This window comes from Daucus carota, chromosome 2, assembly GCF_001625215.2.
Source record: "Daucus carota subsp. sativus chromosome 2, DH1 v3.0, whole genome shotgun sequence".
In the NCBI taxonomy this organism is placed as follows: Eukaryota; Viridiplantae; Streptophyta; class Magnoliopsida; order Apiales; family Apiaceae; genus Daucus; species Daucus carota.
In genome coordinates, this window is record NC_030382.2 from 27870219 (window position 1) to 28014397 (window position 144179).

Sequence of the window (144179 nt, forward strand, 5' to 3'; positions counted from 1 at the left end):
ACGACGTATTCAACCCCCCCTTCTACGTCTGATTGGACCTAACAAAAATAAATAAATATAATTCAAACGAATAGTTCTTTATACCCTATCAGTTTAATTGATAGTATGACTTGACAAATATTTGTAACTGATAAAATTTTGTGATTCAGATCATACATTATAAAATTTGTTTGTTCATAGTACTGATGTAGCTTTTAGCTAAGATAATGATCAGATTTAGATTTCTTAATTTTCTTGGATATGGCATTGGTAATGACATGTTTTAAAAATATTAATTCTATTTTGACTATGTTTTATCTTGAGATTTTGGTCCATTACAGCTAAAGTAGAAATATTCATCAACATATATTTTTATTCATAGTATTACTTAATTACAATTTTCCTGTTAACTTTCATGACCAATCACAACACACAACTACAAATAACTTTATACTCTCCTAGCTTGCCATCATCCTTTTCAACAGAGCTAAATTTACAGTGAAAACATACAACAATAACACCTTTTGTCTTTAACTTTGTCAGTTCTTCATCTAGTTTTGCCAAGCAATAACCAACTCATTGATATGCTCATCATTCTTGGTCCTTATGTGTCTTAATAATCCATTGATAACAACTTTGCTTCGAGGATCAACTTCTGCCTCAGCCCACCTAAAGTTGTTGAACTATCTATCGCTCACGTAAAGAACCTTCTGTCTAGATTATATTTAGACTATCAATTTTTCTCTACTGCCCAGTTTCTATAAAGACACTATTAATACATCTTTTCCGCTATGAATTAGTGGAGGCTAATGTCCGTATTTGAGTTGAAGAGTTTATGAATGAAACCGGAGAATGATACACATATGTATATATACACAAATATATATAGATACACACATATATACTGATAAATAGAGAAGATATGAGACGCTACATACTAATATTTTTTGTCTTGATGTTGTTAAAGTCTTGTTAAATTGTTTAACAGACGTCTGCTTAAATAAAAAAATTTATCAGTCATTCATATGACTAAAACAATATGTTGGGGTTTATGGGTGATAGACTGCAGTCAACTTAACATTTTTCATGTACTTAGATTTATTTAAGTATAACATACTGTCACAGCTAGAGTATGTCTTTGTAGTGTCTTTTTCATTACTGTCAATTGTAATACAAGTATGAAGAAGTTCAATTATATTGCTCATGCCTCAAGACGCAAAGGAATGACAACAAGATTGAAGGATTGCTACTGTTAGATGTTTGACAACAATTCTACACAAGACAGACAGTTGCAAGGTCACGACAGCAAGTCTGTATCTGACAGGAACATTGGATGAAGCTCCGCAGACCGCAAGTTTCCGCTCGCCTGACAGTAGAACTGGCGTTCCATTCAGAAGCGTACTCGGTAGCCACTGTCATCTCAATCACTGTTTGACAGCAAGTTCTGGTGTCACTGTCATCGGAGAATGTGAGATTGGATTTGATCTTTCATCAAGTCAACCTTGTGGCAGATTAAGATGTTCAAATATCATGGATGCTGCAGAAAGCTGTTTTTTGTAGCACACATGTAAATTCTACAACTAAAGCTCAAGAGACACAAAAGTCGTGGATAGCCGCCTGCAAGAGGTCAAGTCACTATCCGCAGAGATTTGCAAAACTCAAAATAGAATGTTCCTAGGTTGTTTTTCATACAATGTAATATCTGTTTGATTAGTATTTTAGGAAAGTCACATGGGCTGCAATCTACAAAGCAGCCGCAAAAGAAAAGGCTACTTTTAGACTTTCAGAACCCATGTTGGCTGTGATGTGCATTACTCTGATAGATAGATAGATAGATAGATAGATAGATAGATAACATCACCATCTATAGATCAAGGAAGGTTAGCAAGCGCAAGAATACTCATCTATATCTCATGAGAAGAAATGAAGCTCGAGAAACTCTTTCTTCAGGTTGTAGCAAAACAACGAAATAAATAAATCATTTATTTTGTGAAGTTAAGCTACCGTGTTCTTCATCGCTTGCATCTAATTTCTACTGATAAACTTAAATCTTGCTTTAGTTGTTGAATAAAGATTTATGATTATCGGTATTGCATTCAACCCCCCTTCTGCAATACATTTAAGGACCAACACAATAATTTAGACGTTACCGCACAATTGTAAAATACTTTACACACACAAAATACAACAAAATGCAATTAAGTCTCAATTGTTTTATAAATTTCTCTTTATTCAATTTTCGAGTGTGCGTCTATATGCATATACTAATCTTATAACAAAATTTTATAAGTTGAGTTTATTTTGACCTTCTGAGCGTGATTGAATAGTCTAAATGGTGGATATATTTTCTGTTATCTCTAAACACCTGGATTCGAATCTCTCTCATCCGAAGAAATATTAAAACATATACTTATTTGTAAAGCGTGTAAGTCTAATTTGTCAAAAAATATATAAATAAAGACCTCCTAAGTCCTAAATATATACTCCCTCCGTTCATTTATGATAGTCACTTTGATTTTTTGCACGTATTTTGAGGTGAAAAAAGTATTTCTAAGCATTATTTTTTTAGTTTTTTTCTAAATAAAGATATAGATATTACATTTATATTTGGAAAAAAAATTTGAAAAATAATACGTAAGTATGTGCGCAGAATCAAACGACAATACAAAGGAACCAGAGCAATCAACACGGTCCGAACCGGAAATTGACATTTAAGATACTCGGGTGGAAGTGCAGTAAAGAACGGAATTTGATATAAAAGCACTCTTGTTTTAGGTAAAGCAAATCAAAAATGTCTCAAGCTCTGTCTATAATTCCAAGAATGGTGAAACTCCCGCCACTCAAAGCTCTCTCACTCTTCAATTCTTCAAATCAACACACTCCCGAATCTTTATGTACACTTCTCCAACTACTTCTCTCCTCGAACTTGCTCTCACAGGCTCAATCCATCCTCCTGCAGCTGATTTCGGGTCGGCTCGAACACTCTATTTCTTCAATTTTTCATCATTTACCTCCCTGTTATGCACACTGTACTCTTCTTTATGAAGTTATAATCAATGCCCACGTCAAATCTCAGGTACCTGAAAATACCCTTTTCTATTTCTATGAAATGCTTCAGAAAGGACTTGCGCCCACTTCAAATACTTATAATAATGTGCTGATTTATCTTCTTAAAGGTAGGAGTTTTAGTGAAAGTTGGGATTTTTTTAATGGAACTAAGGGCAGGGTTGTCTTGGATTTGTATAGTTTTGGAATTATGGTCAAGGGTTGTTGTGATAATAATGAAATAAGTAAGGCTTTTGAGGTTTTTGAGATGGTGGAGAATTTTGGTTTTTGTGCAAATGTTGTCATATATAGTTCTTTGATTGATGGGTGTTGTAAGAATGGGCAGATTAGGCGTGCCAGGGAGTTGTTTATTAAGATGAGAGAGTTGGGTTTGGTTGCAAACCAGTACACTTATACAATTTTGATCAATGGGTTTTTCAAGAATGATCTTAAACGTGATGGTTTTGAGTTGTTTGAGAAGATGAAGAGTGACGGGGTTTTGCCGGACTTGTATACTTATAATGCGGTGATGAATGTATTTTGTAAAGATTGCAATGTTCAGATGGCCTTTCGACTGTTTGGTGATATGCGCGAGAGAGGTGTGGCCTGTAATGTTGTTACCTATAATGTATTACTAGGAGGGTTATTTAAAGAAGGCAGGGTGGTGGAGGTGGAGAGGTTACTTGATCGGATGAGGGGGGATGGTTTGAATCCTACTGTGATAACTTATAACATTCTGATAGACGGATTTTGTAACATTGGTAGATTTGACAAAGCTTTATCGTTTTTTAATCAAATGAAATCTTCTGGTTTATCACCATCTTTTGTCACTTACAATGTTTTAGTTGCTGGTTTTTCAAAAGATGGAAATCCAGCAAAGGTTGCAGAGTTAGTACGGGAGATGGAGGAGAGAGGCATTCCTCCAACAAAAGTGACATATACAATTCTAATTGATTCATTTATCAGATCAAATAACATGGAGAGAGCTTTGGAAGTGCATTCCTGCATGGAAAAGGCTGGTTTGGTTGCTGACATATGTACATATGGGGTCTTGGTACATGGTTGGTGCAGTCAAGGCAATATGAAGGAAGCTTCAAGGGTGTTTAGATCAATACGTGCCACTGGTTTGCAGCCAAATGATGTTATATACAATATGATGATTTACGGTTACTGTAAAGAGAATAATTCTTACAGAGCCTTGAGGCTAATTAAGGAAATGGGTGAAAATGGAATGATTCCAAATATGGCTAGTTACATTATGACTATTGAAGTTCTTTGCAAGGATGGAAAGTTGGAAGAAGCCCAAAAACTCCTTAATGAAATGATTAAACTTGGCTTAGAACCATCAGTGTCTACTGTAAATATGATTTCTAAGGCCCAAGTTTCAGTAAGTAAGTGATCTTTCAGAAAAGACTTGCAGATAGGAAATGTTAGACATGGATGGAACTAATATCTCACGACTTTCAAATCAGTAGCCCAAATCCGTCCTCTCTTGGCATCAAACATGAAAAGTCGCTCAAGGACTCTAAGTGCCACCACTTGGTTGAGTAAGCTTCATCCTTGTTTCTTCACATGTCTGTTTATATAATTGTTTTCTGTAATATGGGTGACAGCCACATTGCGGGCAGTAATATCTGTGACGTGGTTATATTTAAGGGGGTGTTTGGATGATTGGTGGGAATGGGAATGGGGAATGGGAATGGGGGGTATGGGAATGGAGGGTATGGGAAATGGTAATCCAAACACAATGTATGGGTATTAGGTTCCGATTCCCGTTAACCGGGCTCATTAACCATCAACCAAACGCCCCCTAAGAATGCCTTCCATGAATTTTCAAATTTTTTTAGGCTCATACTTAGTTACAACTTTGGACATATCTGGATCAATTGAGAGATGGCTTTGTCAATATTTTGCAAAAGTGCAGATACTGCAAGGTTTTCTAATATTTAGATCAAATTGAGCTCAAGAACTTTGTCGTTTCGGAGGGTTGCCTTTAGCTCAGGGCTAATCCACCAAACTCCATAGACGCCAACTTCGGGAATGTTATGTGAATAAACAGAGGATTTAGTTATTCAAGCTATAGGTCTCGTTGGTAGGTTTTTCTAGTAGCTAAAGAAGACTATTCTAGTCAAATTATGGAAATATAAAGGCATGTGACTTATAAGTAGCTTCTGACTTATAAGTTAGAATCGACTTATTTGTATTGTTTGTGTAATAAACTTGTAACTTTAAGAGGTTGAAAATCCCAACTTCTTTCAATAATTTTTTTTTATTTTTGGAATTGTACTTCATAAATATGTATATTATAATTACTTTAGAGGATAATTTGTACTCTGTCCATTTCATTTCTTAACATTTCTTTTTTACTGCTTGACACGCACTTTAATGCGCCTATAAAACATAGTTTTATAACTTTTTTTTAAAATTTTCTTTTTCAGAATAAAAATTTAGACACTAAATTTTTAGTCAGAAAAAGAAAAATTTTAAAAGTATTATCTTGTTGTTCCCACCGTCCCATTTTTCTTACCCGCGTGCTAAAACCTACATTTTATTCGGTTATAATAAATAAGCTATATGTTACCAAAAATTTGTATTATTTCTTTTAAAAAAGATAACAAATTTTACATGAAATTTACCATATTAATTTGATGTGGACACCTTTTTGGGACAAAGAAACAAGGAAATGGGGATTAGACAACCGGGATGGAGGGATTATTATATTGTCAGTCCTTGTACCTTACAAGTTATAGGTTACCAATAAATTTATCCAAAATGTTAAAAACTTAAAAGTTAAAAATTATTTTTTCTTATAAAATAACTTCTTACTTATAAGTAAAAATTAACTTTTTTAAGTTAACCCAAACGCCCACTACTTATGTTCTACACAGACAGAAAGGAAGGAAAGCTAATTGTTCAATGTGATTCACATTAAATTATGCTGATTGTTTAATGACACAAATTATTTAGAGAATCACTAGCTCCCGATATATTATTGTTCAATACCACTCATCATGCTTAAACTTCTTCTGGAGTCTTGTTTGTGGATTCTCTAGCTGTACATCAAAACTAGGTTAATACAGTTAGGAGTTTATCATCATCCAGATAGATTTGTCTACACTAATATAATAAATTACAAGATGCAATCTTTCATTATTATAGATTATTGAATGATTTAGTTTATATATATATATCCAAGTCTTGCTTTTTCTGGCCTTTAAGCCTAGTTTCTATATAATTTTTTTTTCCGGCAATTACCTGTCCTATACTAAAGTTGCTGCTTCTATGCATAGATTGCGACATTGATTATATGTATACTTAGATATCAGCAAATTTTATCCCGAATGCACAACAGGAAATGGTTCTAGCTGAAGCTTTAAATTGGATTTCAAGTGGCTGCTGATATCGAGATAAAATTCTAGCTCGTACACAAAGAGTTGGTATGTAACTATCTTATTATATGCAGTTTCGGAGAACTCTAGCGATTCTTTACACATTTTTATTGTCCATGTAGTTAATTGGTTTGTGGTAGCCATTTAGTACTCTGCAAACTTTGCAACAAATGGTTTAAGAGATAAGGGAGAAGGTGAAAAAAGAATATATGTGGGAAGGAAGAACGAGATTCTACAACCGAACTCTTCCATGTGGATCAGCTGCTGGGGAATCTTTTGTCATTTGAACAAGGGTAATCTATAATGCTACCCGTGAATGGCGCGACTGTAGATTATATAAACCCTGTTTTAAATCATGTACTCATGTTAATTTTATGGCCTAGCAATTTGTACACGACACTTTGTACATGACACGAATACTTAGTATTTGGGTTTTTTATACAAAAAACAAGAAAGTACATCATGAATTTAGTGTCGGTTATAGGTCTGGTGGCGAGCCTTATTTCAGTTATAGTAGTTGTTCACATGAGAGTAAATGCAATGATTAAAACGACAAAAAGTAATGAGTTCCACTATTCTCCTTCTAGATACTTGCTCCTAAAAAGTTGCACCCAATGTAAGTTCTAAACTCCCGTCATGATGTGAAAAGATCAACTCAGTAAGATGGTGATCCGTGGCAGCAATCCCAGAAGCATGATACAGAGAAGGAAATTGTGAAGAAGAATGTTAAAGTATTCAAGATCTAAAGCATGTGTGGGGCATATAATTCCAGATATGTATATGTAATATATATTGTAACTTTCTTAATGTTCATGAAAGATTAATATTAGAAGTCTTAGAGATTAAATATGAGAAGTCTTAAATAAAAACATGTTCAACAAGGCGGCATATAAGGAGGAGGGGGTAACATTTTAGCTTCATCCTGGTTTCCATCCATAACTATCAATGCCGTGTCCATTCCCCAAGTCTGATGTCTTTCTATATGGCAGTGCAGAAACCAAACACCTGATCATAGTTCAATCATAAGTGTGTTAATCAAGTAAAACATGACAGGAAAGTTGGCAAACAAGATCAAGAGTACTAATACCTACCAGGGTTGTCTGCCCTGAATCTTACAGCAGTCCAGCCATCCTTGGGGACAACAACTGTGTTAAGCAATGGTGGATCCACGAGATTATAAGCCGGAGGATCTTTCTCTGTGTCAAAATTACCAAAACCCCATCCCACGACGTAGAAACTGTATCCATGGAGATGCATAGGATGGTCCATTCCAGCTACTAAACTTGTGCCTTGAAACACAATCTCTACATCAGAATTGTATTCCAGAAATTTTACTGACGTCCCCTTTCTCGTTAGTTCTGAACTCAAATCCTGATAATCAGCAGTGTAATTATACACTACTGTGGGATTACTGGGAATGCTTTCACCAAGTAAAGCTTCAGAAGTTTTATAATAATAAGCTTGTAACAAATCAACATTTGGATAAGCAAAACTTATGTTATTCATGCTAGCAGCCAGCTTTGTACCATTTGGTCCCTGGCACAGGTTATTAAGACATGGGAATGCATTAATCGAGATAACGAATAGCAGTTTGGTTCTGAGATAATTAGTTGGGGGGAAGATGGGATGATCTTGGCTTGCCAAGCTTCGAAACTGGCCAAGAACATCAAAAGCTGCAGTTGTATTAGTGAAGGAAGGAAGGTAAGGCAACAAAGGAGCCACATTTTTCGGATAACTTCCACTGTATTGCAGGATGGCGGTGGTGGTAGTTTTGTCGAACTCAACGTGAACCCCAGTGGAGTATGCGCTTGCAGCCATATAATACCGGCCTAATTCTTGGTTGGCATGTAGAAGGCAATCTAGAGCTTGGCCAGGGCCTATGACCATGTATTCTTTCGTGAATGGCTTAATATATGAGCCATCAGCTCCTACTGCTGTGAGGTTATGTCTGGAAATGGCAATGAAGAGAATATGATTCATTGCTGCATTAACAACCCGAAGAAGATAGGTTCTGTCATGTTCTACATTCAACTTGAAAGTTCCTGAAAAAATATATCAAAAGAAGGATTCATTGGGGGTACTTAAACACAATTCAGAGTATATACAGAGATACTAACCACGCTTGGAGCAGTTATACAAATCACCAGGCTGGCCGTTGATGGTAAAAGCATCGGAGGTTCTTGGGTTGCCTCCCTTCAAAAGGGCCTCCTTGAGTACCTTCCTCACATCAGTCTTCCACCATTCTCCTACAACAGCGAAAAACATTGCAAAATAAGCCATCTAAAATCAAATGTGTGAGTGTTTGTACACCTATCTATGTACCTAGGATGATTGGAACTTCTTGATATGGTTGAGCAAAAGGGTAGCTAGTGCCAAGCTTTGGATATACAACAATTGCGCCATGGACAGTTGCCCGGGACCAATCACTATGAGCATGCCACCACAGAGTACCCTCCTCTGTCGAAAATATAACCTTCTGTACTTGTACTTTCCCCGGTTGGATCGGACACTGTGTTATATATTCAGGTCCATCTGACCACGGGTTTCTCGGCTGCTTTACTCCATGCCTGCAAACATTTTGGTATAATATTTCAGAGAATCAGAGTCTTTAGTACCAGAAAATATTTCCCTTGGGGACATAGGTCTCTTACCAGTGAATGGTGATATTGTCTTTCCCTTGGTTATATATGTTGACATAAATTGTATCACCTCTATGAACATAGAGTGTTGGTCCCGGAAATTCTCCATTTACTGTTAAAATCTTTTTAGCTTTGCAGAGCCTTCTGAAGGGGGCCTCCCTCACCTACCATATAGAAATGGTAAAATATAAATAGTCTAGTGAATCACAAGGTGAAAAGCAAGAAAAGAAAACTCAACCATGTCTTACCACAAAATTGTAATTGCTAACGGGCCAAGAATCACATTCTATGAACATTCCACATAGCAAAAAGGCTAGAAAATAGAAAACTGAAATATTCATGTCCATGATCAGAAACAAACACTACTAGCTCTGTTGAAATTCCAAAGTTTACTTGGTGATATTTATAAAAATTAATTTAATACATTCATTATCCACGTTTCCTGGTTTTGAAATTCACTGAATATTGGGATGCATGCACTTAATTTCATATATGTATGTGCACCAATGACCTCTGGCTGTTCATGCAGAAACTGTTAATATTACTCCACTATTCTACGTTTCCAACTCCAAAACTCTTATCAGTACTCATCTATTTTACGTTTCCAACTCCAAATACTTCTTAATCCTGTCTAAATTCATATTGATAAAACTTACAATTATTATTATTATATTAAATATATTACTTCCATCTCATATTATATGAGTATTAGATGTTCAATTTTGACAATTAGTTAAAGAAATTATTAATTATTTTAGAAATCTGAAAAATGGATTTGAAAAGAGATTACATATATTTTTTTTTTTTTTTGCTAAATGATTACATATATTTTTAATAAATTGAATCTTTTAATCTTTATGAGTTGAATAATATGTATAATTTGTGGTTAAACTTCAGTCAATTTGACTATTTAATAATCAAAACAAGACATATTCTCAAATTTTACCTAATTTATAGGAAATTTAATGTTCTTATAATTATAAAACACCTAAAAAAAGTTAATAATTTAATAAAATATATGAAGTAAAAATATAATAATGAGTTTCCTTAAAATATTTGTTTTAATTTATAGTTTTGCTCAGTGCTATACAAGATTTATTTATTTTTTCCAAAATATTTTAATAAAATTCTTAATAAACATTTCCTTGAATTTATTAATTTATATAAGTTTAATTAAAAATATAATTTATGTTGATTACGTCAGTAACACTTATACTTTATTCACAAATAATTAACAAAACGTTGTGAACACTTATCAAATCTAAAAATAATTAAATTAAATATTTTTAAGACATACAACACTTTAAATATTTAATATTGGATCATTTGATCCTAATGAATCTTTTAATTTTTTTTAAATATTGTCCAAATTAAAGAGATTGGGTATTGAGCATAAAAGTTAGGAGTTTTCTCATAAAAATCGAAGTCCAAAATTTTTTTTTGCAAAAATACTACATCTTTTTAAATATTTTGTAAAATTACTGCAAACCGTTGCAATCACATGTAAACAACCATATTTACAACTCCTGTTGGTGAATTAACTGAATCTGCAACTGGTTGCTGACCATATTTTTGCAAATATTTTCTAAAATTTAGTATTTTTGCAATTTTTCAAAAGATTGTAAAATCGCGAAAAAAAACTTAAAAAAAGTGGTATTTTTAATAAATTCCCTAAACATTATAGGGGTCTTCTCATAAATACTCAAGTCCAAAATATTTTTTCAAAAATACTACATCTTTACAAATATTTTGCAAATATCAAACAATTAAACATATTTGCAAAAAAAAAAATACAGTAGGACCCTCATTGCAACCACATGCGACTATACACAGCCATAACGTGCAATCATATTTGCAAAAAGATAACGTAGGCAATCCATATGCAACTATACATAACCTGATGCAACCATATTTGCAACCTGTGTGGCACTAATTAAATGAGGTTGCCCTACGGATCATATTTTTTGTAAATATTTTCTAAAAAGTTAGTATTTTGAAAATATTTTCAAAAAATAGTAAAATAAAAAAAAAGATTTAACTTATAAAATACAAGTCTCAATTTTGTCAAATACACGTCTCAATTTTGTCAACTGATTGCCTATATCAGAACTTATATTAGAACTGGCCGGGTGAATTATTTCCAGATATAGACAAACTTTATTAAATGATGATATTTTGAGACTTTCATGTCTCAATTTAAAATGCACGTAGAACAAGACAACCAGTCGACAAAATTAATTCTAGTATTGTGAATGAAAGATTTCCGAAGGTCATTTATAAATGCAGTAAGAACATAATTTTTGAGCCGGTAATGGAAGAAATCAAAATGGATTAGCTAAGTTCTCCCCGACATCCACAAAACTTTCAAACCACTGCAGAATAATTTGTTTACTGCTTAACACAACAACAACAACATCTCTGCAAACTAACTACATGGTATGCTTATAGAGAATTACAAGCTTGCGGCACTTGCATACCTCCACCATGAAATACATTCATATTTCATACCTAAGCTACAACCCTTAAATAGAAATAGTAACAATCAAAACACCTCGATAATCAATTATCCCAATCACTATGCAAATCAATATATAACACCTGATGTTAAAGCATGCACGGGCTATAAACCTAGTTACATTTTGAAGTAATGACATTTTTTCGGTTAATAAATAATCCCCCACTGCTACCGTGTAATTTGACACATGCTCTCTCTGTATCTGGGTGGTGGATTCACCCAGCCAGTTCTGTTTTTCATAATAACCCAAACTTATCGATGTTGTTAAACTTAAAATGCATAACTGTATGTTTTTTTAGTTGGTTTAGGCTTTTGCCAGGTTCACTATGAATTGAGCAAGTGACTGCTACTTCCACTTAGAATAATCTATGGAGGTAGCTTTGTCATGTGCGTGCCTTCATTCTAATTCTTCAAATGCTAATTCTTAGGCTCTCTGAATGTAGGAAACTGCAAAGACTTGGCAGCACAACCAGATATCGAAGGTTTCTTAGTTGGTGGATCTTCACTCAAGCTGATCTTCTTAGGCTCTGTTATTCGTGTTTCATACTTCTAGAATGTTAAGGTCGTCGTAGCTGACTGCAGTTTATCTTTTCCTTTAAAATCAGCCCCAGTGTGTGTTGACATCATCAAGTCTGCACCAGCAAAAAGTGTCTAGTTCTAGAAAGCAGGGATACTTCACTCACCCACCGCACCGCGCACTCGATTCTTGGGGATTCTTCGATACTCGGGGATTCTTGGGGATTTTTTCATATGATTAATTCTGTGATTAGTTGAATACTCTATCACTTAACTACCTTATAATGTGATAATTGTGTTATTAAATAATTATATTGTATATTGTTAAGGATGTTGAACTTATTTATTCAATTATTTGGTTTAAATATGTATATAACTCTTCGAATACATTTATAAAATATATTTTTAATATATTAATATTTGCCGAATCCCCCCGCACCCGAATCCCCATAATTTTAGATTTTCCGAATTCCCGTATCCCCGTACCGCGCACCCCGTACCTGTACTCATGCTTCCTAGGTCTAGTTTGACATCAGAACCCACTCAGGGCATTTGATCAGCAAATCATCATAATTCTGTGGTTCAGCTCTCCAAGAGAAATGATGACTCCCAGAAATTCTACAATTGCATTTTGCTTCATGTACTCAATTCTTGACACGAGACGTACATCATGGGAGCAAGATTCTTGCCTGTTTATATTATATTAAATGTTACTGATGTGTTTGCTCCGATCCAAATTTGGAACAGATTATCTGAAATTCCCTTTCAGCCGTGATCTAAATTTGGATCAGTGACATAGGGTTAAGCAGTGCCTTGAGATTCATCAATCAAAGGAAGGAGATTAGTAAGATGATTAAAAAGAGGTATCGTCCGGACTGGGGTTTATTTTGAGTGCGGTGATTTTGTGCGTCATGTGTGGCAAAAACAAAAGTGTGAAGGCCCTTGCTACCAAGAAGTTGCATTTGTGGTGGTAGCACCATCAATAATTGTTTGCACTTTGTTAAACAGTGATTAGTGGTGGGATTGGAGGAGCACATGTTAACATATGATAAGTATATTTATTACGGGGCAACTAATCATTCTCGATTAATACTTTCATGGGACAAAAATGGAATATTTTCCATTACTAAACTATAAATAGTGAATGCACTGTGGTATGCTTTTCAGCCCTCTTATTTGACTCGATCTCAGGTGGGGATTTTGTGGGACATATATATTCACACAAACCAAATTCCAATGATAATTTATAATCTAAAATGTATTTATAACTTTCGATAATTCCGAAACAACAAAATTTATATCAAGTTTTCCCATGATCATAATTATCACCCTGACAAAAAAGAAAAAAAAAACACCTTACATCCATGTGCTTGAAATATAAAAAAACAAAAGAAAATGAGAGATTCTAAGAAAAACAAAAGAAAAAGAAAAAGAGATCATAAACTATTATTTTAAGAAATATGCACAAAAATTCATTCCAGCAAGTCCTACTCATTCCCTAAACGTTAGGATCCAATTTTCTTTCCCATATATTTTTTGTTATCTTTTTGTTAAAAGAATTTGAATTTAATATTATAATAACAATAAAGAAGACAAATAAAGATCATTATTGGAGTTATCAATACCCCTATTATTTAAAATTTGAATTGTTTATTATATATTTAAGGAATTTTTTCGTGACACGGCTGGAGATAGCACTAAATACTCCGTATATGAGAAATTAGGGGATAAGAAGTATAAAGGAGCACTAACAGGTCAAACGACACTATTCTCATCCGATAGATTTGGGCTGGGAGACTTTTGTAAAGTTCGGCACACGTGAAGCATGAAAAGTAATCTTATTTTTCATAAAATCATGACTTCGTGGGCGTGATTTTGCAGTGGAAAAGATATTTCTATATATACCACCGCATTGTTTGGAAAAATAATTATTATAAAAGCCCGTGGATCTATAATTATAATTTTAAGGTCAACTCAACGGAGAACCAATACTAAAAATAGATTTTAATTAGAAATTTAGATCTTCAGATGTAATAATATGGTTACATCTTGGATTTTGCATTCTGTAACTTTTACTATTCGCAGTAGCATTGTCTATATGCGATCTGCAAAGGAAATTTGAGATAGTGTTAAGGTTAGATATGCTCGAACCATTGTTCCTAAACTGTTTTCACTCATAAAGGAGTTGTCACATTTGTCTCAGGATAATCTGTCCATTTTAACTTGCTTTACCAAATACAAAACTCTTCAAGATGAGTTAGCTTGTCTGACTGCAATTGTGGTAAATGCACATGTACTGTCAATATTGATAATTATGAGCAATCCCTCCAACTGACACGGTTTTTGATTAGTCTTAATGAGTAGTTCACTTCTGACAGAGGACAAATTCTACTAATGAATCACATTCCTACTATTAGCAACTGTTATTCCATCTTGTTGCAAGATGAGAACCATAGAGGCATTGCTAGTAATTCTCAAGTTGCTGCTGACAGTGCCACAATGAAATCCCAATTTCATCTGATGTCCCAATTTACTATGACTATTGCCATCTACAAGGTCATACTAAGGATAAATGTTTTTGCGTGCATAGATACCATGAGTGGCATAAACTCTATGAGAAACCCAAGCCTAAACCTAAGCACCTATCGTCTAGGAATAGTGTGGCAGCTCAGGTCCAAACTACACAGAATTTGCAGCCTTCTGTCCAAGCACATGACTCTGATATAGCCTCTCTAGCAAAGTTTCAGTTCTCTGAAAACCAATACAAGCAGCTTCTTCATATGCTCAGTCACAATTGTTCAGCCTTTGTTACTGATATGAACCATTATTCTACAGTCAACAGTACTCAGTTTGCAAGTACACTTATGCCTTTTGTTAGTATTGTTCACAATGCCTCGTATATGACTTTGAGTGGATTATTGATACCGGTGCTACTGATCATGTCACCCCTCACATACACTTACTATCTAATCTTGTGTGTCATGTCAGTCACTTCTATATCTTTTTAATGGTCACAAAACACCTGTTACTCATGTGTGATCCATAACACTTAGTGCACATATTATTTTACATAATGTGCTCTGTGTTCCCCAATTTAAATATAACCTGTTTTCAGTGTCAAAGTTTGTATCTGATTCCACCTCATCCATTGTGTTTAAAAACGACTGCTGCTTTCTTCAGGCCCCTATCTTGATGAGGGACATAGAGATTGGTAAAGCTGTTCATGATTCATACATCCTCAATACATCCACTCTTCATAGTGCATCATCTTGTGCTGCTCATACCCAAACTGATGATACTCAACTTTGGCATGCCAGAACTGGACATGTACCAATATCTGTTTTAAAATTATTTTCATTCAGTTCTAAAACTTTTGTTAATCAGTCTTATGGCACTTGTCATTTGTCTAAGCAAGTTAGACATTCATTTTTTGCTAGTGATTCTGTTAGCTCTAATATGTTTGATTTGATACACATGAATTTATGGGGATACTATAGGGTTAAGACTTAAACTCATGGCAACTGTTCTTATTTTTTGACCATCGTGGATGGTATGTCTAGAGCTTCTTAGATTTTGTTTTTGTGTATAAGAATTCAAGCATCTAATTTTTATTCAAAAGAAAAAAATAAAAAAATATTTTATGAAACTATATTATAGGACCATTAGAATGCATGTCAAACTCTCGTCCCCAAAGTAAACTACATGGGGACAGAGGGGGTATTTATTAATAAATAACCAATATAATAATAACTAAATATCAAATAATATTTTAATACTCCCTCCGTCCCATAATACATGTTTCTTTTGGCAAAAAATTTTGTCCCGTAATACTTGTCCACTCTTAGTTTTCGATACAAATATATTAACATTATTCCAAAATTACCCTTTTTGAAAGTTGTATATCAATCAATGAGGGTTGAATAAGAGTCTACATTCATGTATTTATTAGGGGTACTAGTGAGAAAATTTTATATAATTAATTTTTCCTTAATATGCATAATTTTTTCAAAAGAAACATGTATTGTGAGACGGAGGAAGTATTAAAATATATCTGATTTTTACTCTGATTAATCCTTCCAATTAATACCTGATTTTTGTATAAATTAATATAACAGTGTCACAAATATTATGAATTGTTCCGTATTCGATAAATTAATGGTTTTGTTGTTACATGAGTTAAAAAGGAGTAGCAGTCCCACCGCTGTCTTTTCTTTTCAAAAAATTTCTTCAATCATTTTTTTATATATAGACGTCTTCTCCTTGAGTTGCAAGTTGCAGATAAAGTTTGTGATACTCATAAATGCTAGTGGCCTTGGGGGTGCAGTTGCAGCAGCCTCATCAACCATATTTTGTTTGTCAGTAAAACCCATTCTCCATTTTCCTTAGCTCCCAAAATCAATCTCTAGCTCTAAATTATTAGCCCAAAAGTCCCATGAAACCACTCAACACCTTTGAAACCACTTGGTTTTAGATTCTGTGTATATGCATGCTGCTGGATTCTGTTTTTTTATGTAGCTACTACGTCAACTTGTGTTGGTTAAAAGAGGAGATAGTTCTTGACTTGTTGTTGGTAAGTACTCTATTGGAACTTGTGTTTTTTTCCAGCTTTTCACACCCCAGATCTACAACTTTCTTTTTATTTTATGTGCAGGGATTATAAGCAAGAAATACTAGAGTCTTTCATTCCATTGGCACTCAGTTTCAAATGGGTATTTGCTTGAGTTCAAGAATCAAAGCTGAGAGCCCATATCACACAGGTACTGGTGGTTTCAATCTGAATAGATGAAGTGGAGAGTACAGTGTATAGTTCTATCATTTTGTTCTTTCTTTTATCTACTTGATAATCTGAATGATTAGTCTGTGTTTTTGAATACTATATTTGTTTACCCTCATTAGCTGATCTAGTAAAGTGAATTTATAAGATTCTAAAGTCATTGAATTTAGATACTGTATAAGATTACTTTATAGTATTGCTTGAAAATGTATTTTTCTTTTTTAAATTTAATTCTAATGTTCTTGGTAGTTTTGTTTAGCACTAAGAAAGTATTTGGGCCTCTCTTTGTTCTTCCTGATCTAAAAGCCGAATTAACAGAAGAATTCTGCCAATCTGCTAAAAATACAAGAGTGACAGAGTCTTATTTACATGACACATATTGGTTTTCAGGGGTAAATTCAAGAAGTGCTAGCTCAGATGGAAATGGACTCAGCAATTCAATCAGCAAGCTCGCATCTTTAGCAACTCCAGCGACACCTAGGAGCGAGGATGAAATTTTACAATCTTCTAATTTGAAGAGCTTCAGCTTGGCAGATCTGAAAACTGCCACCAGGAACTTCCGGCCTGATAGTGTGCTCGGAGAAGGGGGCTTTGGCGCAGTTTTTAAGGGTTGGATTGATGAGCAGTCTTTTTTGGCTGCCAAACCTGGGACCGGCTTGGTTATTGCAGTAAAGAGGCTTAATCAAGAAAGCTTTCAAGGGCACAAGGAGTGGCTGGTGAGTTTCTGACTTATACTTCAACTACAGATAGATTCAGTGCTTTCTTTTTCCCGGATACTTGGTTCGTCCAAATGAATGTGAAAAACATCTAAAATGATGTCTTTGTGAAATAATTAACCAGCCTACTTGATTTGTATATTAGCATAGTTCTTCTATATTGAATACGATTGAACTCAATTTTGCTTCTTTAAGGTTCATTTTGGATAACCTTTTTATACGTTTGTCATGTAGGCAGAAGTGAATTATTTGGGGCAGCTCTATCATCCTCACCTTGTAAAACTGATTGGATATTGCTTGGAGGATGAGCACCGTCTTTTGGTCTATGAATTCATGCCCCGAGGCAGCTTAGAAAATCATTTGTTCAGGAGTGAGTTCATATTTCCTAAAGGCATATCTATATTATAAAGTTAAAGCATTTTTGAATTAACTTATTGTTTGACAGGAGGATCTTATTTTCAACCTCTATCTTGGAACCTCCGTATGAAGGTTGCTTTAGGAGCTGCAAAAGGGCTTGCTTTTCTTCACAGTGCACAAACAAAAGTGATTTATCGGGACTTCAAAACTGCTAACATATTACTCGACTCAGTATGTGGTTTTGGGTTCCCTAAGTTTTCTTTATATGTTTTTAATATTAAAAGAAACCTTTATTCTTCATAATTTGTGGCTTGGTTCTATAAATCTTTGGATTACATTCTTTCTGTAACAGGACTACAATGCAAAACTTTCCGACTTTGGACTGGCCAAGGATGGGCCAACAGGTGATAAAAGCCATGTCTCTACCAGGGTCATGGGCACTTACGGATATGCAGCCCCCGAATATCTGGTCACTGGTATGATATGAATCTCTAACTTTTCTGGTTAGGTTATCAAGATTGCGCTTCCTGCTAAGTTTCTCCAATCGAGACACAACTGTCTATGTACTCATTTTGCAGATATGCGTATTTTGTTGAACCTGTGTTCTGAATAACATATTTCTTTTCTTTATATATCCAGCACAGAACCCATAGGTGCTCCAAATACGATTTTGTAACTAAACTGTGAATCTAAGTTTCCCTACCTGCAATAGGCATTCGCTTACTAAGTGACTAACTTTGTGTCTCTGTTCCAGGTCATTTGACTGCTAGAAGCGATGTGTACAGTTTTGGTGTGGTTCTTCTCGAGGTGATATCTGGCCGGAAAGCTATTGACAAGAATAGGCCATCAGGAGACCACAATCTGGTGGAATGGGCCAAGCCTTACCTTGGCAACAAACGTAAAATCTTCCGCATTGTCGACAGTCGTCTTCAGGGACAATACTCTTTGGATGTAGCTCACAAGGCTGCTAACCTCGCACTGCGATGCATATCGACAGAACCAAAGTTTAGGCCACGCATGGATGAAGTGGTTAAAGAATTAGAGCATCTTCAGGATTCTAAGGAAGCAGGAAACACTCAAAGAAATCCGAACACTCAGCCAAGGCATCGCAGACGAAGTGCTGGTGATGCTACAGATGCAAAAACTGTTGCATATCCACGGCCATCAGCTTCACCCCTTTATACCAAGTAAATTACACTACTTAGTTAACATTTTGTTCTCCAGATTGAAAATATTGTAGTTGACTTTGCAATTTTTTCCACATATCGGAAGTTTACCTGTAAATGTTTCACTTATAGTTTCATTGACAGTTCCGCCTTTGCTTTTTGGCGTGCTACAGTGGCCAACCGGTCGGTTCGAGCCGGGCCGAGCCGGGGTTGGTCACGAATCGAATGTATAATTAAAATAGTCAGCGACTCCGTGTTAATGTGAGAAAATTCTGTAGAATCAAACAGGTGTTAAAGTGTTATGATGTGTTATTTTATAACTAACCGCAAGCGCACGGTGTCTGTTGTAGTGCAGACTAGCAAATGCGGGTCGTATCCTCAAGGAGACAGATGCTATCAATTTTTATTCAGCTATATTTAATTGTTTCCAGATCAAAACGATTTTAAAAGAAATATTTTAACTAACTAATTATCACTAGATTAATACTAACTAAAAAGACAAGAAAATAATATATTAAAATCCAGGGCAATCAGGTCCACCATGCTTACACAATGACTGGCTCTAAGCTAAAGCAATTAAAGTGGTCAAATAACAAGAGTATGTTAATCTCTCTCAAGCATCAACACTCTCGAAACATGATTACACGTATAATCACTTTTAGTAATTCAATTAATCGGGTAATTAAAGCAATGTTAATCTCTCTCGAGTATTAACGCTTTCATAAATCCAATGATGCTCTCGCACTCAAATTCAAATATGCTAATCGTATGTGTGCCTCTAGTAGTATATCTCTCGATCATACTCCTATTCGCAAGAATCAATTCATGATATCGGCCGATTACACAAATCAATATTAAAACATATCAATTAGAATTAACCAATCAAACAAATCACTGTAAAATCATGTCAATATCATAGTGCAAACATGGCTTCCCCTTAAGCCCTAGAATACACTACTCAATATTAATTAAACAATTAAAACAACTAAGACAATCAAAAGACATAATAAAGCTAACAAGAAAAGAGAAGAAAACTATAGATTAAAACCTTTAACCTCCAATGTTGTCACCTCCATGGAAGTCATGGCCTCCTCATAAGTCTCTCTAACTAACCCTAATTCTAATCTAATAGTGTACAATGATAAAAAAACTGATCTATCTCTCCTAATAAAAGTCTTTTAATATTTAAAACTAATATACAAAATAAAACTCCAAAACCAAGTAGGATTTAGTCTCAAAATTCGCAGCTTTCTGTTCTGTCCAGTTTTCGGGCCTTTACAGTTGGACTTCGCTTCTTAGACCACTTCTGAATTAAAGAGAATTTCAAGGGCTTCGCGTGGGCTGTAAGATCGTCCAATTCTGACACCCGGAACTCAAGATATGGGCCAAACAGTGTAGAAATTGGGTAGAACCCAATAAATCCGAATTTTAATAGAATTTAGCTATAAAATAGCTAATTTATCTCCAAATCCTTCTCAACTTGGAAATCTTTATTCCCTACGATAAAACATGAAAATATATTAAATAAATATCCAAATCAGTGCAAAATATAATTAAATCTAGGAATAAAATCATATAGAATATATATATAAATATATTCTATCATGTTATGATTCTCTTTTCTCAAGCAATTGTTTAGGCCGTTTGGGCAAGTTTAAAAAAAGTGATTTCGTGCTTAAAGTAAAGAATTGGACTAGAAATGAGAAGTAAATAAGTTAATAAAGTGTTTGGAAAAGAAACAGAAGCTCTGAGAGAGAGGTTAGCATTCTCAACCTCTTAAAAGTGTTTCTACTTGTTTACACAAACTGGTCAAGAAAAGCGGAAGCCAAAAGTAGCTCTTGCTTCTTGAATACAAACACGCCCTTTATCTTCCGGTATTCGATTCGTGACGGGCCCGTCTATGCTTCTTGAATACAAACACGCCCTTTATCTTCCGGTATTCGATTCGTGACGGGCCCGTCTATTTATGTTGTGTTTGGTTGGAGAGAATGGAATGAAATGAATAAAAATACTTGAAACTAATAGAAATAGGAAGAAAGTTTGAAAAATATTTGAGAGAGTGCAAAATTGCTATGATGAGATTTGAGCATGGGAGAGAATGGAGCATTCGATCTCAAATTGAAAGTGTGACATCTAACGTATGATGTAAGGAATGAAATTAAATAAAATTGTCTATAAGATAATTCATTTTTCATTCCATTCTTTCCAAAATCATTCATCCCAGTCAAACACAACATTGGGGTTGTCTATTAAGCCCCGAGGAGTTGTTATTGTTTATACGTAAAAAAGTTCATATGAAATTTATTTTGGTATTTATAATGTAATGTGTATAAAAATTATTAATTAGATAATAAATTATCTTTTAAAGTGATTTACGAAATATTTATAAAATCAAACTTAAAACACAAAAATTAGTCACTAATAAAAGTATAAAACTAAGATTTTCGACTTATCAAATTCTGACTCATAAGTTTGAATAAATTTGTCACACAAACACAAACGATTCAAATTAGCCGATTCAGCACCAAACACCTCCTAAGAAGTATCTTGCAGGAAAATGCAGACTAGTACTTCTAGAAGGGAATTTTTAATAATTACTTGTGTGTGTTTTTTGTACCAGCTCACTGTGAATGGGGGAAAAAAAAAATCTTTGCCATATTTGGTGTCCTCCTAGTAGGACTTCTACAGAACAAAGATTTCCAATTCCCTGTATCTTTACTACTTCATGATTAAATTATATTAGCTGCGGCTACCTTGTTTTAATAATACCAGGTGTCCAGTTTTTCCAATCAAATTTCCCAATCGATTTGTTTCTAAAAGATACCATTTCTCTGAATTCAACCACCCTCCTCCGAAAATTGTTTTCCTGTTTCCCAGACTCGAATTCCTCTGATGGTGCTTCATCCTCACTTTCTTTAACAGATTCAGAAGAACCTTGCATCTCTGGTGTGTCACTGATGATATTTCCAAGCATCAAGACGACCTCACTCATTTTAGGCCGAGACCTGGGTTGTTTTGTTAAGCACTTGTTAGCAAGTGAAGCAAGTCTCTGAGCTGACCTAATGCAGTACTGCCCGTTAAGCTGTGGGTCGATGATTAAGTGAAACTTCTTTGAATCAGAGACATACGGTCTGACCCAGTCCAAGAGCTTCTGCTCACTACGAGGTAAATTTCTCTCTACTGCTCGTCTTCCTGTAATTAACTCGTAGAGGACAACCCCAAAACTCCAAACATCACTTTTAGCTGTAAGCCTTCCAGTGTGGACATATTCAGGGGCTGCATAACCTACTGTTCCGACAACCTAGGTAGCAAATTAAGGAAAAATAAGTTTTTTTCTTTTCCTACGAAGCTATGCCAGTAGGCATCAAAATACTTGCAAATGCATATAAAAGAACTGTACAATGTGTCAAGCCTCTTATAGTATGTTCCAATCTGAAATACTAGGGAAGAATCAGAAACAATACTACATATTTAAAAATGGACTAGATATGCTAGTTGTCAAGGAGCGGAAGAAAAATTAAACAAGTTTTCTTTCAAGTACTAAATATTCTAATTATATTACATGCATGGAAATTAGCATCTGTATATATAAAGATATTAGTTCAAATATGTAGTAGGTTATTTTTATAAGCTCAATGGTTTACAGGCCCTAGTCCATTAGATATGTAACTAGTTTCTATTCCCTATATATGTATGATACTGTGATCTCCACATTATCTTGGACTTGATTAATATACAATGATTTTTATATCAATATTAGATTGAGAGTCTTCTTGAGTTGCTATACATAAATTTCCTCCCTGCTATGGTTAGCAAACTCTTGGGTAGTAGATTTTTTGAGAATAATATCTGCCCAAGCTATCTTCGTTCTTGATTTGTTGCTATAAATCATTAGTAGATTCTGTCCTGCATCACTAGTTTTACCATCATTACTTTCTTGGAATGATATTAATTACTTCTTCATTTACATGGCTTAGTTGATCGCTCAACAACTCAAACAAGTCAAGGTTGCAAGTTCAGAATTTCACACATTCCACATACCAAAATAAACATACTAGAAAACCAAAATACTTAGAACGTACTGATGTTGAAACATGACTTGATCCAGCAGCTGGACCTTGCCTAGCCAGACCAAAATCTGATAGCTTTGCAGTGAAGTCCTCGTCTAGAAGAACGTTAGATGTTTTAAAATCTCGAAATATCAGCTACATAGAAACCAAAAGATATGATGCATCAGTATCCTACTTGCAAATTAGCAAGCCACCAGGAACCATGGACACGGGAAAGCAAAACAAGAACTACAGCTGCTATATTTCTTCTCAGCACAAATTTTGGTGCCTTATAATAGGAACAAGGCTGGGGTACAACTATTAGCCCCGTTGTAATAGTAGACGCCTCTGATAGCGTGTAAAGAAGATTAAACTTATCACGTATGCCATACATAAATCATCACTTAATCATTATTAAACCACCAAAACACATATTAAAAGACGGACTTGATGCACAAACATGTTGCAAGTGCAACATGATTTGAATAATCTTAAGATTTTAGGATTTCTATATCCTGCATTTCGTATTTAAGCTAATATTAGTAATAAGTTACTTCTAGGAAACAAAACCAAAGGACTAATCATTATTGTAGTAGACTACATATGATGATTAACAACTATTGACTTGCAGCAACTGAACCCCAGGTAACAGAAAACAATCTGTCTACATATATACAAGCTGTCATAGTTGCGCAAAGCATATCTTCGTTTTTTAATGACCATTGGCTGGTGCATACTACATACATAACAAGGATAGGGAACACGTTAAGGCCTCAAATCAAAATAAATGAGTAATACCTGAAAATCCATTTCTTCATGCAAATACGCCAAACCACGAGCTGCATCTTGGGCAATTTTCAATCTGGATATCCACGACAAAGGAGAAGGTATTCTAGCCAATAAATGGTCCTCCAAACTTTTATTAGGCATTAGCTCATACACCAAAAGCCGTTGCATACCTCTTTCGTCATCTTCAGCACAATATCCTACTAATTTGACCAGATTTGGATGATTGACTACACCTAGAAAGCTTACTTCATTTATCCACTCTTTATGCCCCTGAATTCTAGAACAATCAAGATATCATAAGGTGACAAATTCCAAAACTCATAAGCATACACATACAAAATACATTACCTCAAACATAACTGAAATGCTTAAACACCAATTAACACTATGACTAGCAATACTCTCCACGAATAAAATCATGTCCATTCAGTTCTCCCTTCTCCGTGATCTTTTGGATATAGTATTTACAAACTTTAAAGACAACCTGAATTTTGTCAATAGCGTGTAAATTTGTTTTTTTGAAATAGAAACCCTAGCAACAAAATGGTTAATAATACTTCTTAACCAAATTAATACATGAATAAGCAAATTGGTACTCTCTTCATCATAATTCTACCTAAAAAAAATACATTGGGCGTATGCGGTAGCACTAGTATTTAAAACAATGCCAAAACCTAATATCATCACACATCATAAATTAAACTTCAATTCCATTTCATTAAGTACAACATAACACATTTGAAGTCTCAAATTTAATAATAAAGCTGGTGACATTCTCCAATTGGGTTTCTTACAGTAACTTAACAAATCCAAACAACTCATATAAATTAAAAAATTAACGAGAGAGAGGGAGAGAGGGAGAGAGAGGGGAGGGAGAGATAGTGAGAGAGAGAGAGGGGGAGAGAGAGATGATCATGCCTGAAATCCCTTACGATTGAGCTGTTTAATGGCAACATCCAATTTAAAATCATCATCAACTCTAACAACACCTCTATAAACCGATCCAAACCCCCCTTCTCCCAGCATCAGCGCTCGACTGAACCCCCGCGTCGCCGATTTCAACTCGGAGAAGCTAAAAACACGGAGATCGTTCGCTCTATGCTGCCCCAGAAACTCGTAGAAGCCGAACGAGTCTGTAAAGTCTCTGGACTCCGAGTCCAACTCGGAGCGACGAGTGTCGTAACTACTAGAGGCGATGCTGAGTGAGCGGGCCCAAGAGACTTTGGAGGATCGCGAAACGACGGCGTCTTGCTCATCCTTGGTATCTCCGTTTGTGAAGTGAAAGCACTTCATTGGAAGTATTGTGTTTGTGTTTGGTTTAGAAATTAGATAGTGAGGAGCCAAACAAGGAATAATTATTGTAATAAAATGGACATGAGTATTGGGGGTGATGGAGGAGGAGAGAGAAACAGTCAAAGGTGAGAGAGGCTGCTACTACTACTCATAAGTTGTCAGCCACCTTTTTTGTTTATTTATTCAAACATTAGAAATACTAATATTCTTGCCAATAAAAAAACATGACAAATAATATTAGTAGTAATATTTTAATAGATTCATCTCGTTAAATATTAGTATTAATATTTTAATTCTCCTATCTTGTATATCTCTTCTTCCTGCGTCTTTCGGATCAAACTAACCTTATCTATATTTAGATTTGTTTAATTTTGTTAGGTTCAAATTAGGATCGGATGAGTAGAATATTTTTGACTAAAATTCAACTACAGGATTAAATTATTATAACTTAATATATGGATTAAATTATTATAACTTAATATAAAGTTACAGAAGTAATGGCCCCCAAGATCCGGCGTATTCGTTACTCAGGAGTTGGCTAAACTGAACCTGCGATGTATTAGGTAAAATTTGCTGAACCCGTAAGATTGATTGGTTATAATTTAAAAATAGTATGTTATTAATATTTTTGATTATTAAAATAGAATATATCAGTTCAATATGATAATAAATGATGTGCAATATTCCTACAAATTTCTTACCGACCATAGGAGGTTGGTTGGCTAAAATTATAGACAACAAATAGATAATGGTTGGAATATAGTTGGCTATATTTTTTATTTTTAATATGCCAACTTACATTTTAGCTAAGAGTTTAATATGGTTGGAGCTCCTTTAACCAACTAGCCCTGATGGAAAGGATCTCTCGATTTACAGGACTGTTTGGTTTGAATAAGATAAGCTGATTCTAGCTTCTTCTTTTTTTTATTCGTTTGTATAAATATATAGAAGCACTTTTAAAAATATGAGAATACTAACTTTTCTCTCAGAGTTTTTACTTCTTTTCCAAACATTTTATTAATTTATTTACTTCTTATTTTTACCCCACTTCTTTAGTTAAATAAACAATCATTTTTTTTTAAATTAACCCAAATAACCCCTATGTTTACATGGATGAAATATAATGAAGATTTAATGAAATTAAAATTATGAAAAAAAATTACGATAAAACAAAAATGATATTAAAATAACGACAAAATATAGATGAGTGTAGATTTCTTACGATAAAGATCGTAAAAATGTATGATAAATAACAGTAGCGGAGCCAGAGTTTATTATCATGGAGGGCCAAAATATGCTGAAAAGTTTCCCCGTACTGATAATTAGGGAGGGTCAAAATATGTTAAAAATTTTTGAAAACAACAACCACACATATGGCCCTTTGAAAAACTATACTACAACAAGTACCACTTTATCTACATATCACACATGATTATAATATACAAGTAGTTATAGAAATTTCAGGAAGGGCATAGACAGGTCCTGACCCAATGTGGCTCCGCCATTGATAAATAAGTGTAATGAGCATTACTTTTGAAAATATGTGGGTAAGATTTCTATTCAAATAGTGTGGAATATAATGCTTGAAGAAATAAAAATTATATACATTTTCTCTAAACACCCATAATTATATATTTCATTCCATTCGTTCCTAATGAACTCGAATTAACGCAATTTTAGTAGTGGAAAGTAGTATAAAAAATTTAAATGTGAACTTATTAATGACCAAAAACATGGAAGTAAATGAAATATGAAGTATTATTTTTTCGTTAACTAGATTTATATCTAATTTGTTAAGATTATGTTTTAATGTATCATAGCTCGAATCATTTAAATAATTTTAATATCTTTTTAAACATAAACAAGTTCATTTCAAAATATATTAAATAACTTAACATATCTCGTAAATATTTCAATTATTAGATTTCAAAAATAATAATATAAACTATTAATGTCTAAATATATATATATATATATATATATATATATATATATATATATATATATATATATATATATATATATATAGACACAAATTTAAATGTGAACCAATGATTTTAAAAGCATGGGGAGGTTTGTGGTACCTGAGGATGGATCCCGAGATTGGACCTTGGTAAGGCCTAAGTGGGACCTAGTGGACGGGGGTGAGGCCTAGTGGGAAGGGGGTGTGATAGAGTATTGGCTCTTGAGCTTATCTAAAGCTCATCCGGAGCCTTCGTGAGGTTTTAGTTGGCCCGAGGTGTATTTGAGTGGGGTCGGGGGTGAGTCCCCTGTGGATAATGACATTTTAGGGGATGGGTGATATAATATAGGTCTAGTTTCTCTTGTTTCGTATTTAAGGCTCGTATTTAGTGGTTTGTATTGGATCATTAGCGCGCGCACACACACATATATATATAAACTAAAATACAAAACAATAAAATACAAACCAAGAGAAACTATACCTAAATGACATCAGCACCATATATGTCATCACCCACCCCCTATATGTCATCACCCACTTCCTGAGGCCCATCCTTGCCCACACTCAATCCACCCCCGGGCCCACTAGAGGCTCGCCAAGTCTCCTCACAAGCTCTAGACAGCCCCAAAGAGCCAAAATTTGGCCCCATCATGATCCCACTAGGCCCCACCCCGACCCTACTAGGTTCCACTTGGACCCCGTGTAGGCCCATCTCGGGATCTATACTCGGTCCCAAAGCCCTTACCATTTTACTTAATCGCATTGGTTTGTATTTAGTTTGTATTTTAGTAGTTTGTATTGGAGTAGGACCCTATATATATAGCCAAAATAGGTGTACACCATCAGTGACATGAAGTCACAGTATGTGCACACATCCCGTGACTTGAAGTTATTGATGGTGTGTATTAAATGAAGTACATCAGTGACATGATCTGTCGAACACGTGATGAATATATTAAATAACTACGTTAGTAACTGCAAGTTACTAACATTCTGCAAAAATTAAAATGACAGTATTATCCCCCACACCTTCAGTGATATGAGATCACTAATGCTACATTTAATTTACCACGGCCAACAACGTACCAACAATATCAACAAATTTCCCAACTACCTCGTAAAAAATCATAAATATGACATCAGTGACTTCAAGCCATTGACATCAGTAAAGAACATCAGTGACTTGCCACATGATCTCCCGCGTTGTAATTTTTTTCCTCCTCCCGCTCATGTCCGCGTTCTTTTTTTCTCCCTCCCGCTCCCGCTTGTTCTCTCTCTACTGCGTCAGTTCTGGAACAGGTTTGAGTTCATCTTCAATTACAATTGATTTCCTTATCTTTTGTGTTGATTTCTTTATCTTTTGTGTCATCCCTTCGAAGTAGATATAATTAGGTTTTCAGTAATTTTGGGGATTTTTCAGAATTTAATTAGTTCTTTTGTTTTTGTTGTGAAATTAAAAATGGAAGGATCGTTTGTATCTTTGCTTAATGAGGGTTCATTTACTGAAATGGAAGATATGGTATTTACTCAGCCACCACAATCCCAATCACAACCTCCACCCATGTCTCAACCTTAAAGAGAAGTTCCAAAATTGAAAAAAGGCAAAAGATCAAAGAATTTTTTAATTGAAGAAGATATGTTGCTTATTTCTGCATGGCTCAATGTTAGTATGGATCCGGTGCAAGGAAATAATCAGACTCATACAAGTTATTGGAATCGGATTTCGAATTATTACGAGGGAAACAAAGAAGCGCTGGAAAGTGATCGAAGTGCTAATTCGTTGCGTAATCGGTGGTGCACAATCAATGAAAAAGTCTCAAAATTTATTGGATTTTACAATCAAATATGTGGAAGGAATCAAAGTGGATTGACAGAGCAAGATACGGTAGATTTTTTTTCGTTCGACGTTGTTTTTTCGACTAAATGAATGCAGACTATTTTTAATAATATAACTACTTTGTTTGTGCTTATGGAATTCTAAAATATTACTATGATGTTCAGTAGATATATATATATATATATATATATATATATATATATATATATATATATATATATATATACATGTTAGTTATGTGGTAAAGATTAATCAATTTAAATATTTGTTCAGATTAATGAGCCATATTCATTTGTTGTCCACCATACATGTCTATTTGAATCTACTGTGGTGGACTATTAGTGAGCTATATGATAATAGCTTTTTATGCATGATTTAACTGTTGTTAGGTAAGACATGAGAAGCGTGTTAAAATGGCATGAAATCTGTGTTTCATTTTACAGCATATTAATCTGGTATGTTGTATTAAAAGTTTTGAGGATTCTAAAGATTGTTGAAATGCATCTTTATATTATTTGTGTGGAACCATCACAATTCGCATATATATAGAACATGAGTTTAGGGCATTTTGGGCCAGCCTTATCTGTTGGAGAAATATGCCAGCCTAATATTGATCAAGTCTTAAATTTAATTATCTGCTTGAGCAAATGATATAAAACTGGTGTTTGTTGCAGACACTGATATAAGTAGTTTGAGCAGGTATGCAACTTTTAATTGCTTGACCATGGTTTAACATGCTTTGTTAATCACATGAAAGGTGTTTAGATATAATCGACGATAGTGAAAAGGGAATCTCTTGTATGATATCTTTCTTTTTAACCTAAACGATACAATTGTCACTGAATGAGTTTTATAGAATACTTTGTTGTCTTCAAAGATAAGTTCATTTAGCTTATATTGAGACGGAATTTAGTTTAGTATTTTCCTAAACTAAATTGTAGGGAAATGCTAAATGACGTGATCTTTGCATGACTTTTGCTTGCAAGTGAGTTGCAGACGAGATTAGTGCCGCAGACAAAGCAAAATCCACGGTGACATACTGAAATTGAGCCTAATAAACCAGAAATTCTCAATTGATCAAAAATATTAATTCTTCCAACACTGCATGTCCATTATTAGTCCATGTATACATATTTTCTAAATTCTTTCAACGTGGAGTGATCCTAGAGAATACCATTTCAACAAAATATTTTAATCATCAAAGAGCATAGTTTGTAGTTATAGATCAGATTAGAAAATTATAGTAGACAAAGACTTTACTAATTTACACTTTGATCAATAGATATCATATTCATGGTTAACATACATATAAATAGTCCCTCCATCTCATATTATATGTCTTGTTTTGATTATTAAAGAGTCAAATTGACTAAACTTTGACCACAAATTACATATATTATCCAACTTAAAAAGATTAAAAAATTAATTTTTTAGTAACCAATAAACTCTATTGTTGTTTTGTCAACTACCTAGCCTTAGCTCTAGTTGTATTTTAAAAGTAATGACTTTCATTAGCATGTTAATTTATGAAGTTGTGGAGTCTTTGATCTTGTCATTACAATATTGCAATTGTCCTCATGTGTTTTTGAAGTTGCTTGTTGGAATAGTTGGATTCTAATAGGTACACTAGCCTCCACACAATCTACGAGCCAGGTTCCTAACAGAGAATACCAATTTACTAACACGAACCATTTTCTTATCTGCGACTCACACAATGTACTTGGGTGTTAAATCTTTATATATAATTTGCAAGGTCATAGAACCTATATCAAGAATAGGTTCGAGATGATACAACATACAAGTGTAGGTTTATGAGCTTCAATATCTGAAACTCATATCAGTGGTTCAATTCCTTGTGTGTTTCAGTTTATTCTCAGTTGATAAAAGCTATGCTGTTCATAATCAACTATAATAATTTAATCATAGTTGTAAAACACGATAACATAATCCTAAAGATGAAATGCATAACACAAGATCATTGGGGAGTTTTAAAAAAGAAAAAGCTGATAAACTCCACTTCAGATACACTAATTAATTCTCCACTCTAGACACACTAATAGAAAGTAATGGTTTAAGTATATAGATTCATAACTTCAGCTGATATGGTTCCTATTTCAGCTTGTTCTATCCTCCATCTCTCATGCTTTCTCTTGTTCATGTTTGCAAGTAAATAACTAAACATTCTTTGTTATATTGCATGAGAAAATAAAAACATGCGAAGTATTCTCAGCCTGCTCTGCCCGAGGATGGTGATGATCAACCTCCTTATCCTGATTCATAATACTGGACACAGAGAGGGTTATGCAGACTTGTAATGTGTACAGTTATAAAAGTGTAACTTATTGTAGACACCAAACGTATATGCTTTAAAATGTATATTATTTTTCCTAGTGTCCTGGTGAAATATTAGCTGATGAAATAGTGACTCTGATTACAAAGTTCTGCTCTTATGATTTTGATATCTTTTCTGCACTACAGGATCCCCTTAATCATTCTGATATATTAATGTTTTAACAATGCAAGTAGATCAAGTGATAGAGATGTACGAGAGGATTATGAAAGAGAAGTTTTTATTAATACGTCATTGGACATCATTGAGATTTGCTCCTAAATATCAAGCTAGTTTAGTAAAAAAAATTAAGCCGACTAAGGATAAAGAGAATTCTTCACAGTCTGTCGATAGTCAGATTCATATTAGTCTCAAATTTGGTAAAGTGATTGAACGTCCACCTGGGAGAAAGGGAACAAAGAAGTTAAAAAAAAGCTGAAGATGAAGCAAAGGATGAGGAAGGCCTGGAAATTCTTAAAACAATGTAGAAAGATGCATTGGCTATTGCTTCTTCAAGAAATGAATCAATTCAAATGAGCTTGCAACTACATAAGGAAATCATGCAGTTACAAAAAGAGGAGCTACAGATCCGCTTAGCAAAAGAGGAGTGTGAATGACGGAAAGAGAAGTGAGAAAGACAAATTTACGAAACATCCATCATGGCGATGGACACTACTAGGATGTTACCTGATCAAGCTAAATATTATTATGTCCTTAAAGCTGATATCGTGAAAAACATATTATAATTTTTCTATGTATTTCACTTTAAGTTGACTATTATGTAATAGACTATTTTATGTTTTAGATTGAAATATGCTCATTTTATTAATCAATGCTCATTATCGTTCAAAACAATTACAAAAGCATAATAAATAGACAAATATGAAAGGATTACATAGCAAATATGAAAAAAAAAATTACATAAAAAATATCTAATTCATGTCACCACCGTATATTTGCCAATGATGCTCTACAAGATCATTTTGCAACTGAACATGAGCTTGTTTGTCTCGAATTTGCTGGTGCACTTGAATGAATTCTCTAAAGATACATGGATGACGTGGTATTTGCGGAATAGTTGGTATTTCGGTATTTTGTTTTAAAATGTTCTTCTTCCATAATGAAATCCCTTTCATCTTCAATAATCATGTTGTGCAATATTATGCAGGCTGTCACAATATATTTCATTGTGCCCACATCCCAAAATCGTGAAGGTCTGCAAAATATTTTTTTTATTACCTTGAGGTTTTGAAATAGTTTTGACAAAAATTGACCAAGAGGGATATAATACCATCAGCAAGATAATATCCCATATTATATTCATCCGTAGCGGAACTAGGATTAAAAATTAATCGGGGTTCAATTATTTAACATCAAGAATTCATATTTTTATCTCATGAAAGTATATGCACCTTTTTTTATGTGCTGGTGGTGCTATCCTTACTTGAAGTACTAATAGATGATAACTGAATCCTCCGAGTTTGCATATGCTGATAACGTTGCAACACTGATTCGTTTCCACAGTCGCAAACATTGTCTTCTTGATGTACACCATTATACTGTCATTCAGCCACTCATCCCCCATCCGATTACGCAAATCAGACCACATTATTTTCATTGCTGAGAATACTCTCTCAACAGTAGCTGTCGCAATAGGCAAAACAAGAACCAACTCAATCAATCGATAAACAAGAGGATAAGTTGTATGTCTACGAGTCTTCACCATTTTAATTGCAAGCTCCCCTATATTCTTAAGTTCTGAAATATTCTTATGCTCCCCAAATTCTTTTTCTTTTAAATCTTAAATGGTATATATATATAGAGTCATACTCTAATAGATACCAAATTAAAATAGAAACTAGAAACCACACGTCCAGCCCACTAAATTACACTCCCAACCTAGTAGTTTTTAACCCATCCCACACTTAAACAAAACCGCTACAGTTAAAATTGAAAAACAACTCACACCGATACACACGATACACACGACTCGCGCACAACGGTTCATCACCTCCACTACTCCCCTGTTCATCATCGCGCTGCTCCACCGAGCTTCAGGTACGTCTCCAATGGCGGTTTCTTCAACTTTTCCCCACTTTTTTCGTTCTAATTAGGTATATTACAGCTTCTACGAAGAAATTCGAGGCAATTTTTGGATCTCGCAACCGCAGCTTTAAGCACCGAGCAAAATCACTTGAACATTCGTTGAATAGGTACTTTTATGTAGTTTAGTAGTATTTATAGTTAGTTCATCATCTTAATCAACTCGTATTTTTAGTGCATGTTGCTTTTTTGAATTTTAAGGGTTTTGTTGTATATTATTGTGAAAACTGACTTTAATCTACTAATGTTCTTTCATAACAGCTGTTAATTAGCTTATTTCACTTTGAAAGCTACTAAAATATGGCTAGAACTAGAGGAGGTATGTTAAATTAGGGTTTTATCCCTATTTTTCTTTTAATTATTTGTGATTTCTAGTATTTACTTGTCTGAATATGTTGATTTATTGAATAAGATGTTGATGAATATGTTGTTGATTTGGTTATTTCTTGAAATCAGTACGTAGAGTACTTAGTGCATATTACTCATCTTAGTGCATATTAGTGATCTTAGTGTGTAGAGTACGTAGAGTACTTAGTGCATATTAATCATCTTAGTGTAAAGTACTTAGTACGTAGAGTACTTAGAGCATATTTGTTGAAATCAGTACGTAGACTCTAAGTTGTTGATGATGTTTGTAAATTGTATAAAGCTGACCAAATTGGTAAAGTCGTGCACACACAACAGTCGCAACCAGTCTCACTTCACATACATATACATTATACAAGGCAACTTATTAAATACAGAATTGTAGACCTCTTATTAGTCAAGATTGACATGTAGAACTGAAATATTTCTTTAAAAAAACTATTGCAGCAGTGCTAAGTGCTAAGTGTTTGTTATCACATAATTATTTAAGCCTAATCAACAGAGCAATTTGTAAAGAAATAGTGGACATGCATTAGATAACACATAAACAGCTAGTTAATGAGATTTACTATCTAGTGTAGAGTGCTGAGCTTTGATGATTGAAATATGTATCGAATTGGCCTTAGGTACTATGCTGCATACACATTTGAATTACAAAACTATATTAAATATATTAACTATATCACTATCACTAAAATATATTAACTATATCACTAAAATATATTAAGAATATCACTAAAGTATATTAGCTATATCACTAAAATACAACTGCTTAGTATAAATTTGTGAATATACTTCTTGTTAAATAGTATATTTTACATGTATTTGCAAGTTTTATGATTTTGCAGGTTACATAGTTCAATGCAGAAGAAGTTCAAGACTTCGTGCACAAAGTTTGTCAAAGTTTACAAACACTCAAGATAATCCCGTAGATTTAGAATCCGAAGATCAATTAAACATGAATACCAACAGCATACGAGAGAAAACACCACTTGTAAAAGTCTATCGACGTCTAGATAACAAAATCATAAAGAGTACTGCTGGAAGGAATATCAAAAGTCTTGTTGTATGTGATCAACTACATTATTTCTTAGTTGTATTATTGATTTATAAATTCATCTAACTCATTATTTTGTATGATTTCCCAGGGAAATAAAATTGTTGATGAAGTACAAGAGGATGAACAAAATAGTGATAATCTGGTGGATGAACAAGATGCAGAGCAAGATAATGAACAAAAAAGTGATGAAGATATGCAAGAAACTGAAGAAGATAGTGCACAACAAGAAACTGAACAAGAAGACAGTGCACAGGTAGATGACATGGACCAAGAAGATAGTGCAGAAGAAGAAGATAATGCACAAGAAGATGACGAACAAGACGATGTACCAAACGAAAGTGAAGAAGAAAATGATGATGAACAAGAAGAGGATGAAACAGCAAATCAAGATCAAGTCAACAATGCACAACCAAAGATTAAAATAACAAAATACAAAAGGAAAAAGGTAGAATATATCTTCACGTTCTTCATTCTTAAATTATAAAACTAAATGTTCTTACACATGAATTATTTTATGTTCTTAACAGGAAGCTGCATTTGAAACTCAGATACCAAGAAAAAGGATTGCCGGAACATTATATCCAACATTGAAGTTCATGAACAAAGATTTTCAGGTATTTTTTTATTTATTTCGTTACTTAGAATTAGAAATTTGAGTAGAATATAATTGAATAAGATTGGTATGAGTGTGGAATGATGCCATGCACTGTCCTTTCTTGTGGTTTCTACCACACTAATTATTTCCTCTTTTTTCCTTAGAAAACAGAAGGGGCTAAACATATAACTAAGGCAAAAGAGGAGGTCAAAATAAGGATTTCTCCAAGGCATTTTAGTAAGATGGTAAGTGAACTCACGAAAGAACAGAGGGACTGGGTTACAAGAGCTGGTTTTGGACTCTTACTAGATTTTGAGCTTGATATTTTGCCAACCAAAATCGCCTACAATGTACTCCAAATCTTTGATCACCACTCAATCTCACTGAAGCTGAAGGATGCTGATATTAATATTACAAGTGAAGATGTCTATGATGTGTTCGGCTTGCCAAATGGAGGACATCCTCTTATTCTGGCATCACCTAGAAAGTACAGTGAATGAATCAAAGATTGGCATGCACAATTCACTTTCCCTAATCAAATAACAACACAAATGATTGTTCAAGTGATGAAAAACCAAGAAGTTAATGATAACTTCAAATTAAACTTCCTTGTTGTTATGTCAAATGTTCTTATTGGTACAAAAGGAGCTTCTTATGTGGACAAACAACTGCTGCAACTTGATGATAACCTTGACAATCTCAAGAAGTATAACTGGGCAGATTTCCTCCTAAGCTACCTTGTAATTGGAATGGAAAGTTGGAACAGAACAACAACAACATTTTTCCAAGGATCACTCATCTTTCTCACTGTAAGACAACCATCTAAATATTTTTTTTCTCATTCGTATATTCTAATAGAATATAAGATGTAATTAATAGTTTTACTTGTTTTTCTTTGTAGTTGTTATATGTCGACCGTGTGAGGTACAAAGGAATTAACCTAGTTGATAGACAATTTCCTTCCTACACTGGTTGGACTCTAGAAAGGTTGAGAGAAAGACAAGAAATTGAGGTCATTGACGGAGTTTTTGGAGTAATTGGATCAATCCAACCAAGTTTAAAAGAATATCTACAAAAAAGTGATCCTTCTGAAACTCCAAAGACAAAGGTATGATCCTGTTTGTATATGGAATACATAGTCGAGAAACTATCTTATTCTTTTTATATGAAAATGTTTTTCATCCTTAATTATAGGTAAATGATAATCAAGGTGGAGGATGGGATACCTGGCAGTATTAGTCAGAGGTGGATAGAATTGCAGATGAATACCTTAAGAAAAAGGCGTCAACATCACAAGAACCTCATCAATCAACTCAGTGGGAAAGTCCACAAAATACACAGTATTACACTCCTCCAACGGAGGCAGCTGATGCAAATGTGGAACCAACTGAACAGGTACATTATATATAAATAAATAACATACTACTATAATTCATGCAAATGATCACTATAAAACTACTATATATATCACTAGAGTATATTAGCTATATCACCTATTAAAATTTTATAATACTACCATATATATCATTATATTTCAATTCTAAATTTGGCCTTGACTTCTCAGGATGTACTTGATGATTTACATAAAAGGGCAGAGGAACTTGTGGAGATAAAGTCCAAATTTGATGAAGATTTAATGAAAGTAAGGGAAAAGTTTCCCGATAATAAAAACTTTGCTATTATCAGTGAAATGCTGAAAGAATATCTTATTCCTAACCAGGAAACTGGTGATGATTTGGGTGATGAATTATCACCTGAAATAGCGCCAGCCTAAAAGTTGTTGAGGAAATGGATAGAACAAACATAGAGATCCTTACTGACCAACAAAAAGATGATGAGAGATATGTCCCTCCTTTTTCGCTTGGACTGGATGACATAGAAAAAGAAAATAATCAAGATTTGGTCACGCCAGAGCCACAAGGGAGAGAAAAGAGCAAGCGCACAAAGAAAGTTGGTCCTTATCAAAAATCACCATATGTTAACAGGGTGATAGATATCAAGGAAAGAATGAACAATGAAGACTTTGGATATTGGGTGTTCTTGCTAAAGAAAAGGGGCGACTTACTGTAAGTATATTGTCCTTTCTATTATATACATTTCTTTATCTGCCTACTACTAATGAATATATATAATTACAGGGATGATCAGTTTAAATGGGAGGATGTGAGATGTATCAAGGAACATTTGTTGACGCTGAAACCAAAAACAAGCGTCTATTACTCTATCATCGATACATGGGCAACAATTCTAAATGACAGTGAGAAATGCAAATCAGATGAGTCACCACTAAGGCTTTTCTGCACCATTGGAGATTTGGTAATAAATACTGCCTTCGTATATTCTAATTAATTTCTTTCTATTTCATAACTTAATACACCAGAATCTAATATCTTTATATCAAACAGATTTTCAGCATTGATCCAGAAAAAAAAGTCAGCGAAACTTATGATTCATTCGCTAGTGGGATGGACAAGATTCTTCAAACTTTTTCCATCAAAAAAGTAGAAGACACGGAAATGGTAAATGTCATTACTTAACTTATTTTGACATAGATCTCACCATTTCTCAAATATCTTGGACTAAAATATCTCTTACTATGATTACAGGTGTGCTTTCCTATTAACAAATTTGAGCACTATTATTTGGTATGCTACGGTATCAAAACCATGGGATACTTTGTAATTGACAACATTTTACGTGAAGCACAGCCAAAGGTGTACTATAGTAGGGTATTGGAGGTCTTGGTAATATATTATTTTATCCTTCATTCCACTATTACAAATATAAACAAGCACTATTTTAAGTCCACTATACTAATAATTTGCATTTTTTACAGCATTCTCACTTTTGCAATTATATAAATAAGAATGGAAATCCAGGTTTGGGATCAGAGTGCGGAGAATGAAGCCTCGTTTTGTGAGAATGCCATGGCAGACTACCAACAATTCTACAGATTGTGGTTTTTTCCTCATGCGCCATATGGAAACTTTCAAAGGAGATACCAAAAATTGGAATACTGAGTTAATAGAAGAAGGGGAAAGAATAGTTTCATATTTTACATACTTATATACTGCTTTATATTTAGCATTTATATACGTTATTATTATTATTATTACATCATACCACTTAGATATTATGTATACTTATATTATAGCTAATATATTTTAGTGATATAGTTAATATATTTTAGTGATATTGATTAACGTGTATATAGTTTTGTAATTCAAATGTCTATGCAACATAGTACCTAAGCCCAATTCGATACATATTTTAATCATCAAAACTCAGTACTCTGCACTAGATAGTAAATCTCATTAACTAGCTGTTTATGTGTTATCTAATGCATGTTCTTAATTTCTTTACAAATTGCTCTGTTTATTAGGCTTAAAAAATTATGTGATAACAAACACTAATAAACAAATTACCATATTATGCAGGCAACACAGGATAAACAAATTACTAGGCTCAGGTTCAAATATAACACAACAATCCTCTCTTCACACCCGAATGAACTCAGAGAGCCTATCACCACAGAAGCTATAACCTTGTACAATATAGCAGAAAAGCACAATATCATCAACGTCGTCCTAGCTGGAAAAGCTACAGAGAAGTTTCCAACAAAAAAATCTGGAAAGAGAGTGAAATTCACAGTGAACTTAATAAGTTCATTCCACGAAGTAGAACGATCATCTCAAGAAGGACCACCTCCTTCTTAGTGCATTGTTTTAGTTCATTGTTTTAGAATATTAGAAACTGATTTACCAGAATCATTAGATGGTTGAATTGTGTTGATAAACTAAGAATGATTTACTGGATTGTTTTTGTATGGATATGCTTATTTTTGTTTTACCATCTCAAAATGCAATGGGAAATATTTGGCTTTTTTAATTTTGTAATTGTTTCATTTTAGTTTTATCGTTTTTCATTGTTTCATTACACAATAAAGCAGGATATCACTAAAAAACACACATATCACTAAAACATGGGATGTATACTACTAAATTACACTGATAACATAACTAAATTATATTACCTATATCACTAAAAATCAGCTCATTTTTACTGCAAAACTTAACAAATTCAGTTTATATATTCAATATAATAACACTAAAAGCCATTAACTGACAATGTATCAGTACTAATATGCTTTATAAAGATAATTTATAAACACTCAAAATGTACCAGTTATAGAACTCAGAAAACATAAAATCGAAATGTACTAAACACTTTATAAAGACAACTGCACATGGTCTTTTAAAAATGAAAATTAAAATCATATTCACAAGATATTCGAAACTACAGCTCCTCCATCCTTCTTTTTCTTTGGACAAGTTCTCGAATCATGAGTGGTTGCCGAGCATTCTTTACATCTTCGAACTCTTTTATTTGCTTTTGTCATTGCTTTCTCTCTATCACTGACAAGCCACTTGAAATAATTTCCCTTGTTCCTGGAAACAGTTGGTGCAAGAATGGTAACCTCTCCAACCGGCTGTTCACCTACCATAGCTTCCATATGGTCCTTTTTAGTATAATCAGCAGCATCTCCATCATACTTTTCAAAATCACTACCTATCTGCTTAATGATTTTGTGAACATAGTCAAGCTTTTTCATTTCAACTCCAGCTTTGTTAAGAATCTGACGAAAATCAAACCATAAGTTTGTCAACTTCAACGACACTTGCTCCATTTTAAAATAATCTGAACACACAACATTATATTCCAATGAAGTGACACATTCTACAACTTTCATCCAACGATTAAGCACAAGACTTCTTGGAAATTTTGTGACACCAATTTGCTTCAAGCCGCAAAAAGCATGCCTACAAACAATTCCACACATAACAAATTGTTTGCATGAACATAAGGCATGTGATCTGCTAACAGATACCTGCAGAATGAATATTACTAACAATATTAGAATAATAAATCAGAAAATACATCAACCATATAGTAATTATGTTTTCACAAAATACAACAAAGAGCAAAATACAACATAGAGCAATATACTAATAAATCATAAAATACAACAGATAATAAAAAACAAATGTGAAGAGAGAAAAAGCACTGACCACCAGAGATGTACCACTAATATATATTTAAGGTATCACTAATATAAAATAAATATATCACTAAAATAATGCAAATATAACTACCTCAGTATACCATTGTCTACTGCATTCAATACTACGAATATAGCTATTTCTTACAAATTTCTTACAAATTTGTTCAATTCCTTACAAATTAAACAACTATATCATAATAACTACAACAAATCCTACTCCATATAAACAACTTTAAAGATGAATAAAATGTTGTTAAAAGCCAGCAATAACTAAAGTAGTAATCTCAGCCTATCATCATCAAAGAATTGTTACAACTCACAACACAACTACTAGTATTTCTTAAACTCACATCACAGCTACTAGTATTTATTTAGAAATAAAAATTGACCATATGCTAAACTTATCGTCAACTTCAACCAAAATCAGTACAATAACACATACCTTAAAAAGTTTACACAATTACAAGAAAAAATTTACTACTCTAAGAAAGAAAAAACACATACCTTAAAAAGTTTATCTTTAACTTTGACATCCTTTATTTCAAATTGAGTTACTCTATCAACTTCTTCACTCATTTTCTTAATCTGCATATCCAAGCAAGATGCCAAAATCTCTTCTTGGACTTTGTAAAAAATTGAACGTGTAAATAGGTTTGCTGCATCATCTTCAATGAACCATCTTGATAACATATTTGGCTTGCTTGAGTTAAACTCGTGGTCTAACCGTTCTGTTTCATTCCGCTGCCTATGCATTGCACTCTCAAAATGTAAGTCTAAATGTAAAGACAACCCTATGATTAACAAACAAATAGGGGGAGATTGTAAGTCTAAATGTAAAGACAACCCTATCTGTTACATAGGGATGATAACTCAACAATAGAACATGACAAGTAAATAACACTACGCCTGCGCCGGAATCGGAAGATACGAAGACAAAGGTTGAAGAAGCCATCTACAGTCTTGAAGGAATAAGTTCACTGGAAGAAGTTCATTAATATGTTCATGCCTCAGTGAAGAATAAAGATTGAAGTATTCAAGATTGTGGAAGCAATGAAGATGTTGTCCAAGTACTCGAAAGATTTGAGTGCAACCCCTGAAGCAAGATATTTCTATATATCTTAGTTGGTTATTTATAATCAACAAACTGAAGCATAAACTAACCCGGAACCGACTGATCAATATTTGCTGACAAAGACGGTACAATGTTTAACTTTGGTGTTAGTCGCTTGTGAACCAGACCAGTGCACTAAGCGTCAGCACGTACGGAGTTTGCAAAGTATTTATCAATCGAAGAATTGATCCAGTCATAACAAGTCATTTGTTAAAGCCAAGCCAAATGCCTAGCCTCTGCAAGCTATGCCAAAGTGACATTTTTATATGTGTGCACTTATATAGTTATATATGTATAAATATATTTATATATTTGTATATATGTATATTTAATTAAATATAGTGTACATACTATATATGTATATATGTTTTTAAACATATGTATATGTATATTTATATGTATATATATTTAAATAAATATATATGTATATAATATATGTATTTATATTTTACATAAACAATTATATAATTAAGTGTGTATATATATTATATTATGTGCATAAATATATGTATATTTAGAGAGAGTTATATATATTTTTATATTTATATTTACACATAGTTATATGTATATTATATATATATTTAAATATATGAGAATATATTTAAATATATGTGTATATATATGTTACTATATGTTTATATAAATATTATATATATATGTATATATTTATATATATACTTTTCTTTATATATATTAATGTTTATATTTATATTTATAAATAACTATATATATATCTCTCTCTCTCTCTATATATATATATTTACATTTGTATTTACATATAATTATATATTATATATATTTAAATATATGACAATATATTTAAATATATGTACATATATTATTATATGTTCATATAAATAAAATATATATGTGTGTATGTATTTATATAGACTTTTATTTATTAATATAATAACAACATAATATATTATATTATATATATTATGCATGCATGTGATGATGTCACGTATCTAGGTTATATACTGTAGCCTTGCATGCTGGTTTGTGAAATCGACTAAGGCAGGGGTGAAGCACAGGGAAACTCTATGCAGCTAGCGCCATTCAACAATCACTGAAGAAAGTCTAAGGCAGTTGTATTGTTATTGGTATTCACTAAATGTGTGATTTGCTGTGCTTATGGCGCAAAGTGTACAAAGTCATTTGTAACCTTGCGTCTATGATCTTACGTACTGCTGTTGTTGATAAACAAGCAAGGCCATTCTTGGAATCTCACTTGTGGCGCTTGGAGAGATAACGGTTTGCCTATGTGTAGTTATACTTGGCGCAAGTTGACGTAAATGCTCTATAATCTAAGGCACACTCAGTATACACTACAGGAAGGAACAAAGAAGCGCAACTTACCTTTATCTATGTTAACCTCGGTTTGCTGCTGTGCATGCTGGGTTAGATTAAGTGGCGCCAACTCTCTACTGCATTGTGACTGTGAATGAATGTGGCGCGAGTTAAGTTCAGTGTGAAAAATTTTAAGGCAACTTACAGTGTGACACAGGTAATTCCATCAAAGCGCCAATTCAAGTCTTTCATGGTCCAAGGAGAGAGAATGGCCATGCACATGGATGAAAGTAAGGCGCAACTTCTCCCCTCCTGTGTTAGCGCAACTTGGTTAATATGTTAACTAGGAGTGATAAGAGGCACTACTGGAATCTATACTTTGGCGCAAGTTGGCTGAGATGAAAATAAAGCTAAGGCAGTTTGTCACACTCATATACTGAGAAGAATTTAAGCGCCACTTGAAGACTATCCAAGTTAACCAGGGTTAGTTTATGAAAAGCCTATAAATACCCATGGATTTTGTTCTCATTTGTAACACTCTCCACCACCTTTATGGTGGAATGGCTTTGTGCCTTGCACACTACTACACACAAATAAATCATAGCTTTGTTTTGTAATATATATATTTAGAAGCTAGGGTTTGTGAGTGTACGTAGTAGTAGCCATTGTAGCCAACCTTCGGGTTTGGATTTGTAGCACCCTTCGAGGTATTTATCAATATACAGATATACCTTGGAAAATATTGTGTGTTGGTTTAATATTTTCATATCCTCAGAAACCGACCCGATAAATATCCGGAACACGAAACCCATTACAGGACTGCAATTTATTTATCCGCAAGATTCGAAAGAATTTTAAATTGTAGTGAGTATCGTATTCAACCCCCCCTTCTACGATACTATGGACCTAACAATTGGTATCAGAGCCAGGTTGATTGATATACAAATCAGGATCCTTATCGTACGGAAAATCAAGAACCTAGCTTTTGATATTTGATTAGGGGAAATGTTCATCCGGTTTGTGTTGCTGAATTTGTCCGTAGGCCTAAGCAAGGATTATCTGTTGGATACTGAACTTTGGACCAGGACTTATAAATTTATATTTTAAATTTTAATAAGTTTATTTTATAAATTTGATTTAACTTATTTTAAACTTATTAATTGAGTTTATTATGAATTAATTAAATTTATTTTATGAACTTAATTAAATTTATTTTATAAACCTTATGAAATTCATTTAATAAATTTGTTCAAATTTATTTTAGACTTGTAAAGTTTACTCTTAGACTTTATTAAGTTTATCATAAATTTTATAAATTTATTATTTCAATTTTTATAGTTTATAATTTATATTTAAGTTAAAATATAAAATATAAATTTAAGAGGATTTAACTGATTATGGATATAAGCTCAAGTTTAAGGGTTCAATTTAGTTTGTCTTGGAAGCTATGATTTAATTGGAGACGAGACACTTGAATATTTTCAAAAATTAAATTTATACAATAAATTTTAATATATTTACTAAATGAATTTGAAATAAATTTATTCTAAACTTATTCAGTTTATTATGAATTTATTTGTATTTATTTTTTAAATATAATTAAATTTATTTTATAGATTTGATTAAGTTTATTTTATACTTTATTTTCTTTTATCTTTTAAAACTTATTTTTAAATTTATTTTCTTTATAATTTAAACTAAATTTAAATAATTAAGTGTCCCGTAACCTTTTTAATTATTCTACTCCAAGACAAATCAGATTGACATTTAGTTGAGACTGATCAGGCTGACAGATTACAAGACAAACACCGGGCTTTCAAATACTAGATTCTCAGAACCGGTAATGGAAGTACATTGATGACCCAATCCAATTGATTTCTCAAAGGATTATTAGAAGCAGTTTTCTACGTTCTACAAAGATGATTGTGATTCAAAGAAGATTCTATTGAAGACTGATTGGACACTAACTGACAGTGAATTTTGAAGAAGGTACTTCAGGCCTTGATCTGAGTAATTACTCCGACTTGATTATCAGATCACCAGATCAGAATGGGAATTTGCTACATCTACAATGAAGCATCTTTCCAGGGCTCGGAATGTCAACTTTGAATGGCACCACTAGTAGTAGGAAAAGAGAAGTTTTTGCAGAAGAATCTTCAAGAGATTTCAATCTAACTCAGTGATTCAGGGTTATACAATTACACAGTGAATTGTATCAATGCTAAGTCCATCCAGAATCAAGTAAATCAAAGACAGAGAACTGTGGAGGTTTAAGGATATAATTATCGAGTTACTACCGCACCAAATCAGTTTCGTGCATTTATGTCAGAACCTTAGGATTGAACAGAAGAGTTTGTAACTGCTGAATTCGAGGAAGCTCAAGTCGACGAAAGTTAACACTTTTGAAGAATGTGAGGACAGAACTTCAAGGATTAGCATAACACTGTCTGAGAGGTTTAGTCATGTCAGATTCAGATGGAATCCATTGGTTTCAAGTGGAGACTCTTCGAGGTTTAGTTCGACAGGTTGTTTGGAAACTGAGTTGGTCAGTACACACAATATTGATTGGTATCTTTAGCAAATGAGGGTTTCTATATATATTGAAGCCTCGACAAACAAGGATGATAGGGCTTGTCTGAAATTCAAGTGGATGTTTTGAAAGAAACATCACAACAAGTTCTTATGCTATTTTAGGAAAGGTGTGAGCTGGATCAGTTGCTGATGAGAAGGATGATTATGGTTATCTGGCTATCCCAGCATTCTCTGAAGATGACTCAACTCGCACATCTCAGGTATGAATTCTTTTTATCTATGCAATACATATTTCTTTATATTCAAAGCATGTTATAAATCTCTGAGTAGAATTGTTTAAAACACAAGCACAAGCATGATAGCATCACAATAGATAATGATTGGACTAGTATGCTAGATCACTTCTCTAGTAACTAGGTTTGATGATAATCTTGTGCATGTGTCTTTAGCAGATTCTTAACATGTGTATAAATATTTAGGATTTGATTATTTGCAATGGTGAGATTAGAAGCTTTCCTTTGGAACACGACTCTTAGTTTTAGGGGTTATGATTCTAGCATGTATAACTTTGTTAAAACATTTACTTTCAGATTCCCTAGTACAATTAGATTTGCTTATCTAATCTGAATTGTTTGTTAAGGATTTAATTTGTTCTATGATGGAATGTCTATCTTATGTCAGTAGAACTTTTAGAACTTCATGTTAGATCTAAAACTGACTTAGGTAATAAAGATAGTATAATGCCATATAACAATAGAGTGGGATTAGTATGAATTGATAATGTGATTATTAATTTGTCTATGATCATTATGATTTTAGGAGATTATTGAATATCGGTAATTCTGCTTTATACCTGTAGCACTTGTGTTAATTGGTTTAAGTAGAGAGTACTGAATCTTCTGAATTGCATAACTGCCTGTCTTGCTCTTGTCTTATCTTTGATTGTTTGCCATGTGTATTCAACATCATGTCTGTTTATTTTCATGTCATGAATGCATGTCTTTGTACTTGCATTGATTTTAGAAAAGCATGTTTGAGAATCACATTAGGGCAATGTCTAAATAAGAATTAGCATGTTAAGGTTGCTTCTGTTGTTACCACTGTTAAAGAAAAATCTCTAATCCATCCGGACCCAGTTATGATTGGGGACCATAGAACTCTTTCCATTTGTGATTGCAGGTTACATATGATCCATATGATTTTTGGTGCACTTTGTTTGCTGAGTAGCTGAAATCATATGATTCACCAAAGTACCCTGTTAGCAAATGTGATCATGTGAGCAGTTCCGTCAATAATCTTTGAAAGATGACAACAAAGATTCTCTTGCGGGACATGCTTGTTTTCCTAGAATGTCATCATGGAAGCATATCTTTCTTGCAAGAAGTCAAAACACACATTCCTAGTATTAGACGGTTCTCTGACAAAGGACATTATGTCAGTTCATGGAATAGTGTTTTATCTTTAAATCAGGAAGGATGTGAATTTTACTCGTAGCTAATATGGAACTTCAACTAAAGATGGAGTGAGCTGTTTCGATAGTAAAGCTTCATCATATAAGTGTTAGCTATAGCATCTGAAGCTCTCGCACTTGTATGTCAAAACAAGGAGCTCTTTCTATTCGTAAGAAGAGAATTTGTGAGAGGACTACCTCATCTGGAATTCAATATGGATGAAGATTATGAGGTATGTCAATAGAGAAGTCGAAGGAGCATCGCACAGAAGCAAAGATATGATTAACATTACTGAGCCGCTTCAGATGATACATATGGATTTCTACGGATCAGTTAATGTCATGTCTGCAAACAAAGCCAGATATCCTTTTGCGATGATCATTGACTACTCTAGATTCTTTCGTGTTGTTCGTATGTGTTCGAAGGACAAGACGTCACAAATGAAGGTTAATCAAGATGAACCCTGATCATTGATAAATCCAGAAAGGCACTATTCTTGTCAGTCGCCAATCAGAAGCAAACACTAACTCTTGGTATGTGTTTGGAGGAAAATGCCTCTTTGCAAGTCTTGCATTTGAAGCTCATTGAATATTTTCCTCGGCTACTCTATGGAGTCTACAGTCTACAGGGTGATTGTGATTAATCAACAGAAGGTGATTGTAAGTCTGGACAAGAGATTGAATGACACTTTGCTCCAAGTTGTTAAAGGTGATATTATTGGTTTAATAATGATTCAGATCCAAGCAGAATCTCTTTGCAAGGATAAGGATTATTAAAGAAATCCCAGCAACAGCTTAGGGGGAGCATTTGGTGGATCCACTAGTCAAACTCAACACCACATTGAATATGAACAGGACATATCAAGAACATATCTGCTTAGACAAAGGGTTGGAAGTCAATATCATTCCCGGGTTCTAGTTCTTAAATGTTCCTAATGGTGAAGTGAAGACTGGGAGAGCTATTGTCAAAGAATGTTGTTTCTATAGCTGAAACTTGAGGAAGATTCAGAAGCTCTTAAAGGGATCCAGATTGAGTGATTGCACAGCAAGATGATCTCAATCAGTTTGAAAGCAGATTGTGCGGATTCTGATACCCTGACCTAATGACAATTCATTACTTAGTACTTGTCGGGTATTTAGATTCCAACTGGATAATTTTGGCTCTGTTACGAGGGACAAGCCAATTTGGTTGCTTAGGGTTACTACAAAGGAAAAGGTTATGAAGATGATGGAAATCGAATCTTCAAGTTGAGGACTCCACATCTTAGGGGACTCAACGACCTTCATGATTGAACTAAAGCACCATTGATGAGACTAGGGTTCAGGATATTATAGTGAGCTAGAAGATGAAGCTTCATACAACATTTCAAGGACTTTGCAGTTGCAGATCCAACGGAATTCGTATATCTCTTTCCTCATCAGCTCTCTATGAGTTACTCTCCAAGACCTGATGATCGTCATGAACATGGTATGACTTCTGACTAGCATATTATTTTAAATATCTGTTTGCTAGAGTCATATTGGGTATCCAAATTATTACCTCTCATGATACAAGGCACACACAATACAACTATTTGTGCTGCGATACCATGATTATATTATATGTGGACTAACGTCACTTGTGCAAGATAATTGCTAAGTGAATGCAGATTAGTGATATGATGAGTTTGTTGGAAAGTTGCAATTCTTTATGGTCTACTAGTTAGCCTAAAGAATGATGGCAATAAAAGGAAGTCAGGGATCTTTTGAATATGCGCATTTTGGAAGATTCTAGACCTGCCAAGACTTATGCCAACAACCACTGGACTTGATCAGTACAAGAGAGGTACATCAACTGAAATGTCAAGTCTCAGAGGTATTCAACTTATCATTTTACTTAACTGCAAGTGGATCACATACTATATTTTTCATAAGGTATTACTTATTTCATGAGCATGTCTATCGTATTTATTAAATGAATTCATGAGTATTAAATTGCCTATACTTAGGACTTGTGAATTTATTTAAATTCCAGTACCTCGTGCTTTTTGCTATTATATGTGATTGCCATGTTTATTGCTTTGCATGCTTTGATGGTGATCATATGTTTTAGCATGAGTGTTGGTTATTTCAAATTATTTAAATTGTGTTGCATGACTATTAAGTGACTTATTTGTTCATGATTTAAATGATTAGAGATGACATGAAGCATGACTTAATTATGTTATTTTTCTTGATCTATACCTTTTCAACAATTGGTATCTAGTAGAGAACTTTGCCATAATCTAGTCGTGATATATCTGTATTTATGAACATACTTAGGATTATTTTCTAGGTTGAATTCATTTTTATAGGTATAAAATCTGAAGCATGACTTATTTGTTTCTATACTTGTGACTTGTATCAGTAATTGGTATGTGGTTAGAATCTAGTTGGAATTTAGTCATGATATACTAGTATTTGTGGAGTTACTTAGATTCTCTATAGGCTGAATCCATTTATATTAGTGTATATCCTTGAAGCATAACTATTTGTGTTGGATATTTGATGATTTATTAATTGATATTTCATTTCATGTCTAACTGCATATAGTTGTGATACTTTTAGTGTTAGTGATATTTTTGCATGCTTATATGTAGATCACTAATATTATTTGTTAATATTTTTTTGCGAGGAGTTGTGTGAGTCCACTTGTGTTTAATGATTATCTGTATAAGACTCGTGAACTTTTCTTCAACTTTCCCTCGGGCTTGCGAATATCTTTGTATGATTGTCATGATTTTAGTTGTTATATGCTGATCTGATAATTATATGATATAGCGTAGGTAATTATTATTTTATCTTAGTTAAATTATGATCCATGACAATTATATGCTTATTTGTTTCATGATTGACTTTGATAGAATAATAGATGCATGATTAATTCACGTTTTGAAATATTTAATTGGTATCTCTTTTTGATGTTTTATTGATGTTTTATATGTGAATTGGTTGTGATGTATTGGCACTGGTGAAATATTGTTGCATATTTCTAAAAAATCACTAGTGCTAATATACTTTAGGTGTTTAATATTCTGAGTATAAGGGAGACAACAAAATCTTTATTCTGTCTCGTATTTATGTTCTGGGGTGGTGAGTTTCTGTAAAGAAATTTTCTTGTCAATTGATTTCAATAATTGGTATCCACTACTCTATTTCATAAATATCTCTTAGAATATTTTGCATCTATACATGTAGCGTCATAGGACGAGACATTGATTATCTTGTATTTGTGTACTTGGTGATCTTTGTCACTTGCAGCGTCTGTTTTGACGATGTCCTAGTATGAGGCCTTTTCACTAATTATTGTGGTCAATGCTTTATACACTGTAGCGCATAAATTTTCTTGTTTCCTTTTTAAATTGTAGTGAGAAACAGGAGTCTGTGTCTTTTTCAAAGACAAGTTCATTTAAACCTTTTATGCATAGATTCAGACTCTCGTACTCAAACCAGTTTTTAATGGAAAACTTTGATTCTTTCATCGGTTGTGATTGTCATTCTTTATGAAAATCATTTTTATAATCACAACTGATTCATTTTTCCTCAAAAGATTAAATGCAATTGCTTTCATTCAAAATCATAGATTTTCTAAAGTGCATTTATATCTCATTCTGTTCTTCGGAACTTTATCAGCCTCTTAGCTTTCCTAGATAGTCATAAGGTCGAAAACCAACAATCTTTATCCCAGACTATAAAACCAAATTCAGAACACATCCCAACTTTCCCCCTGGAGTGATAAGGAATAACTTACTATACTAAAAGTCGATGAGGGAGAAACTGTACTCGTTGCAGCAAATAAGGATGTGAGGGATAGTGTACCCACAGCTCTACCTCTCAAGAAGAAAAGGTGTTTTTGAACTTGAGGTAACTTTTGCTCATCTATATTTTCTCAAAAGAATATAGAGCTGAAAAGGCAATAAAACAGTCTCTGGAATCATTCTCTCAACAGGATGAGTCCATTGAAATTCGCTCGTCAGCCAAAGCATCTTGTATTGAGTCAAGCACATCATCAGTAATCACTCTGATGAAGAGCCTAAACAAAAATCTTATGGACACAATACAAGAGAGTGCACAGTAAGGTTAAAAGTTTTGTTCCAGAAGCAACTTCTTCATTTACCATTTTACGGTGGATAAGATGGTTGATGCCTTTACAGGTGTAAGGAGGAAACGAGGATCTCAATTGCCAAATCTTCAGGATTCTCGTCTCCCTCCCCAGATAAGAACAGACCTGGATCCAATCGGAATGGATTTCCTATTTATAGGAGATCGGCAACTCTCTGACTATGAGTCAATTTATTGATGAGTCAGTTGAGGATCTGGGATTTACGAAACCCCATTGCACCGCCAGTGACCTCTCTTGAAGGGGCTATGGTGATTTTCTCATGCAGGTACAGAAGACCATACTTTGAGTGCTGAGAGAAACACTGTGAGAAAAACACTGAGAGTTAAACACTTGGTGTGATTCTGAGAAGAATCAGTGAGATATCAGATTGAGAAATATGTGAGCTTGAGTGAGTGCAAACACATAGGAAATTGAGAGGAGTGAAACACTTGTGAGGTACTTATAATAATAATTGGTATTAAATACTCACACGTTGTTGAAAGAATTGACAGAAGCAACTACGGTTCATTCCATTTCATGGTGTGAACTTATGGTTGATGATTCTCATGAATCAAGTGTCTTCACAGACATTAAGGAGGACTTAGGCCTTTGCCATAATCAAGCCTTTGTCTAACCTCCCAGAGCAAACAACTCTGGATCCTTAATTGGATAAGCCACTTAGTGGTTGGCAACTTGTGGACCATGATTCGGATTTATCTGATGAGTCTATAGGGACTGGGAATTACGAACTCCCATTGCACCACCGGTGACCCCCTTTAAGGGTGGCTAAGGTGATTTTCTTGCAGGTACTCAGCATTTTGGAAGCTCAGCATTTGTGTGGAGGGATACACTTACAGAACTTGTGAGTGACACCCTTACCCTAAAACCGAGAGAAAATAGAGTGTTGAGTGATACACCTGCAGAACATTTTAGTGAGACACCTACTGTAATGACCCGGATTTTTAAAAATATTTTTATTAGTATTAAAAGTGATTTTCTTCAAAGAAAGGAATAAGATTTAATATTTTATTCCAGTTTAAGGAGTTTTCAAAATTTTATATTAAACTCCGGGTTATTGTGTTATTGATAAATGATTATATTTTTAAAACTGATTTTCATATATTGTTTCGAAAATTCTAGATGATTATTATGTGAATATATGTGTGAGGTGAGTAAGTGGTATTGGTGGATTTGTTGGTTAATTAATTATGGTTAATTATGAGTATTATATGATTAATAAATGAATTTTTGTGGATTTTATATTATCTGGTTAATTGTGTTAACTGCTCATATGTGTTCGTATTTGAGAGATTTCAATTTCTATATGCTCAGGAGAAAATATAGTTTATTTGGATATTTTCATATCGATTTATGGAATGTTATATGATTTTATAATCGATTTACGGATTTAATTGTGTATATTTATATTTATTTATTAATTATTTGACTTCCGTAAAACCGTCCACTCGTAACGAGGTAGCAAATTTTCTTCCCGGAAGTTTCAACAAAACTCACCTTTAGCCTAATTTGAATATTCCGGACACTTTTCGTGTTTTGACTTTTTCGATCCGGAGTACGGTTTTCCCCGGAGTCGGTCCGGCGGAGTTTTTCGGGTATTGTAATTGTTGATAATTATCCAGTTTGTCTCGATAAACGTGAAACAAGATATTTTGATTATTATATTCATCCTTATCTTGTAATAATTGCAATGGGACCCGCAGATCAATAATTGAGTTAAAAAGCCCCGTTTTGATGATCATCTCGAAAACCAGTACCGATTGGACCCCGCTTTGTTAATATAAAGCTATTAAATACGTATTTTCATGTCATAAACGATCCAAAGGGGTACCAATTATTTGTAAATATAAATAGACCTTTCTACACCTTATTTTCAACCGTAAAATCATTTCACCAGTTTCTCTGCACGAATACCGAGAGAAACCGAGCGGTGTTCTTCGTGTTCTTCATAATCAAACGAAGATTTGAAGGTGTTATTGGAGTCAGAATCAAGCGTGCGAATAGTCAAATCGAAGGTATCGAAGAGTAGAACCCAAATCAATCATCAAAAACAACATGAGATTCACAGGTAGGGAGTAATTGAAGTTTTAAAATTCGAGTTATTATGATTTAAATAGTGAATTTTTGTAAACGATCTTGTTTGATTGTTTTGATGATTCTATGTTGTAGAGCGTGTTTTTCTCGTCATTTTGGTATATTATATGTTGAATTTGGGGTTCGGAATCATATAGAAACAGTGGTTTAATTCTTGAATTGAATGTTCTTGAGTGTTCTTGAGTTTTTCGCCGGAAAGTTATGAGTTTTGGCCGGCTTTTTGATTCGCTGAATCTGGGAGGAAACTAAAACTACTGGTAGCTAGAGGAGGTGATGGGGAATCAGTTTATAAGCTTTAGAAGGACGAAGGGTGAGAGAATAGCCGCCATCGGCGGCGGGAGGCCGACGGGTTCGGCCGGATTTTCGGCGAATCCGGACGGTTTCCAAGGATATCGAGTATGTGGATTGCTTTGTTGTGATGTCTGGGTGATTAGGTATCAGTTTGGGGAAGAACGGAGGCGGCAGACGCCGTTTCCGGCGACCGGGGCGGCGGCGGCGGTTTAATTACCGTTTAACCCCCCAGGTTCTGAAGATGATGAAGTGGTAGTACCCAGGTTTGGGAACTTGCAAATTACCCCCTGTAACTTTAAAAAGTTACAGTTTAAACCTTGGCCGAAAACTTTCACAAACTTACAAAATAAACCTTTTGATTTAATTTTCTAAAATTGTTTTATTTAATTATTTTAAATTCCAAAAATAGTTTTTAATTATTTCTTTATTCAAAAATAAATCTAAATTAGTTTGTTAATTAATTTTAATTAGTAATTAATTATTTTAATTAGTCAATTAATTTAAATATTAATTGATTAATTATTTTAATTAATTATTAATTGATATTAATTGATTAATTAATTGGATTTAATTATCCTTTTTGATTTAAAAATTCCGAAAATAGTTTCGAGCTTTGAAATATTTTTCTAAATTATGTTCAAGGCTCGATAATTGTTTATGAATGATTTCAAGTCCAATTTCAAGTATTTGGGACTTGATTATTTGTCCGAAAAGTGATTCTTTTATCGATTTTAATTCCGAAAAATGTTTAAAAATTCCAGAAAATTCCCGAAAAATCATTTTTAACCCAAGAGTTGATTTGATATCAATTGGGGTGGGAAACCTTATGTGTAATGTGTTGTCTGCTATCTGTTTGATGTGTTATGTGCCGATAGAGGAGTTAGAAAACGGTTTTGACCATATCTTTTGATCCGTAAGTCGGAATCAAGTGAAACGAAAGAGAGACAGAAGCTTATAAAGTCTAGTTTGATATAACATAATAATATGATGGAGTCGAGAATGTGAATAATTGTTGTTAAATGTGCACAATGTGATATATGTTATTTGATTACTATTAATTGATGATTACGTGATATACATGTTTATTCATGATAGTATACACGTGTGATAAAAGATTGGGATGACATAGTGTCGTGAGTTGATTGATATTGGATAAGAATATATGGATTGTAGTAATTGGATCTTGTGGGTTGATTGTTGATTGAGATAGGATAACAGGTGAATAGTCTAATAAATAGACGAGACGATGTCGGATTTTCGATAGGATTCATATGATAAGTAATTGGTAATATGTTATGTGGAATATGACTTGACTATATGGTAGAGTCAAAGCATGATTACGTGTTAAGTGATATGTGATAAGTTTAAAGGGGTATATAAGTGGGTATCGATATACGTGATATGTATATGCGATATATTGTTTAGTGACTATAGTATTATCTTATTCTCGTAAAGGATTTGGAGGAGATGTGTACGCTCGAAGACGTCAGGAAGTCGGAATGGTATTGCAAAGCGAATAAGGGATAAATCGAGTAAGCGAAGTGATGTGGCGAATAGAGTATAGCTAGGGATGGTCTAGAGATTATGAGATGCATAGATTGTGAAAGTGGAAAGATGGGAATGAGCTGTGAGACTGGAGTCAGATTTAAGGCAAGTATCCTGCACCCTGCTTTTGGATATATTGCATATTCTGATCCATTCTTTTTATATGTGTTGCAAGTATCCTAAACCCTTTTCTTGGATATATTGCAAATATTCTGATCCATTCCTTTGGTATCTGTTGCAAGAATTCGTACCTTTCCTTTCTATATTTAAAAGTGCGAGTATTCTGACCCATTCTTTCTAATCTTCAAGTTTCTAAAGAATTTCCGTTTTACAAATTAATTCGAAGTTCAGATTGTCATTGAAGCATGTGTTGCTCAGTGATAGTTAGAGCTTTGAATGAATTGGGATCTTCTTGATTATTCAACCCGCCATTGTCATGCTGGTTTAGCAGGCTAAATTCAGTTGCTTAGCCGATAATGGAGGATACTGAATAGTTGAGGATTTCCTGAACTGTGATTTATGAAATGAAGGATCATGATTTATGAATAGATTATTATCAGAGTTTGATTTGAAATTATTCAGTTGTTGATGATATTTATGATGATGTTCTGTTAATTTACATTGGCTTCTTGAATTGAATTAGAGAATTGGATTATTGTTTTTATATAAACCTGTGGACCAGATTCGTGGTCATGTTAGGCCAATGAGTGCCTTGGATCCAGTGATAGAGCATGGCGGGGCCTGCTCGGGGTTAGTGCGGAACTGATCAGCTGCCTAACCTTGGTTTTAATTAAAATGTGATAGTCCAATTCAATAATTCTTTGGAAAGATTGAATTTCTCAGTTTAAATGCTGCAAGGTATTGTAAATCATTCTATACAATACCATGAACTCATGAACTCAGGTTGAATCCTCTTATATCTTGAACTTGTGAACTTCTATTATATCATTTCAGAACTATCATTGTTTATTATTACTTGCTGAGCATTGTTGCTCACCCTTGCTATTTCTTTTTAATCATTTCAGAAAGGCTTAAAGATGAGATGATTGATTGAGATTGTGAGTAAGGCTAATGCTAGGCGAGGGGACAGAGTTGAGGATCCAGTGGTCGAGGAGTGTTCAGGAAAGTTGATGAGGTTGGTGCAAGCTGGAATAGTTGACAGTGATTCTTCTTATCGAAGATGATCTGATTTGGTAAGAGATGTTGTGTAATAATAGTGGTAGATTCTAATTTCAATACTGTAACCTGGATGCGATCCTGTTGCTTTTAGGGGGTTTAAATGTTCTCTTTCGAATCATTTATTAAAGTTTAAATGTTCACTTTCAAAATCTTTTATTATGGTTTTCAAGCTTTGAATTTCAAGTTTTAAATTCTTTGATTTCATTATCTTTAAAAAAAAAAAAGATAATAATAATACAGGTTTTCAAAAGTGTTTAAAAATGGGTTTTATGTGGTGACGTCAGAATCCAGGCCCCCGGATTCTCGGACCGTCACAGTTGGTATCAGAGCAACAGGTTACAAGTTATTGGAATTTGAATATAGATTATAGTTTTAAGTTTTATATAGGTTAGACGTTGTGTGACCTCATATCGAGGTATTGTGAGACTACTTGGATATAGTCTAGAGATGTGAGTGAAGCATAGAGTCTAGTTAGATGATCAAGTTAAGTGTGGATATTTAAAGAGATTGGGATTCTTAAGTTTAGACATATGATTCCTAGTATATTGACTAATCGAGATGGTATTATAGTGAGAAGTGTCCAGATTAGACCTGGATAGAAGAGTTTGATAGTGAATGATTGAGTTAAGAATGGTGAAAATGCAGAGTTCAGAGTATTCTGATTATACTGCATATTTGAAATTGGATTATTGTATTGATTTGAGGATGATATGAATGCATGGTTCATAGTATGTTGACCATGTCAGATATTTGGAAGATGTATATTGTTTTGAGTGAAGATGTGAAGAGTAAGTGTAGAGTATGAGTTGTAGTGGATTAGAAGGAGAGATTGGTAGATAGAGGTTGATAGGTGAGAAGTGAATGATAGAGAGTACGTGGAATTGAGTCCAGTTATTAGAGATGATGCCTACGAGTAAGTTAGAACGTTAGTCCTCGACGACAATGCTTCGAGCTAAGCGGGATTTCAAATGGCATCAAGGTGGGCCCATAACCCACAGGTTGATGATCCAGACAATCGAAGATACGTTACGTGTTTGTGTTATGGATTTCAAAGGCAACTGGGATAAAGTAGAAGAACGTGAACTACTTGGGCCAGACTTATTACGAACGATAACGTATACGATGACATCTTACGAGGCTATTACGAGTCAAATCGATTGATTATCGAGAACGTTGAAAGGATGATATAAATCGAATAACGATTTCGTAAAGTAGAGTGGGAATTTGAGAAGACCTTGGCAATACCTCTCTTCAACTAAAGATTCTTTTGATTGTTTGCTCATCAGTGAGATATTATCATGATATCTTTTCTACCAAAGTTTCGATAAATGAGATCTTCAATTTCTCAAATTTTAAGATGACATTGATATTGAGTATTGGTATGAGTTGGAAAGCAAAGATGTGTGATAAAGGTTTGTTGTGAAGAGATAGTGATGTTCCTTGATATTGTTTGACATTTCTTGACATTCCTTGATATTCTTTCATCATCCTTGATATCCCTTGATGTTCTTTGATATTCTCGAGATTCTTTGACATTCGTTGATATTCCTTGACATTTCTTCAATTTGATTGGGATGAACAACCCTATTTATAGGGGACACAAGGTATACCTGTCTGTGTGATAGGAGTTGGATGGGACGCCATCACTTGTGTGTGTTGTGATTACAAGAAGGTTAACAACCTTTAGTAGTGTCTAATGTGGACACGCAACACCAAGTTCGTTGATCATGTAGATCTCTCAGTCACTCCTTTATTCAAAGGTGATCTACCTTGAAAATATCTTGTTCCTCTGAAATTTCCAAAGATTGATTCTTGGGAAATGAATTTTGCAATTGTGAAAGTTGATTCTCCAATTTCTTTAAAGCTAAAGGTATGCCAAGGCCGATCAAGGGTGAATGATGATACGTTATTACGAAGCGTATAGTGGAATCTTATAAGTGATACGTTTGAGTTCTCTTTGCGGATTCCGAGGGCGGAATCCTTATAAGGGGGGTAGAATGTAATATCCCATACTATTAAATTCAGATTTGATTATTATAAATCTATTCGTCTAGATATTATTGTTGTCTCTAGTAGAATATTGATGTAATTATGTGAATAGTGTGTATGTGATTATACTTGTTATGTGGATTAATATGGATTTTTCAGATTATGCGTCCTCCTTCTTTTTCTGATTCCGAGGACGGAATCCCTATAAGGAGGGTAGATTGTAATGACCCGGATTTTTAAAAATATTTTTATTAGTATTAAAAGTGATTTTCTTCAAAGAAAGGAATAAGATTTAATATTTTATTCCAGTTTAAGGAGTTTTCAAAATTTTATATTAAACTCCGGGTTATTGTGTTATTGATAAATGATTATATTTTTAAAACTGATTTTCATATATTGTTTCGAAAATTCTAGATGATTATTATGTGAATATATGTGTGAGGTGAGTAAGTGGTATTGGTGGATTTGTTGGTTAATTAATTATGGTTAATTATGAGTATTATATGATTAATAAATGAATTTTTGTGGATTTTATATTATCTGGTTAATTGCGTTAACTGCTCATATGTGTTCGTATTTGAGAGATTTCAATTTCTATATGCTCAGGAGAAAATATAGTTTATTTGGATATTTTCATATCGATTTATGGAATGTTATATGATTTTATAATCGATTTACGGATTTAATTGTGTATATTTATATTTATTTATTAATTATTTGACTTCCGTAAAACCGTCCACTCGTAACGAGGTAGCAAATTTTCTTCCCGGAAGTTTCAACAAAACTCACCTTTAGCCTAATTTGAATATTCCGGACACTTTTCGTGTTTTGACTTTTTCGATCCGGAGTACGGTTTTCCCCGGAGTCGGTCCGGCGGAGTTTTTCGGGTATTGTAATTGTTGATAATTATCCAGTTTGTCTCGATAAACGTGAAACAAGATATTTTGATTATTATATTCATCCTTTTCTTGTAATAATTGCAATGGGACCCGCAGATCAATAATTGAGTTAAAAAGCCCCGTTTTGATGATCATCTCGAAAACCAGTACCGATTGGACCCCGCTTTGTTAATATAAAGCTATTAAATACGTATTTTCATGTCATAAACGATCCAAAGGGGTACCAATTATTTGTAAATATAAATAGACCTTTCTACACCTTATTTTCAACCGTAAAATCATTTCACCAGTTTCTCTGCACGAATACCGAGAGAAACCGAGCGGTGTTCTTCGTGTTCTTCATAATCAAACGAAGATTTGAAGGTGTTATTGGAGTCAGAATCAAGCGTGCGAATAGTCAAATCGAAGGTATCGAAGAGTAGAACCCAAATCAATCATCAAAAACAACATGAGATTCACAGGTAGGGAGTAATTGAAGTTTTAAAATTCGAGTTATTATGATTTAAATAGTGAATTTTTGTAAACGATCTTGTTTGATTGTTTTGATGATTCTATGTTGTAGAGCGTGTTTTTCTCGTCGTTTTGGTATATTATATGTTGAATTTGGGGTTCGGAATCATATAGAAACAGTGGTTTAATTCTTGAATTGAATGTTCTTGAGTGTTCTTGAGTTTTTCGCCGGAAAGTTATGAGTTTTGGCCGGCTTTTTGATTCGCTGAATCTGGGAGGAAACTAAAACTACTGGTAGCTAGAGGAGGTGATGGGGAATCAGTTTATAAGCTTTAGAAGGACGAAGGGTGAGAGAATAGCCGCCATCGGCGGCGGGAGGCCGACGGGTTCGGCCGGATTTTCGGCAAATCCGGACGGTTTCCAAGGATATCGAGTATGTGGATTGCTTTGTTGTGATGTCTGGGTGATTAGGTATCAGTTTGGGGAAGAACGGAGGCGGCAGACGCCGTTTCCGGCGACCGGGGCGGCGGCGGCGGTTTAATTACCGTTTAACCCCCCAGGTTCTGAAGATGATGAAGTGGTAGTACCCAGGTTTGGGAACTTGCAAATTACCCCCTGTAACTTTAAAAAGTTACAGTTTAAACCTTGGCCGAAAACTTTCACAAACTTACAAAATAAACCTTTTGATTTAATTTTCTAAAATTGTTTTATTTAATTATTTTAAATTCCAAAAATAGTTTTTAATTATTTCTTTATTCAAAAATAAATCTAAATTAGTTTGTTAATTAATTTTAATTAGTAATTAATTATTTTAATTAGTCAATTAATTTAAATATTAATTGATTAATTATTTTAATTAATTATTAATTGATATTAATTGATTAATTAATTGGATTTAATTATCCTTTTTGATTTAAAAATTCCGAAAATAGTTTCGAGCTTTGAAATATTTTTCTAAATTATGTTCAAGGCTCGATAATTGTTTATGAATGATTTCAAGTCCAATTTCAAGTATTTGGGACTTGATTATTTGTCCGAAAAGTGATTCTTTTATCGATTTTAATTCCGAAAAATGTTTAAAAATTCCAGAAAATTCCCGAAAAATCATTTTTAACCCAAGAGTTGATTTGATATCAATTGGGGTGGGAAACCTTATGTGTAATGTGTTGTCTGCTATCTGTTTGATGTGTTATGTGCCGATAGAGGAGTTAGAAAACGGTTTTGACCATATCTTTTGATCCGTAAGTCGGAATCAAGTGAAACGAAAGAGAGACAGAAGCTTATAAAGTCTAGTTTGATATAACATAATAATATGATGGAGTAGAGAATGTGAATAATTGTTGTTAAATGTGCACAATGTGATATATGTTATTTGATTACTATTAATTGATGATTACGTGATATACATGTTTATTCATGATAGTATACACGTGTGATAAAAGATTGGGATGACATAGTGTCGTGAGTTGATTGATATTGGATAAGAATATATGGATTGTAGTAATTGGATCTTGTGGGTTGATTGTTGATTGAGATAGGATAACAGGTGAATAGTCTAATAAATAGACGAGACGATGTCGGATTTTCGATAGGATTCATATGATAAGTAATTGGTAATATGTTATGTGGAATATGACTTGACTATATGGTAGAGTCAAAGCATGATTACGTGTTAAGTGATATGTGATAAGTTTAAAGGGGTATATAAGTGGGTATCGATATACGTGATATGTATATGCGATATATTGTTTAGTGACTATAGTATTATCTTATTCTCGTAAAGGATTTGGAGGAGACGTGTACGCTCGAAGACGTCAGGAAGTCGGAATGGTATTGCAAAGCGAATAAGGGATAAATCGAGTAAGCGAAGTGATGTGGCGAATAGAGTATAGCTAGGGATGGTCTAGAGATTATGAGATGCATAGATTGTGAAAGTGGAAAGATGGGAATGAGCTGTGAGACTGGAGTCAGATTTAAGGCAAGTATCCTGCACCCTGCTTTTGGATATATTGCATATTCTGATCCATTCTTTTTATATGTGTTGCAAGTATCCTAAACCCTTTTCTTGGATATATTGCAAATATTCTGATCCATTCCTTTGGTATCTGTTGCAAGAATTCGTACCATTCCTTTCTATATTTAAAAGTGCGAGTATTCTGACCCATTCTTTCTAATCTTCAAGTTTCTAAAGAATTTCCGTTTTACAAATTAATTCGAAGTTCAGATTGTCATTGAAGCATGTGTTGCTCAGTGATAGTTAGAGCTTTGAATGAATTGGGATCTTCTTGATTATTCAACCCGCCATTGTCATGCTGGTTTAGCAGGCTAAATTCAGTTGCTTAGCCGATAATGAAGGATACTGAATAGTTGAGGATTTCCTGAACTGTGATTTATGAAATGAAGGATCATGATTTATGAATAGATTATTATCAGAGTTTGATTTGAAATTATTCAGTTGTTGATGATATTTATGATGATGTTCTGTTAATTTACATTGGCTTCTTGAATTGAATTAGAGAATTGGATTATTGTTTTTATATAAACCTGTGGACCAGATTCGTGGTCATGTTAGGCCAATGAGTGCCTTGGATCCAGTGATAGAGCATGGCGGGGCCTGCTCGGGGTTAGTGCGGAACTGATCAGCTGCCTAACCTTGGTTTTAATTAAAATGTGATAGTCCAATTCAATAATTCTTTGGAAAGATTGAATTTCTCAGTTTAAATGTTGCAAGGTATTGTAAATCATTCTATACAATACCATGAACTCATGAACTCAGGTTGAATCCTCTTATATCTTGAACTTGTGAACTTCTATTATATCATTTCAGAACTATCATTGTTTATTATTATGTTAGGCCGAATAAACTCACTATATATGTGATAATATAGTGAACACAATCCAAAAGAAACACAGATATAAGAGCATAATCCAATAAACTCTTATTCACAAATCTCAGTAGTTTACAAATAATCTCTTAATGATTTATACTTTATCACTAAGAGCTGCTAGGTTACACGAATGATACTTAATCGATAACTCATCTAGAGTAAACCCTAAGCTGTGTTTATATACACAGTTACATGATATCTACTGATTGATTTATAATTATCTGCTTCCTAAAATAATCTAATCAGTAGCTATCCTTCTGCTGTCCTGATCTGCACAATCTCTCTTGATTTTTATCTTCCTTACTTAGTCAGATATGCTCCTGAAAATCAGCCGCCTGCAAACTCTGATCATCGCTTAAACTCTGATCCAGCTGTCAGTCGTTAAACTCTGATTTCCAGCTAAACTCTGATATTTGCTTCTGCACACTAAACAAGTTAGATACCTGTGACATCATCAAATATGTAACAATCTCCCCCAACTTGTACATTAGACAGAATGAACAAGTTCTATATATTTACTGATGATGTCAAAAACAATCAAGTACAAATGCATGAAGTAACTGATCTGCATAAATAAATTAACACTTACAGAGTAGGCAGAACTAATTATAACTTACAGATCACAGCAGAACTAATTAACCAATCAGTCTATACCCATAGCTCTCCTTAACAAACTTGGTAATCAGATCTTCTTCAATGTGTTTCAGAGTTTGTATCATTTGAGCTTTGACAGTCTTCAACTCTTCATCTTCATCTCCTGTCTGGTATATGGCTGATCTCAAAGCATTAGCTTTGCTTCTCTTCATTGCTTCTCCCAACTGAATGACTCTAGGCCTGTCTGCTTCATTATTATAACCCAAGATTCTGGTGTTTGCAATAGTCTCCATGACAGAGCTATTCTTTTCCATGCTGATTTCAGTACCATCATCTTGAGATATTTGTGGAATGTATTCCTCATCAGACTTTATTCCATAGAATCTTCTCTTTTCACTAATTGTTTTCTTCATCAGATCTGACCACCTCTGAGTTGCTTCATTCTTGATCTCCAACATATAGTGAAAATGCTCCAGTTCTCTCAGAGATTTCAGCAATAAATCAGCTTCTGATATCCTGTACACTCTGCCAGATTCTAGAAATATAGCAATCTTTTCTTTATCTTCTTTCCCATCATGAGTGTCTACCAGAATCTGTACTGACTCAACTTTGTCAAGATCTTTCTGTGTAACAGCTTCTCCTACTTTTTCAGTCAGAGGATAAGGATCCCTGAAAGTAGTTGCTGAGCCTGTTTGAATCTTTTCTTTTCTGTGACCAAGACCAGTTGTGTCATACGCTTCTTTTCCTCTGGTACCATGGGTTCTTACTCTGGTAAGCATTGAGCTTTCCTTGTATAAGTTTGTACCAAGACTCCCATATAAACTCTTTTTCTTCTTCTGATCTTGAGTCTTCTCAGAATTTAACTTTAACCAGGAGGCTTTAGTGTCTTCAACTTTCTCTTCTTCAACTGAAACTTTAACTTGAGCATTGTCAGAGGTTAAAGCCATATCAGATATTGGCTTGCTTTCACCTTTTCTTCTTCTGATCAACCCAGCTTCTCTTTCTATAGCTTGATCAGATACATCAGTGATTATATTTGCATTTCTGCTCAGTTCCAACATTCTCTTAGAAGGATTCTCTGATGCTATCTTGATCATTGACTTCAGTATCACAGGAGGAGCTGAAGGAACTCCATCAACAGGTTTCTTTCCTTTATCTGCTATATCAGATTCAGATTGAGTCTGAGATCTAGTTCTTGGTCTGTTGATATCAGTGTAGTTTACTTCACTGATTACTATTCCCTTTTGTTTCTGAATTTTCTGTTTCTGAGAGGAATCAGTAATCTGTCTTTGCTCATCAGATTTTGTTTTGCTGATCTTCTTCTTCTCAGCAGCCAATCTTTCTTCTTCCAGTCTGATGGCCTCAATATCCACTCCTGGATTTTCTTTTTCAAAGATTTTCCTTGCCATGGCTTCATCAATTGCTTGCAAGGAAGGAGATTTATAAAAGAGAGTAGTTTCTTTGCCTCTGAACTTCAGAGTTTGACAAAATTTCTGAGACTCAGGGTCTCCAGCTTCAATCAGCTTATCAGTTCCAGAAATTTGAGCTTCTTTCTGTTTTTCAACCTCAGAATTTACAAGAGCTATTTCTTTGGATGTGACATCAGAATCTCTGACTGCTTTACTTATGCTCTGAGCTTGAGACATAACAGTCAGTTCCATAGACTTGTTCCTCTGTTTTGATTTTCTGGGTCTCTCAGAGTTTGCATCCTTATTTCTCCTGATCTGTACCAACTGCTTTATGGATTTGTCTTCATTTACATCTTCCTTGGCAGCTTCCTTCTTTTCCTCTTCATCATCATCATCTGACTTTTTGTTTAATAATAACTGGTCATTTTTGCATTTGTCTTTGAGCACTTTCTCCCCCTTTTTGACATTATCAGAGGTAAGAGCTTGAACCAGCTGAGCTACAGAGGAGCTCAATTCAGTCAGAGTATCCTGCATAGACTTTTGAGTGGCCTCAATGGAAGTGAGTCTGTCCTCAATAGAAGGAGGTGTAGCTCTGCACATCCTTTGATAATAAGTTAAATTGCAGACTTTTCTTCCAACAGGCACAGAGAATGGAAGCGGAGAGCTTGGAGCTGTGGGAGCTCTGATAGGAGAAGATTCTCTGACAGGTGATAGTACTTTAATTGGAGAATCAGCCCTTTCAGTTGTAATGTCTCTGACTGGCTCAGAGATTGCAAGATGAGGACCAGGTGTCTGGATGGATGTGGATGTGACTTCAGTTGCACCATCATCATCAATATCATTAGCAAAAATGCTCAGAGTATGTGACTCTAGAGCTTCAGTGGCTGCATCAGAGTTTGCAGCTTCAGTAATCTCCTGAGCAGGAGCTGCAACAATAACTTCAGGTTGAAGCAGAGAATCCTGAATCATTTGCAAGACCAACTCTATCTGTGCATTTTCTGATTGATTGGGGACATCAGGAGCTGTTTCTGACACAAGAGTATCAGCTGCAATTTTCTCTTCAACAGACTTTGTCCCTTCAGATTGATCATTGTGATCAGAGGTTGACTCTGACATTTGTTGGTCAGCTGCAGCAATATCAAGTGGCACTGCAGAGATAGGTTCTATCAAAAGTGGCTCTGTAGATTGATCAGAGAATGGAATCAAAGGTTGTTTAGGATCTTCTGATTGTGGTGGTTCCACAGTCAGATCAGTAATAGAGGTTGCCTTTATTTTCTTTCTCAGTCTCTTTGCTGGTGGAGGAGGAGGAATATCTTCTTCTGATTCAGAATCTGAAATTTTCTGAAGGAATCTTCTTTTTCTGGGAGGAGGAGATGGCTGTTTGGATGGGGATTTAGAAGATCTCAGTACCCTTGTTGGTGAAGATATTACAACTGGTCCTTGTTGAGAAGAACCAGAGGTTGGTTTGGGATCAGAAGTTGCTATTGGGTTATGAACAGGAGATGGAGGCTGTGGGATATTCTCATCAGAGAATAAGGCTCCATACTTGTCTGGTAAAGCTAACTTCAGTTTATCCTGTACAGTCACAGGAATAGCAAATACAGGTGCAGTATTCTTTTTACTATCCTTTTTAATCAGATCAGTAAAAGCTCTTTTGGTGATTTTAAAAGGGAGTTCATTTCCATCTTCAGGAAGGGGCACATCAGGGAAGCAATAAGAAAATATGAGCTGACAAAATCTTGAATAATAAACAATATTCATATTTTCTTTTCTCCTATCACCAATAAATCTCAAGATAGAAGTGGCAATATCAAATTTGAGATTGTGGATTAGAAAATACCCAATCTGCTGACTGAAGATGGGGATGGCATCAAAGTTGCTACATTTGTTGCCGAAAGCCCTGGTGATGCAATCATAAAAGAAGCTCCACTCCTTGCAAAGATGTGGATGCTTAAGTTCTCCCATCTTGTCAGTACTTGCTGTGTACCCAAGAAAAATCATCATGTCCCTCAGAGTTTGAGTAGGGACTGAGGAATCAAACTTCTTCTCTTCAGGAAGATGAAGAGCCTTCCTGATAGTTGCAGGTGAGATAGCATATTCTTGACCTTCATAATTGCAGGTGAGAGATGGACAACCATTTTCACCTCCATCATCGTAGTTTGCTGATCTCCAGAGGGTGAGAACTTGAGAAGGAGAGATTAGCTCTGGCTCAGTCAGAGCATACATCAGCTCACTGTGAGCCAGGAAATCTTGAATCAGATGAAACTCCTTGGGTGCTTCATCGTTATCCAGAATGGCTGAGTAGTTATTGGTGACAAACTTTGCTCCATTGAACTCGAAGGCAGTAGTCGACATGATTTCTGAAAAGAAAATGAGAGTTTGAAGTTATGCAGGTATGGTGTTTGACAAAATGTTTGAGAGAAAATGAGAAGAGGGTTTGAGAGAGAGAGAGTAAAATACGTGTGTGAAAAGTGAAGAGAGAAAATTCAAAATCGATATATATACGAGTGTATATACGAAACTTTGATTTTTCCGTTAGTGGGCCACGTGGCAAAAGCTGAACGGTAAAAAAACTTGGTAGTGGAGAAGTAATAATTAGTGGCGTGTGAATCTGAACAAACATGCACCATTTACCAATAAAACACAATTATTTACCGTGTTTTTCTCCACTCAGGAATTCAAATGGTTTTTCTACCGTTTGATAATAAAAACTAATATTTATCTGACCAAAATATTTATTTTAACTCGGACTTTGATCAGAGGCTGACCATTGACCAGAGTTTAAATAAATGACTTATAAAATGACAAATCAAAGAGTGATCATAGAATCTTGTAATGATGAGAGATAAACATTCAAGGTCTAAACGACGCTTGCTCCTCAGAGTTTGCAAATATTTATTGAACTCTAGTCAAAAATTACTCGAAGCCAAGAAAAATTGTTAATCACAGAAGTGGAGTGAGGTGTGTGTTAACATGAATATTCTAATGTTACAGAGATTGTCAAATTTCTCAATCAATATTAGAAAGAATCAGATAATAAGAAAATGTTTTAAGCATCTCATAAGCCGAGTTTCTCACAAATGGATCAGAGGATATCATTTCTTCTCTTTTGTACAACATTTGTCTTTTGAAAGGGAACTTCTCATGGTAAGTGAGTTATAGCCTTTATCAGACTTTTGTTTGATCAGAGTATTTCTCCAGTAATCAGAGAATGTGAAAAGTCCCCAAAAATTAACTTAATTTTTGATGCATTTGCTTAATACCAGCAGTGCACTTGGATCTTTCCTTTCACAAATTTTCTAAGATCTCAAAGGAGTACCTGATATAATTTCTTTTGTATTTTCTTTTCTTTTGATTTTCTTTTCTGAGAAGAAATATCTTGAGGATCCATAACTGAAATATATTAACTCTTAGCTCATAAGAGGAGAAAAGCAGATTCTTTTCTGAGTACACATCTAATATTTAAGAAGTAAGACAGTCTAGGTAACAAAATTAACTCATGTGTTGTGTGTTAAGGATTTCCACAGCTGTAATATCACAAAGTTCAGACTTTAGAGAGGCTTATGACTAAATTCAATTAAGTGCAACATAGTCTTCACAGGAATATCTTTCATCATGAAAAATTCAAGTCATCAGAGTTTGTCGGGTCAGAGTTTAAATATCAGAGTTTATCAAATCAGAGTATAATCATCAGAGTCTTGATCAGAGAATAACAGATGCAGTTGTAGATCATGTTAACACTAACAAACATTAACAGATATAGTATTATGCAATGTATCAGAGTTTAGAGAGGACCAGAGATCATCCCTAATTCGTTTACAAGCCTTGTGAATGTTGCTTCAGCCAGAGGTTTGGTGAAGATATCTGCCAACTGCTGATCTGTTGGAACAAAGTGAAGCTCTACTGTTCCTTCCATCACATGTTCTCTGATAAAATGATACCTTATGCTGATGTGCTTGGTCATGGAGTGCTGTACTGGATTTCCTGTCATAGCAATAGCACTTTGGTTATCACAATAAATAGGAATTTGAGTCAGAGTTAACCCATAATCCAGTAGTTGATTCTTCATCCATAAAATCTGAGCACAGCAGCTTCCTGCAGCAATATACTCTGCTTCTGCAGTGGATGTGGAAATAGATTTTTGTTTCTTACTGAACCAAGAAACTAATCTTCCTCCTAGAAATTGACAGCTCCCACTTGTACTTTTTCTGTCTATTTTGCATCCTGCAAAATCTGCATCAGAGTAACCAATCAGTGTAAAGTCTGATTCTCTGGGATACCAGAGTCCCATCTCAACTGTTCCTTTGAGATATTTGAAAATCCTTTTGACTGCTACAAGGTGTGGTTCTCTTGGATCTGCTTGAAATCTTGCACAAAGACAGGTTGCAAACATGATATCAGGTCTACTAGCAGTCAGATATAGAAGTGAGCCTATCATACCTCTATAGTTAGTAATTTCTACTGGTGATCCAGTATCTTTATCTAACTTAGTGGCAGTTGCCATTGGAGTGGTGGCAGCTGAGCTATCCTGCATGCCAAATTTCTTTAGCAAGTTCCTGGTATATTTAGACTGATTAATGAAAATACCCTCATCAGTCTGTTTGACTTGAAGTCCCAAAAAGTAGCTCATCTCTCCCATCATGCTCATTTGATATCTGGACTGCATAAGCTTAGAGAATCTCTCACAGAGTTTAGGATTAGTAGACCCAAAAATAATATCATCTACATAGACCTGAACTAATAGCAGATCATTACCATGGTTGAGATAAAATAGAGTTTTATCAATTGTACCTCTGTTGAAACCACTGTCCAAAAGAAATTGAGCCAGAGTTTCATACCATGCTCTTGGTGCTTGTTTTAGTCCATACAGTGCTTTATCCAATCTGCAGACATGATCTGGAAATTTTGTGTCCACAAACCCTGGAGGTTGTTCAACATATACCTCTTCCTCCAACTCCCCATTGAGAAAAGCACTCTTTACATCCATCTGAAACACTTTGAATTTCTTGTGTGCTGCATAAGCCAAGAAAATTCTGATTGCTTCCAATCTGGCAACTGGGGCAAAGGTCTCATCATAGTCAATTCCTTCTTGTTGAGAGTATCCCTTAGCTACCAGTCTGGCTTTATTTCTTGTAATTATACCATCACTGTCTGTTTTGTTCCTAAAAACCCACTTGGTACCAACAATTGATCTGTTCTTTGGTCTTGGTACAAGTGTCCAGACTTTATTTCTCTCAAATTCATTTAACTCCTCCTGCATTGCTGTTACCCAGTCTGCATCCTTTAAGGCTTCTTCCACTTTCTTTGGTTCTGTCTGAGATAAAAATGAATGAAATAAACACTCATTTGCTGTTGCAGTTCTGGTTTGTACTCCAGCATCTGGATCTCCAATAATCAGATCTGGTGTATGAGACTTTGTCCATTTTCTTTCATGTGGCAGTTGATTTCTGGAACTAGATCCTCCCCCATGATCCATGCCAGTATTATTTTGATTTTCTGATGCCTCTCCCCCATTATCCATGCTGTCTCCATGAGCATTCTGAGTTTCTGATGCTCCCCCTGAAGATGTGTTCTCCTGATTCTCTGATACAGAGTGATCAGAGTTTGAGGAGTCAGAATCAGAGTTTGTGTTTTCTGCAACATTTTCATTCAGATTTTCATTTTGAAAGTGCTCCCCCTCAACATGTGCTTGAGGTTGGTGATTAGAAGTGACATGCTCTGATATTGTCTCAGAGTCAGAGTCAGAGTTTATGGAATCAGAGAATGCATCTTCATCTTCAAATCTCAGTTGCTCATGATCTTCAAAATCTTCCATTCCAGTGATTTTCTTATCATCAAAGGATACATGAATGGATTCCATGATTACCCTTGTTCTCAGATTGTAAACTCTGAAGGCTTTTGTTGATAAAGGATAACCAACAAAAATTCCTTCATCAGCTTTTAAATCAAATTTGGTTAGCTGTTCAGGATGATTTTTCAGAACAAAACATTTACATCCAAAAATATGGAAGTATTTGAGATTTGGTTTTCTGCCTTTAACCATTTCAAATGGAGTTTTCCCATGTTTGTTAATCAGAGTTGCATTCTGTGTGAAACAGGCAGACTGCACAGCTTCAGCCCAGAAGTAGGTTGGTAACTTTGCTTCCTCCAACATGGTTCTTGCAGCTTCAATCAGAGTTCTGTTTTTCCTTTCTACAACACCATTTTGTTGAGGGGTTCCAGGTGCTGAAAATTCCTGTTTAATGCCATTTTCTTTACAGAACTCCTCCATTTTAAAGTTCTTGAACTCAGTGCCATTATCACTTCTGATGATCTTTACTGCATCTTTAGAGATTTTGTTCAATTGTCTGACATGCTCAATCAATAAAGATGGTGTCTCATCCTTGCTGTGAAGAAAATAAACCCATGTATATCTGGTAAATTCATCAACAATGACCAGAGTATATCTCTTCTTTGCAATGGACATTATATTTACTGGTCCAAAAAGATCAACATGCAGCAGATGATAAGGCTCAAGAATTGAGGACTCAGTTTTACTTTTGAAGGAAGACTTCCTCTGTTTTGCTTTCTGACAGGAGTCACAGAGTCCATCTGGAGTAAAAACTGATTTTGGAAGTCCTTTCACAAGATCTTTCTTCACAAGCTCATTTATATTATTGAAGTTCAGGTGAGATAATTTCTTGTGCCAGTTCCAGCTTTCTTCAATACTGGCTCTGCCAAGTAGACAGATTGCAGAGCTTTCAGAGTTTAAAGATAGCTTAGCTTCATAGATGTTGCCATGTCTGTATCCTTTCAGAACAACTTTTCCAGTTCTTTTACTAATGACCTCACAGTGTTCTTCCAAGAAATTGACATGATATCCTCTGTCACAGATTTGACTTATGCTCAGCAGATTGTGCTTAAGTCCTGAGACAAGAGCTACAGATTGAATGATGACATTTCCAAGATTGATGTTGCCATATCCCAAAGTTTTCCCTATGTTGCCATCTCCATAAGAAACATTTGGGCCAGCTTTCTCCACAAAGTCTGATAGCAGGGCTTTATTTCCTGTCATATGTCCAGAGCATCCACTGTCCAGAACTAGGATGTTTTTCCTGTTGCCCTGCAATCACATACATAACTAATGATTAGTTTTAAGGACCCAGACTTGCTTGGATCCTTTGTTCTTGTTAGGTTTGTTAACACTAGCAGCGGAAGATTTATCAGAGTTTATATCAGAGTTTGTGCTAACAGACTTTTTAACAGATGCTGAACTAGGAGAATCAATCTTTTTCCTCAAAGAAGGTTTTAATTCATAATAATCATAATATAAACTATGGTATTCCTTACAAGTGTAAATGGAATGCCATAAACTACCACAGTGAAAACAAGGATTCTCTGGTCTAAATCTAGTATTCCTAGTTTTAACTTCTGATTTTGGAGACATAGCATTTATGTCCTTATTTTTCCTGCAAAAAGAAGCAAGATGATTAGGATTACCACAATTATGACAAGTTTTCCTGGGAGCATTTGGAACAGGCATGTAATTGTTGCTTTTGTTTATTCCAACCTTTCCATTCCTATTTTTCCTAGGTTCCTTAATCCTGTTTTCTTTCTTAACCTCCTTGAGTTTATGCTTAAGTTGTTTCTGAGTCATTAAACCAATATTAACCTGTTTAGGAGTATCAGTTTTTGATTCTGCAACAAATCTTACTGGAACTACCTTTGGTTTTTCAATTTTAATGGTTTCTTGTTTATATGACTCAGCTTCATTTTTATCAGAGTAACCTAACCCTTTCTTCCAGTTTCCACTTTCTAAGATATTCTGAGTAGTCTTTCCTGAGTTAGTCCAAGTTCTGATTATCTCTCTTTCCTTAACAAGTTCTGATTCAAGAGAAGCATTTTTCTTCAATAGTTCATTTTTGATAAAGATAGCATCATCCTTTTCCTTCTGAACTTCTAGCATCAGAACTAGTTCCTTTTCAAGATAATCATTCCTTTTCTTGACATTTAAGTTCTCAGATTTTAGTCTTTCATTTTCTAAAGTCTGATCTCTATAACTAACATGCAGAGTTTTAAGAAACAATCTTAACTCAGTTATATCTTCAGTATCAAAAGCAAGAGTGGAATGAGGTACCTTTGTTTCAACAATCTCAGTGCTGTTGTCCATGTTTGCCATCAAGGCATAGTTGATTTCATCTTCTGATTCTGATGTGTCTGCCCAGCTTCCTTTCTTTGTGATAAAGGCCTGTTCCTTTTCTTTCTTAGCTTTCTTGCACTCAGTTGCAAAGTGGCCTTTTTCTCCACAATTGAAGCAGGTGTACTTAGACTTATCAGATTTTCCAGATTTTTCTACTTTGCCTTCATTCTTTTTGAAGACCTTTTTGTCAGAGTTTCTGTCTTTGGTTGAGAACTTCTTCCCTTTGTTGAAGTTCTTGTAAGCCATCTTCTTAAAACTTTTTACCATGAGTGCTGCCAGCTGCATCATCTCAGTATCACTGTCATCAGAGTCTGAAGGCATATCAGAGTCTGAGTCAACATCAGAGTTTGATGATTCAGTATCAGACTTTTTGACATGAGCTTTTCCCTTGCTTTTCACAGTTGATTCTTCTTGAACTTTTAGGGCAACTGGTTTGGGTTTTCCACCATGTCGTTTGCTCCTTTGTTCCATTTCAAGTTCATGAGTTTTCAACCTTCCAAAAATTTCATCCAGAGACATCTCTTCAAGATCATGATTGTCTCTTATAGTGGTCACTTTCAAGTCCCACTTTTCAGGAAGAGCAAGCAGAAATTTGAGATTTGAATCTTCCAAATCATATTCTTTGTCCACAAGAGACAAGTCATTCAGCAGCTTGACAAACCTATCATAAAGATCAGTCAGTGATTCACCAGACTTTGAATCAAAGTGTTCATACTCTTGAGTAAGTATGGTTCTTCTGTTCTTTTTGATGGCTTTGGTACCTTGACATCTGACTTCCAAAGCATCCCATATCTCCTTTGCAGTTTTGCACCCAATTACTCTATTGGACATTGCATTGTCCAGAGCACTATGCAACAGATGCTTCACCTTTGCATCTTTACTGATAGATGAGATGTCTTCTGGAGTATAGTCCTTCTTCTCTTTAGGAATCATCTTCTGGGGTTCATCTCCCACTGCAACAGAGAGCTTTGTTGGCATGTGTGGACCATCATAAATTCTATCCAGATATTCTGGATCTGTAGATTCCAGAAACATGATCATTCTTACTTTCCAGACAGAATATTCCGATGCCCTGAGGACCGGAACCCTAAGAGACTCATATCTACTGTTTTGTGATTTCTCAGACATGATTGTGTGATTAAGATCTCACTGTAGGTATATCAACAGAGCTGGCTCTGATACCACTTGTTAGGCCGAATAAACTCACTATATATGTGATAATATAGTGAACACAATCCAAAAGAAACACAGATATAAGAGCATAATCCAATAAACTCTTATTCACAAATCTCAGTAGTTTACAAATAATCTCTTAATGATTTATACTTTATCACTAAGTGTTAGGTCCAGATATGATTGTAGAAGGGGGGGGTTGAATACAATCAGTACCAAAATTCGCGCGGAATAAATCTGATTTAAATATAACTGGATAATCAGATTATAATTAATTAATATAACAATGTTTGAAGTCGTTATATAATTAAAATGGTTCAGTTTTAATGTCCACTAAAGTTCGTAGAATAAATTCGACAGGGTATATTCTAGATTTAGTGATTAAAACAACCGGGTTATCAAAGCACAGAAAACTGTGGATATAACGATCAAGCAAGTTACAAACAACTTGAAAGCTTTACAAAATGCTTTGAATGCAAAGTGAATGAACACTTGAAAATGAAGAATGGATGCCATATTTATAGGCAAAGCATTGTACATGCAAGACAATTACTAGACAAGACAATTACAAGCTAGCAAAGACAATTACAAGAAGGGTAAGACAATCTAGGCTTGGGCAAGACAAAAAGGGGCAAGGGAAGACAATCACAGATTGTCTACCAAGCTTTAACCAAGTCAGAAAGACAATCAAAGGGAAGGGAAGACAATCACTTTGTCAGAAAGACAAACACTACAAACGGCAAGACAATTGGAGATTGTCTTGCACACCTCCACTTGACTCGGCAAGACAAGACAATGGGATTGTCTTGCTGTCTTACACATGCCTTCGGCAAGACAATTCACAAGAATTGTCTTGCACACCAATGAAATGAATCGGCAAGACAATTAGAGATTGTCTTGCTGATTCAACCAAGACCAAGGCAGACAATGGAGAATTGTCTTGGAAGCTAAATGAATCCACTCGGCAAGACAATCCAGAATTGTCTTGCTGAGGTGGTTTTTGTGATTAAATAAAGAAATAAAATAGTATATTAAAATAGAAAATTATTCACTTAATTAATTTAATCATATAAATTCATAAATTAAATTAATTCGAGAGTGAATTAATTTAATAAATAAATTACATAATTAATATAATTATTTGAGAAGTGAAATAATAGTCTATTAAAATATTTAATCACACAATCTTCAGTAGAACAGCTTCCGGTCTTCTTTAAACTTGAATAACTTCTTCTTGATTTGTCGAACGAACGAACTACCACTTCTGCTTGACTTCAAATATTTAATTTGAATAACTGATACACAGATGTACTGTCTGGTTCATCTGTATCTAGTTAAATCAAATATTCTTCGTCAAATAAACAATAAGAATTTGGTTAGTTCGTCGAGTCTTCGTCTTGTACGTACATCTTCATTAAATGGAATCTTCTGATGAAATAAAGTATAGAAACTTTATGTCTTCTGAATTCCTGGACGTGCCACAAAAGATTATTTGTGCACTGAGGCTTGAACATATTAATGAACTTCTTTCAGTGGCGTGCAGCAGCATCCTGGAACTTATCTGACATATAATTTCCATAAATCATTTGACGTTCTTCGTACAGATTCCGATGACTTGCTATTTACTGAGCTTTCTGATCTGAGTTGAGTTGTACCTCTTTAAATACAAATAGGCTGAACATATGCCTTTCAATCTCCCCCTATTTGTTTGTTAACATAACATGCAAATTTCCTAGAGGATAACTCAACTAACAGATAAGACAAAGATTTAAACAATAGAATGTAAATAGCAAAAGTTTATGGCTTGCATTAAACATTAAACCATGATCATTAATAGATTACAAAAGGATGTTCCTTGAACATATCTAACAAAATATCCTAATCAATCTATTTACTCAGAACGAGTGACTTCTCCTTCTTCAGCATCAGAATAGTGAATAATTGGAGTAGAAGGCTCATTCTGAGTAGGCTCTTCAGCTGCAGTGGATTCTCCACGCTTCTTTCTTTCACGAGCCAGAGCTAGCTGGTGAAGTACTTCCAGATCCACAGGGTCTTCACGAAAGTCAGATGGCTGAGATTTTGTTACACCCTTCATCCTCCGAAAGTATTGAGAAATGTTTCTTCGAGTGCAGTAGGATGAGATTACATCATCAGCATCAGACTTGGCTTTAGATGCGAAGCCCTTGGTCCTTAGTAAGGTGGATGCTAGAGCCAGACGTTTGGCAGGGTACTTTGGCAAAGCCTCTTCATTTAGATAGACAGTGCAGAGGATTTCCAAGTGAACAAACTTGACACAGTAAGGGTTCTTAACAACCTGAGGACTGTTGAAAACAGCACAATCCAACAGTTTGTCACGAAGAAGTTCATTCAAGTTTGAGCAACGCTTGACTTTGTTGCGAAGTACCCAGAGCTCAGATACAGAGAATGATTTGAGAAATTCGACAGATAGTCTGAATGAACCATTCCTCTGTGTGTAGACAATCAGCTCCCATTCTTCTAGCAGTCCCCTAACAGCAACAGTTACATATTCCAGTTCTAAGGCAAAGGCATGCATAAACACATCCTCATCAGGGTTCACCTCTCGAAGATCATATATCAGAGATAAGAACTTCTTATTATCGAAAGTTTCCCTTTGAGGTCCGTTGAATATTCTCCTAGCAATGTCCCAGCCTTTTCCTTCTTTTCTTTTAATTTCAAGATTCTTCTGCTTGATCGCAGCATCATAGATTTTCTGCTTTTCAATCTTGATTGTTCCTCTGTGATCAACTTGTCTTCCAGAAGTTTCTGATAATCACGAAGCTTACGCTTCCTGGCTTCATTTTCTGCTTTGAACTTCCTGACATTCTCCTCGTGTTCAGGATCAACAGGTTCTTCCTGAAACAAATAGCTTTCATCAAATTTACCTTCTTCTTCAGCCTGACGATAGGTAGCATCGAATACGTCATCATCATCCATGTCTTGGGGATAATCATCATAATTGTCAGTGTTGAAGACATTTTCAGATTGATGTAGTGGTTCTTTGCCTTTAGACCTTTTATAGCTTTTATCAGCTTCAGCTTCAGAAGATTCTTTGCCACTTGCTCTTTCTCCACCCTTGTCACTCCTGCCAGTATCATCCTTATTACTCCTATCACCAGCATCAGCATTGCTGTGATCATCTTTGTCCTTATCTTCCTTATCCTTCTCCCCCTTAGTTGAGGGATCCTCTGGAGTAGACTGAGCTGTTGACGGATTAAGCTTTAAGTGATGAACAACTTGAGCCAGAGTTTGCTCCAAGTTTCCAAGCTTTGTCAGACAGAGCTCCTGAGATTGATCAAACTTGTCCATCCGTAAGTGAATACCCTTGACATGAGCATCTAATTCCTGTTTGAGAGAAGAATATGAAGGATCAACAACCTTTTCCTGTAGAGTTACCAACTCTCCACTCCTGAATCTGGCATTCTCAGCATTCAACCTTGAAATCTCAGCTTTCATAGCAGCCAATTGTTCCTGTAACAGATCAGTGTTGGTGTGTGCACTCACCTCACGAACACTCAAAGATTTATCACTATCCTCTCGTGCATGTGTTTCGCTCGGTGTTTGCCTGATTTCACTCTTGTTTTTCACACCGTCACCAGTACCTGTATAGACAACCATAGTTCCCTGAGATGGAACTGTAGGTTGTGAAGGAACAAATTGTCCTTCAGATGCCTGTGAAGGCTGAAGTACTTGCAGGTTGCCAAGTATAGCCTGATCCAAAAAGAAAGAGTGATCAGATAGTTTTTCATATGACAATTTTTGAATATCTGTGCTCTCTCTAAGTGAAGAATTAAAAGACAAAGGTTCAACTAGCGTGAGTGCTAGTTGTGTGCTTGACTCTTTACAGGACACCGCGGTCGGACGGCCAATTTCAATAAATGCATTCTGTGGAGAGAATGAATCTAGAGACTGTATATTTACCATGTCAGTGTCCAAATCCTTTTGGGAGGAAATGGATGCGGCTGCAGTTGTCTCCGGTTCTGCCACCCTTTGCTTCTTATGAGACAGAGCTGCGGGTTCTCTCAGAATTGCACTACCACTCCGTTTCCGGGCTACCTTTCGAACAACTGGTGTTTGAGTAGTGTCGGTTGATGTGTTTGACGAAGAATCAGTTGTTGAAACGAAAACGTCAGCTTGGTTATGAACCTGGGTGTTTACAGGTTCAATGCTGGGAGTCTGGAAATCAAATCCAATATCACAATCAAAATCTGCAATATCAATATTAAAGGTATCAGTGAGATTAGAAAGTACCTGAGCTACCTGTAAATCTGTCCTGAAGTCCTGTAGCTCTGGATTGATAGCAGAATCAGCAGGCAGAGGCTGAGAGGTGGATTGTGGTGGAGGAATGGTATGTGGATGTGTAGGTGAAGGTGTTGGTTCAGATTGAGAGGGAAGAATGGAGGCTTGTTGGTCTGGGAAGAAGTTGTATTGTGGAGGGGATTGATGTTGAGATTGGTGAGGTGATTGTTGTGGTGAGTTGTAAGGAGGGTTGTAGGGAGAGTAATGTGAGGATTGGCTGGATGATTGATAATCTTGGAGAAGTTGAAGTGGTTGGAAGTTCTGAGGAGGAGATTGTTCCTGAGGTTGTTCTTCTTGAATTTCAGGTTGAGCCGGTTGTGGTTGATCAGGTTGATATTGTTGTTGTTGTAGTGGCTGAGGAACTTGGACAGGTTGAAGGGGAACATTAAACTGTTCCAACATGTAAGGAGTCACTACAAGAGGCACATTCTCATGCTTCTTTTGATTAGCAAGTCTTGATTGAATCTTGGTGCAAGTTCTTAGAATGGGCACCACTGGAGAATCAACGTACATTGCTCTATCTGCATCATTCATCTTGTCATTTAAAAAGAGCATTAAGAACCTGGGAAAGTGACACTCCACCTTGTCATTGTCCTGAATGGATCTCTGAGAGACAGAACCCATTTTTCTGATAATCTCCTTTAGTAATATCTTCCCGAAGTTAATTCGACGATTGTAAGCTACAGAGAATCCAAAGATTTGTAGCATGGAAGATATATTGTGAAAATTTTGCCTTGTAGTTGGAGCAAATACCTTTGCCAAGGTATCAAAGAAGACATCCCATTCAGCCTTCAATTTGCTTTTAGACATTCTAGGGAGAAAAATCTGTCCCTGGTAGTGGATGTCTTGGAAGAATTGAGTCAACTCATCACTGGTTGGTTCCACTTGAAAGTTATTCCTTGGAAACCCTAGAATCCGGTTCACATCATCGACAGTTATAACAATCCTTCGTCTATTTGGTAGATCACCAATCAACTTATAATTCTCGAGAGTTGTAGAGTTGACGGCATTAGGGTAGAAGTCGAAGAGTGGTTGCACTTGAATAGGAACATCAGCGGTTAGTGCAGTACTGACAAGACTTTGCTGAGTCAGAAAGCGAATCCACTTCTTGAAACGATCAGAACAATCCTCGAAGTTCAGGTTAGCACAATAGTTGGTCTCAGCAATCTCAAATTCTCCGGCCATTTTTAGTAATTAAAAATTGAATTAAGCGAGAAATTTTCAAATAAAAGATTAATTCTCAATTATCTCGCAAAGTTCAATTAATAATTAAACTTGATTAATTAATTATTAATTCGAAATATTAGAATAATCTCGAATTAAAAGTTAATTAATGAAAATGGTACTTAGTCAATTAATCCAAACTCAAAATGTCACAAGCCAAACGCAGCCTTAGATAAAAGTCCAATTAACTCCAAACCAAACAAGGCCTTAATATCAAAACCCCCAAATTCACCACAAACCCTAACTCCAAAATCGATTCAAATCAGTTCGAAGATCACACCAAAAACACAGATTAATCGAACTTAAAGCAAACCACAGCACAAACTCAGTCGAAAAAGCCTTGAAAACCGATTAAAAACCGACGAGATTCCGACGAAAATCCGGCAGAGGTTCGGCTGAAATCCGACGATTTGAACCAAACCAGCAAGCAAACGCTTGAAAGATGTAAACCAGCAAGTTTTCGTGGTGAAACTTGAAAACCAGAGGTCGGAAAACGAGTGTGGGAGTGGGCAGTTGAAGAAGATGAAGTAAGATCAGGAAGACAATCGAATTGTCTTGCACGATTGTCTTGCAGATATATATATACACGTACGCAGTAAGACAACGGGGGGATGGTCTCGGTAAGACAATTTGAATTGTCTTGCCGAGATTCACCAAGGCAGACAACCGATGTGTCAGTAAGACAATTTGATTGTCTTACTGATACGTTAAATGTCTTATGGCAGACTCGGTAAGACAATGAGATTGTCTTGCCGAGTTGATTGAAAAACGGCGAAAAACCGGTTCAGCAAGACAATTTAATTGTCTTGCCGAGCCTAACTGTAGACAATTACATTGTCTTGCAGAAAAACAATTAATAATAATATGATTTTTGATTATATTAAAAGATAAAACATTTTGCAATTAAAATCAAAAATCTATAATAAAAACAATATATAAATACACGAATATTTTGTAAATTTCAACTTTAGTTAAATATAAATATTTACGACTTTAACTTTAATTCAATAAAATGAATTAACTTAAAATCAAATATTTATGCTTAAGTAATTTTGAAAAATACAAAATAATTACAAATAATTATCTAAATGCCTAGAGAATATTACAGGGGAGTATATGAGCACTTAGAAAATCACTTACTAATTTATAAGCATGCATAATTACTTAGACTATTATCAGATAATATACATGAAATCATATATAAAATCTAATAATATAGATATAATTACACAGAAAATTCACAAAAAGTATACAAACACATATAATACATATGAAAAATATATACAAGAGAACTATGTCATATTTAACATCCCTAACTCACAAACCAGCTTAGAGAAAGTGGATTCATCCAGTGGTTTCGTGAAGATGTCAGCAATTTGCTCAGTCGTGGGTACAAAATGTAACACCACTGTACCATTCATGACATGTTCTCGTATGAAATGATACCTGATATCAATGTGCTTGGTTCTTGAGTGTTGAACCGGATTGTTGGAAATGGCTATGGCACTTGTATTATCACAAAATATAGGAATTTTGTTTACTACAACACCATAATCATTCAGTTGATTCTTGATCCACAAGATCTGAGCACAGCAGCTACCAGCAGCTATATACTCAGCTTCAGCAGTAGAGGTAGACACTGAGTGCTGCTTCTTGCTATACCAGGAAACCAACCGACGTCCTAGAAATTGACAGCTTCCAGACGTACTCTTCCTATCAATCCTGCATCCTGCATAATCAGAATCTGTATAGCCGGTTAAGTCAAAACCAGTATTCTTAGGGTACCAAATACCCAATCCAGGTGTACCCTTAAGATATCTAAAGATTCTTTTGACGGCTATAAGATGTGATTCTTTAGGATCAGCTTGAAACCTAGCACATAAACATGTTGCAAACATGATATCTGGTCTACTTGCAGTAAGATAAAGTAAAGAGCCAATCATACCACGATAGCTTGTGATATCAACTTTCTTACCAGATTTATCCTGGTCAAGCTTTGTGGCAGTGGCCATGGGTGTCTTTGCCGGAGAAGAGTCTTCTAGATTGTACTTTCTTAGAAGATCTCTGACATACTTTGATTGGCAAATGAATATTCCATCTTCCTTTTGGCTTACTTGAAGACCAAGAAAGTAGGACAGTTCACCCATCATACTCATCTCATAATTACTCTGCATTAACTTAGCAAACTTCTTGCACAAGTTATCGTTAGTAGAACCAAATATAATATCATCAACATATATTTGTACAAATATCATATCCTTATCATGCAATTTGTAAAAGAGAGTTTTGTCTATGACACCTCTAGTAAATTTATTTTCAATTAAAAATTCAGAGAGGGTGTCATACCATGTCCTTGGTGACTGCTTAAGCCCATAGACAGCTTTGAATAAGAAGTACACAAAATCAGCAAACTCTGGATTTTCAAAGCCAGGGGGCTGTTCTAGATATACTTCTTCTTCTAGCTTTCCATTCAGAAATGCACTTTTCACATCCATCTGATAAACCTTGAAGTTGGAATGTGCAGCAAATGCAAGAAATATTCTGATGGCTTCAAGACGAGCAACTGGAGCATAGGTTTCATCGTAATCAATTCCTTCTTCCTGAGAATAACCTTTTGCAACCAGTCTGGCTTTGTTTCTTACAACAATGCCATCACCATCTAACTTGTTACGGAAGACCCATCTAGATCCAATTGTAGACTTTCCTTTTGGTCTTGGAACCAGGGCCCAGACTTCTTGTCTCTCAAATTGATTGAGTTCTTCTTGCATGGCAAGAACCCAATCAGGATCAGCAAGTGCTTCTTCTATTTTCTTTGGTTCTAGTTGAGATAGAAACCCAGAAAATAAACATTCATTTGTCGTAGCACTTCTAGTCCTTACACCAACATCAGGATCACCAATAATTAGATCAAAGGGATGATCTCTGCTCCAAATCCTTTCCCTTGGAAGATGTGTCCTTGATGATTCAGCAGTATTATCATTAGGCTGAAGTGTGTGACTAGTTGATCCATCAGCTCCCCCTGAGTTGTTGCCAGGTTGACTTGATGATCCACCACTGGCATCAGTGGAATCTCCAGCATTATTGCCATTTCCTCCACCATTGCCTGGATCATTATCATTGTTGTCATCTCCTGTTGCAACCTCAGGTGGAACATCATCATCTGAATCAGAATCTGGATAGTTGTCAAACTTCAGAGATTCAGATGGATCAGCAGATTGTATACTTGGAAGTTTAGTGTCATCAAATGTAACATTGACACTAACTTTCACTGACAGAGTATCAATTATAAAAACTCTATAAGCATTATTTGTATAACCAACAAAAATTGCTTCAGAAGCCTTTGGCTCAAACTTGTTCAAGTTCTCTTCACCATCCTTGAGAACATAACACTTGGCTCCAAAGACATGAAGATGTTTGACATAAGGTTTCTTGTTGTTATACAGATGAAATGGAGTTTTCATATGATCCTTGTTGATCAAAGTTCTATTCTGGGTATAGCAGGCAGTAGACACAGCTTCAGCCCAAAAGTACAGAGGAAGCTTTGCTTCAGCAATCATAGTCCTTGCAGCTTCAATCAGTGTACGATTCTTTCTTTCGACGACTCCATTCTGCTGAGGAGTTCTTGGTGCTGAATACTGCCTTCTAATTCCCTTTTCAGAGTAAAAGTTGATTAGAGTTTGATTTTTAAACTCAGTTCCATTGTCTGATCTTACAGCTTTTACAGGAACACCTTTTTCCAACTCAACCAACTTGATATGATCAATTACTGTCAGGGGAGTTTCATCCTTAGAAGACAGGAAGTAAACCCAAGTAAATTTCGAGAAGTCATCCACAATGACTAAGGCATATCTTCCTCCATCAATAGATGCAACATTCACTGGGCCAAACAAATCCATATGCAACAAATGAAGTGGATCTGTAATGGTATTGATGGTTTTGCCTTTGTGAGATGCTCTCTTCGCTTTTCCTTTCTGACAAGCTTCACAAAGATCATCAGTTGAGAATTCCAGGGAAGGCAACCCTCTCACTAGATCTCTCTTGACTAGAGAGTTCATGGTTTTGAAGTTGAGGTGTGAGAGCTTCTTATGCCATAACCAACTATCTTCAGCTGACGCTTTGGCGTAGAAACAGTGAACTTCGTTTCCTGGTCCTGAAGACAAATCAGCTACGAATATATTGCCTTTCCTTATGCCACATAGTGAAGGACGCTTATCGTTGATATGTTTAATGATACATATCTCTTTTTCAAAATGAACATAATAACCTTTGTCACAGAATTGACTGACACTCAGGAGATTATGTTGAAGTCCTTCAACTATTGCAATATCTTCTATGATGATCCTTCCAATTTTGTACTTGCCATATCCCACAGTACGACCTTTGCTATTATCAGCAAAACTGACTGTAGGGCCAGCTCCTTCTCTTATGTCCTCCAGCAGGGATTTATTGCCAGTCATGTGCATTGACGCTCCACTGTCAAGCACCCAGGTAACACGTACAACTCCACTGGCACCCTGCAAAAGACAACTTGATTAGACAGTCTTTGGGACCCACACTTGATTGGGTCCGGCAGTCTTAAAGAACTGATTTCTATTAGGTAATACAACAGAGCCTCTTGGACTGATACTTGGTTCAGACTTGACTGAACTTACTTCCTTAACAACAGCCTTATAAACCTTAGTTTTAGGCTTTGGAACATAAGTCTCCTTTCTCTTGTGAGAAGGACTAGCAGTCTTTGATCTAGCATGCTTGTTGTTTGTGTGTTGTCTAGGTGATGTGTTTTCATTTTTAGCATGCAACTTTTTAAAATATGCAGACATCAAATTGAAAGCACAAGTCATACAATTATCAACACCACAGTATTTATGACATGCATCAAAAGCAGGAACAACAGGAGTATCAGTCATAGTAGTAGGAACATCAATAGATTCTACTCTAACCTTGTTATCAGATTTAAAGTTCTCAGTAGAATGACATCTATTGTTCTTGTTCTTACTATTAACAAAATTATTGGGCTTGTTGAATTTAGTTCTCTCAGAGTTGACACCTAAACCAGCTTTAGGCAACCTAACATTGCCTTTCACTTTAATTGGTTTCAGGTTTGTCAGAATCTCATCTCCCATCTCATTACTCTCTTTCATTTTAAGGTCTTCCTGTTTTAGTTCATATCTAATGACAACAGGAGTCTCTAACAGAGGTTCAGCTTCTGAGGTTTTAAACAAAGGTTTAAGGGAATCTTTCAAAACAAAAGGAATCCCTCTCTCTTCAGCACTCTTCTTAAAAGGAGTAATGTTGCTAGCCTTACCTACAGATTTGTTATAGTCAAAGCCTATTCCAACAGTTCTCTTGATCTCTTGTTTATCATTAAGTTCTTTGACTATCAAGGAGGCATCCTTAAAGGCTTTACATTTCACTTTCTCTTCGTCTAGCTGAAGTCTTAACGCAATCTCACCTTTCTCTAGAACTTTGACTTTAGCACATTGTAATCCTAAGTCCATAGTCAATTGTTCTATTTTAGGTTTTAATACTTTCATCTCATTCATTTTATAAGCATGAATTTCTAAGACTAAAGTATCAATTTTAAGATTAGCAGCTTTCATCCTTTTAATAGCATCATCTCTTTCAAGTCCTAATTGCATAAACAGTTTAGGGCATGTAGGATCTACCTGAAAGCTTCCAGCAGGAGGAGGTGAAGATGATCCAGTAGTAGCCATGAAAGCAACATTCCCTAGCTGCTCCTCTTCATCACTATCTGTATCATCCCAGCTTTTGCCTTCTGCCAGATAAGATTTGCTTTTGAAACTTTGACTTCCAGAAGTACCATGATGCTTTCTAACCAGTGCATCATACTTCTGCTTCAGCTCATCATACGAATCTTTTCTTTTTCCTTGAACCTTGGGCTGTTTGCATTCAGTTGCAAAGTGTCCAGGTTCACCACAATTGAAGCATTTGAACTTGCTTCTGTCCACCATCCCAGTCTTGTATCCTCCTTTGCTTGTAGAAGATGAATAGCCTCCCTTCTGAAACTTACTAACAGTAGGTTTGTATTTATAGGAAGGGTTCTTCCGGAATCTCATGTTTCCAAACTTCTTGGCAAACAGTGATAGAGATTGATCTTCTAACTGATCAAGCTCTTCCATTGTATAGAACTCTTCGTCACCACTGGTAGAAGTAGTCTGACCCATCTCAGGTACAACAAATTCCTGAGTAGTCTTAGAAGGAACAACAACATCCTTCTTCTTTTCTTCCAGTACAGGTGACTCAACAACTAGAGCTCTCGAATGGTTCTGTGTTTTACCCCAGCCATATCTCTGTTTACTCTGAACTTGCTCTAGTTCATAAGTTTTCAAAACTCCGTAGAGTCTTTCCAGAGAAATCTCATTCAGATCTCTGCTTTCCCTGATGGCAGTGATTCTGTGTTCTAGATGTTCAGGAAGGGTTAAGAGAAACTTCATGTTGACCTCTTTCTTGTCGTAGAATTTCCCATTCAGATTTAAATTATTTATCAAATTATTAAGTCTGATAAATACTTCTGAAATCCCTTCACCGGGATGGGAACCAAACTGTTCATACTGAGCCATCAGTATCTCTTTCTTGTTTTCCCTAACTTCCTCTGAGCCTTCATTGATAATCTCTAACGTATCCCAGATTTGCTTGGCGTTCTTACAATTTACAACAGCATTGTACATCACTGGATCTAGAGATTCAACCAAAATTAGTTGAAGAGCATCATCTAAGTTCATCTGTTCACTCTCTTCATCTGTGTACTCAGAAAGTTCTTTCGGAATGACCTGATGAGGTATCAACACACCATCCTCTTCGTGTGCTAATATGACCTTCATCGGAGTAGTAACACCTTTGTCTAAAATCCCAATGTATTTTCTGTTCGCAGTTCGAAGGAATAGGAACATGTGCCTTTTCCATAGGCCAAAGTGTTCCTGGCTGAACGGTGGGATTTTAATGCTACTGATCTTTTGCGTACTCATTTTTTTAAGAATTTAAAGTAAATAGTGTTTGGAGAGATTTAGATTTTTGAAAGAAAAATATTTTTAATCAAAATTAATTTTTGGAATAAAATTAATTTGAATAAAAAATATTTGGACGTTACAGAGTGTGTATAGGATCTGATACGGAAAAATGGTATCAACCGCTCTGATGCCAATTGTTAGGTCCAGATATGATTGTAGAAGGGGGGGGTTGAATACAATCAGTACCAAAATTCGCGCGGAATAAATCTGATTTAAATATAACTGGATAATCAGATTATAATTAATTAATATAACAATGTTTGAAGTCGTTATATAATTAAAATGGTTCAGTTTTAATGTCCACTAAAGTTCGTAGAATAAATTCGACAGGGTATATTCTAGATTTAGTGATTAAAACAACCGGGTTATCAAAGCACAGAAAACTGTGGATATAACGATCAAGCAAGTTACAAACAACTTGAAAGCTTTACAAAATGCTTTGAATGCAAAGTGAATGAACACTTGAAAATGAAGAATGGATGCCATATTTATAGGCAAAGCATTGTACATGCAAGACAATTACTAGACAAGACAATTACAAGCTAGCAAAGACAATTACAAGAAGGGTAAGACAATCTAGGCTTGGGCAAGACAAAAAGGGGCAAGGGAAGACAATCACAGATTGTCTACCAAGCTTTAACCAAGTCAGAAAGACAATCAAAGGGAAGGGAAGACAATCACTTTGTCAGAAAGACAAACACTACAAACGGCAAGACAATTGGAGATTGTCTTGCACACCTCCACTTGACTCGGCAAGACAAGACAATGGGATTGTCTTGCTGTCTTACACATGCCTTCGGCAAGACAATTCACAAGAATTGTCTTGCACACCAATGAAATGAATCGGCAAGACAATTAGAGATTGTCTTGCTGATTCAACCAAGACCAAGGCAGACAATGGAGAATTGTCTTGGAAGCTAAATGAATCCACTCGGCAAGACAATCCAGAATTGTCTTGCTGAGGTGGTTTTTGTGATTAAATAAAGAAATAAAATAGTATATTAAAATAGAAAATTATTCACTTAATTAATTTAATCATATAAATTCATAAATTAAATTAATTCGAGAGTGAATTAATTTAATAAATAAATTACATAATTAATATAATTATTTGAGAAGTGAAATAATAGTCTATTAAAATATTTAATCACACAATCTTCAGTAGAACAGCTTCCGGTCTTCTTTAAACTTGAATAACTTCTTCTTGATTTGTCGAACGAACGAACTACCACTTCTGCTTGACTTCAAATATTTAATTTGAATAACTGATACACAGATGTACTGTCTGGTTCATCTGTATCTAGTTAAATCAAATATTCTTCGTCAAATAAACAATAAGAATTTGGTTAGTTCGTCGAGTCTTCGTCTTGTACGTACATCTTCATTAAATGGAATCTTCTGATGAAATAAAGTATAGAAACTTTATGTCTTCTGAATTCCTGGACGTGCCACAAAAGATTATTTGTGCACTGAGGCTTGAACATATTAATGAACTTCTTTCAGTGGCGTGCAGCAGCATCCTGGAACTTATCTGACATATAATTTCCATAAATCATTTGACGTTCTTCGTACAGATTCCGATGACTTGCTATTTACTGAGCTTTCTGATCTGAGTTGAGTTGTACCTCTTTAAATACAAATAGGCTGAACATATGCCTTTCACTAAGAGCTGCTAGGTTACACGAATGATACTTAATCGATAACTCATCTAGAGTAAACCCTAAGCTGTGTTTATATACACAGTTACATGATATCTACTGATTGATTTATAATTATCTGCTTCCTAAAATAATCTAATCAGTAGCTATCCTTCTGCTGTCCTGATCTGCACAATCTCTCTTGATTTTTATCTTCCTTACTTAGTCAGATATGCTCCTGAAAATCAGCCGCCTGCAAACTCTGATCATCGCTTAAACTCTGATCCAGCTGTCAGTCGTTAAACTCTGATTTCCAGCTAAACTCTGATATTTGCTTCTGCACACTAAACAAGTTAGATACCTGTGACATCATCAAATATGTAACATATTACTTGCTGAGCATTGTTGCTCACCCTTGCTATTTCTTTTTAATCATTTCAGAAAGGCTTAAAGATGAGATGATTGATTGAGATTGTGAGTAAGGCTAATGCTAGGCGAGGGGACAGAGTTGAGGATCCAGTGGTCGAGGAGTGTTCAGGAAAGTTGATGAGGTTGGTGCAAGCTGGAATAGTTGACAGTGATTCTTCTTATCGAAGATGATCTGATTTGGTAAGAGATGTTGTGTAATAATAGTGGTAGATTCTAATTTCAATACTGTAACCTGGATGCGATCCTGTTGCTTTTAGGGGGTTTAAATGTTCTCTTTCGAATCATTTATTAAAGTTTAAATGTTCACTTTCAAAATCTTTTATTATGGTTTTCAAGCTTTGAATTTCAAGTTTTAAATTCTTTGATTTCATTATCTTTAAAAAAAAAAAAAAAAGATAATAATAATACAGGTTTTCAAAAGTGTTTAAAAATGGGTTTTATGTGGTGACGTCAGAATCCAGGCCCCCGGATTCTCGGACCGTCACACCTACTAATTACCAAATTTATACCTAAAGACAAAGTGGATGTTGTTACTGGAATGTCAGTTCTTATTCATTACTTTTCCGTTTGGAACCTATTCTTTCAGCATAGGGACCAACCCAATCAAAGTAAACCCTTCTTCTAAACTCTTTCTTCGACCCCAGCTTTAGCGTTGTTTAGTTCTCTATGGGGAGATTATCTTTTGGTACAGGAAGTATTGTACACATTCCTTGACCTATTTGATACCACATATCCTTGGAGGATTCCACAACTAAGGGGGAGAATATATTTAGGGGGAGAATTTATGAAAGGGGGAAGAAAAAGTAAGTTAGCTTTCTTTAGCTGTCTACAACCGAGGGGATTAAACTACTCTTTAGCTGTGTACTACTGAGGGGGAGATTCTTCTTTCAACTAAGGAGGAGGATTGATTTTTCATCTAAGGGGAGACAACTACTTATCACTAAGGGGAACCTGATTAAGGTAACGGGAGGAGAAGTATAAGGTGATACATTTATTCTTCAGTAAGTGGTAGACATGAAGTTATTCATTACCACTGGAGAATTCAATGAAGCTGCTTATTGTTCTTTGCATAATGGAATGTTTTGAATTCTCTTCAAGACAGACTATGAGGATTATCTGGCAGGAAAGCAAGAACCAGAGAAATAAAGGTGATATGCACATTTGTTATTTCTATTCATGAAATCTGGAAATGTATTATATGATCCAGAAACTTTGTAGCATTATTTACTAGTCCAGGACTTTACTTTTTCTAGTGTTAGTTGAGTTATCCTCCAGAGGATTTGCTTGTTATGATTAACAAACAAATAGGGGGAGATTGTAAGTCTAAATGTAAAGACAACCCTATCTGTTACATAGGGATGATAACTCAACAATAAAACAGGACAAGTAAATAACACTACGCCTGCGCCGGAATCGGAAGATACGAAGACAAAGGTTGAAGAAGCCATCTACAGTCTTGAAGGAATAAGTTCACTGGAAGAAGTTCATTAATATGTTCATGCCTCAGTGAAGAATAAAGATTGAAGTATTCAAGATTGTGGAAGCAATGAAGATGTTGTTCAAGTGAGAAAGATTTGAGTGCAACCCCTGAAGCAAGATATTTCTATATATCTTGGTTGGTTATTTATAATCAACAAACTGAAGCATAAACTAACCCGGAACCGACTGATCAATGTTTGCTGACAAAGACGGTACAATGTTTAACTTTGGTGTTAGTCGCTTGTGAACCAGACCAGTGCACTAAGCGTCAGCACGTATGGAGTTTGCAAAGTATTTATCAATCGAAGAATTGATCCAGTCATAACAAGTCATTTGTTCCAAAGCCAAGCCAAATGCCTAGCCTCTGCAAGCTATGCCAAAGTGACATTTTTATATGTGTGCACTTATATAGTTATATATGTATAAATATATTTATATATTTGTATACATGTATATTTAATTAAATATAGTATACATACTATATATGTATATATGTTTTTAAACATATGTATATGTATATTTATATGTATATATATTTAAATAAATATATATGTATATAATATATGTATTTATATTTTACATAAGCAATTATATAATTAAGTGTGTATATATATTATATTATGTGCATAAATATATTTATATTTAGAGAGAGTTATATATATTTTTATATTTATATTTACACATAGTTATATGTATATTATATATATTTAAATATATGAGAATATATTTAAATATATGTGTATATATATGTTACTATATGTTTATATAAATATTATATATATGTATATATTTATATATATACTTTTCTTTATATATATTAATGTTTATATTTATATTTATAAATAACTATATATATCTCTATATATATTTATATATATATATGTATATTTACATTTGTATTTACATATAATTATATATTATATATATTTAAATATATGACAATATATTTAAATATATGTACATATATTATTATATGTTCATATAAATAAAATATATATGTGTGTATGTATTTATATATACTTTTATTTATTAATATAATAACAACATAATATATTATATTATATATATTATGCATGCATGTGATGATGTCACGTATCTAGGTTATATACTGTAGCCTCGCATGCTGGTTTGTGAAATCGACTAAGGCAGGGGTGAAGCACAGGGAAACTCTATGCAGCTAGCGCCATTCAACAATCACTGAAGAAAGTCTAAGGCAGTTGTATTGTTATTGGTATTCACTAAATGTGTGATTTGCTGTGCTTATGGCGCAAAGTGTACAAAGTCATTTGTAACCTTGCGTCTATGATCTTACGTACTGCTGTTGTTGATAAACAAGCAAGGCCATTCTTGGAATCTCACTTGTGGCGCTTGGAGAGATAACGGTTTGCCTATGTGTAGTTATACTTGGCGCAAGTTGACGTAAATGCTCTATAATCTAAGGCACACTCAGTATACACTACAGGAAGGAACAAAGAAGCGCAACTTACCTTTATCTATGTTAACCTCGGTTTGCTGCTGTGCATGCTGGGTTAGATTAAGTGGCGCCAACTCTCTACTGCATTGTGACTGTGAATGAATGTGGCGCAAGTTAAGTTCAGTGTGAAAAATTTTAAGGCAACTTACAGTGTGACACAGGTAATTCCATCAAAGCGCCAATTCAAGTCTTTCATGGTCCAAGGAGAGAGAATGGCCATGCACATGGATGAAAGTAAGGCGCAACTTCTCTCCTCCTGTGTTAGCGCAACTTGGTTAATATGTTAACTAGGAGTGATAAGAGGCACTACTGGAATCTATCCTTTGGCGCAAGTTGGCTGAGATGAAAATAAAGCTAAGGCAGTTTGTCACACTCATATACTGAGAAGAATTTAAGCGCCACTTGAAGACTATCCAAGTTAACCAGGGTTAGTTTATGAAAAGCCTATAAATACCCATGGATTTTGTTCTCATTTGTAACACTCTCCACCACCTTTATGGTGGAATGGCTTTGTGCCTTGCACACTACTACACACAAATAAATCATAGCTTTGTTTTGTAATATATATATTTAGAAGCTAGGGTTTGTGAGTGTACGTAGTAGTAGCCATTGTAGCCAACCTTCGGGTTTGGATTTGTAGCACCCGTCGAGGTATTTATCAATATACAGATATACCTTGGAAAATATTGTGTGTTGGTTTAATATTTTCATATCCTCAGAAACCGACCCGATAAATATCCGGAACACGAAACCCATTACAGGACTGCAATTTATTTATCCGCAAGATTCGAAAGAATTTTAAATTGTAGTGAGTATCGTATTCAACCCCCCCCTTCTACGATACTTTGGACCTAACACATAGGACTGTCCCTGAAATAGGAAGGAATCCACGACTTCTTTATCTCATACATATATGATAACCATTCGTTATCTTCCAATTTAAACTCTTCTATAACTGCTTTCCATCCACTTTCAAACTTATCAATTTCCAAATTTGACGACCATATGTAAGTTTTCATTTTCTCCATAAAGTCCGTTTCCTTACACAAACGATTGCCAAGCTGCAATCAAATGAAAAATTACATAAATATATGACAGTAAGATAAAAATACTTGGAAATAAATTCCACAAAACAACTAAAAAGATACCTTAATAGGAAATTTCTGCATGATATGCCACATACAAAGGCGATGCTTGCTAGGAACCAATCCATTCTCACCAGAAAATGAAGCCGACACAGATTCCTTCATTGCAGGGCACTAGTCAGTTATAAAGATAACTGGATTGTGTCCCATTGCCTTGACAAATTGTTTAAAACCCCAGTTATAGTGAGCAACATCTTCTTTCGATAACAAACAAGCAGCAAAGGTGACACATCTATCATGTTTGTCAACACCAGTGAAAGGAGCAAAAAACATATTGTACCTGGATAAACATAAAACAGGTTAAAAACCATTATAACTAACATATACTACTAAAATATAATGGACATATCACTAAAATATATTTAAAGTATCACTAATATAAAATGAAGATATCACTAGAATACTGCAAATATAACTACCTCAGTATATCATTGTCTACTATATTCAGTACCACAAATATAGCTATTTTAGTTCTACAGACCATTACAACAGATCAGTTGAGATATGTGTCTTCTCTTCAATATGTATTTTAATACATAAATAGACTAATACAAAACGCCAGTGAATTTACAGTGTATAGACTTAAACTACGAGGTAGATAAATGAATAGAAACAGAAAGTAAGGAACAACAAAAGCCAAATTCATAGTGAAAGTTTCTCACACAAGCAATGCAATAACAAAAAAACAGCCTAACTACTTTAGTTCTTGGTTTCAGACAAAGTACTTATACTATATTATATACAATTATCGACAGTCTTCTAACAAATATTTTTAGTACTTAAAGGCAGAAAATTAAAATTTACAATCACTTACTTGTTAGTATCAAATGTGGCATCAAATGACACGACATCACCGTATATTTCAAAGTTCCTCCTACTAGTTGCATCAGCCCAGAAAAGCATAGTCAAATGCCCATCACCATCAAGTTCATAAGCAAAATAAAACGATTTAGATGTCTCCTGTAAAGCTCTAAATTTGTCAATCAGGATTTGTCCATCCTTTTCACCAACAAATTCTTTTAAATATCCCTATCAAAATTCCTGAAATCACGTAATGTTGCACCAACATTACTATAGCCACCTGTCATCTCTTTTACCAAGCTAAATGTCTTGCTGCAACCAATGTTTACTTTCGCAGTGTCAAATACAATATTTCGCAAACTAACTGTCATCTCTCTACTAGCCCTCAAAAACTGTCTACCACTTTCACTAGCCAACGAATGGTTGTGAAGTTCAACAAAATTAAAAACATAATATCTATTTTGGCTCAAAATTTTCATGACAACTTTCGCTTTACATCCACACCTCCGTGAGACGATACGCTTTTGCCTATTTTCTTCACAATGACTTCCATCATTAAAGCCCTCCTTACTACAAACAAAATGTTTCAAAATAATAGTCCCGTCAGCATCTCTCCTCTCCGTTGTTTTTCCTACATCAAAACCACCTAGCCTCCCATACTCTTTGTAAAACTTGTAAGCCTTATCTAAGCTATCAAAAGCCTGATTTCGAAACGGTACATCACTTCCAGCAACTATACTAGGCATAAAATACCTCATACCACCAGGAGAGACAGTGCAATTCGTGACTGATTTGTCACTTTCTGTTGAACAAACAGCATGACTAACACAAACATTAGACGATTCACTAGAACAAGAACCTGAAAAACAACATAAAAACATAAAAATTATAAATGAAACAAGACATAAAACTACTAATTCACATATTACACACTAACTAGGAAATTATAGCAGATTCAAAGAATATATCACTAATTTACTAGACTTGTTATGTACTCTAAAACATAGAATCAATCACTTAAATCCTAAACTGAAACATAAGATATGATTCATCACTACACAATCAACATTATCAATGCAAAGACTCACAACAATATAAGCGAAATCACTTAAATGACACAAATTATAGACAAATACCTTGATTATCACTGATTTTAGCCAAGTCCAATGTAATCATCTTCGATCAATGATATAAAACTAAATTTCATAAAAAACACCTTCAAATCAACTGAATTTGGCAAGAGAGACTGAATTCCGTAGAGAACACCTTCAAATCAACTGAATTTTCCGAGATAGACTGAATTTCTTACAAATCTCCCTCAAAGCAGCTCAATTTGCCGAGATAGACTGAATCTTATACAAATCTCCTGCAAATCAACTGGATTTACAGAGAGAGACTTAAAAAACGAAGTTGCCGAGAGAGAGACACACAGAGAGAGAAACGCAAAGAGATGGAGTATGATAATCAACTATAGCGCAAATCTCTGAAAAAATTGCCGAGAGAGACTGAATTTGCGAGAGCTTTCCATAGAGTATAGCGCGAGTTTAGAGCGAGATAGAGAATGAGCGGAAGAGAGAGAAAGCTCCGGAGTTAATGAGCGTGATTAAAAACAAATCTTTGTCTTTTTATATTTTTTTAATTTTATTAATTTGAATGGTTGAGATTAAAAGATAGTATTAATTAATAGATGGACAAGATTGGTTTCTAATTTCTATTTTAATTTGGTTTCTATTTGATCCTTGGCATATATATATATATATATATATATATATATATATATATATATATATATATATCATATTGTAAATAGTTTTTTAATTAATTAATGTTAACTATCGACAAAAATAATGAAGCCAATTATTTTTTTGAAAAGAAAAAGAAAAAAAGTCCAAGGCTCAATAAATTATCCGGGGCTCAAAAATTTTCTTTTCTTTATTTTTATAATATATCTATGACTAAAAAAAATTCTATTGAATTTCTTAAGTCTAGCCGGGGTTCAAGCCCCCCTCCGCCCCTTAGTTCTGCCCCTGCTATTCATGTCCGTTGATAGTGTATCTCACTCTCGGGCCGTGACCTTCTGCTAATTCTTTAAAAAGATGAGACCGGTCTAACACGCTAATATCATTCAACGACCCCAGTAATCTGAAAAAAGCATGCAAAATCCACGAGTCTTTTGAAGATATAGCTTCTAATATAATAGTTGGTTCATGAACATGACCTGTGTATGTACCTTGCCAGTCAGCTGGACAATTATTCCACTTCCAATACATATAATCAATACTACCCAACATTCTGAGAAAGCCTCGTTGTTCATTTGATGCTTATAATCTAGACACATATTCAACATTTGGGCGTCTCAAATATTCAGTTCCGACGACTTCAATAATTGACTTAACAAACCTTCTTAGATTCTCTATCACTCTACACTCACCAATTCGAACATAATCATCAACTGCATTAGCTGTTGTTCCATATGCAGGTATCCTAAGTGCAGCTGTTACAGTGTCACTTTCGGAAGTGAAGACATGCCACGAATTCCCACAGCATCAGTTTGTTGCGTAAGATAATTGTCATGAACGGTAACTGCTTCTTCAATTCGCATAAACAATGATCTACACATCTGAAAATCTTCGACGAAATTGTGTATCTGTATACGTAGGTTTATCAGAAAAATAATCACGATACAGTCCAACATGACCTTCTTCTCTATTGCGATCAATTACACGATGATTCATTGTGGAACCACCATGATACGAGATAGAATTTGCTCTTTCACGCTGATGAAGAAGGTAAGTCGCACTCATTCTCATCTTTGTTTTCTGCTCTTCTTGTTCAACATGCATTATAGCAAGAATGAATCGTGTAGTATTTTCCGTTGCAAAAGAGTATTTTAGATATGTGAATGGATTTGAGTTTATGTGTGTATCAACCGTGTTTAATTCTCAATTAGGTTATAACTTACGCCCATGTTTATACACTTGCTGATACCTAAAAATTTGATTTATAAATAGTGTTTTTAGTTTTAAAAATTATCTTATTTTTACAATATTTAAATAAAATTTGGAAATGAAATTAATTTTTTAAAACTATATCAATTTGAATTATAAATAAAATTAATTAATTATTTAAATAACATATATTCTTGTATAAAAACTTCATTTGATTAAATTCAGAAAATAATTTATTTATGAGTTTTATTTTGAATACATAACTACAATGTGAAAACTAAGCCGTCAAAATTTGAAAATAGTAAAGTAATAGATTCTTAAATAATAATATTATTTTATTTTATTAGAAAAAATATATATTTATATAAATGTTTATTTGACTGAATTTACAGGAAAGTTATTTATGAAATATATTCACAATAAATAACTATTCTTTGTAAAATATAATTGTTAGAATTTAAAAATAACAGAATAACAAAATTTTAAATATAACTGACCATTATAACTAATACTAGGCCCGACAGTTTGACACATAACACGCAAATACGAAACGAAACGACACGAAAAAAATGGATATGGGTTTTGATTTTTTATACACGAAACATGAATGTACACGAACACGAAATTACACGATAGATTTCGTGTCGGATATGTGTTTTCATTTTGGGTACACGAAATACACGAAAGTACACGAAATATTTGTATATAATTTTTATTATATATATGTTATAATATATTAAATATATAATTGTGTAAAATATATATATTTATATGTATATGTTAATATATATTATAGATACATTAACAAATTTGTAAAGAATTGTATGCAAATATAAATATATCATTCATATTTAGTAAAATTGTACAGGATAATATATATTAAAGCTATTTTTTGATTAAAATTATATTAATATTATTATATATAATATACATGAAAAGTACACGAAAAATACACGAAACGTTTCGGATCGGATACGAGTTTCATATTAAGTACACGAAATTCATAACGGACGGATACAAGTTTCACTTTCAAGTACACGAAACACGAAAATACACGAAATGAAAATATACGAAACGAAACGATTGCGACCTCTAACTAATACTGACAAAACTTACACGTTCAGCCTAATTACTTTTAGCCCGGGAAGATACTCTGATGGACTCCATTTTACACAGTGATGGGCCGGATTCCTAAGCCTCGTTCAGTGTAGTCTCGTTCGGCCCAGTATTATATCAATAAACCCTAGCCCTTTATACCAGTGCCACTTCTCTCCGTTGCAAACAAGACGTCTGAAGAGAAAACCCTGGGGATATCAGCGGCGGCCGGCGATAGAGGAGAAATCAGCCATGGCAACAGCTAAAACTGTAAAGGATGTATCCCCGCATGAGTTCGTGAAGGCTTATGCTGCTCATTTGAAACGCTCCGGCAAGGTAACCCCTCCCTCTCTCCCTCCTCTCTCTCCCTCTCTCTCTCTCTCTCTCTCCCTATCTCTCCCCTTCTCTAGTTATTACAGTGTATTTGTATTGCTCATGTATATTTATTAAAGTTTATTATATGGTGTTATAATGTTGGTGTTCTGTTTATACTGTAATTGTTTGATTTAGGATTGAACCAAAAATGGAAGTAGATAGACATTTTATTGTTATATATAATCTAGCATTTGTCAGAATTGTATTACGTTTTTTTCCGATGGAGAAATAATTGTTAATATGTTTGCGAATATACTGTATTCCTTGGTAGGTAGTCAGGTAAATATTTGAGTAATATGAATCTGTTCTATAATGTGGTAGCTGGCATTGTGAATTTAGATTGCTGAGTAATTTTTATTCCGATTGGTGGTATATAGAGCAACAGTTGGAGTCGGAACATGTAATCTAACAATTACAGTTGTGTATATTGCATCTGACCCAAGTCTTTTAATTAATAGTTTGATTGATATTGAGAATTCCTAGTGATTGAAATGTTGCCTAGTAGCTGTGAGACTGCAGCTTGATATAAGGTAATTAAGGCTGGGCGCCTGGTTGTTTGCTTGTGGTCTAACTTTCTGCCACTCGTGTTGAACAGATGGAACTCCCGCACTGGACTGACATAGTGAAGACCGGCACCTTCAAGGAACTTGCCCCATATGACGAGGATTGGTATTATATTAGAGCTGGTATGGTTTTCCTTTTATCTGTTACTATCCTCCAATTATAACCAGACTTCTTTATATGTGCTGTGCTTTGAAATACAAATAACTCACTAACATGGCTGCAGCATCCATGGCAAGGAAGATCTACCTAAGGGGAGGTCTAGGTGTTGGTGCATTCAGGAGGATCTACGGTGGCCGAAAGAGAAACGGAAGTGCTCCACCACATTTCTGCAAGAGCAGTGGAGGTATTGCCCGTCATATCCTTCAGCAATTGCAGACCATGAACATTGTTGACTTTGACAGCAAGGGGTAAGTTCCAGCACCTAACAAATTACATATTAATAGTGTTGAAGTTTTGTCTGATCATAAATTCAGCTTCAGTAGAGGTCATATGTTATGTCAAATACACTTTAATTACTTCAGCTATACATTTACATTGAATTAAGTGGTCCAAAGAATAAAAGGAGTGTATTAATTTTTTCGTAATAGGTTGCATTCTTCTTGGAACTATTTTATTTTCTGTTGCATGCAATCTTACTTTTCTACTGGTAGACTGTTCCTCTATTGAAGGGGTTCAAAGTTTTGATTTTCGATTATTACAGTAATTATGGATTATGGATTATGGATTATAGTACTTTTTTAATTCTCAAAATGGATTCATCTGCCTTCTGTAATTCATTTAGCTTGTCTGCTATATTAATATCAAAAGTGCTTGAATTAATGGTTTGTTTTTTGTGCAATCCAGTGGGCGAAAAATCACATCCAGTGGACAACGAGATCTTGATCAAGTTGCTGGAACAATTGCTGTTGCTCCATAAAAAATGTTTCAAAAGCTCATCTAGATTACCTTGGATAGTGAACGACTTTCTGGTATCCTAATCAAAAGCAATTTCATGCACTCAATTTTTTTTTTTTTTTTTGTTCTGCTGACAGATAATTAGTTATATGAATGTGGTTTGTTTTAAGTATTGTTGACATTTGTTATGACGTTACCGAGCATTTGATTCCTGTTGGTAAGAGTATTGTTTTTTTGTTACTATATTTATATGCTGTTCTTTTTTGCAGTAAAATGTGTTTATATAATTTATCTAAAATAAACTTGTTGCACTGAAGTAATCCCTCTGGTTGTGTTCAAAATTTTAGATATTATTATTGTAACTAGTATTTGATCGACAGAAGAAAGTTCAAATATTTAATTGTAGTTGATGAGAATATTTGGGTTCAAAGTTCAAGCTGTTTGTAGGGTGTGTATCTGAACTATAGATTTGTTATCATGAATGAATATTTGGGTTGGTTTGACTTATTTTAAAATAAATAAGTAAATATTATTTATAAGAGTAAAGTTCCTTGGAGTCCTTTTTTGTGGAGTATTGTAGTCCAACATCCGGACCATCCATGTATATATTAATAATCGAACGGTCCATATTTATAATTAAAAAAAATAACAAATTTGTAAATAAACAAGAATATTACACTTATTGTTCAGTAATGAGATTATAGGAGGTCGGTTACATACACCCATCATTAAATCCACCGTATCAGTAATTTTCCTATCAGTAAATCGACTTGATGTTTGATTGTTTTGCACGTGGCGTTGATTTTAGTTTTCTTATTCTATATTCGTGACTGATTTCGGAGAATCCTTTGACACACAATCAAGAACTTCTGTATGAGATTTGTTCTATTGTTTCCAGATTTTAGTTAGATAGTCACTCACCAATTTGTTTCAGAAGTGTCTATCATCTAATATTTGTTTTATTTATATTCTGGTTTAAATGGAGTTTGCAGAATCTGTGAGTGTATGTTCGAATATTACTTGTTTTTACAGAACATATAATGCTTTTTAGTATCCTGCAGTTTTTAATTTCTCATGCTAGTTGTTGGGATATAAAGTTTGACGGGCACAGATTACTACTAAGGACTATGGTATTGTTCTGTTTTTAGGAGCATCAACACTGAACAATTAGAAACCCCACTCAAAGGTAGGGCATTTTCCATTTTTATAGGAACTTCTGTACCAGAAACAATGGTATCACCAATTAGAGAAGATATAGGTAGGTTCCTCTATCCTCTCTGTCTATTGATCGCGAGAACCGGAACCATCGCATGCTTCGTTGTTAAGAGCATTCTTTTCAGCTATAAGGCGTAAGGTTTCACTGAGGGTCTTTTCGGGACGACTTGTTGAGCGATCTATCGGCCGTAGGAGGGGAAGATTCAGATCTTGGCCAACTAATCTTTAAAAAGAATGTCAGCTGTAGGATATGATTTAAAATAAATGATTATTGATGATCTCTATAGCCTCCAATAAAATTGGGTCTCGCATTATAGAAATCAGAAATCGGTAGAGAAGTATGATTGCATACAATAGAAAATAAAATATGTTTATAAAATAATCCGATTTTAATGACAATGTTAACATATGTTTTATATACTTTTCACTCTTATATTTCAATGACAATGTTAAAATTGTTTTATATACTTTTCTGAGAAATAAGCAAAACCAGTTTTTGTGATTTTTTGTCGTGATCTTGCAAGCCTTTTCTTGTTTTGTTTTTTTTTCCTTTTTTTTTCCGTGGCGATCTTACAAGCTTTAAGCTTTGCGTAGAATATTGTTTTCATGTGGCGAATCAAGCTTAATTCTTCTCAGAAATAAGCAAAACCAATTTTTTGTGATTTTCGTCGTGATCTTGCTAGCCTCTTCTTGTTTTTTCTCTTTTCCTTTTTTTCCATGGCGATCTTACAAGCTTTAAGCTTTGCGTCAAATATTTTTTTCATGTGGCGAATCAAGCTTAATTCTAATAATGTATATATTTTGGTTAACCCAAAAATAGTGCCCGGCACCCTGCCTTTTGATCAACACGCGAAAACACACTCCTCAAAAAGTTATTATTGCAAATTTAATTCTAGTCTTTGGGTGAGATCGAGTGTAATATACTTAGACCTGACAATTTGACACGTAACACGCTAACACGAAACGAAACGACACGAAAAAAATGGATACGGGTTTTGATTTTCGATACACGAAACACGAAAGTACACGAACACGAAATTACACGATAGATTTCGTGTCGGATATGGGTTTTCATTTGGGGTACACGATATACACGAAAGTACACGAAATATTTGTAGATTATATTTATTATATATATGTAATGATATATTAAATATATAATTGAGTATAAAGTATATATTTATATGTATGTGTGGATATATATTGTAGATACATTAACAAATTTATAAAGAGTTGTATACAAGTATAATATATATCATTCACATTTAATAAATTTATAAAGGAAAATATATATTAAATCCATTTTTTGATTAAAAAATATATTAATATTTTTATATATAATATACACGAAAAGTACACGAAATATACACGAAACGATTCGAAACGGATACGGGTTTCAAATTAGGTACACGAAATTAATAACGGACGGATACGGGTTTCACCTTCGAGTACACGAAACACGAAAATACACGAAACGGAAGTATACGAAACGAAACGATACATGTTCCAAATACTGGTCCAACTTTACCTATTCCAAACATTATTCCAATTACAAGTTTTAAACGTGGCTGTTCCAAACACCAGTCCAAACACATTAACAAACCTTTCGCGTTTAAATATTGAGTCTGATGATTTAAGTAGTTTATAAACCTGATTTGAGCACACATTCTAGACCAAGAAATAATGATATCATCACTTTATCACATCTACATGCTACTAAGCTCGAGGTAAATCCTACAACTTCTATAATTGAGCCTGATAATGATAAAACTCTTGGTCCCTATCTTAATCTTCTTATTGTTATTAGAAATTGTACACGCTCTTGTACAAACCATCCTTTAACTTTACTTCATATAATGCATTATCTCCTTCTTCACTTGTTTTTTTATCTAGTATCTCCATTCCACATACTTGGAAGGATGCTTTATGTGATCCCAAATACAATGTCATGATTGAAGAGATGAATGCATTGAAACATAATGCACTTACGAGTTAACTCGTCTTATCACGGGAAGGAAGGTAGTATGATGCAAATGGGTGTTCACTATGAAACAAAAAGCATGTGATAATTGATAGGTATAAAGAAAGGCCATGATAAAACGGGATACTCAATCTTATGAGTTTGATTATAAGAAAACTTTCACTCCAGTAGCAAAAATGGCTTTTATCCTAGTCTTGATTTCATGTGCAACAAAATCTTGAATGGGAACTTCAACAATTGAATGTTAGAAATGTATTCGTACATGAAGACCTAAAAGAAGAGGTCTACATGGACATTCCACCTAGATTTTCTACAACAACAACTATTGGGAAAGTATGCAAGTTAAGAAAGACTCTCCAACGTGATGTTTAATATATTGCAAGAATATAGTATGCACCGCACCAAGGATATTGATACAAAATTTGGCTAGGAACACCGTCTTAAACTTTTCTTACGAGCGATTTCCCGGGAGGAGGGGGGGGGGGATAGAGAACCAGGTTTGAGCATATGACTTAAAGGTTGAAACAAACAAGAAATACCTCGTGATGTCCTTGTACTTGTGACATATCATTAGACTTTCATAATAATTCAAATGATCATTGGGGTCAGTGGTACTGTCAAAAAATTCAAGACCTGTAAACTTGACATGAGTAGCTTCAAGTGCTTCAGAAAAGGGGAGGCTCATCCTAGATTTTCCAAAGGAGATATAGTATCTAGCCTTTCTAACTTGGCGACGCGAGTCATGACATCTTCAGGCGCACGGATGACCCCTCTTGGACATCAGGCACATAGGTCTGGGGCTGGACAAACCTCCAATAATCAGGGGTAGGCGATCTCCGCTTCCTGATGGGACTATAACTTCTGTCTGCCAGAGGCCTTATATAACAAGATCTACTTTTATATGGGCGCCTGGAATGTACAGAACCCTCCAACCTCAAAGATGATGAATTTCCAAGACGGGGCATCCTTTGACTCAAGTTCGAGCTCGGATAGGGGTGGCACCCATGGGAAGGGGATCCTGAGGTGTAAGATTATCTATGTTTTGTAGAGGTTTGTTAAAGCTTTGATAAATAGATTATTAGTGAGTACAGCTTAAATAGAATACATCACAAGAGTCCTAACTGAGAGTCTAAGACATATCTCTAAGCTACCTGATAAGCTTGACAACTTAGTATACTAATCTCCTAAGTTGATAAGTTAAACAAATTACTTATTACTAACATGCCCCCTCAAGTCGGACAGCGGAGAGGCACCTAACTTGTGAACTAAAGTCTCAAACCTTTGACGAGGCAACGGTTTTGTAAGCACATCGGCAAGTTGATCCTCTGTTGAAATGTAAGCAACCCTAAGAAGACCTTTCTGAACTTGCTCTCGTACAAAATGAAATGCAAGAGCGATATGTTTCATCCGTGTATGAAAGACAGGATTAGAACTCAAACTTTTGGCCCCGAGATTATCACAATAAATGACAGGCTGCTGATTCACTTTAACACCTAGCTCAGATAGTAGTGATGAGATCCACATGAGTTCAGAGCACGAATCTGCTAAGGCGCGATACTCAGCCTCAGTCGATGACCGTGCTACCGAAGTTTGCTTGCGTGAACTCCATGAGATCAGCGTACAACCAATATACATCAAGTATCCAGTAGTGGAAATATAGTCATCTCGATCTCCTGCCCAATCAGCATCGGTAAAACCATGTAGAGCCAGAGATTTATTATGACTAATTAATATACCTTTTTCTGTAGTACCCTTGAGATAGCGAAGTAACCGTTTTAAGGCACTCCAATGAACAGAAGTTGGAGAATGCATAAATAGAGAAAGCTTGTTAACAGTAAAACCAATGTCCGGACGAGTTAAAGACAAGTACTGCAGGCTGCCTAAAATTGTTCTGTACTCTGTTGAACTAGAGAGTGAATAGCCAGAGTTGCGTCGCAGAGAAGTAGTAGTACACATTGGAGTGGAAATTGGATTACATTCCATCATCTGAACCTTCTGTAATAGATCAGTAACATACTTTTGATGATTGAGAAACAAGCCTTTAGGATGTTTGTGACATTCAACATCAAGAAAGTAAGATAATGTACCTAAATCCTTAAGCGAGAACCTGTTTGACAGCCTGGTAATTGTGTCTTCAAGGAGTTTAGGTGAACTACCCGTGATGATTATGTCATCGACATAAACCAGAAGATATAGAATAGCACCATTTTGCCTATAGATGAACAAAGATGAATCAGCCACTGAATTCACAAACCCAATTTCAAGTAGAAAGCTTCGTAACTCATGATGCCAAGTGCACGGTGTCTGCTTTAACCCATAGATTCCTTTTTTTAGCGTACAAACATGGTGCGGATAAGCTTTATTAATAAAGCCTGGCGGCTGATGCATGTAGACCTCGTCATGCAGTGTCCCTTGGAGAAACGCATTGTTGACATCAAGTTGACGTAAAGACCATCCTGAAGAGACTGTTATTGCTAAAACTGTTCGAATTGTAACAGGTTTAACAACAGGACTAAAGGTTTCTGTGTAATCACAACCAGGTCGTTGATGAAACCCCTTGGCAACAAGGCGGGCTTTATACTTATCCAATGACCCGTCAGGATGATATTTAACACGAAATACCCATTTGCAACCTACAATATTTGTTGCTGCAGTTGCAGGGACCAGCTCCCATGTATTGTTTGAGCAAAGAGCCTCATACTCCAAGGCCATGGCTTGACGCCAATCTGGATCTTTAAGGGCCTGGGTTATGCTTGTAGGTTCTTTGTGTGGTTGTACATGAACATGAAGGTTAAGCTTTTGAATAGGCTTGTGAATGTTGTTCATTGATCGAGTAATTATACGATCAGGTTGTGGGTTTGGATTTTGGGTCTCATGAATGCTTGTATCTGATTTGTAGGTGGAGGTTGAGTAACAAGAACCAGAATATCTATAGTGTGGGACTGATCAGGAATTTCCTGATTGGAAACTTGGTGTTTAGCTTCATGAAATGGGTACACATGTTCAACAAAGATGACATGTCTGGATGTGTATATTCTGTAAGTGTTTGGATCTAAACAAAAGTAAGGACTTACCGAATAACCCACAAAGACACAAGGAGCTGATTTTGGATCCATCTTGTTCGAGGTGTAAGGCTTTAGCTAGGGAAAACACAAACAACCGAATGGTGAATAATTTTGAAGTGTAGGAGTTGGCATTCTATTGATTAAATAGACAGCAGTTTTACATGCGAAAGGCCATAAATCCTTTGGAAGACCAGAATAAGACATTAATGTGAGCCCAGTTTCAACAATATGACGATGACGCCTTTCGGAATAACCATTGTGTTGAGGGGTATGTGGTGGGGAAGTGTGATGGGAGACACCAGAAGAAGCTAAAAATGAAGCCAGAGCAGTATACTCTCCTCCATTGTCAGAGTACAACATTTTTATTTTTGACTTGAAGTACTTTTCAACTAAGGCTTTGAAGTTCATAAATGTAGCTTTGGTATCTGACTTTTGTTTTAATGGATAGAGCCATATATATTTTGTGAAATGATCAACAAATATAATATAATAGCGATAACCATCAAAGGAAACAACAGGAGAAGTCCACACATCAGAATAAATGATTTCTAATGGAGAAGTAGAAGACAAGGTAGATTCATCGAAAGGCAATTTGTGACTTTTATTGATAGAACAAGAAGTACAAAAATCAAACTTTGAAGAGCTACTACTGTAAAGCATAATGTAACGTAAAAGTAATTACGATAACTCAACACAACAAAAGACAGGAAACAATACGTAAGTATAATACAAGAATCTACAGGTTGGAGATTCGATACGAACAGACAAAGACAATCAAGATATCTGAGACAAGCATCCGTCCACTGGAAGAAGTTCATTAACATGTTCAAGCCTCAGTGAAGAATAAAGTTCAATGTGTTTCTGCTATCAAGATTGCCTGAAGATCAAGTATCAAAGACCAGAAGATTCCAGTATATTTAATTTGATTATTTATAATCAAATTTATCGAAGCAACATCTAACCCGGAATGACTGATCAAGTATATTATCAAGCAAAGGATTCAAGGAATCTTTTCAGTTCGAGTCGTTCGTGAACCAGACCAGTGCACAGGACGTCAGGACATACGAAAGTATTCAGTGGATTCGATCAACGAATTAATTGATCAAGTCAATCGAGCTGCTCCAGGATATATTGACAAAGGACTTTTTAATTAAATATATATGTATATATATATATATATATTAATTGTGAATTATTTGAATTTTAATTAATTCAAGTAATCAATTTATCACAATTAGTTATATATATATAAGTATATTTAATTTGTGCAAAATGTAATGGCTTGAAAGTTTTTCCTAAGTCGTTACTCATTGCACTGTGAAAGAGATGAGGTGCAAGGTTTGACCAAAGTCAAAACCTGCGCTTCTCCTCTTTACAGTGTAGTTCTGGAACTTAGAAGAAATTCTAAGTCTATATATATGCTACCACTGATGGAGCGCAACCTTTGACCAAGTCAAAGGTTGCGACTCTAGAATTTGTCAAAGGCGCAACTCCAGTTTATACACCAAGTACCTACAGTGGAGTTTTCACTATACTGGAGCGCAACCTTTGACCAAGTCAAAGGTTGCGCCTCCCATTCTCTTCACTAAGCGCAAGGTTGTGGAAACAGAATTTTCTCCAAGTCAAGACCATCGAAGCATCAGTTGGGGCGCCAAGTTTGACTCCCCTGAGGCGCAAGGTTTGACTTTCTATATATACATATATATATATGTTCAAAGCGCAACTTTGTTATATATATATGTGTGTATATAGAACCTGCGCCCCTTCATGCATATAATTGGAGTTAGATTTATTTTTATAAATCGAATCCGTCCAGGACGAACTCAAGTCGTCCAGGATGAACTCGTTAACCATGGTTAGATTTTGAAAGCCTATAAATAGAGCTTTGTAGTTTCATTTGAAACCAACTACACACTTTGTAAGTGCACACACTATACACATTCTCGAGAGTTAAATTAGAATATCGTTTTTATCGAGAGTTTGTAATAGAGTGATTGTAGTCTCTGCAGCCGACACTTGTGTTGGAATTTGTAGCACCCGAGGATTATTTCTAATACAAAGAATATTCCCCGACTTGCTGGAGTTATTTATTTACGATTGATTTAACATGGACTGAAACAGAATTATCCGCAATTAAATTAAATCGAAGAAATTGGTACGACGTATTCAACCCCCCCCTTCTACGTCTGATTGGACCTAACAATTGGTATCAGAGCTTAGCTGATCGATATACAGATCTGAGATCCGTAACCAATCTGAAAAGCTAGCTGTCCGTACAATCGTAATTTTATCTGATAACAATGTCGACACACAAGTTAGGAATCAAAATACCTCAATTTGACAAGGATGACTACAACAACTGGAAGATGAAGATGTTGCTGTACATCAGAGTTGCTAATCCCATGTACATTGGGATTCTGGAAAATGGTCCATTTTTGCCTATGAAGATTATTCCTGAATCTGTTGAAAATGGTGTTCGTATTCCACAGAAGTCTGTTCCCAAAGAGAAAAGCGAATACACTGAGACTGATAAGGAGTACATTGCACATGACCATAATCTGCAACTCATAATTGTTGAATCAATGACCAAGACTATGACACATCTGATACTAAGTCTGAAAACTTCAAAGCAGATGTGGGACACTATAGAGGCATTGATGGAGGGATCTGAAGAAGTCAGGGAAAACAGATACGATATGCTAATTGCCAGATATGAAGCATTTCAGGCAATACCTGGAGAGAACATTTCTCAAATCTATGAAAGGTTCATGTTGCTGTTGAATGAACTCACACTGCATGGAAAGACTTATCCACAGAAAGAGATTAACAGAAAGTTCTCATTTGTGATGCCACCCCATCTAGTTGTAAAGACAGAGACCATCCGGGAAAGAAGCGACTTCAGAACTATGACTTTGGAAAAGCTGTTTGGAAAACTGAAGACGTTTGAGATGGAACCTGAACAAAGAAAGATCATATATGGTGGTGGATCAACAGAATCCAAGAGTATGGCCTTACAGAAGACCACTGCACTTATTACTGATCAACCATACTTTGGTTATCAACAATTAGTTGAATATGGTATCAATGATCACACTGTTGCTCAGAGTGATTGTTCATCCATCAAAGCTGACTATCCTTCTACTAATACTGAGATTGTAGAAGCTGAAATTGATGAAGTTTCTGGAGAACCGGAGGATGAGTTTTACACTCAGGAAGAGCTGGAGCAGCTGGAAGATAAGTCAATGGCTTATATGGCTGCAAGGTTCAAGCATATCAAGTTCAGGAAGAACCCCCGGTACAAGAAAGGTTCAGGGAACAAGTTTCAGGGTAAAGGAGGATACTCAGGGTCAGGGTCAAAGAGTACTGGCAGTTACAAACCAAACATGTATGACAAGAGCAAGGTCAGATGCTACAACTGCAATGACTTAGGGCACTTTGCAACAGAGTGCAGGAAACCCAAAGCGGCTCCTGTCAAAGAAAGAAGCAACTCATATGATAAGAAGAATTCTTATGAGGATCTGAAGAAAGAGAATGAGAAGCTAAAAGCTAAGTTGGAAGCAATGGTGGCCAAGCACAAAGGAAGGGCTTACATTGCTGAGGGAAAAAGCTGGGATGACACAGATTCTGATGATGAACCTGTCCAGAGCAATTATGCATTTGCATTAATGGCTGACACTGTCGAGGAATCTCCATCTCAGGTATCTCCTGAAATTTCTGTTGATGACATGACTACTGCTGATTATAAAAAGACTATAAATGAACTAGGTCAAGAGATGTATAACTTGCACACTAGTTTATTAGCTTCAGAATCAGATAACTGTAGTCTCTCTCTAAAAATAGCTAAACTTGAAGAAAGAGTAGATGAATTAGCTTTAGAGAAACTCATGCACACTAACCTTAAAGATAGAATTGCATATCTAGAGAATAAGGAGAAGTGTAGTGCAGAAATTGAGGAGTCCCTTAGGTCTCAGGTTGCTGACCTAGAAACTAAGCTTAGGGCTTATCAGAATTCTGCTTTTCTACAGAAAGAGATCTTGGATAGTCAAAGGGTTGATAAGAAGGTTGCTATTGGCCTTGACTATAGTTCTTTGGAAAGTGCTAAAAGAAAGAAGAGAAAAGAGAATGAAGGCATATTTGTTTCAGCAGGAACTGAGAATGCTCCTGAAGGAATAAATATACCTAAGATTCTAAAGAACACCAAGACCCCTATCTTTAGAAAGGCACAAACAGAACCTCTGATAGAAGAAGACCTTGTCATCAAGGAAGAGTTGAAAAATGAGGAAGTTGTTAAGCCTCAAGTAAAACAGGAACCACATGATGTACCTTCTAATTCCCAAGTCAGAGATGACTCAGATAAAACTGGATTAGGAAGTACTAGTTCCAACAAGAAGAAGAACAACAGAAATGGCAAGTTAGATCCCAAGAACACCAATTCTAGGAATTCTAATGCTAGAAAGGTTTGTAATAATTGCAATTCTACTAATCATCTTACTCATGCATGTAAAGTGATTAAAGTAGATAATTCTGTTTCTAGCATGCCTAATACTGTTAACATGAATGCTGTTCATTTGCCATGTGGTAGAGTAGGTTGCATGCTATGTGCTATGAATATGATGTCTGCATGTTTTACCATGTTGAATGCATCTTTTTCTGCACCATCTGCCATGAATATGAATATGCCTGCACCTTCCGTTGCCCCTGTGGCAAAGACTGCTAGTCCTTCTAAGAAGAAGGAAACTCCCAACTCCAAGTCTAAAAGCACTTCTGCTAAGACTAAAAAGGAGAAGAGTCCAGTCACCCCTGAACAAGCACATGTTAAACCAGTTTCTGTTGATAATCCTGTTTCTACTAAACCACCTGGACCCAAGAACGTCTGGGTACCAAAGAAAGTTTAATCCATTTGTGAATGCAGGGCACATGAAGGAAAAGTAAAGTTGTGTGGGTTCTTGATAGTGGTTGTTCAAGACACATGACTGGAGAAAAGTCCCTGCTCACAGATGTGGTGATGAGAACCGGCCCAATTGTAATCTTTGGAGATGACAGCAAAGGATTTACAACGGGATATGGTAAGCTGAAAGTTGGAAATGTCATCATTGAAGATATCTCTCTGGTGGAAGGACTCAAGCACAACTTACTGAGTATCAGTCAGTTCGGTGAAAAAGGATACGACGTAATCTTTCAGAAGGAAGTTTGCTTAATCCAGAACCAGAAGAACAAGGATCTTACACTCCATGGTGTAAGAAAATCAAGTTTGTTTATAGCCGACATAGACTCAGCAAGTAGGGGGAGGTCAAGTGTTTCTACACCAAGGCCTCTGCTGATGATAGTTGGTTATGGCATCGGAAGCTCTCACACTTGAACTTTAAGACTATGAACTCTTTAGTCAAAAGAGAACTTGTGAGAGGATTGCCACAGAAAGAATTCTGTCAAGAAGGACTCTGTGATGCATGTGAAAAAGGGAAGTCAAAGAAAGCATCACACAGGAGCAAAGGCATGACTGACATTGGTTCACCCCTTCAACTGATTCATATGGATCTGTTTGGACCAGTCAACATTCCTTCTATATCAAGGAAAAGATATGCTCTTGTGATCGTCGATGACTACTCAAAATACACATGGGTATTATTCTTACATTCAAAGGATGAAGCAGCACTCGTCATCATTGATCATATTAAGAAGATTGAAAAGGAAGCAAATCTGCCAGTAAGGGCAATCAGATCAGATAATGGAACAGAATTTCGCAATACTGTTCTTAATGACTTCTGTACTGATAAGGGCATCTCTCGTCAGTATTCAGCTCCAAGGACTCCACAACAAAATGGTGTCGTAGAAAGGAAGAACAGAACCTTGATTGAAGCAGCAAGGACTATGATTAGTCAATCAAGACTTCCAATCTATTTCTGGGCTGAAGCTGTAAGCACTGCCTGCTACACTCAAAATCGTACCCTGATTAACAAGGATTTGGATAAGACTCCTTATGAAGTAATGGCCAACAGAAAACCATCACTGAGTTACTTTCATGTGTTTGGTGCAAAATGCTTTGTGTTAAAAGAAGAGCATTTGGGAAAGTTTGATGCCAAAGCTGAAGAAGGCATATTTCTGGGTTATTCTTTGGAGTGTAAGGCCTACAGGGTTTATCTGATCAATGACGACAAGCTGATTGAAAGCATCAATGTAAGATTTGATGATACCAAACTCCCAAGTCTCCAAAAGGAAAATGAATCTGATTCTCTGGAGTTTGAGAATTTAGAAGACATCTATTTAGGAAAAGATCAACCTGAAGCTGATATAAGGGAACCTAATACAAATGAAGGAAATGCTGATCCTGAACCATCTGGAGGAAGTATTGGCAACAATACAAATGATCATCATGGTCACAGTGGTCAAAGTGGAGGATCATCAAATAGAATTTACATCAGCTCAGGGGGAGTAAGTCAAAGTGGATCTACTAGTCATCACACTCAACACAACAATGATTTTGGTGAATCATCAAGATTGAATCTGCCAAGACAAAGGGTATGGAGTAGAGACCATCCTGTTGAACAAATCATTGGTGATCCAGACACAGGAGTGCAGACTAGAAGAGCAACTCAGAATGAATGCAACTTTGCTGGATTCTTGTCTCAGACAGAACCAAAGAAAGTTGAAGAGGCTCTAAGTGATCCAGATTGGGTATCTGCAATGCAGGAAGAACTCAATCAATTTGAAAGGCAGAAAGTTTGGAAGCTAGTGCCAAGACCTAAAGGAAAATCTATAGTTGGCACTAGATGGGTTTTTAGAAACAAACTGGATGAAGATGGTATTGTTACGAGAAATAAGGCAAGACTGGTTGCCAAGGGTTATTCGCAAGAAGAAGGAATTGACTATGATGAAACCTATGCTCCAGTTGCTAGGCTTGAAGCAATCAGGATGTTCTTAGCATTTGCTGCACACTCCAACTTCAAAGTATATCAGATGGATGTGAAAAGTGCTTTCCTGAATGGTGATCTAGAAGAGGAAGTCTATGTTGAACAACCCCTGGGTTTGAAGACAAAGAATTTGAAGACTTCGTATACTTTCTCTTCAAGGCTCTCTATGGTCTGAAGCAAGCCCCTCGAACCTGGTATGACATTCTTTCCAAGTTCTTACTTGAAAATGGTTTCACCAGAGGTATCATCGATAAAACTCTTTTCCATAAAAAGCATAAGGATGATGTAATTCTTGTACACGTATATGTCGATGACATTATATTTGGTTCTACTAATGATCTTTTGTGCGAGAGATTTGCTAAGTTAATGCAGAGCAAGTATGAGATGAGCATGATGGGAGAATTGTCCTTCTTCCTAGGACTTCAAGTCATTCAGAAGCCTGACGGTATTTTTATCTGCCAATCTAAATACATCAAGGATCTTCTGAAGAAATATGGAATGGAAGAAGCATCTCCTGCCAAAACCCCTATGCCAACTGCTGTCAAACTTGATCAGGACAAATCTGGTAAGTCAGTTGACATCACGAAGTATCGAGGTATGATTGGCTCTCTCTTATACTTAACTGCTAGTAGACCAGATATCATGTTCGCAACTTGTTTATGCGCTAGATTCCAGGCTGATCCTAAAGAGTCACATCTTATAGCTGTTAAGCGTATTTTTAGGTATCTTAAGGGAACCCCCAATCTAGGGATTTGGTACCCTAAAGATACAGGTTTTAATCTGATTGGCTATACAGATTCTGACTTTGCAGGATGTAAGATTGATAGGAAAAGTACTTCAGGAAGCTGTCAGTTTCTTGGACGAAGGTTGGTGTCATGGTATAGCAAGAAGCAACACTCCGTGTCTATGTCTACAGCGGAAGCTGAATACATAGCTGCTGGAAGTTGCTGTGCTCAAATCTTGTGGATGAGGAATCAACTACAAGATTATGGACTCATGTTGGATAAAATTCCGCATCTGTGTGATAACACGAGTGCCATTGCCATTGCCAACAATCCTGTTCAACACTCCAGGACAAAGCATATTGATATCAGGTATCATTTCCTTCGCGAGCATGTCATGAATGGAACAGTAGAGTTACACTTTGTACCTACTGATCAACAAATTGCAGACATCTTCACTAAACCAGTAGATGAATCCACTTTCTCTAGACTGGTTGGTGAACTTGGGATGTTAAATATGTCTAATTAATTAGACAAGAAATAACTGCAATTTGTTCTTAAGTTCACAAGTTTTAAAATGTACATATTTTCAGGACTTGTGAATTTACAAAGTGCATCCAGTATTTTACATAATCTGATAATTAGTTTTAATTATTTGCCATGATTTGTATGATTTGCATGATTTTATGTGATTATGTGATTAATTGCTAAGTGGTAGATATTTAGAATTAATTTTCTTGAATTATTTAAGTGCTTATATTCAATTAATGAATATCAGTGGTTATTTAATTCATATTTTAATTATATTTGATTAATGGATTTGAAGCAATTCAAATTATTTTAAGTTGTCCATTAATTAAATGTCAATTAAAATAAATGTAGCATAATTAATTAAATATCTGTTGACTAAATTTAGTTAAAATTTATTTAATCTAATTATGATATCAGTTTGTCAAATGAAATTTGATTTAATTCAAAATAATTTAACAAGTTGATAATCATTTGGAGTACATTTTACTCCCCGTACTCTGTAACATTTGTGTTACGAGCGCAAACTTTGACTAAAAGTCAAAAGTTGCGCTCAGAGTATATATAGATGTGCCTTGTCTAAGTTTAACTTAGAATCTTTTTGTTGTTCTAAGTTTTTCTTACACAGTAATGATAAATCTAGCGCAACATTTGACTTTAGTCAAATGTTGCGCCAATGACTATACTGGCACAATAGCTCGTTTTCTCGTCGAAGTACCAAACTTGCGCCTCTATACAGTCATGTATAGAGGGCAGTTTAGTAATTTCGTAAGTTGCGCCTAGCGCATCTCTCTGTGTGTCCTATGGAGGGCAACTTGGTAATTAACCAAGTTGCGCCTCGTGTTTGTCTGTGTATATATGTTGAGCACTTAGCTGTTTTCTCTTCTTTATTCACTGATACACACAAATACATACACGCGCAAGAACAGTTTCTCTGCCACTTTCAAACTTACGACTTCGAGCTTCTTTAATCAAACAAAACACACCCGAATCTTTGCCCATTTGTGATTTTGGAACCAGTTTTAGATTCTTTGGAACGAGAGCTTTCATTTGATCCGAACCTTTTCACGATCCGTGATCGTTTTTCGAAAGGGTTTTTCGAAACTTTCCAACTTCTAGGCTCGATTTATACGTGATTTTTGTGTCGAAAATTTGCGAAACCGATACCATTATTCTTAGAATTTCACGAAGTACAACATACTTTAATTTCATCGAAATCTGAAATTCTTGGAATTAGGGTTTTACGGAGCGTTATTAATTAATTATTTTCGTGACATAAAGTGAATATTTGTTCGTGTTTATTCGTGAAACGAAATTTATAATCATTTTTAATTTTAATTAAAAATGGCTGCAAATTTTGAGATTCCGAAAACAAATTTCACAATTGTTGAGAATAATAATTTAATTACGCAAGCGAATTATCGACGCTGGGTTCGATATATGTCTGAATTCTTGTATGCTAGATTTGCTATGACCGAATCTGTTTATCTTAACAAATCTCTTCTACGAGATTTCTTGTCTTCTATTTCTGTTGTGAATGCAGGACAGGTACTTGGTATTACTTGTCAAATTCAGGGACGAACACTGTCAATTACTGAGAACACCCTGAACACTACTCTGCAACTTCCAACAGAGAACTTTGAAGCTGTTCCAGACAGGGCTGAAAGAACAAACTTTTTCTTTGCTATTCACTGCCAGAGGGAGAATGGTGATCTTCCAGGAAAGATGTACGTCAAGCATTTACCTCGAGAATGGAATTTCTTCTTTAATTCCATTTCTCATGTATTTGCACCAAAAACTGGAGGGTTCCATGGGATTACTATCTTCAACCAAGAAATTGGAATTGCAATAGCACAGAATACAAGGATAAATCTGGGACACCTGGTCATGGGAGCTTTTCAGGACTCCTTAAGGAAGAACAGGAATGTGCTTCTCTATCCTCGGTTCTTCCAGATAGTGCTAAACCAACTGCTGACTCCTGCTGAAAGAGCTGTCTATCCTAATATTGACAATGTCATATGCTCTTTCATGACTACAAGGGTGATATCTATGCTGGAAAACCATCAGAACTACACCAACAATGAGGATGTGGTTCTTACAGAGGCAATGCAAGAATTCTTAAACAACCAGAACCTGCCTCCACCACATAATCAGAATGTTGCTGATCCAGTAGTTCAGGAAGAGGAGGCCCCTGAAACACAAGCTGAAGAAGTCACTGAGCCATCTCATCAAGTCAATATGCCCGAGACTCAAACTTCTCAAATGGAAGAGGAAGTAATAGTGGAAGATGCAGAGACATCCTCAGATAACAATGCTCAATCTGAAGGAGAGGATTCCTTGCAGGATAACTCCACTGATTCTGAGGATGAAGTGGATAGCCCTGCTCAAACCACTGCAGCTGCACCTTCTACTGATGTGATGGTAGATATTGATGAACTCTTCGCCAACACTTACAATCCTCTGCTACAGTCAGGTATCCCTTCTGACTCTGACAACTTGTCTTTCAGTGCACCTGATTGGGTTCAGAATCTTTTGGATTCCAATCAGCTTTCACCACCTATCACAAGTGCCAATGAATTTGAAATCCCCCAAATTCATAATCAAGGCACCACTTCACATACACCTGAAGCAGAAACTACTCTACCCCTCAGCCAACCACTTACTATTTCTGAGAGAGAGGGAGAAAGTGCCTTAAGTGCACCACATAAGGAGATTGTTTCTGAAACTGCAGCTCTGTCTCCTAGTCAGGAAAGGAGAATAGAACCTGAGACAACTGCAGATATGTCTAATTCTTCACCACCTCGGCCACATGATACTCCAATGCACAGTGAGGTTGCACACACGATGGAAGAATTGACGGTTGCTAACACTTTGTCGTCCATGTCAGGGACAGACACTGTTGTTTCTGATCCTATTCAGGGTCAAGTGCCTTCACAGGCTTCTGAGGGAAACTTGGATGATTTGCCACTTTCTACATCCTTGTCTACCCCCCTGGGAGGAACATTCCCAGATCCCTTAAGGGACTCTTCACCTCTCGAAGGTGAACGGCAATCTGTTTCTGAGCCCTTCATATCAGGAAGTGTGCCAGTTACTGAGGATTTGTCACAAAGTCATTCGCCGTCAAAGGCAGTTGTGGGAAACCAGGGTGCTTCGCCCATTCAAGGATCACATCCTTCGAGCCCTGTGTCTACCCACCCTGAGATTCCAACTCAGGATCCAACTAAGGACTCACTACCTTCAAGTAGTTGGCAACTTGTTTCTAATGACTCAAATTCATCTGACGAGGAAACTGAGGACGAAGGCTCACGAACCTTCATTGCACCTTCTGTGACCTCTCTAGAAGAGGCTAAGAAGATTTCTTCTGCAGGTACACTTCAGGATGCTGGGACTTCTTTGAGTGAGAGGGAAACACCTACAGAACTTGCTATACAGAAACCCTCTGACTCACTGAGTGTTCTAGTTTTGAGTGAAATGAGAGAAACACCTGCCAGAACGAACAAGTCAGAACCCAACAGCCCCACCTACACTTGAATCTACTATTCCAACTGTATCTGTGACAGAATTTGAAGCACTGAAATTCAAAGTTCAACATCTTGAAGCTGTGAATCTTGTTCTACGGGAGGAGTTAGTGGAGATCAAATCTACAATGGAGCAAAGGTTGGCTGCTCTAGAAGCTAAGTTGCTGGCATCTCAACCTTCCAGAGAGGATTACTCAACTGAGGGGGAGAGAGCAGCAGAAAAAGCAAGAGGAAAAAGGGTGATCACAGGGGTGTCTGAAGAACTGATTGATTCTGCTCTTAAACATCAATTCAGTTACAGTCATGATGAATACATCCCTGAGTTTGTGGATGACAGAGTGATAAGGATGGTTGGTGCTGAGAATGAAGATCTTGAAGAAGGAGAAATCCCAGACAATGAAGTCTTTGCTGATGAACTTGCATATCACAATGACATCTTCCCTCCTGAAGAGTTTGAAATTGCAAATCCACAAGATATTGCTGATGTTTCTAGGGATTATGCTGAGCAAAGGAGAGCAAGGGAGAAGTTAGAAAATCAAAGACGAATTCGAAAGGAAAGGAGACTTGCCAACTTACATAAAGATGGAGCTGAATGGGACATTGCTAGATCTGTGTTTGATTTTCCAGAGGTCACTCAAGACAATGATGATGACGAAGTAAAAGATATCTTTGACTCCTTCAGGAACAACTACAAGGATTTACATGATTATCACGAGGTGTTAAATGATATCATTTCTACTGTGTCTGTTGCTGTTCTTCCCAGGAGAGGATGGATGGTAAACATATCATTTGAGCTACAGAGAGAAGGCCATGGACTCAAGCATGTGTCAAGTCAGTTTCTCAGAGATCTCTCTCTGACTGAGTTGTTTGTGGTAAGGAATAAGGTCATCTCTACAGGGAAGAAGCACAATGAAGTTTTCAGAGATATGGTGGAAGAGTGGATCACTGATATTGGACTAGAAATTCATGACAAGCCTTCAGTTATCAAGTATTTCAAGGATGGTATGATTCAGAGTATTGGACTCACTGATGAAGCATTGTCAACTTACAATCCTCGTATACTGAAATATCTGGAAGCTCAAGTCAGGGAAAAGTGCTCAAGGACAAGCAAGGGAAGACTAACTGCTGAATTGCTATATGCTTATCGTCTGAACTTTGCTGCTCTGAGAGACTTAGACTTATCAGCCATCAATCGTCAACCACCATATCCACTGCCTCCACTTAACCCTGAAGTACCTGAATATCCAAATGCTCCTGTTGTCACTTACAATCCTACATCTGTGATATTCAAAAAGAAGAAAGACTCTGAGGCCACTGCTATACCACTTACAGAAATTGGAAAATTCTCTTCCAAAAGAATTATTCGTGCAGTTGCTGCTGTTAAGTTATCAGTTGTAAAAGAAGACAAGAGTGTGCTCAAAGATTTGATTGATCTTCTGGAGATAAGAAAAGCTGTAGAGACTGTCCATAACACTTCAAGGGTTCGTGCTCATCCATCAAGAATCATCATGAAAATTGAAGGAATGGAGCTAAACATCACCTTTAAGAAGTTGAAGAAAATGGTTCATGTCCAAACCTTAGAGAAGATGAAGAAGAATCTAGAGCAACCTCCACCTGAGAACACACTGGAGCAAGTGGCACTGAGTACCATCACTGCTAGGATTGAAGAAATTGAGAACAAGCTTACTCAGAAGAAAGAGGAGGAAGCTGCAAAGAGAAGAGCAGAGCAAAAGCTGATTAATGCAAGAGCCAAGAAGCCAAGGAGAGATTAGTTCAGGCTAGAGGAACAATGGCTGCTTGTATTTACTTTTGATTTTTGGAAAATGTAAGATATAATCCAGACTGTACGTAGTATTATTTCCTGTTTAAATTAGTATGCTTTTTCATTGTGTCAGTTGAGTTATCCTCTTAAAGGATTTGCTTGTCGAACTCTAACAATCAAATAGGGGGAGATTGTAAAGCATAATGTAACGTAAAAGTAATTACGATAACTCAACACAACAAAAGACAGGAAACAATACGTAAGTATAATACAGGAATCTACAGGTTGGAGATTCGATACGAACAGACAAAGACAATCAAGATATCTGAGACAAGCATCCGTCCACTGGAAGAAGTTCATTAACATGTTCAAGCCTCAGTGAAGAATAAAGTTCAATATGTTTCTGCTATCAAGATTGCCTGAAGATCAAGTATCAAAGACCAGAAAATTCCAGTATATTTAATTTGATTATTTATAATCAAATTTATCGAAGCAACATCTAACCCGGAATGACTGATCAAGTATATTATCAAGCAGAGGATTCAAGGAATCATTTCAGTTCGAGTCGTTCGTGAACCAGACCAGTGCACAGGACGTCAGGACATACGAAAGTATTCAGTGGATTCGATCAACGAATTAATTGATCAAGTCAATCGAGCTGCTCCAGGATATATTGACAAAGGACTTTTTAATTAAATATATATGTATATATATATTAATTGTGAATTATTTGAATTTTAATTAATTCAAGTAATCAATTTATCACAATTAGTTATATATATATATAAGTATATTTAATTTGTTCAAAATGTAATGACTTGAAAGTTTTTCCTAAGTCGTTACTCATTGCACTGTGAAAGAGATGAGGCGCAAGGTTTGACCAAAGTCAAAACCTGCGCTTCTCCTCTTTACAGTGTAGTTCTGGAACTTGGAAGAAATTCTAAGTCTATACATATGCTACCACTGATGGAGCGTAACCTTTGACCAAGTCAAAGGTTGCGACTCTAGAATTTGTCAAAGGCGCAACTCCAGTTTATACACCAAGTACCTACAGTGGAGTTTTCACTATACTGGAGCGCAACCTTTGACCAAGTCAAAGGTTGCGCCTCCCATTCTCTTCACTAAGCGCAAGGTTGTGGAAACAGAATTTTCTCCAAGTCAAGACCATCGAAGCATCAGTTGGGGCGCCAAGTTTGACTCCCCTGAGGCGCAAGGTTTGACTTTCTATATATACATATATATATGTTCAAAGCGCAACTTTGTTATATATATGTGTGTGTGTATAGAACCTGCGCCCCTTCATGCATACAATTGGAGTTAGATTTATTTTTATAAATCGAATCCGTCCAGGACGAACTCAAGTCGTCCAGGACGAACTCGTTAACCATGGTTAGATTTTGAAAGCCTATAAATAGAGCTTTGTAGTTTCATTTGAAACCAACTACACACTTTGTAAGTGCACACACTATACACATTCTCGAGAGTTAAATTAGAATATCGTTTTTATCGAGAGTTTGTAATAGAGTGATTGTAGTCTCTGCAGCCGACACTTGTGTTGGAATTTGTAGCACCCGAGGATTATTTCTAATACAAAGAATATTCCCCGACTTGCTGGAGTTATTTATTTACGATTGATTTAACATGGACTGAAACAGAATTATCCGCAATTAAATTAAATCGAAGAAATTGGTACGACGTATTCAACCCCTCCTTCTACGTCTGATTGGACCTAACAACTACCTAAATGATAACTACTTTGCATAAATTTAAGAATTGAGGATGACGAATGTCCTAACTTGTGATGCCAGGATGACTTATTGGAGATTTGAGTCGTGAGGACATGAGGTGGGACAGACAACGGCCATGCATAGACACCATTGACACAAGGACCTTTAAGCAGAATTGTTCCCGTTTGTAGATCCTTCACAAGAAAGCAAGTGGGTAAGAATTCAACGGATAAGTTATTCTGAAGAGTAAGCTGAGACACAGAGATGATATTTTTAGACATTTGCAGGACACACAAAACATTATCAAAATCAAAATTTTTGGATTTAATGTTAGATGTGAATGATCCAAGACAAGAAATTTTCAAGCCATTACCACTACCAACGAGAACTTCATCAGGGCCATCATAAGGATAATGTAGGCTGAGATTTTGAAGGTCATTCGTTACGTGATGAGAGGCACCACTATCGACTAACCAAGGTGGTTTAAGGTGCTAGCATGAACTTGTGCTGCGAAAGGTGGCTGTGAATAATTGTGATTGATGACAGGACGCGGGGGAGGACGCAAGTTTGGTGTAGCTTGATGAAAAATTGGGCAATAAGCAACAACATGGCATGTTTCACGACACCATTGACAACGGCCCTGAAAGGGACGACTTGGAGGGCGGTTCAGATAGGGTGGTGGTTGATATTGTGATGGTGGTAGTGGTGGTGATGTATGGTAGTAGGGCTGTGAAGTCCCTGGGCGGATAGGTGGCGTGGACACGGGCGTAGGGGTATTTGGTCTGTGCTTAGGTTTTGATTTTGATTGCATCATCATGGCAGTGACAGGAGCTGCTAAAGGAGAAGACGCACCTTCATTTTTTAATTGGAGTTCCTTGTTGATCAATTTCTCATGAAGCTCCGCAAATGAGATCATACTTTCACAATTTTGAACTGCGTCAACTACAGCTTGAAAGGTTGAATCCAACCCTCTTAAAACAATATCATCAGGATCTTGAGGCTTGCCAAGAGATGCAAGAATGTCTGAACAGCCCTTGACCTGTTGCATAAAGTCAGTAATCGACTGATTACCCTTCTTTAAAATTTTCAATTTATCTTTGAGTTGATTGATATGCCCCCTGGATGGTTTGGCATATCTTTCTTCAAGAATCTTCCATGCCTCTTGGGTGGTTTCCGCTTGAGTTATCCGTGGCGCCACATTTGATGCCAAAGTTGAAACAAGCGCGCCATAGAGAAGTTGATCTTGCCGCATCCATGTGGTATATGCGGGATTTGTTTTTGTTACTGAGTTGGTGCTTATGGTCTTTGTCGGGGCTGAATGAGTGCCGTCGACGAATTTGAACAAATCATAACCAATCAAAATGGACTTAATTTGAGCTTTCCACGTAATGTAATTAGTGGAAGTAAGCTTGATTGCATTTGTAAGAAGGTTCAGAATCATTTGGTATCTGATTGTTTGTGGAAGTCATTGAAATTGGATTGACAAGCAGGAAGTAATATTCTTAAAAAAATGGATCAAGCTCTGATACCATGTAGAGGTTTGTTAAAGCTTTGATAAATAGATTATTAGTGAGTACAACTTAAATAGAATACATCAAAAGAGTCCTAAGTGAGAGTCTGAGACATATCTCTAAGCTACCTGATAAGCTTGACAACTTAGTATACTAATCTCCTAAGTAGATAAGTTAAACAAATCACTTATCACTAACATGTTTTGGAAATTCCGTGTTGTTGTAGGAACTCTACGGTTCATCAAGTAGATGGGCGGTTGAGGGTTCTCGTGATAGTTTCTGGCCATTTGGATCGTTAATTTATCGACTTGGTCTTGCATATGTCTTTGTTGTGCGAATAAATAAGAAAGTTGACTGTGGTCTGGGGAATGATGTAGGGAAATAGAAGATGATGGGGGAGGAATGGTACGGATTATAGGTCCTTTTTTGGTTGTCTATTTTTGTTAGTCAGCATAATATTTCTGATGAAAGGGAAGGTACGTCGTTGTGGTATAGCTTTGAGTATTCTCCGACGACGGCGCTAAATGATGATCGTAGGGATCTTAGTTATGATTTGTAGCATGAATTTACTGGGACAGGTGTTTTATCATCCCGAATTTAAGGGGTGATGCCATGCATGTGTCCAGGTGTTCCCCCGGGTGACAAGCAGCATCGTGGGTGCCTGTTATTGGAAATAAAGGAGAACGTACTTCAGTACATTCTACTGCAGCAGTCATTAGCTATGGAAAGCCTCAGTACAAGAACACTATATGTAAAGCTATGCAAGCTCAAGTGAACAATAAGCTGATAAGTAGTGTGTGGAATTGAACATTTCCTTTATATTCTGTATTAGTAAGTTTGACTTGTTGACTTGTGAGAGTGCTATATATAGCATCAGTGTGTAACAAACTTTCAATTCAGTTAGTAGTAAATATAGTTGTCATTTTCTTCTTTCTCAAGCTTACAGTTCTCAGCTTATAGTTCTAAATATATCACATGTAGTCCTACACGGGAGTTGAGTTAATGATGTGGGATTACATCGTCAAGTGGGAGTAGGGGTAGGTTTTTCGGCTTGAAAGTTTGTGGAGGACAAGGTTGAAGTGCTGAAGGGATCGAAGCCGTAGGCCACCGAATATTTCGACGGCTGGTCGGGTTTGAAGGACCGAAGGGATTGAATGGCGCCATAGGCCATCAACTACAATCAAATAATCACGGTTCCGAGAATAGCCCAGGATCTTAACAGATTTTTATTCAGTAACAACCTGAGTCAGTTTAATATTTACATTTTTTTTATTGTTTTATGACTTAAAATAACATACTCACTCCGTCGCGGTGAGTAGTATACGTTCATTGTTTGCACGCATTTCGAAGTTTCTATAAAGTATAGTTTTATAATTATTTTTTTAATAATTTTTTTTGAATATAAGTTTAAACATCAAATTTTTATTCAGGCAATTTTTAAAAAAAAAAATGTTATACAACTATACTACAAACTACAAACTACAAAGTAGTCTTAAAAAACGTATCAAAAAGTAACGTATACAATTGAATGGGACGGGGAATAACATATTAGGATACTGAAGATGGGGAAGTCTAGATTACTTTCTTTCAAACACCTGTCCGGATTCCTGATACGGTCATACGGAAGCAGGTCAGAATTGTTGGGCCTTGGCCCAGAAGTATAAGAGCGGCCCAAGGAGGAACAAGTCCAGATAACAAGCATGCGCAAGTCACGTGCTAAAGGCCCTATAAATACAGAGGTGCTAACACAGAGGAAGGGGACTGGAAATCTGAGAATAGACTAGGGATATACATTCTGTAATATACGTATATATATATATATATATTGTTCCAGTATATATATATCTTCACCGCCTCTTCAGTTCGAGGCTTCATCACATCTTTATACTCTTTGTGAAGATGACATGAGTACTCTTCTCCATCACTAGTCTATTCTCAGATTTCCAGTCCCCTTCCTCTGTGTTAGCACCTCTGTATTTATAGGGCCTTTAGCACGTGACTTGCGCATGCTTGTTATCTGGACTTGTTCCTCCTTGGGCCGCTCTTATACTTCTGGGCCAACAAGAATCACTGTATCAGTTGAGTTGTTCGTACTTTTTCTTTTTTGTGGTAAGAAATATTAAATGCTCACGGTGACACATGCTTTTACGGAGGCTAAAACCCTCAGCCTCCTGTTAATTGTGACATTACCAGTCTTGCTTAATTGCTAGATCAGCATACTAGACTGCGAAATGTGAACTGAAATTTACTTTTGTCATGTTTTTAGGAAGTGAGAAAGATCCGAATAACATGTGATGAGAGTTCTTCATATCTTTAAATGTATATATGATTTTTGTTCAAACTATCTACTGAAGGAGAGGACAAGAGGCAGTTATCTATGTTATGGAAATGTATATTGATAGTGGTGCTGAATGGTGTGCATGTGTGTCATTGAATTCATTCGAAAGGTCTGTTTCTATGTAAGTCTTGTACACTTACAAAATTTGTGATAATCAGCAGTTTATAAGATCTATCTAAAACAAATGGTTCCTCTCATTTAGCTTTGCATTGAGATCTTAACTCCTGATTTTGGTTTTGGTTGCAACAAGTTGTGCTCATGTATTTCTGAATCTCTGGTTATGATCATTTGGCATCATAGAAGCCTGACACAATTCGATATTTATTGATGATGATGTCGTTTGCTTCATCTCGGACCAGGGCACACTGCTGGAGTTGCAACCCTGTCTCCAAACATGATCCTGCTTCTTCCTTTCACTTTTTGACATTTTGTATCCCTCCTCTTTCTGTATAGTGTATAAATGTGTGTGTATACAATATACTTAACTTGCTGATTGCATATGTATTAATTTTACAGAATCTTCATGAGTGAGAAAATTACCCATTCGACACTGCTCTTTTTTCTTGGTAGTCATATCTCATCTAAGATTATTGTCGAGCATTAGTGAATTATACCTGCCCATGGCCGGACAAAACTTACGTTTAGAATCCGAGGCTCCGGAGTTTCAGAATATTTATATATAAATTTGAATGACACGGGACATGTGTAGCATTAAGATCTTCATACATTGATTTTGACTGAGATCCGTGTGAGAGCATGTTGGTAATTTGGTTTCCTTCTCGTGGAGGGGCCAACAAATGTCTAATTTGGTTACATACATGTGATGAGCAGAAATGAAGCCATTATTATATTTCCAACCCTTGTAAATCAATATCAACTAATGTGAAAACTGCTATGAAATTCTCGGAAGAAATTCATGGTCTCGATGAAGAAAACAAGTAAAGGTAAAGAATGGGAAGGGTATCCAAAGCTTTAGCTTTTGCTTTGCCCTTTTTTTCCTTCCAAACAAAGAAATGGGATCCAAAGTGTGTAGCTTCTAGATTGGTCATTGAAAGGGAAACAAGTTGTTAGTACTTAGTAGTTACTAACCACCACTCCATCATGTGAAACAAGTTTCAGTTTTCCCTCACATCGCCCCCCGCCCCACCCCTACCCCCCAAGCCCCACCCTGTAAGAATGCCAATGCTCTGCTTCGTCTTCATTATCAATCCAAATTATGTCATCACATGGAGGTTGATAAACAGAAATTTTACTTGATCCGAAGAAAAAAATATATTATTTAGTTTGTCGAAAATTGTTAGCAGCTGGATTTAACTTCATCTAAACGAACGTAACAAATATGTACTCAAAAATATGAAAAAAAAAAAAAAAATTTGAACTGAGCTCAGTAAAATACTCGCAAACAAAAATGTAACGAAAACAAAAACAAAATGTACGCATGATGGCTCTTTTTTACTTTGTTGTGGTAGGGAGTAGGCATGTCCAATTCCCTCTTAAACTGTTGGAGGCCAGCATGCGTAATTTAAGCATAGTTGAATGAATTCCTGCCGAAAGAGTAATCATTTTGTTTATTAATCTTTCGGTTCATTACTATAATTCCATCTCCAACTCCAATCGGGTTAATTATCAAGTTGGTCACTAAAGTGGGCTTAATGTATCAAGTTGGTCACTGAACTCAAAACGGTATCAAGACGGTCACTGAAGTGGCCATAAATTTCAAATAAGTACCTTAAAATATAAGTTCAAGCACTAAAAATATTATTTATAAAGTTTTACACATTATTTTTAAATGTTACCACAACCAATTAAAAGGTTATGACTTCTAGTATTTAAAATAATATATTTATATTTTATCAAGTTTATTTATTATTTATATTTTATTATATAGTTATTTCTTTGTTTTAATTAAAAATAAATAATAAATAAACTTGATAAAATCTAAATTTTTTATCATAAATATTAGAAGTCATAATCTTTTACTTGGTTTTGGTAACATTCAAAAATAATGTGTAAAACTTTATAAATAATATTTTTACTACTTGAACTCATATTTCAAGGTACTTGTTTGATATTTATGGCCACTTCAGTGACCATCTTGATACCGTTTTGAGTTCAGTGACCAACTTGATACATTAAGCTTACTTCAGTGACCAACTTGATAATTAACCCAACTCCAATCTGTTGACCACCAGGTTCTACAATTCCTGAGTATCTGTTCTAAGATATTCTCGAGGTGAGTCAGAGTCAAACTCAGATGCTGGGCCAAGGATAAACTGGTCTATCTCTCCGGTTTTTAAGAAGCTTATTAACACAAAACTTTTCTAGTCACAAGATACCAATGAATTTAAGACCAGAAGCTAAGAAGCCTAAGACGATGATCTGCAAACTACAAAACACAGCTTAAACTACATGAGTGAAAACAAAACGTATATTATATTCATTCATATATTACATTACTACAGTGGCCACCACCAAGTACTGGTGATAATTCATTAGCTAGCTGCGGCCTGCGGGCTGCATGTTTTTGCGACCTCCTCAGTCCATCTCTCCCAGTCTCGCTCACAACAAAAGTTGCAAAACAAAAACAAAATTACAAAACCTTACACCACCTAAACTTACAATCCCCAACAAACATACTAAACACATGCACTAGCCGTAATTTAAGGCCCAAAAGTAAAGCAAATGGCGCCAAGGGGTAAAATCGGAGTAAAATTCAAATTTCCAAAACTTTAGCTTTTTGTCGAATTTTTTAAATTAGACTCTGAAGTTTTTTCCGGAAAATGTTTGTCCGAATTGCCAGTGAGCCGGAACAATGTTCCATGAGGTGGAAGTTCGACGATCACTCCCGGTGACTCTAAATGAGAGTGACTGTCCCACCAGGACAGAATTTGATTGCCAGTTCTGTCCCCAGTTGCGGCTCATGCTCATCCATCCACTTCTTGAACCTTTGACGCTTACTCTAACAATGTCTCCTGCACCGGCTACATTGCTGATTAGAACTAGGTTGAAGTAACGGAATCCGTTGATTGTGAATCTAATTCCTCCTCTCTTTCGGCACGGTACTCTGCATATTATATTCAACAACAATTCAATTAAAATTACAAGTATATGATACTATAATTTATCCACATTTCCGAACAATTATATTCTTGCCTTCACTCCTAATGTTATTGTATGTGCCCTTGACCAATAAATATAAAAATATTTGTGCTCGTTTAAAAAAATTTGGTTTGAGAAAAAAATGTTCCCTAAAAGATAGAAGAAAAACAGAGGAGGGGAGATAATGTTACCGGCGGTAAGATACGGGGACAATTCCAGCACGGTACTCGGCAATCTTGAGAAACATGGGCATGGCGAGATCGAAATGGGTTCGGGGAGGGTTGCACCAGCCACCATTGTCACTGGGCTGGGCAAAATTAGGGGGGCAGAAATTGGTAGCGGTTATAAAAATAGAGGGACTGCCAGGGTGGCACCATTGTGGATCGCTGGCGCATTTGATCTCGTAACAAGACCCGCAGCTCTGCCCATTGTTGAATAACGCCGTGCTCAGCGCCGCTGTGTTAACTCCGTACCCTTGGCTGTACAAGTTTCCATAACCACAAGCTCCACCTATATTCACAAACAGAGCACTTGTTAATTTTTGTTACATTTGTTTCATACATGAAAATTGCAGCACTGACAAAACGTAACGCTGTGGTATAAGATATTATTATAAATTTATAGATCATGCTAGTAGTACTCAGGGCCGGCCCTTGAAATTTGGATATCCTAGACGAATTTTAAAAATGGTGCCCTTGTTGGTACGACTAGTACTAGTAAAATGTGGATGTTACGTTTTATTAGTGCCAAAAATAAGATGCGTATTTTAGTACCCATGGTGCCAGAGGCGTCACTGCCGCCGTAGAAGGTGGCATGAGCACCTTGCCACGAGCCACCTGAGTACACTCCGGGAATTCTTGCTTCAGCTAACGAAATGAGTAGTGGGAGCATGATTGAGGCAATGCAGGAGATCTTGATAACACCCATCTTTGTATTTTTGCCTAACAATGTTAACAGAAACAAAGGCAGAGTGGAGTAGGGTGTGGGAAAAAGAATGTAGGATTGTGGACTACTTATGGAGGTGTGCGAGTTGAGGGTATAGCGTGTAATTTCACACCCCCACTAGCCACTACTATCCTCCTCTAATCCTGTTTAAGATTTGCATAATAAAGTCTTGTGCAGTCTTCGAGCCTTGTTGCGGTGCGTTTGCCATTCCCACTTTTTTACTACTCTTGCTGCATATTAAAAGCAAAAGTCGGGTTTTGTGTAACCGAACCGAATTCCTTTACGAGTAATATTAAGTATCTCAAATTTCATATTAATTTTTTTCCGAATGATGTGACAGACACATGAATGATTTATGTGTATGGGACGATCTCATTATTATTAGTGTAAAATGTAATCAGTCAACTATAATTTACGAAAAAGAATCTGGAATAAATTTTGGAGTACGTAATTTTTTTTATATTTGTATATTTATGGTACGACATGATCTTAAATATGTTGCGATGAGCTTAGTAAGTCATTTTGATCATAAAACTCGAATTGATTCGTGAAATTTATATTATACATATATTTCAAACCTGATTAAGGAGTCTGACTATTTTCTCTACTGGAGTCTGCGTACATACTGGATAATGCAACAACAGGGAACTAGGCAGTCAGAAAAACATGTATTCACTGCATTCAGACATGATTCTCTTTGTTCAAATGTGAAGAGAGAAGCGGGTACAGATTAAGTACATGGGGACAACATAAAGTCTATAAAGACAGCAATAAAGAAAAACAAACAGGATAAAGGGATATGCAACAATTGTTTGACAACACTCACAAGAATAATTAAAGTCTCTGTATAAGTCGCAGGTTTAGGCGCAAGCAGCGGCCGTAACTGGGAAGATTTCATGACACCAGCGCTATTAACCAAATCCCACTAGGCACTTGGGGTACGCAGTATTATATAAGTTTCTTTAACTTAAATTATACTTAAAAAAAATGTAAGTCTTTTGTGTAACCGTTGATGATACAAAATGTTCTTATATCGCGCGAAGGTGTTGGAGCAATACATTGATAACACATGTGAACACTTCATGAGTGTTTTGCTATATAAAACTCTTCTTTGCAATATCAATATGTGACTTCTGATACATTCAGAAGTTGTGCACACACAACAATCGTTACCAAATGTATGACTCAAAATCGACATTGCAATATGGGGGTGAAAACCCCACATTTTTTCCAACAGAAGTATATACTGGCTACCGTGTCTGCTTGATGCAGCTATGAGCTATTTAACGGTATTTATATGGAATTTGGTTTATATTTATCGAATGTTTTTCTTCGGTATCATATTTAAAGTACATAAAGTTCCCGTACTTATCTGTATATCTTCAAGGAGGAGTGTGCTTTGCATTAGATTGCTGGTCCCTTTGAATACTGAATAATGCATTTATTTCCTATACTAATTTATGGTTTCAAATAAATTATTCCTTTAATATGACAGGTTAGTGAAAGTCCCTTCACTTTCAAGAGGTCTCTCTCAGATATTTCAAATTTTAGATGGGTTGGTTAGAGCAAGCCCAACAATGCTTATAGATATAATAAAAAATAGTGTCCTAATAATTTAGGACATCATTTTAATATATCAACTTCAACAACAAGTGTTATTATTGAGCCTTATTATTAAAATAGTACTCCCTCCGTCCCACTTTAATTAACACTTATTCTTTTTTGGGACGTCCCAAAAAGGATGAACCTATTAAACTTACTATTTTTGAACACTACTTTTCACTATTTCTTCCACTATCTCTATTTTATAATAATATAAACACTATTACCCTCACTACTTTCCTCCACTATCTCAAATCTATTATTAAAATTTTGATGGGTCCCACCACTTTACCAACTTTTCAACCTTTTTACTACCTTTTTCTTAATCTCCGTGAAAATCAAAGCAGTTCAATCTTTTCGGGACGGAGGGAGTAATATATTTAAATTATTGTCGGAGGGAAATGAAAAGGCGAGAGGAGAGAGATGTAAAGATGTGTTGAAATAAGAGAAAACTAATTTTTTATTGATAGAAATAGTTTAGGACATGCATAGTTGTGCCTCAAAAATAAAGTGTCACATGTCTTGGTGTTTGAAGGCACCACTAGGATATTGTTGGAGTACTCATTTGCTTTAAATGACTTAAATTTTAATTTCGAACACTAATTTAAGGCACACTTGGACTTGCTCTTGCATGTCAAAAACGAACTTGAAGAGCAACACAACTAGGCTATGGAACTTAAATCTACTCTTCCGCCATCCCATATTCTTTAAGTTACTTTTTGTCACGCATTTTGAAACTTTTAATTAAAAAATATAGTTTCATAATATTCTTTAAAAAATTCTCTCAAAAGTTTGACGTTTTAATTTTATTAAAACAAATAATTTTGAAAAACGTTATAAAACTATACTTTATAAGAGACTCAGATGCGCGCAAATAGGAAACGTAAAGAACCTATCGGAACAGACGGAGTAATCAGTTATACTTAGGGCCATTGGTTCCAAAGCAGAACATATGTACAAAAAAATGTAGGATTATTTTCCTTTACTATATTCATGAAGAAGAAGACAACGCGCTCTTGATGAAGAAAGCAAAGGTCGCATTCTTAAAGAACAAGCAGCTCGCATGCATAGTAGCACAAAATGTTACACTGCTTATGATACTAATTGTAATTGGCACCAAAAGTTAGAGTAGGACCAAATTATACGGACATAACGAATTCCCCATCATTTGTTTCAACTTCACGCAATTCCATTTTTTAAGGTAGCACTTTACCATTAGAACAAGTTAGCATCAATAATGGAGGAGAATGAGCTAGATATTTATTTAAAAAACGAAAATCTCAACATTGATTCAAAGTTGAGTGCAAAAAGAAGAAACAAAGAAGGCTTGGGCTCACTGGTCATGAATGTTTCCCCACACTTGTTGCGTAAGGGAAGGAACATAATGAGTCTAAAGAGATGATTTTGGGTTAGATTCGGGGACCAACTACCCCAACAACCAGATTAACTAACCCCCATATAGACATCACTACATTACGCACAAAATCAAGTCTAGTGCTAGTGGGAAATATGCGTGATGATAGTGATATAGTGAAACCTAATAATCGAAGCTCATGTCAACCATGGCACATGCTTGCCATTAGAAGCACACCTAACAGTTTTGGCCCCTCTGTAGATTATCATTTCAATTGTCTCCCCGCTCAGTGCACTCACCGCAGATGCTTCAATAATGATACTGATAAAGCCATATTTGCAGCTCCTGTATCTCCGGCGTCAGTCTGCGGTAAGTCCGATGAGGTGATGGAAGCTGATGGTGGGTAACCTGCAAAACAATGCAAAAGGGTGGTGTTGGCCGATTTGCACCTCCGGCGTGACAATCAGTCGGGAGTATTTTGAGAGATAAATGTTATTGGTATTTTGAGCGTACCTGGTTCCTTCTTGAGTACTCCTATTTATATCTTTACAAGTGACCCCGTCTCGAGCTCTGTCTCTTTGGGATAAGCACGTGCCCCCCGGCGAGGTGACGACTCCGGGCTTTTGTTCAAGCCTTCCCGCTATCAGGTGATCATTTATAGGACGGGAGCTGTTGCCAGTATGCTTTCCCGCAGTCAACCAAGTCAGTCTTCTATTATTTAAGGAGGCCCTTATCATTGCCCCCCTGCTTCTTTGCATTGGTCGTCTGGGCGATGCGGGGAAGCAAATGGTGAGTGGGTTGCTTTGGCCATTCCGCAGTTGGTTTCTTGCTCTCTCTTGAGGTGGGTCCTACCGCCTTTGTCGGTCTATTTAAAGGAAGTAGCTTTCGAGGTTTCATGTGCTCTCCCTTCTCGACACACCAGCTTCTTTCTGTTCGTCTTGAGAGTGATCATGAGTCGTTCCTTGGATGAGTGCGATGCTATTTTGGCTGATATGTGCGATTGTTATCGCATGAGCGTTGAAAGAACCCGCTGGTATGGGGATAACATTGGATGTCACTTCAGAGAGTGTGCCGAGGATGTCGTGGTCGTGAGGCCCTTAGGGAGCTCCAACGCCGTCATGAGCTCGAGCATGAAGATGATTGTCGTTGTAGGGGTGCTTTAATTTCCTAGTACGAGAGGCGTTGGGAGGAGGAGAAGAAGAATTTTAAGGAGACTCTTGCTGGGCTGTCCATCCCCTGTGACGTGGTTAAGAATTTGGTTCTTGAAGCTACTGACCCGGTTGAGCCCGTGGAGCCCGCTCCTGCTCGTCACCCCCCTATGGAAGAGTGGGAGTGATCGTCTCCGTTTGTGACTCCTGTACTTTGTTCTGCTTGTCTTTTTCTTTCCTAATGTGCCCTGCGCGGCCTTTTATGTTTCCCTGTAATCTTCGTTTCCGTTATCATGTTGTTTTGCCGATGTTCCCCTTTTGTAAGGCCGGGTTATCCTGTAATGTATTGGGTTTCGTTGCCTCTTTTTGTTCATCTTTCGAGTTTTTTATGTTATTGTTCTTTATGTGCCGTCATTGCCCCCCAGAAGTGGGGAGGGGAAGTATGTAACTTTTGAGTTATGTAATGTTCTCCTGTCCACTTCTTGAGCGTTGAGCTTTTTTGCGTGATATCTGTTTATGGGTTGAGTGAGGGATCTCTTCTTTTTTGCGTACGCTGCTGTCTGATATAAATTGTATTCGGTGATGACGGGGTATTACATTGCCCCCCATTTTGACTTGAGACAAATGATGGTGCGCATCGAGGTGTATTTTTAATTTTATTGCGGTATGTTTCTTTGTCGTACGATATGTTTCTTGGGATGACCCGGTCGAATTTCCCTTTATGTAATTTTGCATGGATGGCGGGTGTAAGTGCCGTCATGTCGTAGACGGGTACTGGGTCCTCATGCTTCGTTACGCTTTAATTGAACTGAAGGGGTGAGTATAATTATTTGTTTGTCTGCGAGTAGTCAGGCGTCGGCCCATTTCTGTGATGAAATTACAACTTGTTGTCTGCGGGTAGTCAGCCCGTTTTCTGGTGAAATACAACTTGTTGTCTGCGGGTAGTCAGTCCGTTTCTGTGATGAGATTACAACTTGTTGTCTGCGGGTAGTCAGCCCGTTTTGTGGAAAAATACAACTTATTGTCTGCGGGTAGTCAGCCCGTTTTTTGTGTGGTAGAATACAACTTGTTGTCTGCGGGTAGTCAGCCCGTTTTTTGTGATAGAATTGTGGCATTTTCACAGTTTTGGAGGATCTGCATGTACTACAACGTCTTTGATTCCATTTTGATAGAGTTAATGATTTATGGATGGCATTGATCTGCTTTGTTGTCCATCTGGTGAAGAATTATAGCTAGTCTTTCATCAAAGTAATGACCTGCACTTGTAAGCATGCCACTAAAGTAGTAATCAGGTTATAGCTAGCTCAAATGCATGTAGGAATTGAGGCGGAAATTCTCTTTGCAAAACTTGTTCTTCTAGTCCTTTGCATTATTGAAAATATATCATCATAGAGGTATAATGTATGTCGCAGAATTATTCCGCATGTTATTTGTAGGATAATATAATATCAAGCTCTGTCAGGGAAGTAAAAATAATCCATCTCAAATATCTTTCAAATTTATGATGAGGTAATCATAGTGAACGAGTTGATGTTCTAAGCATTAACACAAACAAAATATGCATAGATGGTTGCGATAAGTATGTGCATCACAATTAAATATGTTCACGAAAAACAGATATAAGTTTATAGAAGAGTAGACTGCTGCATAGTTTGCACTATAGTCTACATGGGATATTGAAGCCTATTTGTTACATGATGCAGGAGAAAATAATAGTTGTACAATTGACAAGTAACTAAAAATTGCAAGTTAGAATGAAAACATGCGCTAGCATCTGGGTTGCACTTAACTCTTTTTCTTTTTTCTTTTCTTTTTTTTTTAAAATCTTTTTTTTTTTTAAGCTCCAGAGATTATGAATTTTCAATGTGTCATAAGGACTCTTCCAATCATATATAACCAAGGATGAGGCAAAGACTGGCGCAATACTCAAGTTAATGCAAGGCTAAATTTGAGCAACTATGTATAAAGGATTATGATATGTTCTCATTTGCTAGAAAAAGAGTGATCTGACCTGATACATTTTTATTGAGAGCTTAGCCCTCTGATTTGCACGATATTGTCTTCAGACTTGAGTTTGAATGGGGATACAAATTACCGAATAGGCAATAGAGAAGTGCAAGAGCCATGTCTTTCGAGATCAAGAGGTTCTTCTTTTTTATTGTTTGACTTTCACTACTCACAGAATATTCTGAATCTTTGAGAAATCAATAACCCAAACACTGTGAACTGCGAAGTGGTAATCTGGCCAGGGTTGACCCAAATGCCTCACAAGACTGAATTAAGTACTCTGGGGCTCTTGGGAGTTGGGGCCCGGAGGCTAAGGCTCGATAGATTTTTCTTTATTTTTCTCTTTCGCTAAGAGCTGAAATTGAACTTTCGGTTACTTCTTCTTTTTGCCTTTGACAATATGTTTCTGCAGCCACTTCAAACACTTGAAATAAAGCAGAACATAGGCAAAATAGATGCCATACAATTAGTAGGAATTTAGCTAGACTTGGAAAAGTAGTTGAAAACATTTAAATGCATCGAAGATGGTGCTCGCAAGAGTACATAATATTGTTATTGTGATAAAAGGTTGGATCCAGGAAGCTTGTGACTCCACGACAGAGCTTCTGATAGTATCATGTCATTATATTATATCCCTCGCAAAAAAGAAATAGATAAGTCCGCAAGACTCAGTACCGAACTAAGTATATGTCAGCTAACATGAAAGCCTCTGGAACCCAGTTGAGTGGTGGACTGCCAATAATATTAAGAATTGTAGAGACTAGCTCCCAATATTTCTGTCTAGAGTGCAACAAATATGAATCATTAAAATGAGCTCTAGAAAATATATGTTTGTCCTGTCATTATAGCCAACAACATACAGAGAAATTATGTATTTTTGCACGAGCATTCCAATACTATTTGCAATGTAAGAAATAAATTAGAAGGAAATATGTGGCATATGATAGTCACATACCGAAGGGACCAACTTATAGACATGCATGATTATAGAATTTATCTCGAATTTATTGTAAGAGCATATATTGGACAAATACTACTTCAAGTGTAATGTGCATAATTAGCAGTAGGAGTATTCACAAAAAGATATACAGTCTGGAACATTAATTTAGCGAGAGCAAGTATAGCACGCAAGTGGGATACTCTAGCGGACTACAGTATATCTTAGTTGTTTGCAGAAGATAAAGTGACCTGGTGCTCTAACTGATCACTGAATGTTGCCTGGATGTTTAAACTAGATCTTGTAGATGTTACAAGTCCCTCGGAGGCTCAACGAGTTGCCAGAAAATGAGAATAGCTCTGCTTTAGAAATTGAGCTGGCAAAGTTTTTACAAAACCTGTTCTCCTAGTCGCTTACATTAAATGAAACATAGTATTAAAGAAATATGATGTATGGCAGAATTATCCGCCCATATATTGTATGATAATAAGATACTGTGGTTGTGCCCAGGGATCAAGGAATCCACCTTCGCTAGTCATTTAATGGTAAATTAATTTCTTTCAGGTCTATGACGAGGCAGTAAAAGTGAACTAGTTAGTGTTTTAAGCATTAAAACGAACAAGATACGCATAGTTGGTTGGGATGAATATATTCAACGAAAATAGAAATGTCTGTATGAACATAAGTTTGCCCACATTTTCTACAAGAAAATGTGTGTTGCGCGCGCCTGCTCCTGGTAATTGTAATTTAGATCCCATTTGAACATAAGTATGCCCACAAGCACTCATCTCAAAAAGTTGCAGGACTTGCCAACAATATTTCTGGCCAAATGCAGCATATATATATTGATAAAACAAGTTTAGAATCAGCTAATCCGGATGTATTAGTATGCACAGGGTGCCAAAGGATGAGTACTAGCAACAAAATATTGATAGAGCTGGCTAGTAATTTTAATATCGGCTGTTTCAACATCATATATATACCTGAGATGTGGTCCTTATACCCACATTCCTTACCATGGAGTATTTAGAACATTCGGAATAAGCCCAATGTAGGCATTGACTAGTTGACTCAGTTGATGACTCAACCGAGTTGAGTTCGACATGTTACCGAGTTCACCGAGTCGGGTTGAAGCTCAATTTGTGCAAGCTTACTCCATGGATCTGGAGCGAAATGACTTCTGTTGCAGTTAGCTATAGGTGAGTTGACTTTTACTAGATCCAAAACTTTGAGATCTTGCAAATTTTATTTTTTTGCTATCATCAAAACAGATCGATCCCTTCCCTTCCCTTGGGTGCTCCTTGGACAGATCTTTCCCTTTCTGGTGTCCATAGAACAGACTTAGATTCTGGGGTCGCCGCTCAGCATTCTTCCAGGAGAAGGGTCGGTCTCGAGAGGTAAGGGAGAGAAATATCTGCAACCACGCCCTTCCTGGCGCGCCAAATGATAAAGCCATATTTGCAGCTCCTGTATCTCCGGCGTCAGTCTGCGGTAAGTCCGATGAGGTGATGGAAGCTGATGGTGGGTAACCTGCAAAACAATGCAAAAGGGTGGTGTTGGCCGATTTGCACCTCCGGCGTGACAATCAGTCGGGAGTATTTTGAGAGATAAATGTTATTGGTATTTTGAGCGTACCTGGTTCCTTCTTGAGTACTCCTATTTATATCTTTACAAGTGACCCCGTCTCGAGCTCTGTCTCTTTGGGATAAGCACGTGCCCCCCGGTGAGGTGACGACTCCGGGCTTTTGTTCAAGCCTTCCCGCTATCAGGTGATCATTTATAGGACGGGAGCTGTTGCCAGTATGCTTTCCCGCAGTCAACCAAGTCAGTCTTCTATTATTTAAGGAGGCCCTTATCAGATACTTATATAGTTATATTTGTGAGTTTTACTTGTTTATATATTTATTTTTTTTATCAAAAACGTACCTGCATTACTCGTAAAGCTTCGGAAGAAATTACATGATGAATATATTCAGAGGCATTTAACTGCCATTCCCTAGACTCTGACATAAAATACGCCACCCTTGCAAGAGCATGGGCCGCACCACTCGTAGATCTACGTGTAAAACACCCACCACTTCATCAAAGTGGTGAAACAAATCAATACAATCCCTAACAATAGTTGCAAAATATGATCTTCCATTGATACCTTTGCATGCTCTCCCCAGAACTTGAGAATCGGTTTCAAATACACATCTTCGAAAATTCATGTTCTTAATCCAAGACAATGCTTCTATCAGACATAATGCTTCAGCCTCCCTCGGAGGTACTAAGCCCTGTAGATTTCAATGGCCGTAAATGATTCAATATGCACACTGCTGGTATACTAGTCTACAGACTAAAGAATAAACACCGGAACAGAACATCCATTTGTAATTATATGCTTAAGAGATAAACTGAATGTTCATTGCTACTGCTGTTATTTGGTACTGCAAAGTCAATATATAATGATTTGCCAAAACATAAGATGACTACAAATAAACTAACTGATAAATGACTAAACTCCTAGACTCCTGGACAAACTCTAATGCTCTATTGCTTATTCAAACAGCTCCTAAAAACACTCTGCTAAGATCACGACTAAACCTCCAAACCAGCTAACAAATAAAAACATAACCAACTAAACTAGTTTAAGACTAATATCCAACAATCACCCCCTTAATCTTAAACTTGCCATCAACCCATTTGGCTTTGAACTTAGCCCGTATGGCTATCAACTGAGCCCGTATGGCCTTTTAAATCGAGCCCGTATGGCTATTCTTCACAAGCCCGTATGGCTTTTAAACCGAGCCCGTATGGCTATCCTTCTGAGCCCACATGGCTATTACTTCTGAGCCCGTATGGCTATTCTTCTTTGCCCATCTGGCACTTCTAATTTGCCCATATGGCACGCCCATCTGACACTTAGACTAAAGAAAGAACTCATGCATCCCATACTGCACATGATGATCTCTCCTGCATTTCATGAAACAGTTGGCACACTCTATCAAAACCAACCTTCTGTCCCCATAATTACTCTTTTCAGCCCGTATGGCCCGTCTGGTTGTCCCGTCTGGCCTTTTGTTTTTGCCCATCTGGCATGTCTTATTTCTCCTCTGTGCACCGTAGTAATAACCTTGATTCCCATAGGCAACAACTCCACTAGCAGATTGACCCTTAGGCACTGAAACAGGTTCCCCATAAGTGTAATCCTACAACCATCTGTTTTTACCGATCACAGCTTTACAAATCCTAACAGCCCTGCTGCAATATCATCCCTTCTGTTACCAGAAGAGCCTGCCATGTGAGGCCAAGTTCACCAGGACAGCAGCACTCTTGCAATCGCTGGAACACGGCCTCACCTGAAGCTAGAATAACCTCGCTCTGATACCAAGTGTAGATTTCAATGGCCGTAAATGATTCAATATGCACACTGCTGGTATACTAGTCTACAGACTAAAGAATAAACACCGGAACAGAACATCCATTTGTAATTATATGCTTAAGAGATAAACTGAATGTTCATTGCTACTGTTGTTATTTGGTACTGCAAAGTCAATATATAATGATTTGCCAAAACATAAGATGACTACAAATAAACTAACTGATAAATGACTAAACTCCTAGACTCCTGGACAAACTCTAATGCTCTATTGCTTATTCAAACAGCTCCTAAAAACACTCTGCTAAGATCACGATTAAACCTCCAAACCAGCTAACAAATAAAAACATAACCAACTAAACTAGTTTAAGATTAATATCCAACAAGCCCTCTCTTCGATCTCATACTTCGAGCTACCAGGAATTGGCCTCTGCTCCTCGCACTACACTTCCCATCCCTATGCATCCGATATCTTCAAACAGTACTGCAGCATCGATATTAGTTTTCACCCAATGTTGCTGAGGTTTTACCCATTTACAAATTGTCACAGGAGCTCTCACATGACTAGACTCGGACATCTTCTCAGCTTTGAGCCTTTCTCCATTCAACTAGCAAATTCGCTGCAGCTGCCTTAACAGCACAACTTAACATACTAGGCCAAATAAACTATTTTCAATTCTCCTCTCCAAACTTGAATAAGTGAGAAATTTTGATTTAAAGTTGGACCTGCACAATATAATATAAGATTATAATTTTGTTATTTAATTTGACCATATCCACATTTGGATAGGGTGGTATATTTAAGTAATAATTTTATTTTGATTAATACAAAATTAATTTTGTACTTGATTATAAGTTTCCATAGATTCTTCCCAATCTTCTACCGTATTCACTCAAATGATGTTCCAAATTTGCATAAATAAACAATTTTTTAATCTTAAACTCGCACTATTCACTGACTCAAATTTGAATTAGTAATATGATATTAAATAAAATGTTTTTTATTTTATTTTTTAATTATTAGATGTAAAATTTATCTGCGGTTTTTTAATTATTTCATTAATATTAGTATGTAACTAATTGTTCATAAATTTAATTTAGAGTAACATTTATAATAATGAGGAGCATAAATAATAAATATCGTTTACTTGACAAATTATTAATGTTTCCCTTACATTAATCAAAATATTGTCTGTAACAAATATTATTGGGAGATCTTGCTATCATCAATTCTTACGTACCTTCATCTTGGTTTCCTATGTTTTAAGGTATATATATACTTTTATATAATTCTTTCGTTAATTAAGTATTAAATTTTAATATTATTCATGTGAAATTATAAAAGTGCTATTTTTTTTAACAGAAAAACCAGACTAGCATTCTTAAAAGATTCATACATAATTGTCTCCGGCAAAGTGGAGCAGCTATAACTTTTGAGCGAATAAGGAATTCGAGCCATTAAGTGCGCTACCTTGTTTGCCAACACAGAATTAAAGTGGAGGAGCCTCTAAAATATTATAGCCATGGAGCGAACAAGGAACTCGAATCATTAAGTGCATGCGCTGCCTTATTTGCTAACTTTCTAACGTAAGATACTCTAATATTACTTCTAGCCGAAAGAATGTCCTAGCAAGCTTCCAGAATTGAGCCAACCTCAAGTTAATATCTTCCCCTTAATTATCTGCGGAGCGTGTACCATCAAAAGAGAATCTGTCTCTAAGGTAAGAGGGTGTGAAATAGTCGACACCACCTCAAGCAATGCTTCATAAAACCCACTGCTTTAGCTTCAAACACTTGTACCTTCCCAAGAGATCTCATCGTTTTACCCTTCAAAATAATCCGTTATGATTACGTAATATTATTCCAATAGTGAAAGAATCAGAACCTGCATATATCGAAACATCCACATTGAGCTTCAAATGCCCTATATCTGGAGGTTGCCACTTGATTTCACCTTGAGGGACTTCTTGATTTTGTACATTAGTAGCAACCTTCATTCCGTGAACCAACGACGACACAACCTGCTTCTAATCATTTATTTGTTTCAAACTCCATTCAACGGCCATAGCACGAGACACCCATTTCCCTTCCCATAATCTTTTATTCCTAACCATCCAGATACCCCAGAGCAGAGTTGCAATATTAATCAGATGATCAAAAGTTTCTATATCGAGGTTTCTCAATAGCCAGTTTGGAGCATGCTCAACCTCTGTCATGTCGAAATATAATCCCACATGTTGCCAGCAATTAGAAGCAAAGATGCAGTCAAGAAAAACATGTAATTTTATAGATTTTTAATGACTCTTGTTTACTTCTTAAGATTTCAAAAAAATTTCATGACTCTTAAGACAATGACTTTTAAAAACTTTAACAGACTTTTTGTTATAAATTTATGACTTTCAAATACTTTAATAGATTATTATTAAAATCATAAATAGCCTCCTTCAAATACTTTAATAAAACTACTTCTCCTATATTTTTATAGTTGTTAGGAGGTTTATAGTGTGATAGGTTATGTGGCAGGATATACTACAAACTATTTTGAGTTACTATATTTTAGCACTGAACTTCTGCAATTTATAGCCAAAAACAAAAACTACTTCACCTAATTTGTGGGATATGTAACGCTAGTTATGCTGTATCAACGTGCCTGTTAAAATATATACAATTATTTGTATGCTTGTATTTGTTGTTTGCAACATAAGTTTAGCAGCTGTTTGCAACATAAAATAAACACTGTTTACTTTTACTACCCAGTACCTACTGTATCGACAGTTCTGCTTTATCGAGTTGAATGGAACTGAAATCATGCCCTGTGTTGTGGCCGTTTTTATACTATGTGAAGGAGAGGGCGCGTCCTCCTTGGACATGGTCCGGGAGGAGCGGTCTCTTGTCCAGTAAGAAGAATACGAAGGCAAGGAAGGGGAAGGACGCGTCCTCCCGTGAAGGGCGCGCCCTTTGACTTAAAGAATGACATAATTATGAAATAAGTATGAGAAAGGGAGGATGAGTGAGTCTCCGTGACGACCCTTCCGAGGGATATGAAGACCAGTTACCAAGCTCATTTGGTAGTTATCAGGCTCATCTGATAGTTCCCGGGCTCATCCGGGCATGATCTACAATCCTCAATCCTGCTATCTGCCGAGTTAACCCTCGTGTGGGGGCTTGAGGTGATCATGGTTCTTGAAGACCCTCCGGGGTAATGTGAAGGCCGATCGTATGTCTGAATCCTGTATTCTGGTGAGTTAGCCCTCATTGGGGGATTGAGACGATCGTGTAAGTTGGCTCCTTGTCTACCTTGTTTGAAGATGAAGACCTCACCGGGAGGTGAGGACATGTCCCTGCACCTCGAGGGGTTGGTCGTGGCTTGCCCAGATAACTTCTCCATAAGAGTCGTGGTAGATGCTATCTCTCGTAGTGGAGATATCGTTGAATCCGTGATCCAGTTGGATTAGGAGTCTGAGGTGGTCATACTCAAGACTAATTCTAACAGGAGTAGGACTCTCCAGGATGGGCCTTCGGCCTATCTCCGACCTTATCGCCAAGAGGCCTAGTCCTGATCAAACTAGGACTCCTGGTTCCATAGAACTACGTATGGCTTGATCCCCTATATAAAGGGGTACGTAGGCACATCAGGGGATATATCGAGAGTTGTGAGAACGAGAGCAGAAATATATTCCCTTGATCTCAGCCACCCTCAAACACTCCAAACCACCGCCCACGGCGGATTTCCGTCATATAATCACCGTGAGACACCTTATTCCGGCAACGAACCTCACGTTTGTTGATTCACCAAATTCCTCTATCAACAAATTGGCGCTAGAAGGAGGGGACTAGGTGAAATCTCGAAGAGGAAGAGATGGCCAATCACGATGATGACCCGTATGAAGGAGATTATTATGTTGAAGATGAACCAGTAGAACCATACTCACCAGTGCACATTCAGGACCCCCGCACTTTGCCGAACAACCCACCCCCGGTTGTAGTCAGTAACACGGAGCTCCTTAGTGCCCTCCACCGGATGGAACAAAGTCAAGCAAGGTACGATGCAAGGTTGGATACCATGGAGTCCGTACTCGAAGAACTCGTCCCCAGACACTCGCGTCATTCCAAAAGCCATGGTAGGAGAGGACGTAGACGTTTCAGACGTCCAACCCCCCGAATGTTGGAATACGGAGATGCGCCTCCCAACGCTAACCTCCCACCAGGAGCCATAATAAGCCAGGGAGTCTATGACGTAAACGGCGCGCCCCTGGACGTGACCACACCTCCCGCACAAACAGGAGGGACGGGACAAGAGACGGTCAACCAAAACGCAGACACCCGACCCCTGGCTGAAAGATTAGGTATCACCCCGGACAGCCTGGCTATGATTGTGCGAATGGCAGAGCAGGAGCAGGGGAGGCCCCCCCAGGAAAACGGCGCGCCCCTACGTCCTCAAGGGAACGACGCGCCTCCAGAGGCAAGACGAGAAACAGGAACGGGCAGAACATACCGAGGAGTACGAGGAAGGGGAGGAGGCCTCATACCAAACTCAAGGGGAAGGCGTCGAGGGGGACCCTTGATAGAATACCTCCCTTCGCAAAGTGACTCGAGCCAACACACTCCGCACCCAAGAACCACGGGAAGGACGCGTCCCCTTGGCAATCAAGGAGACGCGCCTCCCCAAGGACCGCCTACTGCAAATCAACAGACCACGTCACCTCCAATCATAACTACTGTCAATCAGCAGACCACGTCACCCCCAATCATGACTACTGCTAATCAACAAGCCACGTCGACTCCGCCCATTCCTACTCTGCAGGCTGCAGCAAACCATTCCTGTGTCCACCACTTCCCCGACGCAAACGCTCACCCAAATCGTCCAACCAACCGCTACCCAAACTCTAGCCAACAACGTGCTTCAGACCACGGTGGCCAACACAAACCTAGCAACTGCTACCCCTCCGGTAAACACCCAGACCATCCCAGGAGTCGGAACAATCAACCCCGAAGACCTGAAGAAGTTACTAGCCCTTCTGCAAGCCAGCGCTGCCACGACGGCGCCACAGATCTCGTCACCATTTACCGCAGCAGTCCGCGAAGCCCAACTACCAACCGGTTTCAGAAACCTGAATGCAGATCTCCGCTATCACGGGAATGCCGACCCCCGCGAATTCCTGATCAGATTCAACATTGAAATGGACTTATATCAGATCCCCGACCTGGTCAGGTGCAGATTCCTAGCAGCGACCCTGAGGGACAGCGCTCAACAATGGTTTCAAAAGTTGGGAGGAGGAGTCATCTCC

At 36.0% G+C, this 144179-nt stretch overlaps 9 protein-coding genes and 2 long non-coding RNA genes across 13 annotated transcripts; 7 read left to right on the forward strand and 4 right to left on the reverse strand.

Annotated features, from left to right (window-relative positions):
* Positions 1-2705: 2705 nt before the first annotated feature.
* On the forward strand, positions 2706-7175 carry LOC108208897 (pentatricopeptide repeat-containing protein At4g11690). The gene is made up of 3 exons (XM_017379491.2): positions 2706-4571; positions 6377-6461; positions 6536-7175. The coding sequence occupies exon 1, from the start codon at positions 2771-2773 to the stop codon at positions 4421-4423; it is 1653 nt and encodes a 550-aa protein (XP_017234980.1). The 5' UTR covers positions 2706-2770; the 3' UTR covers positions 4424-4571; positions 6377-6461; positions 6536-7175.
* On the reverse strand, positions 7157-9399 carry LOC108207280 (laccase-14). The gene is made up of 6 exons (XM_017377739.2): positions 9301-9399; positions 9065-9216; positions 8736-8980; positions 8531-8659; positions 7505-8455; positions 7157-7418 (listed from the first exon to the last, which is right to left on the reverse strand). The coding sequence occupies exons 1-6, from the start codon at positions 9397-9399 to the stop codon at positions 7288-7290; spliced, it is 1707 nt and encodes a 568-aa protein (XP_017233228.1). The 3' UTR covers positions 7157-7287.
* A 6955-nt stretch (positions 9400-16354) lies between these two features.
* On the forward strand, positions 16355-19341 carry LOC108209785 (probable serine/threonine-protein kinase PBL9). 2 transcript variants are annotated; one of them, XM_017380888.2, is made up of 7 exons: positions 16355-16653; positions 16735-16840; positions 17248-17573; positions 17808-17943; positions 18019-18161; positions 18283-18406; positions 18685-19341. In XM_017380888.2, the coding sequence occupies exons 2-7, from the start codon at positions 16789-16791 to the stop codon at positions 19119-19121; spliced, it is 1218 nt and encodes a 405-aa protein (XP_017236377.1). In that variant the 5' UTR covers positions 16355-16653; positions 16735-16788; the 3' UTR covers positions 19122-19341. The 2 variants fall into 2 exon arrangements, with proteins under 2 accessions (XP_017236377.1, XP_063943127.1); XM_064087057.1 differs by having other exon boundaries at positions 16514-16649; positions 16734-16840; positions 18685-19227.
* A 2326-nt stretch (positions 19342-21667) lies between these two features.
* Positions 21668-25363, reverse strand: LOC108205990 (serine/threonine-protein kinase PCRK2). Of its 2 annotated transcripts, none has more exons than XM_017376137.2 (4): positions 24853-25363; positions 23944-24204; positions 23179-23301; positions 21668-22397 (listed from the first exon to the last, which is right to left on the reverse strand). In XM_017376137.2, the coding sequence occupies exons 1-4, from the start codon at positions 25225-25227 to the stop codon at positions 21846-21848; spliced, it is 1311 nt and encodes a 436-aa protein (XP_017231626.1). In that variant the 5' UTR covers positions 25228-25363; the 3' UTR covers positions 21668-21845. The 2 variants fall into 2 exon arrangements, with proteins under 2 accessions (XP_017231626.1, XP_017231627.1); XM_017376138.2 differs by having other exon boundaries at positions 23944-24211; positions 24853-25229.
* Positions 25364-33759: 8396 nt separating this feature from the next.
* LOC108207281 (uncharacterized) lies at positions 33760-35980 on the forward strand. Its single transcript, XM_017377740.1, has 5 exons — positions 33760-33778; positions 34674-34891; positions 34974-35330; positions 35413-35499; positions 35645-35980. The coding sequence occupies exons 1-5, from the start codon at positions 33760-33762 to the stop codon at positions 35978-35980; spliced, it is 1017 nt and encodes a 338-aa protein (XP_017233229.1).
* Positions 35981-39759: 3779 nt separating this feature from the next.
* On the reverse strand, positions 39760-41295 carry LOC135150484 (uncharacterized). The gene is made up of 2 exons (XM_064086808.1): positions 41047-41295; positions 39760-40368 (listed from the first exon to the last, which is right to left on the reverse strand). The coding sequence occupies exons 1-2, from the start codon at positions 41293-41295 to the stop codon at positions 39760-39762; spliced, it is 858 nt and encodes a 285-aa protein (XP_063942878.1).
* Positions 41296-52839: 11544 nt separating this feature from the next.
* LOC135150147 (uncharacterized) lies at positions 52840-56321 on the forward strand. Its single transcript, XR_010288444.1, has 2 exons — positions 52840-53131; positions 56019-56321. It is a non-coding gene; the product is annotated as an uncharacterized LOC135150147 (long non-coding RNA).
* A 2908-nt stretch (positions 56322-59229) lies between these two features.
* Positions 59230-62309, forward strand: LOC135150148 (uncharacterized). The gene is made up of 2 exons (XR_010288445.1): positions 59230-59521; positions 61294-62309. It is a non-coding gene; the product is annotated as an uncharacterized LOC135150148 (long non-coding RNA).
* A 35170-nt stretch (positions 62310-97479) lies between these two features.
* On the forward strand, positions 97480-99406 carry LOC108206363 (small ribosomal subunit protein eS19x). The gene is made up of 4 exons (XM_017376636.2): positions 97480-97666; positions 98301-98391; positions 98493-98676; positions 99113-99406. The coding sequence occupies exons 1-4, from the start codon at positions 97583-97585 to the stop codon at positions 99183-99185; spliced, it is 432 nt and encodes a 143-aa protein (XP_017232125.1). The 5' UTR covers positions 97480-97582; the 3' UTR covers positions 99186-99406.
* Positions 99407-126852: 27446 nt separating this feature from the next.
* On the reverse strand, positions 126853-128533 carry LOC108205620 (expansin-A4). The gene is made up of 3 exons (XM_017375599.2): positions 128311-128533; positions 127729-128047; positions 126853-127502 (listed from the first exon to the last, which is right to left on the reverse strand). Exons 1-3 carry the CDS (start codon positions 128462-128464, stop codon positions 127193-127195), a joined length of 783 nt encoding a protein of 260 aa, XP_017231088.1. The 5' UTR covers positions 128465-128533; the 3' UTR covers positions 126853-127192.
* A 14217-nt stretch (positions 128534-142750) lies between these two features.
* LOC108207283 (uncharacterized) lies at positions 142751-144070 on the forward strand. The gene has a single exon (XM_017377741.2). It carries the CDS (start codon positions 142751-142753, stop codon positions 144068-144070), a length of 1320 nt encoding a protein of 439 aa, XP_017233230.1.
* The last annotated feature ends 109 nt before the right edge of the window (positions 144071-144179 follow it).

Excerpts from the sequence above, each read along its gene's own strand:
- LOC108207281 (XM_017377740.1), top strand. Across the intron at positions 35,331-35,412 it reads CAAAATACAAAAGGAAAAAG|GAAGCTGCATTTGAAACTCA; the intron begins GTAGAATATATC and ends TGTTCTTAACAG. Across the intron at positions 35,500-35,644 it reads TCATGAACAAAGATTTTCAG|AAAACAGAAGGGGCTAAACA; the intron begins GTATTTTTTTAT and ends TTTTTTCCTTAG.
- LOC108208897 (XM_017379491.2), top strand. The coding sequence starts at position 2,771 with ATGTCTCAAGCTCTGTCTATAATTCCAAGAATGGTGAAACTCCCGCCA.
- LOC108206363 (XM_017376636.2), top strand. The coding sequence starts at position 97,583 with ATGGCAACAGCTAAAACTGTAAAGGATGTATCCCCGCATGAGTTCGTG. Across the intron at positions 97,667-98,300 it reads ATTTGAAACGCTCCGGCAAG|ATGGAACTCCCGCACTGGAC; the intron begins GTAACCCCTCCC and ends CGTGTTGAACAG. Across the intron at positions 98,677-99,112 it reads GTTGACTTTGACAGCAAGGG|TGGGCGAAAAATCACATCCA; the intron begins GTAAGTTCCAGC and ends TGTGCAATCCAG.
- LOC108205620 (XM_017375599.2), bottom strand. The coding sequence starts at position 128,464 with ATGGGTGTTATCAAGATCTCCTGCATTGCCTCAATCATGCTCCCACTA. Across the intron at positions 128,048-128,310 it reads TGACGCCTCTGGCACCATGG|GTGGAGCTTGTGGTTATGGA; the intron begins GTACTAAAATAC and ends TTGTGAATATAG. Across the intron at positions 127,503-127,728 it reads GTCCCCGTATCTTACCGCCG|AGTACCGTGCCGAAAGAGAG; the intron begins GTAACATTATCT and ends TATAATATGCAG.
- LOC108209785 (XM_017380888.2), top strand. The coding sequence starts at position 16,789 with ATGGGTATTTGCTTGAGTTCAAGAATCAAAGCTGAGAGCCCATATCAC. Across the intron at positions 16,841-17,247 it reads TGAGAGCCCATATCACACAG|GGGTAAATTCAAGAAGTGCT; the intron begins GTACTGGTGGTT and ends ATTGGTTTTCAG. Across the intron at positions 17,574-17,807 it reads AAGGGCACAAGGAGTGGCTG|GCAGAAGTGAATTATTTGGG; the intron begins GTGAGTTTCTGA and ends TTTGTCATGTAG.
- LOC135150484 (XM_064086808.1), bottom strand. The coding sequence starts at position 41,295 with ATGCATAGGCAGCGGAATGAAACAGAACGGTTAGACCACGAGTTTAAC. Across the intron at positions 40,369-41,046 it reads TTAAAGATAAACTTTTTAAG|GTATCTGTTAGCAGATCACA; the intron begins GTATGTGTTTTT and ends TTCATTCTGCAG.
- LOC108205990 (XM_017376137.2), bottom strand. The coding sequence starts at position 25,227 with ATGAAGTGCTTTCACTTCACAAACGGAGATACCAAGGATGAGCAAGAC. Across the intron at positions 24,205-24,852 it reads TCAATCGTAAGGGATTTCAG|GGGCATAAAGAGTGGATAAA; the intron begins GCATGATCATCT and ends TCTAGAATTCAG. Across the intron at positions 22,398-23,178 it reads CAAGTCATGTTTCAACATCA|GTTGTCGGAACAGTAGGTTA; the intron begins GTACGTTCTAAG and ends TTTGCTACCTAG.
- LOC108207280 (XM_017377739.2), bottom strand. The coding sequence starts at position 9,399 with ATGGACATGAATATTTCAGTTTTCTATTTTCTAGCCTTTTTGCTATGT. Across the intron at positions 8,660-8,735 it reads AGAAGTTCCAATCATCCTAG|GAGAATGGTGGAAGACTGAT; the intron begins GTACATAGATAG and ends TCGCTGTTGTAG. Across the intron at positions 7,419-7,504 it reads ATTCAGGGCAGACAACCCTG|GTGTTTGGTTTCTGCACTGC; the intron begins GTAGGTATTAGT and ends AACTATGATCAG.
- LOC108207283 (XM_017377741.2), top strand. The coding sequence starts at position 142,751 with ATGGCCAATCACGATGATGACCCGTATGAAGGAGATTATTATGTTGAA.